At 36.4% G+C, this 144,179-nt stretch overlaps 2 protein-coding genes across 4 annotated transcripts; one reads left to right on the top strand and one right to left on the bottom strand.

Moving 5' to 3' along the window:
• Positions 1-34,651: 34,651 nt before the first annotated feature.
• lacc1 (laccase (multicopper oxidoreductase) domain containing 1) lies at positions 34,652-40,771 on the bottom strand. Its single transcript, XM_058787369.1, has 5 exons — positions 39,773-40,771; positions 38,223-38,401; positions 37,633-37,798; positions 36,210-36,435; positions 34,652-35,685 (listed from the first exon to the last, which is right to left on the bottom strand). The coding sequence occupies exons 1-5, from the start codon at positions 40,314-40,316 to the stop codon at positions 35,517-35,519; spliced, it is 1,284 nt and encodes a 427-aa protein (XP_058643352.1). The 5' UTR covers positions 40,317-40,771; the 3' UTR covers positions 34,652-35,516.
• Positions 40,772-43,860: 3,089 nt separating this feature from the next.
• enox1 (ecto-NOX disulfide-thiol exchanger 1) lies at positions 43,861-142,823 on the top strand. 3 transcript variants are annotated; one of them, XM_058787515.1, is made up of 15 exons: positions 43,861-43,995; positions 100,103-100,233; positions 101,851-101,985; positions 109,856-110,023; positions 111,090-111,296; positions 112,253-112,486; positions 119,521-119,733; positions 122,423-122,529; positions 126,928-127,045; positions 129,170-129,354; positions 132,365-132,472; positions 135,862-135,921; positions 137,655-137,754; positions 138,839-138,924; positions 141,420-142,823. In XM_058787515.1, exons 2-15 carry the CDS (start codon positions 100,224-100,226, stop codon positions 141,549-141,551), a joined length of 1,863 nt encoding a protein of 620 aa, XP_058643498.1. In that variant the 5' UTR covers positions 43,861-43,995; positions 100,103-100,223; the 3' UTR covers positions 141,552-142,823. The 3 variants fall into 3 exon arrangements, with proteins under 3 accessions (XP_058643498.1, XP_058643496.1, XP_058643497.1); XM_058787513.1 differs by having other exon boundaries at positions 101,848-101,985; positions 141,420-142,811; XM_058787514.1 differs by lacking the exon at positions 43,861-43,995 and adding an exon at positions 99,744-99,890 and having other exon boundaries at positions 101,848-101,985; positions 141,420-142,811.
• The last annotated feature ends 1,356 nt before the right edge of the window (positions 142,824-144,179 follow it).

The following is a 144,179-nucleotide window of genomic DNA, read 5'->3' as shown; positions in this document are numbered from 1 at the left end:
AGAAGCAAGATTAACTAAGCAGTAAGTAGTAACAATTTTAGGACAGAGGTAGTTCCTTATTAAATATGTGACAATTATTAAATAAAAATATCCTCATTGAGAACTACTTGTTTACTATGACCAATTAATAAAGAACAACCAATTAATTACTGATCACAACAGTAACGTCTTAAAAGTGAACAATTGGGTTCTTTGTGGAAACTAATTTATGAATATGATTTCCCCCAAATAAGTCAGCTACAGTTTGAAATTGTGAAAAATATTAATAATTAGGAAATGATTGAATTAGTTAACAATTATGAGCTCTAGTTTGTGTCAGTTCAGTATGCCTCCAACTCCAACTACCTTTAGTGACAGTAGGCTTGGGGGGCTTTTCTTGAATATAAATAATGATGTTCTTTTGACAAAAACAATTCACATCCTTAATGAAGGCATCGACTGCATTTATATTGTGTTAAGCACAAAACTGCATATTCCAGATTACAGTGTCAGGTAAAATATCACTAGTGCCTCACACAAATGTATGAATGTACACTATGTGTCAGATTTAATTATGTTAAATAACAATGTTTTTCATGGTTAGCGTGTTTTTCACTTTAAAATAATGGTCCAGATCACTAGTAGTTCCTGCAAGCTGACAAGCTAACATTTGAGTAATTAGTGAGGGGTTAATGTATTTTTCACTTTAAAGCTAAAGTGCTACTAAGGAACTATTAGTGATCTGGACCATTATTTTAAAGTGAAAAACACGCTAACTGCTCAGTAATTACTCACGCGTAAATTAATAAGTTATTTAACATTTATACCTGACACATACTGTACAGTCATACATTTGTGTGATATTTTACCAGTAGATCATTTGGAGTGGGATACATATTGAACTGACATAAAACAGAGTTTATAATTGTGAACTAATTCAATCATGAGCTTGTCAGCATCACTTCCTAATTATTAAAATTATTAAGTGAATTATTGTTTTTATAATTATTCTGTGTTTTTGTTTGAAATAAACAGAAAACATCCATCCTTTGGTAAGAGTAATAGTCACAATTTCAAACTGTAGCTGACTTATTTGGGGGAAATCATATTCATAAATTAGTTTCCACAAAGAACCCAATTGTTCACTTTTAAGACGTTACTGTTGTGATCAGTAATTAATTGGTTGTTCTTTATTAATTGGTCATAGTTCACAAGTAGTTCTCAATGAGGATATTTTTATTTAATAATTATCACATATTTAATAAGGAACTACCTCTGTCCTAAAATTGTTACTACTTACTGCTTAGTTAATCTTGCTTCTCTATTAGTTAACAGTATTATGTTAAATGTTAATGTAGTACTACCTATTACTTCCTGCATAGTTACTTGTTAACAACGGACCATTATTCTAAAGTGTTACCAGTCTTGCATTTGATGATGACACACACAAACCAGGATGAAGATGAGGGAGCTGACTTTGAGAGAAAAGCAAGCAATTTGGATGCTAAAAGAAAAGAGGAAGTCAGTTAGAGCTGTAGAAAAAACAAAGGGCATGGAGAAATCAAGAGTTTGGAAACCACCAGCGACACCAGCAACCAACAACGACCTGATCGGCTGAGAAAACAACAGTAGTTGATGACAGACAAATCATAAAAGCTGTGAAAATGAACCCTAAAAGACGTGTCTGTAAAATCACCAACAACTTCCAGAAAGCTGGGGTGATGCTCTGACAATCTACTGTCCTCAGGAGACTTTGACACAGAACTGCAATGATCCCAAGCATACAGCCTCATCTGTAAAGCATGGTGGAGGTGGTGTCATTGCATGGGCATGCATGGCTGCCTCTGGAACAGGCCCTCTCAACTTTACTGATGACTTAATGTATGATGACAGTAGCAGAATGAATTTGGAAGAGTACAAAACCATCTTGCCTACCAATATTCAAGAAAATGCCACCAGATTTGCTGGGAAGTGCTTCATATTGCATCAGGACAATGACCCAAAACACCTGCCAGTTCAGTCAAGGAGTTTATAAGGGCAAAGCAATGGAAAGTCTTAGATTGCTCAAGTCAGTCTCCAGATTTAAATCTGATTGAACATGAATTTCACCAGCTGAAGAGGAGAGTAAAGGCAGAAACTACCCAAAACAAGCAACAATTGGAATTGGCTGCATTAAAGGCTGGGAAAAGTATTTCAAAGGATGAGACCAAGAGTCTGGTGATGTCTATGGGTCACAGACTCACTGCACAAGGGATCTGCAACTAAATAATAGCTTTTAATCTTTTATATCTGCCTTATGTTAACTGTCCCAATACTTATGCTCACATCAATGAGTGGGATGAACTCTAAAAGTGCTGTTCTTTTTATTTGGCTAATAATAAAATGTGACATTCTGTAGTTTTGTCTCATATTCATCTTTTCATCATATTTGCAAATGTCTTGACTCCACAGCCAACAGAACAATTTTGTCTTCACTGTTCCAATACTTTTGGAGGGCACTGTACATGCTAAATATGAGAGAGACTAATATATTAATAGTGTACTTGTTGTCTTTGCCGCATTTTCCGAGGTAAAGCAGCACACTCAGACCGTCTGCTGTTTGCCATAGTGAATAAACAGCGTCAACACAGCAGAACACATAGAAGTGGGTTACACACTCGTCTCATAGAGATTTATTACTGTTAACAAACTCTCTGTTAATTGGTGTACCTTTTGACAGGAAGTTTGTTGAGCTGCACACAGGCAGGCAGTTGTGTGGGTCAAACTGTCTGAGAGCGAGCGACAGGACCATGCCCTGCTCAAAGGTCATTCATAATTGATTGACTGAACTGAATCTGGAGAAATGCATCGGCTGAGTTCTCACGCTAACACTCACAGTCACACCCTTTCAGGAACCTGACGGGTTACCTTTACAGGGACAGGAACACAATACGACACGTCTCAGACCAAAACATTACAATCACAACAGCATCTGATGAAAGGAGTCATTTTTAGTGTGTTTTGTAATGTAAGAGTCAGCACAAAGCAGATCCAGTCAGAAGGTGTTTCAGTCAAATCCTAATGTCCATATTATGGGACAATGTAAAATGCAGAGCAGAGGCGTAACGGATTAATATTTAATGTCGTAGTGAGGGAAAGCATGCAGTCATTGTGTTAGATAATGATGAGGTATAAGCCTACGTCATTACCACTGCAAAATCATGATCTTACACAGTGTTTTTATGGTATTTAGGTAAAATATCTTCAGTTAGGAGAAGGAAAATATCAAGAATATAGTGTTGTTGTTATTTCATTTTAATATAAAATATTTATATATTTAAAATATATTTTTTAATCTATTTATAAGGTAACAAAAATATTCTATTATGTATAAATATTAATATTATAGGTGTTAAGAAATATTAAGACTTGTATTAAGAAATATTAAAAAGATCAAAATTAATTTTAATTCAAAACTAAAAACATGTTCATAGAAGATGCGTTTTCAGGTCATTGTATGTATAAATTGCATTTGTAAAAAGTTTATTTTTAATAATTTATACATGCAAAAAATTGCTATTGATCAATATATCTTAAAAAAGAACATTTTATTTTATGCTCACAGCAAAATGTTTTTTTGTTGTTGTTTTTTTGTTTTTTTTAAATAAACATTTTAAATAAACTTAAGTTTTAATAAACGGAAATCAAGATATGTTCGCTGAAAAGTCTGAAACATTGAAAGACATCTTTCAAATATATTTTTGCAGTGAACTCCATAGTAACCAGAAAATACAACATACTTGGTAGTTTCTTAATGGATATAGTTGAGGGAGTGTCAAGTAGATTTAATAATTGTTAACAAATCTTGGGATTACTGAGTTACAAGCCCGGTGAGCAAACAGGTGTAGTTATTTTGGATGGAGGTGTGTGTGATGAGCAGGAGGAGGGTCTGTCTTTGGCTCGTCACTGAAGTGGAGAGAATATGAAGCAGGGCTGCGTCGACGGGGTTCATCCGCGTTACTCAACCCGTATTGTTTCAGCCCTGTATGCGATTAGCGCTGCCATTTTCTTCTTTGTCAAACACTTCTAGTGCTTCTGTAAGCTTGCCACTGGCCATATTGTTTATGCTGCTGCCCACACAAAACTATTTGAGCACACCCGTGCCGTTTAAGCCATCAACCCTTTAGAGGGACAAAGCGCTCAGCGACAAAAAGGACACAAAGCGAGTCGGCCTGAACCCTGAAAACCTCCGAGAGCGGCCCAGCGGCAGGGAACAGGTCGTCTGTGAGGGATATGAATTCAGAAAAATGGAGGATATGGATTCTGCTGGTACATGGAAATGAAAACAAACATCTCGTCATGCGGGGTGGACGTGACCTGTGGAGTGTATGTGGGCGAGGGTTAAAGTGGCATTTGACCTCCACATGGTTATGCACAAATGAAAATTTGCACTAATGCCACACAATTTATTAAAAAGTGGCAACCGATTTTTAGTATGCAGGATATTTATTGTGAGACAGTTTGAATAAAAAGCACTTGAGAGAGGAAGTTCTGACATATGTAACTGGACAACTTAAGTTGTGTTGATTTGTATGCAAAGCATCTGCAAAATTTTGCATCATCAGAAGTGCCACAAATATCATGTAAACACTGTGAAATATAATCACATCTGGTTTGGGAAAACAGTATTTTAGGAAAATTCAACATCGTTCACAGAAACCACAGAAAGTGAAATAGCTTAAATATATATATTTAAGTAATAAATACAAATAAAACAATAAATGAATTATGTATATAATTATATATAAAATTCAAAATTGCTTTATTGGCTTGATTGTAAAAAATACAATATTCCCAAAGCTTGGAATATAAGTGCAGAAATATAATAATAACAATGAAAACATCAAAATAATAGAAGAAAACATTATATCAATTTAAACTGAAATAAACAGTGTAACAAATTAGAACATGTGAACATTTCATACCACAGTGTTTAACACATAAACACACACAGGCTGAGGGTCACTGTGGTAAACCAACATGATCTCACAGAATTCCGTGTAATGTTCACGGACTTAATTAACCCCGAATCTGTGGTGGCATCACGGAATCACCGAAAATTCCGTGATGGGCTCACAGAAAAAATTCCGTGATGGGCTCACAGAAGTGATACCAATGTAAGTCAGTGACAGGCATCAGCCGTGCTCCACGCACAGATCCACTGGTTCAACACTTTCAATATGCCGACGCGATAATTTATCGTCATCATTATTGTTCAGAACTGGGTAGGTTTAGGGTAGGGGTGGGGTCAGGTACTCCAATGAAAGTATAACTGCATCGGAGTCACTCTTTTTACGTGGTCCGATGCAGCGCTGGTGTTGAACCGGTGAATCCGTGCATGGACCACGGCTGATGCCTTCTGTGAGCCCATCACGGAATTTTCGGCGATTCCGTGATGCCACCACAGATTCGGGGTTAATTAAGTCCGTGAACATTACACGGAATTCTGTGAGATCAGGTTGGGTAAACAGTAGGGAAACACACTGAGACATAATACACGTATTACACACATTACACACATTCACAAAGTAAAACCAGTCTCCTCTTGGCTTATATCGAAATTTTCAGACTTTTTTCTTTACAAATATTTGGTTTGTACTTCTAATTCGTGACCAGCGTTTAGTTTTGTTCTCTCTCCGCGTTCGTCACTAATCACGCAACGCCGACGTCCTACGTTATCCACCGGAACGACTTCCGCTTATGACAGATGAAGTGTGAGAGAAGTGTTTATTATGTTTGCAATATGGATATTTTTGTTACAAAAACGTATGGATTCGCTACAGGAGGCCTTTATTCACACCCTGGAGCCGTGTGAGGCATGTTTTATTATGAATGTGTGCGCTTTATTTAACGTCTCTTGGACTGTTGAACAGAAACACCCGCCGACTGCAATGATAGAGCTTAGAAGTGCCAGGACAATTTTTTATATAACTCCAATTGTATTCGCCTGAAAGAAGAAAGTCATATACACCTACGATAGCTTGAGGGTGAGTAAATAACAGGCTAATTTTCTTTTTTTGGGTGAACTAACCCTTTAATATCTATAACACAAACTATTGTAATATAAAATATGCAGAAAAGATATAGATAGATAGATAGATAGATAGATAGATAGATAGATTTAACATATTATTGTTTAATATTGTTACATTTTTCTCATCAGAATGGATGCGATGGCATGTAGTTCTGCTTTGAATGAGTCTGTTGTTTCTCTCTGTTCTTCTGCTCTAATGACTTTGCAGAGCAATGCCTGTGATGTGCAGCTGATTTACACTCGTCCTGAATATTAAATGGCATCCAGGCTCATCCGCTCTCTAGCTCGTCCTCGCAGCGCTGCTTCTCATCGGCACTCAGTCACAGCAGAGCTGTTCTGACTGTACGAGCGTGCACATGTGTTTGTTCTGCTCAACGACCCTCACATGCCTACAACACACACACACACACACACACCATGACAGACGGCCAAACAGAAGCTCACCAACACAACTTAGCCCTAACTAGCTTAAATGACATATTCCAGTGCGTGAATACCAATATTTACACACTTGGTTTTCCCTCACACCCTCACCGCAATCAAAGGACATTTTATTTGGATAAACATGCCAAAACTGCTGCCTTTCAGCCGCTCCACAGTCATTAGATTATTTTCAAAGGAGCCCAGCTGGTCTCGACTCGCCAAAGTCAACAACAATCAGCAAGTCAGCTTTCCTTCCACTCGCTCTGCCGGGTCTTTACAAACCAAACCCAGCCACACCAAAGTTTAGAAGTGTGACCTGAAATGCCAGCCTGTGTGAATAAGGCATCTATGCCAAGCTGTGCCACCGCTCACAGCAGCGGAAAGTGGGTCACTTCAATACATCTTTCTGAATGAGAGAGCAGCAAAAGCTCAGTGATGCTTTTTGAGACTCAAGGCTGGACTGCAATTAGTTCTGTGACTCTGAGTTTCTCTGCAGCCCTGCCTATGAAAACAAACAGTCTCCATGCCTGGCTGCTCCCAGTGCGCTGCGGTTTCATCCGAAACTCCAGCCGTGCTGTTTTGAAAACATGTGTCATGGTGACCTTATCTTTCTAGGAAGACACGTCAGCCTTGTGATGTCACCATGGCCAGGTGAAGCCAGTCGCAGTCTGCTTTCAGACTTTATTTGGATTTGTGGGTGTGGTGCTGGAGTTTCCTGATTGCAGAGTGAGCTTAAAGTAAACTGCAGTCTGGAGAATAATTGTGCGCTGCCAAAACATAGAGAGGTGGAGTGACAAAAACACACTCTGTTTGGGGCTGCCTGCACTTTCAATACACATCAATACAAGAGAAGACTCTTTCCATGAATAGGGTACGAAAATAGAGTTTGAAACTATAAATAAAGTTTGTTTTTGTTTTTCAGCAAATGGTCGATGGAAGGAGGTGGTTAACATTCAGAACTGAACGATAAACCTTATTATTTGAATTGTTTTTTTTTTTTTTGTTTCTAGATTTGCAGGTTTGTGACTTTGTTAGTCAAAATTTGGGTGAATGATTGAATAAATGAATGAATGAATGAATGTAAATATTAATAATAAATATCATTAATGTTAAATAATATAAAATATAAAACAAACTAAATATATAACAGATACAATTTTTATATTTTTATTTTTATTTATTTATTTAATTTTTTATATAAAAATTATATACAGTGGGGCAAAAAAGTATTTAGTCAGCCACCAATTGTGCAAGTTTTCCCACTTAAAAAGATGAGAGAGGCCTGTAATTGTCATCATAGGTATACCTCAACTACGAGAGACAAAATGAGGGGAAAAAAATCCAGAAAATCACATTGTAGGATTTTTAAAGAATTTATTTGCAAATTATGGTGGAAAATAAGTATTTGGTCAATAACAAAATTTCATCTCAATACTTTGTTATATACCCTTTGTTGGCAATGACAGAGGTCAAATGTTTTCTGTAAGTCTTCACAAGGTTTTCACACACTGTTGCTGGTATTTTGGCCCATTCCTCCATGCAGACCTCCTCTAGAGCAGTAATGTTTTGGGGCTGTCGCTGGGCAACACGGACTTTCAAAGATTTTCGATGGGGTTGAGATCTGGAGACTGGCTAGGCCACTCCAGGACCTTGAAATGCTTCTTACGAAGCCACTCCTTCGTTGCCCGGGCGGTGTGTTTGGGATCATTGTCATGCTGAAAGACCCAGCCACGTTTCATCTTCAATGCCCTTGCTGATGGAAGGAGGTTTTCACTCAAAATCTCACGATACATGGCCCCATTCATTCTTTCGTTTACACGGATCAGTCGTCCTGGTCCCTTTGCAGAAAAACAGCCCCAAAGCATGATGTTTCCACCCCCATGCTTCACAGTAGGTATGGTGTTCTTTGGATGCAACTCAGCATTCTTTCTCCTCCAAACATGACAAGTTGAGTTTTTACCAAAAAGTTCTATTTTGGTTTTATCTCACCATATGATCATCCAAATGCTCTCTAGCAAACTTCAGACGGGCCCGGACATGTACTGGCTTAAGCAGGGGGACACGTCTGGCACTGAAGGATTTGAGTCCCTGGCGGCGCAGTGTGTTACTGATGGTAGCCTTTGTTACTTTGGTCCCAGCTCTCTGCAGGTCATTCACTAGGTCCCCCCGTGTGGTTCTGGGATTTTTGCTCACAGTTCTTGTGATCATTTTGACCCCACGGGTGAGATCTTCATGGAGCCTCAGATCGAGGGAGATTATCAGTGGTCTTGTATGTCTTCCATTTTCTAATAATTGCTCCCACAGTTGATTTCTTCACACCAAGCTGCTTACCTATTGCAGATTCAGTCTTCCCAGCCTGGTGCAGGTCTACAATTCTGTTTCTGGTGTCCTTTGACAGCTCTTTGGTCTTGGCCATGGTGGAGTTTGGAGTTGGACTGTTTGAGGTTGTGGACAGGTGTCTTTTATACTGATAACGTGTTCAAACAGATGGCATTAATACAGGTAACGAGTGGAGGACAGAGGAACCTCTTAAAGAAGAAGTTACAGGTCTGTGAGAGCCAGAAATCTTGCTTGTTTGTAGGTGACCAAATACTTATTTTACCGAGGAATTTACCAATTAATTCTTTAAAAATCCTACAATGTGATTTTCTGGATTTTTTTTTCTCATTTTGTCTCTCATAGTTGAGGTATGCCTATGATGAAAATTACAGGCCTCTCTCATCTTTTTAAGTGGGAGAACTTGCACAATTGGTGGCTGACTAAATACTTTTTTGCCCCACTGTATATATATATATATATATATATACTGTACATATATATACGTATATATATATACAGGTGCATCTCAATAAATTAGAATGTCGTGAAAAAGTTTTTTATTTTTTCTTGTAAGTTATTTCAAAAAGTGAAACTTTCATATATTTTAGATTCATTGCATGTAAAGTAAAACATTTCAAAAGTTTTTTTTGTTTTAATTTTGATGATTAGAGCTTACAGCTCATGAAAGTCAAAAATCAGTATCTCAAAATATTAGAATATTTACATTTGAGTTTCAATTAATGACCATCCCTACAGTATAAATTCCAGGTATCTCTTGTTCTTTGAAACCACAATAACGGAGAACACTGCTGACTTGGCAATGATCCAGAAGACGAACATTGACGCCCTCCACAAAGAAGAAGTCACAGAGGGTCATTACTGAAAGGTGTGGCTTTTTACAGAGTGCTGTATCAAAGCATATTAAATGCAAAGTTGACTGGAAGGAAGAATTTGGGTAGGAAAAGGTGCACAAGCAACAGGGATGACTGCAAGCTTGAGAATACTGTCAAGCAAAGCTGATTCAAACACTTGTGAGAGCTTCACAAGGAGTGGACTGAAGCTGGAGTCAGTGCATCAAGAGTCACCACGCTCAGACATCTTCAGGAAAAGGGCTACCAAGCCACTTCTGAACCAGAGACAATGTCAGAAGCATCTTACCTGGGCTGTGGAGAAAAAGAACTGACTGTTGCTCAGTGGTCCAAAGTCCTCTTTTCAAATGAAAGTAAATTTTGCATTTCATTTGGAAATCAAGGTCCCAGAGTCTGGAGGAAGAGTGGAGAGGCACAGAATCCATGTTGCTTGAAGTCCAATGTGAAGTTTCCACAGTCAGTGATGATTTGGGCTGCCATGTCATCTGCTGGTGTTGGTCCACTGTGTTTTCTGAAGTCCACATGCAACGCAGCCATCTACCAGGAACTTTTAGAGCACTTCATGCTTCCTTCTGCTGACAAGCTTTATGGAGATGCTGATTTCATTTTCCAGCAGGATTTGGCACCTGCCCACACTGCCACAGGTACCAAAAGCTGGTTCAATGACCATAGTGTTACTGTGCTTGATTGGCCAGCAAACTCGCCTGACCTGAACCCCATAGAGAATCTATGGGGTATTGTCAAGAGGAAGATGAGAGACACCAGACCCAACAATGCAGATGACCTGACCGCTATCAAAGCAACCTGGGCTTCCATACCACCTCAGCAGTGCCACAAACTGATCACCTTCATGCCACGCCAAATTGAGGCAGTAATTAAAGCAAAGGAGCCCCTACCAAGTATTAAGTACATATACAGTAAATGAACATACTTTCCAGAAGGCCAACAATTCACTAAAAATGTTTTTTTTATTGGTCTTATGAAGTATTCAAATTTTTTGAGAGGTTTTTGTTAAATGTGAGCCTTAATCATTACAATTAAAAGAACCAAAGACTTAAACTACTTCAGTTTGTGTGCATTGAATTTATTTAAAACACGAGTTTCACAATTTGAGTTGAATTACTGAAATAAATGAACTTTTCCACGACATTCTAATTTATTGAGATGCACCTGTATATATATATATATATAATTTTATATAAAAAACAAAATAATAATAATAATATAAAAATAAAAATCTAAAAAGTATATATATATATATACATACAACCTTAATTCCAGAAATGTTGGGACGTTTTTTTAAATTTGAATAAAATGAAAACTAAAAGACTTTCAAATCACATGAGCCAAATCACAATAGAACATAGAGAACATAACAAATGTTTTATCCACTAAATGAGCTCATTTCAAATTTGATGCCTTCTACTTGTCTCAAAAAAGTTGGCTCGGGGGCAACAAAGCGCTGAAAAAGCAAGTAATTTTGAAAAGATTCAGCTGGGAGAACATCTAGCAACTAATTAAGTTAATTGACATCAGGTCTGTAACATGATTAGCTATAAAAGGAATGTCTTAGAGAGGCAGAGTCTCTCAGAAGTAAAGATGGGCAGAGGCTCTCCAATCTGTGAAAGAGTGCATAAAAAGATTGTGCAATACTTTAAAAACAACGTTCCTCAACGTCAGATTGCAAAGGCTTGGCAATTCTCATCATCTACAGTGCATAACATCATCAAAAGATTCAGAGAAACTGGAGAAATGTCTGTGCGTAAGGGACAAGGCCGAAGACCTTTGTTGGATGCCCGTGGTCTTCGGGCTCTCAGACGACACTGCATCAATCGGCATGATTTTGTCATTGACATTACTAAATGGGCCCGGGAATACTTCCAGAAACCGCTGTCGGTAAACACAGTCTGCCATGCCATTTGCAGATGCCAACTAAAGCTCTATCATGCAAAAAGGAAGCCATATGTGAACATTCTCCAGAAGCGCCGTCGTGTCCTGTGGGCCAAGGCTCATTTAAAATGGACTGTTTCAAAGTGGAAAAGTGTTCTATGGTCTGATGAGTCCAAATTTGACATTCCTGTTGGAAATCACGGACGCCGTGTCCTCAGGGCTAAAGAGGGGGGAGACCTTCCAGTGTGTTATCAGCATTCAGTTCAAAAGCCAACATCTCTGATGGTATGGTAAGTCTTCAAACTGTTTTGAAAAGAAGAGGAGATGCTACACCATGGTAAACATGCCCCTGTCCCAACTATTTTGAGACCTGTAGCAGGCATCAAATTTGAAATGAGCTCATTTTGTGCATACAATTGTAAAATTTCTCAGTTTAAGTAAAGTTTAAGTTCTATCGTGAATAAAATATTGTCTCGTGTGATTTGAAAGTCTTTTTGTTTTCATTTTATTCAAATTTTAAAAAAGTCCCAACATTTCCGGGAATTAGAGTTGTAATAAAACCAATTTAAATAATCAAATAAATAAGTAAATAAGTAAATAAATTAAACATTTGCAAATTAGAGGCCTGCAAAATAACATAATTAAACTGTTACTCGGTAAGTAGTTTGGACCAAATGTTGGTGTGTAGTTATTGATCAAATTATATTTCTGCTACTTCTTTTTTAATAATATTATGATCATGTTTACTAATGGTTGAGCTAGATAAATTAGCAACAAAGTCTGTGTAAGAGCTGATTTATTATTATTAGTAATAATAATTTTTATATTTATTTATTTACCGCATGTTGTAATTGCCCCAAATTATGTTTTATATTAGAATATTTAATATGTTTTGTGAGCTTAATTAAACTTCTTAAAATATTTTCACTTAAATTCATGTAATATCAGTTGAATACTGTAGATTATACTGATTAACACAAATGACATTGTTGATTGATTTCATTCATTAAGTGAGTTGACAAGATCAAATTCTTTGAGGTGGGCCAGGCTAAAAATCACCATTTTCTGATAGCAGATATTTGATATGATGATGTTTAGTAGCTAGTTTTCATGCTAGGTTAATATATGTTGAAATACAGTTAATAAACACATCTAATAGTTCTCACTACAAAAAAAAAAAAAAAAAAGTGATGTGACACCAGTGTACTTTTGTACATTTATGTGAAGAAGCAGGAATGTACGGGACAGTTTGAATGTATTTTACTGATTTTAGTGTATGTGTCTGTGCAGGAGCTTAACATTTTGTCCCCTCGTGCCAAATCCTGAACACACACAGCTGAGCGCTTCTCGAACCTCCTCAAATGCATATCTGAGCTGCACGCTGTCAGTAATGATGTAATGTTTGAGAAGGGATTCCCCATGGAAGTGCTAGTGAAGCGCTCCTCAAGTGTGTGACAGGCAGCTTTCACAGCCGCAGCTCGTGAGTCAAAGCAGGAATGCAGGTGAAAGTCAACGGCAGTTTACATTCAACAGATAACCTCGCTTAATAATGAGCTCACTTCAGTCTGATGCCAGCAAAACTTATCGTCCAGCATGACTGACAGGTGTTTCTCAATGGCTAGTTTTTGGGCTGTTTTCTGCTATTTACAGACTAGAGCTGCAGGTGTGATTGCTCAGGACTCCTATTATAGTGATATATGTTAGCTAGTAGAGATGTTTTGTGTTCGGTTTTACAAAAACAATCTTACAGCTGCTTAAAGCTCAGAGAAGAGTGCCACATCAATGCAGAGAAGTGGTCAGAAAATCCAGATTTGTGTGTTTTTATCAATTCTGATCAGTGTGATTTTGGTCACACTGTATTTTAAGGTCCAGTTCTCGCTAATAACAAACCATTAACTACAACTTTTGCCTCAAACTTATAATTTGCTGCTTATTAATAGTTAGGTAGTAGTTAAGTTTAGGTATGGGGTAGGATTAGGGATGTAAAATTCATGCAGAATATGTGCTTTATACATACTAATAAACAGCCTAATGGGCATGCTAATAAACAACTATATTTGTTAATACTTATTTATATATTTATTAATACCTATTAACTGTAACGTGTAGGTCGGGAACAACACAAGATTATCCAAAAACTACTAATTTATTATTAAACATGTGGGAGTACAAGGAGACAGAAATCGCAGTCACTCACTTACAGTAACACAAACAATTCCAGACAAAGGAATAGATAGAACTCAGGGTTAAACATACAAGGGGAGATAATTAATAGAACTAGGAACACATGAGGAACTATGCATACCAACGAGGAGGAATCATGGAAACTATGGTAACAAACTAGGAGCTGAGAGAAATCAAAACCAAAACAGACCACACACGACATTAACATGTACTTATTCATTTTGAAGCTTTTATTTTAATATTTTTATTTTAGTTTGCTATATGCTCTGTTTTAATTAATCTTTTTTAAATATGTATTTTTAAACTCATAGGTGTAACAGATCGTTAAAAATGTTACAACCAACTCCTTATGATTATTGCAATGAGTCCAGTTATCCAACCTCATCTTCTGTTCGGGCAAAGTCATGTTAATTTTCTGTTTGTGTGCATGTGGTAAACGTGTTTCCATTCAAGTTTATGCACATATATTCTTATCAGGTAAAATCATTATCTGCCTCAATTGAGCAACTGCATTTTTTGTGCACATTTTTAGAATTTATGCACATCTTGGCATTTCCATCCAACATTTTTATCCCAAAATTAGGTGGAAGGCAACACAACTAGTGACTGAACCCTTATGCGACAAGAAAACAGTAGACACGTGAACACTCAAACAAATGCACAGCAATTGATTTTAGGCTAAATTTAAAGTCCTAAAAGTCAAGTCAAGTCAAGTCACCTTTATTTATATAGCGCTTTTAACAATACAGATTGTGTCAAAGCACTTAACGGTATCAAATTGGAGGATAGAGTGTCAGTAATGTATAATGATAAGATTAAACACTCAATTTTCAGTTAAAGGCATTTCATTATTGAATTCAGAGATGTCATTGTCTAGCTCAGTTTAGTTTAAATAGTATATGTGCAATCAAATCGGCTAGAAATTAAGTGTCCCCAATTTAGCAAGCCAGAGGCGACAGCGGCAAGGAACCAAAACTCCCTCTGTGACAGAATGGAGAAAAAAACCTTGGGAGAAACCAGGCTCAGTCGGGGGTCAGTTCTCCTCTGACCAGACGAAACCCGCAGTTCAAAAGTTTATATTTCTATTTTAATTTTGTTGCAATTTCTAACAATAGTAGTATTATGTAGTTAGGTATTTTATTATATTTTTAGTTATTTTGTTATATTTTTTTAGTTTTATTGTATTTTAATTGAGGTTTTCGCTGGGGATATGTCTCTGGGGGTCATGTGGGTGTCCTGGTCTCCGCTGACGATCAGGGCTGTAGACATCATCTCTTGGTGCTGATCCACCATCTGATCGGATACGGACTGAGAAACAGAATAGGAAAGAAACAGACAAATATTAGCGTAGATGCCATTCTACTTACGATGTAACGAGTACATTGTGTGTTATGGGGAGTGTTCCCGGTTCCGGTTGGTCTAATTAATGAAGCCTAACAATCCTTTAACGGATTTGAATAATAGAAGCATATTAGTGTGTTATGTGTAAGCCAGGCTAAAGAGATGGGTCTTTAATCTAGATTTAAACTGACAGAGTGTGTCTGCCTCCTGAACAGTGTTAGGTAGATTGTTCCAGAGTTTGGGTGCTAAATAGGAAAATGATCTGCCGCCCGCAGTCGATTTTGATATTCTAGGTATTATCAAACAGCCAGAGTTTTGAGAACGCAGCGGACGTGGAGGACTATAATGCGATAAGAGCTCGCTCAAGTACTGAGGAGCTAAACCATTCAGGGCTTTATAAGTAATTAACAAGATTTTAAAATCTATCCGATGTTTGATAGGGAGCCAGTGCAGTGTTGACAGAACCGGGCTAATATGGTCATATTTCCTGGTTCTAGTAAGGACTCTAGCTGCTGCATTTTGGACTAACTGTAGTTTGTTGATCAAGCGTGCAGAACAACCACCCAATAAAGCATTATAATAGTCTAACCTTGAGGTCATAAACGCATGAATTAACATTTCTGCATTTGACGTTGAGAGCATTGGTCGCAATTTAGATATGCTTTTGAGATGAAAAAACGCAGTTTTACAGATGCTAGAAACATGGCTTTCGAATGAAAGATTGCTATCGAACAGCACACCTAGGTTCCTGACTGATGAAGAAGAATTGACAGAGCAGCCGTCAAGTGTTAGATAATGTTCTAGGTTATTACATGTGGGGTTTTTAGGTCCGATAATTAACACCTCTGTTTTTCAGAATTTAGCAGTAAAAATTACTCGTCATCCAGTTTTTATATCGACTATGCATTCCGTTAGTTTCTCAATTTGGTGTGTTTCACCGGGCCGCGAAGAAATATAGAGCTGAGTATCATCAGCATAACAGTGAAAGCTAACACCATGTCTCCTGATAATATCTCCCAAGGGTAACATGTAAAGTGTGAAAAGTAACGGCCCTAGTACTGAGCCTTGAGGTACTCCATACTGCACTTGTGATCGATATGATACCTCTTCATTCACTGCTATGAACTGATGGCGGTCTGATAAGTACGATTTGAACCATGCTAAGGCACTTCCACTAATGCCAACAAAGTTTTGTATTCTCAATCGGGTCTAACATACATGTTGTTGGTTTAGATGATTTAACAAGTTTATACAATTCTTCCTCTCCTACAGTAGAGAATGAATGGAATTGTTCCTCAGGGGATCTATAGTGTGCTATCTGATGCGATACTGTAGCTGACGGCTGTAAGGATACAATTTTATCTCTGATAGTATCGATCTTGGAAGTGAAGTAGTTCATAAAGTCATTACTGCTATGCTCTTGGGAAATGCCAACACCTGTTGATGCTTTATTTTTCGTTAATTTAGTCACTGTATTGAATAAATACCGAGGGTTATGTTTGTTTTCTTCTAGAAGAGACGAAAAGTAATCAGATCTAGCAGTTTTTAATGCTTTTCTGTAGGATAGGGTACTTTCCCGCCAAGCTAAACGAAATATCTCTAATTTAGTTTTCCTCCAGCTGCGCTCCATTTTCCGGGCTGCTCTCTTTAGGGCGCGAGTGTGCTCATTATACCACGGTGTTGGACTCTTATCCTTAATCTTGCTTAAGCGTAAAGGAGCAACCGCATCTAAAGTGCTAGAAAAGAGAGAGCCTATAGTTCCTGTTACATCATCAAGTTGTTCTGAGCTATTGGATATGCTGAGGAACTGAGATGTCAGGAAGAATATTTATAAAGCAGTCTTTTGTGGTAGAGGTAATGGTTCTACCATATTTGTAACAATGAGTTGGCTTTACAGCTTTAGCTATATGGAATATACAGGAGACTAGATAATGATCTGAGATATCATCGCTCTGCTGCCAAATTTCAATGCCACTGAAAAGAATTAAAAGAAATACAATATAATGTTTTTTTGTATCTTTAAATTGTTTACTTTATTCGTTGTTCTTCACTAAATTTCTTGCATAAATTTGATAGTGTGGATCGTATTTCAACAAATTACCTTTCATTGTTACATCTATCCCCAGCCGGTGTTAAAGCTCAACCCAGTAGTGGCTAACAAGGGAACTCTTTGTATCTGACATTAACTCACATAACCTGTGATTGTGTAGTACACGTCCAAGTGAGTTTTATTTGTAGAGGACAAATGTGGCTACTATTTATCAAAGTTTGAGGGATCTAGCACAAACAACCACTGAGTTACTGATGCTCAAACTAAAAGGGTTACTTCCATCCCTGGTCTCCTCTATCATCTGCAACAACTTTGTGAACTTTTATTAAGACACATTTGGTCATTAACTTTTAAATGCATCATTATGCAAACACATGAGTAGAGTTCTTATTAAATGGAATTAAATGTGGAGGATGTTAACTCTGACAAGATGATGACTGGATGCATGTAACTAAGCAAAAGAGCGGTCCGTTAAAGACACACTTATGACAAAGTAGCATATCCCAATTCTGCTACAAACTCAAAAGTGTGTCTAGACAAAAAGAGGACATACTGCAGTTTTAGGGTATATAGTATAAGTAGCTGAATTGGGAAGCAGCAGCCTTGACATTTGCCCTTTTATGCATCAATATACATGTGGCTCAAAAGTGTAAGACCCAAAATCTGGGATGCAAAATATCCCAGGTTAAAAAAAGTATACTTCCATAATGTACTTAAAGTGCTCTATTTTTGCGCACTAATTTTGTACTTAATATACTAAAAATGATTCTTTAATACTGCTTAGGATAAAATTAAGATCAACTAAGTGTACTCAACTGTGCTATTTTGGGACACGGATATAGAATACTAAAATATGCTTTTAACACCCTTTCTCTGTATTTCTTTTTAGTCTATTAAGTACAAAATTAGTGCACGAAAATAGAGCACTTTGAGTACATTATGAAAGTGTACTTTTTTTAAATTTTTTTTATTTAAAGATATGAAATCTACAGATGCAAATAGATAAAGTGTCACAAACACTAATGTCTATTTTGGATGTTTTCTTTCCACTAGTCTGAAAGTAGACTTATTGTGAAAGCAAAATCTCAAATTTGACCAGTAAGTCAGTCATATAATTTTTAATCGTAAACCTCAACTTTTTTGCCTCCCTTTATATCCAACTGTGTGTTTACAGCCAGGATGAAGGCCTTTCTATGTTCACTCAACACTCACCCCGAGTTCCTCTGCTAAACCTGATAGTTTCAGTATGACACACAATAGCCACCTTGTCACGCAAGCAGCGATGAAGCCGTGTTATGTCAGGCCAGAGTTATTCAGTCGTATAGCTGACACGGCCACAGCTCAGAGCAGACACGCAGGCTGAGGTCTTTGTGGGATTGTGTTTGTTTTGCCTCCACCTCTGGTGTATCACCTGACGCTGTCACCGATCTGAGAGCGTAACGAGAGGCTTGCCTGGGAAGTCATGACGCTTCAATCCACACAAATTCATCTTCTGGGCCACATTCCTGTTGACAATGATCCGTTTGTTTTGAGAAGTATAGCTCAACTCGAGACTCAAAGCGTGCTTCATGCAGGCACTGTAAAGGCAAAAGACGGTGGCACCGAGAGGGCTGGTGGAAGTGAGAGACTGTCACGTAAGCTTATATCCTGTGGGCTGGCTGTTAATGAGTGCGGATAGAGTGAATCTTCCTGGTACTGTGGGTACGCTCAACAGGTTTCAAGTTGTCCATGGTAATTACTCACAATAGTGGAGTGACTACTCTGTGTTCTGCATAAATCATTTCCATGAACCTTTCAGACGCTCACAAGCTCAGGAACTATCTGAGCCTGGCCTGGACCGACTGCGTTTACATTTCTCTTCATTTGGGACGACACAGACGACTCTTGAGTCATGCAGATTAGGGGTTTCCAGTATGATAACATCATATGCTTGTGTATAAATATAATAGAAATGACCATGCTTTCATACACATAAATGTTTATTATACATTCACAAGTATTTGTGTAAAAATATACACTACCAGTCAAAAGTGGGTTTTTGTTTAGTTTTTTAAAAATCATTAATGTATTTTAACATTTTGGAATAGCCAAGGACACATGGTTTGGAGAATGCATGAATCAGCAGAATAGTGAAAACGTCAAAGGCAAAATAGCACAAATGCAAGTATTAGAATCAAAACAAATGAAAATATCTCTATTTAAACTTGTTTGTCTAGCTTCATGAGGTGCATCATGGAATTTAAATAGCAATAATGGCTATTGGTGGCTTTTTACTTCACTGTCTAGTCCAAATCATCCATTTAACAAAACCTAAATAATAAATAAAAAATAAATAAAAGTAGTAATGATGATAAATGATCTGTTGATTAATTATTAAAATAATTATTAATAAAATATTGTTTCTATATAATAATAATAATAATAAGGTCAATAAAAATCATTCAGTTTTGTAAAAAAATTATACATGAGTATATCTTATATTTGTCTAAAATAAATGTGGCAAAAATGATGATCATTGTTAATACTTTAATAATAATAATAATAATAATAATGAGAATAATAATATAATAATAATAATAATCATAATAATAATTATGATTATTGTTGTTGTTGCAATTGTTATTATTATTAATAAAAAATCACTATCTTGTCCAACTCATCCATTTATAACAAAAACAATAAATAAATGTAGTGAAATTATTTGTTGAGTAATTGTTAAAATAATTATTACTAAAATATTGTTTTTAAATAATAATAATAATAATAATAATTGTATTATTTATGGTTAATAATAATAATAATAATAATAATAATAATAATAATAATAGTAATAGTAATAAAAAGTCCAGAAAACATACATTAGTATATTTTTATATTTCTCTAAAATAAATGTGGTAAATAAAAAAGATCATTGTTAATACTTAAATACTACTACTACTACTACTACTAATTATTATTATTGAATACAAATATTTTAGTGTTATTCATAAGTACATTATTATTTCACTAAAAATGAATTTTACTTTTAAGCATAAACCTTTAGAACTAATTTTGTCAAGTCATGTATAGTTGTGTACATGTATGTTATGTATTTAAAATGAATATAAACTGCAAAATATGCCCTACATTTTGTTAATAAATGATTGTTTAATATGAAAATAAATGTGATTTGGTTCATTTGTCTTCCTATTGCAACAGTGATACATTTGGTGCACTTTGAACTATCTAACTATTTCTGAGCTGAATTAAAGTTTATTGTATTAAATCGAATTGAACTGAATTATTTTATTATTTTGTGTGTGTTGAAAAACTCTTTCTCTTTTCATAAGTTCAGGCGGGCCACGATGACTGATGGGTAAATAAAATTTCCCTGCCCACTTCCTGTGAGGTGACACTGGTGTATTCTTGTGAAGCTGTGCTGCTCTTCAGACGGAGCGTAATACACTCAATTATCTTTGTAACTGAAATGAAAAACATAATGGTTTTTAATGCATTTGAGCCTGCTGTCTCAGACTCTCAAGTGCTGAAAGCAGTTTCAGAGACTATTAAAGATCTAAGCAACAAATACTTCTTGAAAAGAATCAATTGTGCAAGCGTATCCCTGCTAAGAGAAAATGAAATGAAGAAGCTCAGGCGACGAGCGGTTCATCCTCAGCAGAGCCGAGGAGAATCAATCAAGCAGATTCCAGCGCAGCCAAACCAAACAGGCCTGTTCAAACAGCAACAACACACCATCTCTTCTCTCAAACACACCTCTCTCTTTCCCTCTGCGGGCCCCGCTTTTTTCCCACAGTCCATATGTACACACGCATACACTCCACATGTGAGGAAAATATTTGGCCAAATGGTTGGCAGCTGTAAAGCAGTGAGGCCCTGTGAGGGTGTCTTGAGGAACACAGGGCTCAGAGGGTCTCGAGGGAGCCGCTGCAGGTATATGGGTCAGCTGTGCCAGGTTGAGAGATCCTCCCTAGTCTTCCCTGGGGCGAGCGGATCTGTTGAATGCGAGGGAATAAAAACATCCCCCGGCTTGTTTGCACTCATCATAGATTCAGAGACGCGACTGAGCCAGCGCACATGGATAACAGACGGCCTATTCAGCCCAGCTGCTGAGATCACCTGAGCACAACTGGCACTTCCTTCAGCCTCGCCAGGAAAAAAAACAAAAAAAAAACATACTGCTTCCAAAACAGCTGGCTGGCTCTGCCCCGTTCACTTCCTGTCAAGACGCAGCAAACTGGATCAGACCGGTTTCTCTGACAGATTCCAAAGAAGTCTTTCAAGGATGTTTTCATTAGAGATTATTAAGGCTACAAACAAACAGTTTCTGATTTATTTACATTGTTGGGAGAGGATGTTCATGAGAACTGATTTTCTCTTCACTTCAGATTGTATTTAATGACATATTATATTATAGTATTTTTTCTTATTATTTATTGAGGAAAAAAAAACACAATACAAATGCAATATGTAAATATATACTTGAATAAAGCTCGTTTTGAAGAACAATCATTTAATTATATATCAATAGTGGGTTGAATTCTTGAAAAATAAATTTGTTTTATAAAATAATTTTGCATAATCTTTTTATTATTTTTTAATTTTTAAATTATTATTTTTTAGAAAAAAAGTAATTGAGTCATTTTTATAAAATATTTAAAAAAATATTTGAAATCCAGATCAAAAATCCAAAGTGATGTGATGCAGTCAACATGTAGAAACATGCAGGACTATAATAATAATAACGATTATTATTATTATTATTATGCAATAACTGTTATTATTGTGCAATCATTATAAATACATAAAACTAATTTTAAAAAATAAATAAATAATAATAATAATTGTTGTTGTTATTATTATGCAATAATTATTATAAATATATAAAAATATAAAAAAATAAAAACAATATTTTTATAAAATAATAATTATTGCTAAATAATAATAATAAGTTATTATATAAAATACTTATTACAAATAACGTCAAATATTTATTGATTCTATGGAACAACTTGTATTTGTACATTATCGTTGTAGATTTATATTTGCTACACAGACACTGTAAGTGTTACCACATCAGTATTTGTATTCTCGTCTAATGTTAAAGGTGATGTGCATGTTTTGTTTTTTTTATTGCTGAAATACTTTCTCTCTCCCACCTTATTGCGCAAAAATAACTTGCTAAGCCTCCCCGAAAAACACTATCAAAATTATCAGCATTGATATTTTCTTAATTCTGTACCCTCTTCTCAAATGTACACTAACAATACATTTACAAATGATTTCGTTTTGAAGTTCTTATTTTTGTACTGTGTTGAAGAATTGAACAGCTATTTTCTAAAGCAGCTGATAAGTAGAATACCAATCAGACGAACAGGCAGAAGGATCGAGACGTCCAAAATAACCAAGCCAAAGACAGAAAGGAAGTTTCTCACAGTCATTACTGTCACACCGCAGATTTAAATAGAGCTGCTTTACACATGAAGTACATCTGAGGTATAAATAACCTCAAATGTACTTCATGCGTAAACATCTAACATCTTATTTTAACCAGTCACAATATTACATAGCATGACTGAATCAACCTGAATACATTTGAACACACGAACAAAGGCAATAACCCTATTCAATATAACAAAAGTGTTTCCCACACATTTTCACCTCGTATCTTGATAGACATCAGGAATGTGCTCTTATTGACTCATATTACACTGGATATAATTTTGCTTTATGACACTGACTGAATTTAACGAAGCCTGCAGTCCATTAGCGATGCCATTAAAATGATTGGGACTCATTAAAGGTGTCTCACAGACACTGAAGGACTTTTTCAATCACATTAAGGCTTTAGGATGTGTTTATCACTCGAGTTGACAGAAAAACATGAAGGATGTGGAACAGTGGGTCAGCTGGCAGCAGGGCACTGCGGCTGATCTCTTGGCACTGAGAAACAGAAATGTGAGGCTTTTATTATTTGTCTCTACCTCCCATGTGTTCAGACGAAACCTGCTGAGCCGTCTCTGCCTCCCAAGACGAGGGGACACTCAGCATTACTCCGGGATCAAGGCCAGAAGGAGAAAAGAGCCGAAGGAAGCTTTTATTTACTGCAAGATGAAGTTAAGCAGCCACAGGAGGAAACTGTAACAAGAAGACACAGGCTGTTTAAATCAAAAGATCAAAGGGCTGTGCTAGTTTTAATTGTAGCATGATAACAGAGACAAGATGCTTTAAACTGTCCAGAGCTCTTGGTAATCGGGGCAGACCGAATGGAGAGATTAGAGAAGAGAGGGCATCATGTTTCAAAAACAGAGAGAGGGTGAAGGTCAATGGAGGGTTAATAATCCCTCTTAACATGATGAAAGCAATCGTGCTTCTCAGTGCTGTACAGAGATACAGATGAGCTGCTTTAGGCCAGAAACATACTTCACGCAACACTGCCAAAACCACAAGAGCAAAACGGCATATGATATAAAGATTTATCTTGATTTTTTAACCGCTAAATATCTTTTATTTTTTCTTATTTAAAGCATAAATCTCAGTACATTTTATTAGATGCTTTAATTTCAAATATTTGCCAGTGAAGTAAGAAAAATATTTTACTAAATATCTCATGCAATTTTTGGAAAGTTAATTCACCTTGTTTATATTACTGGAAAGCAATGCAAAAATACTGAATACATTTTATTTGCAGTGAACACAAACCTGGATGTGACAACGTAATGTATGAAAGTGAACCTGGGAACAGGACCATTTACTGTACAGTGTTGCCAAATCTGCGGTTTTCTCGCAGAATTGGGCTACTTTAACAATGTTGCCGCGGGTTATTTTTCATGTCCGGGAATTTGAACAACCCCAATTATACGTGATATATTAGCCCCTGGACTGCGAATTTTACGAAGGGAACCCCGCCAAAAAACATGTATTTACCCCCCAGAACTCGATTTTTACAGGAGGACCCCCCTCGAAATGCGATTGGGCTAGTTTTGAGTAGCAATTGGGAGGGGGTTTGTTGTGAAAACCTGGCAACCCTGATCATTTATTAGTTTGGGGTCTATAAGGTTTTTAAATGTTTTTAAAACTGTCCTGCTCACCAAGGCGGCATTTATTTGATCACAAAAACCAAAAAAATCATTTTGAGCATTTTGTGAAATATTATTACAATTTAACATAACTGTTTCCTATTTTAATATTTTTTTAAAATGTAATGCATTCCTCTGATGCAAAGCTGAATTGTCAGTATCATTACTCCAGTCTTCATTGTCACATGATCCTTCACAAATCATTCTAATATGATGATTTTGAACAGTGAATTTTTTTGCTAAAACCATAATATTTTTTTTTTCAGGACTATTTGATGCATAGACAGTTTTAAAAGAACAGCATTTATTTGAAATAATTTAATATAAATTTAATATTTGTGTAATATTATACACAATATTTATAATTATGTAATATTATAAATGTTTTTACTGTCACTTTTGATCAATTTAATGTGTCCTTGTTGAATAAAAGTTTTAATTTCTTTGATTAATTTCTGACCCCAAACATTTGAACAGTAGTGTATGTTGGTGGAGTATATTCTGGGCGATAGAGGCGGTGGCATTGAAGCTGGGTGTGATGGCTCTGTGCTGACAGCAGTGGGTGGATGCTGCCAGGAATGTGTCTGTCTCTCTGTAAACTCTTCCATCAGCAGGCCTGCATCTGCAGGTGAGAGAAAGCTGCAGCGTCAGCAGTAACGTGTGCAATCCATCCTGCACTTCAGCCAACACTGTTCTGCACTGCAGACCTGCTCCAGGATCACCCTTGGGCTCGGATCCTCCTCTGACTCAGCTAACAGACAGAGGAAGAGTGAGGAAGATGTTGCCACAGGGTCCAATAAGTGGCATTTGCGGTGCTAAAAAGGTATCATGTACCCTTTTAAAACTGTTAAGGGTTGTTCACACAGAACAATTTTACTTTTCTACTTTTCCATTGTTTGTCTATGTAAACACACTTTAGATGTGCATTTATGCACTCACGTCTCGTATCTTTTGTAGCATCTCACACATCAGCGCCGTGTCAAGTTAAAAGAATTGTAACTTTTACACGCAGGGCCACTCATCAATGTGAGTCTCCAAAACAGTGGGCCAATCAGAAGACTCCGGAGGCGGGGCAAGCGTTGCAAGCTTTAATTTACGGTAGCAAGTTGGCATGGCTACTGTTTTATTTGACGCCAAAGTGGTGAAGGAGGCACTTGTAGTTGTTATGTCTGGATACCCTGTTCTCTCAGCGGTGACCATTGCGCTCATGTCTCTTGTCTTTTCCAGCATCTCTCACACAAGTTCTGTGTTTTTAAGACGCAACACCAAGTTAAAAGAATTTCAACTTTTACACACAGCCCCGCTCATCAATGTTAGTCTCCAAAACATTGGACCAATCAGAAGACCCTGTAGGCGGGGCAAGTGTTGCAAGCTTTTGTTTACGGTAACAAGTTGGCATGGCAACTGTTTTATTTGATGGCAACATGGCGAGGAGACATTCTGCAGCAACTGTTGCACTTGCGTTTTTTTGCAGCATCTCGCACATGAGCGCTGCGCTTTTAAGATGCCATGTCAAGTCAAAAGAATTTCAACTTGTACACACAGTGCCACTCATCAATGTGAGTCTCCAAAACAGTGGACCAATCAAAAGAACCCGGAGGTGGGACAAGCGTTGCGAGCTTTTGTTTACAGTAACAAGTTGGCAGGGCTAGGCATTCTGTGCTAGGTTTTTTTTTTTTTTTTTTTAAACATTACTGAGTGCAGCATCTCACATTTTAAACTGTGGTCACACTAGACTTTGAGCATACAATGTACGCTGCAACGATCGTGATACATCACGCTTTGTAGCGTCTTTTTAAAAACGTAAATTCAAAACATCAATAATAATACATTGTAAAAACATACACTCTACTACACTTTCGTGCAATGCTGCAGTTTTAAATTTATGTTTTTTTTTAATTCAGCTACGAGGTCAAGCTGTGACGTATCGATCTGACGCCTTCGCATGCATATGAATGGAAGTCATTGGATGAAAAGTGCAGTGTGACTGCCCCTTTAAGGTCCTTGCATGCTGAGTACAAAATTTTCGCACGCAATTTTCCTCTCAAAATGCATGCAACGGATACGAAAAACGCAGAAAAACAAACCCAATCAAAAAATGTTTATGATGGACGAACGTTATGGAGGCAGTGTGTAAACGGGATTGACACAACGTGAGGTTGTATTTATTTTTAACATGCAAAAATTTCAGGCCTTTAGCTGTAAAGACGCTTTCTGTGTGAACGGCCCCTTTAGACTTTTTTGAACCTGTGCTGCAGTGGGTAACACACCAGCAGTGGTGCTCATTTAGGTGAAACAGGTTCAAATGTGGCTTGCAACATCACATTACACCTCAGATTTCATGCCCGTCTCATAAGGAGGCAAAAAATGAAGGCAACCACCCAGAAGACCCTAATATATTAATGTGCTAACGAACATTCAGAACACCATAGCAGCTGAACAGTGACACCCAGGTAATCAAAAAGTTTGCATGGGAAAGCACCATTTTCTTCAGAATTCAATGTGAAGGCAGTTCTTCTTTTAGCTGTCTGACTTATGTCCGAGTCATATAGAGTAAAAAAAAACATTACAGATTGCATCAGTAAAATGTATTATCATGCCCTAAGATGTATGAGGGAGACACTAAACCACATAAAGCATAACGGAAGGGCCGTCTGAACTGTAGAACTGGATGGAACCGGATTTTGTTCACTGCTGGATTTTTATTTATTAAATTTTTTTTTGTTAGTTATCCCGTTCCATGTAGGATGTTTCCCAAGGTAATGTTTGCAGACATGATTCAGCTAAAAAAATCAGAAAAGGACAGTCACAGACCATCCACGCCCAAAATTACTATATTTCAAGCAAGCCGTTGTTTTCATATCCACAGAGTAATCATGACAAAGCAAACCAAGCCGCCCACATCAAAGATGAGAAGGGAGAGGGTGGGGGTGCATGGCTCATGATGCATGATGCATGAAAGAACTTGCGCCTCAAGCACCAGATAATATTTAAATATTAACATTTCTTTAATAAGACAATATTTCAGTAGCTTCGAGTCTTTGTGGATTAAGAGACATTGTAGGAATCTGTAATGTTTATGGTTCTTTTAAATCTAAACATGTTCTTTTTTCTTATCTGTGTACATAGACAGGATATGTATTTATGTAGTGGATCCTGTTTCAGCAGACAGCTGATATAAACATTAATGTTTATACATGGAATGTAAAGAAGTGGATGATGGGGGTGGAAAGGGTCATCGGCACAGTTACATAAGCAGACTCAGCTCCAAATCCAACTAAAGAATGATTTAATTGCAACATTGATCCAATACACTCTGGGGTACAACTACAGTAAAGTCTGATTTTATTTTTTAAAAATTAGTATTTTATAAGTTTCAGGACTTTAAAAAAAATTGTTATTGTAATAAAAAGGTTTTTAGAAGTTTGTATTATATTAAAAATAATGGAAAATAGCATTTTCACTATTGGTCTCAAATCTTTTGAACTCTGCTATATCTAAGACTAATTTATCTATTAATTTAAAGAACAAAATAATATATTTTTCTTTATTCTATAATAAACACATAAGAAAATGAATGATATAGATATGTGACCCTGGACCACAAAACCAGTCTTAAGTCGCTGGGGTATATTTGTAGCAATAGCCAAAAAATACATTGTATGGGTCAAAATTATAGATTTTTCTTTTATGCCAAAAATCATTAGTACATTAAGTAAAGATCATGTTCCATGAAGATATTTTGTAAACGTCCTACTGTAAATATATCAAAACTTAATTTTTGATTAGTAATATGCATTGCTAAGGACTTCATTTGGACAACTTTAAAGGCAATTTTCTCAATATTTTGATTGTTTTGCACCCTCAGATTCCAGATTTTCAAATAGTTGTATCTCGGCCAAATATTGTCCTATCATAACAAACCATACATCAATGGAAAGCTTATTTATTCAAATCTTAATTTAGAAACTTTGACCCTTATGACTGGTTTTGTGGTCCAGGGTCACATATGGAAGGAAAGATAGTGAATATCTTGTATGCATCCTACAGTGGAGTACTTAGAAAGGCCAAGACGCTTGTTTCCAGTAAATCTCTATTGTAAATAACTTCTGCATGACAGGGCTACGTGCAGACACGGATGCTGGTTCCTGAGGACTTGCTATTTTTTCCATAACAAAAGGTTAGCATATCTGTATTTTGGAAGCTCTTTAAGCCTTGTTCCCTCATCGAGGGAAAACAAACGGGCCACGTACACAGTGCCATCGATAGTTCAAGATGCCTGACTCTATTGAATCTCAAGAAATCTTCATATTTAATGCTTTTGAATAATTCGACAAAGTAATTAATGGTTTGTCCTTTATATTTCTGCTTGATTTAACTGTTTATGTAATATAGTGACTAAAGGTCCATTCACACCAAAAAACTATAAAGAAAACTATGATGGTAAGTATATTATCATTCACATCAATGGACGATTTTAATAAACATTTTGTTTATTATAAGAGCATGCTGCAGTTCTGTCATCTAAAGCTTTATATGCTAAAGCTCTTTAAAGGTGGATTCTGATTGGCTGTCTTTATATATATGTATATATACAGTGCCCTCCAAAAGTATTGGAACAGTGAGGCCAATTCCTTTATTTTTGCTGTAGACTGAAAACATTTGAGTTTGACATCAAAAGATGAATATGAGACGAGAGATCAGCATTTCAGCTTTTATTTCCAGGTATTCATATCTGGATCTGAAACACAACTTAGAAGATATCACCTTTTGTTTGAACCCACCCATTTTTCATGTGAGCAAAAGTATCGGAACAGATTGACTTAAACTAGATTAAAGTGAATAAGACTTAATATTTAGTTGCAAATCCTTTGCTTTCAATAACTGCATCAAGTCTGTGACCCATTGACATCACCAAACTTTTGCAATCTTCTTTTGTGATGCTTTTCCAGGCTTTCACCGCAGCCTCTTTCAGTTTTGGGGGGTTACTCCCTTCAGTCTCTTCTTTAGCAGGTAAAATGCATACTCTACAGGGTTTAAGTGTGGAGATTGACTTGGCCAGTCTAAAACCTTCCACTTCTTGCCCTGATGAGCTCCTTTGTTGTTTTGGCGCTATGTTTTGGGTCATTATCTTGCTGCATGATGAAGGATCTCCCAATCAGTTTGGTTGCATCTTTCTGTAAATTGTCAGACAAAATATTTCTGAAGACTTCTGAGTTAATTTTGCTGCTTTAGATTATTAGATTATTGAGCCTGTCCCAGAAGAAGCGATGAAAGCCCAAGCCATTACATTACCTGCGTAATGTGCATAATGTACACTTGCGTACACTGTGTTTCAGATGAGCTTGTATGTTTGGGATCACGAGCAGATCCTTTCTTTCACTTTGGTCCATAAAATCAGTCCATAAAACCTTGTCCCAGAATTTTTGAGGCTCGTCTCCTATTCTTCTCGCTAATGAGTGGTTTGCATCTTCTGGTGTAGCCTCTGTACTTTTGTCTTCTGCGAACAGTAGATTGTGATATCTTCACTCCTGCCCACTGGAGGTTGTTGCTGATGTCACTAACAGTTGTTTTAGGGTCTTTCTTTACAGCTGTCACAATGTTTCTGTCGTCAACTGCTGATGTTTTCCTTGATCTACCCGTTCGAGGAGTGTTACTTAGTACACCAGTGGTTTCTTTCTACCTCAGGAGATTCCAAATGGTTGTACTTGCTATTGCCAGCGTTTGTGCAATGGTTTGATTGATTTTTCATCTTCTCTCAGCTTCACAATTGCTCGTTTTTCACCCATAGACACCTCTCTGGTTTTCATGTTGGTTACACGTCTGACTAACTATAAATGCAGTCTGCATGGATCTGAAACTGAGCGCAGACATTCAGTGCTATTTATTGCTTGAATAATCAATTAATAGGACACACCAGGGCAACAAAACACACCTGTCAGTCACATGTTCCAATACTTTTGGTAACATGAAAAATGGGTGGGTTCAAACAAAAGGTGATATCTTGTAAGTTGTGTATCAGATCCAGATGAAAATACCTGTAAATAAAAGCTGAAATGTTAATCTCTCATCTCATATTCATATTTTGATGTCAAACCCAAATGTTTTCAGTCTACAGCAAAAATAAAGGAATTGGCCTCACTGTTCCAATACTTTTGGAGGGCACTGTATATATACATATAAAGACAGCCAATCAGAATCCACCTTTAAAGAGCTTTAGCATTAGTATTTTTTCCATATAGAGATCTTAAAAATCCCAGGATGTCTTTCGAAAAGAGTAGAGGTGTGACCTCGGCATCCTGGCCAAATTCGCCCATTGGCCTCTGACCATCATGGCCTCCTAACAATCCCCAAATCTTCTGATTGGCTTCATCACTCTGTCTCCTCTCCACCAGTAAACTGGTGTGTGGTGGGCGTTCTGGCGCACTATGGCTGCCGTCGCATCATCCAGGTGGATGCTGTACACTGGTGGTGGATGAGGAGAACCCCCCCAACAATGTAAAGCGCTTTGAGTGCCTAGAAAAGCGCTATATAAATGTAAGGAATTATTATTATTATTATTATTATTAAATGAGCTATAAGCCATGACCCAAACCAACCAGCTATGAGGTTAATCACAACATTGCAAACTTTGATTTGAAGCAAAAAAAAAGTACTTGAAAACTGGTCAGAAAAACAAATTTTACAAGATTGTGTACCTTATTGCTTTAATAAGGAAAAGAACTATAGTTGTATACAATCCCATGAATGGCATTTAAATTTAATATGATTAGTTTAATGGAATATACAGTATTCTGAATAATATATATATATTGGCTGGGTGGTTCTTTTGGTGCAGTTTGCTCACCAAAACAATCATGGGTAATGTAACCACAAAACTGAATATTTTAAAATAAGTTTAAATAATACAGGCTGACAGCTTTAACAAAAGCATATGCTATCAATCAATAACCTCATAGCTCACAGTAGGTCTGTCTTAAAAGTTTATAAGAAAATGAATGGGATTTTTACTTCCAGAATCTAACTGTTGGGCACTTTAGCTGTGGTGTGAACTTCCCTATTCTCAAAGAATTAGAAAGATTATTAAGACTTTATAGTTATTGTTATAGTTATCCTTGATCTGAGAACATAAGCACACCCATTAGCTGATCAAACGCCTCCTTACATCCACACCTTTATGGTCAGATCATGTGATTTCCAGTAAGACTGATTGCATGATGTGCTTGCTCATTGTTAATGTAGATTAAGTTGGAATGCAGGTTAATAAAACAAACTGTGATGCAGGAGTTAATGCATTCAAAGCCCAGGTCAAGACTTGTGCACCTGGTTCCCAGATGAGTTCTTTAATACCACTGCACTTGCCAACCACCAACCACATGTCTATATCCCGTATCCCTAATGTAATTTAACTTGCACTTATTTGTTTACAAGTCTACACACACAATTTCTTTGGAAGTGTTTCCTTGAGCACAAAGGATATTTGTGTCGATTACTTCAGTAGGTTACAGGAAAACTGAGGCATGATTGGAAGTCATAAATCAGGAAAACTGTGCTGTACCACAGAAACGTGAATGGTGGACCCGCAATTATCATGGTCTAAAGTACAATAAACCAATAAACTATCAACTATCAGTGCCAGAAGTGTTCCTGTGAATGCATGTGTAATGAGAATGTGGGTTTGGCTTTAATACTCTGTAGACAATATGTAGTCTAAAACATCATAAAATGATTTAGTGCATTTCTGCAATGATGAAAACTCATTTTTTAATACACCACATCCGCATCTAGAAATTCCCCATCTGTTGTAAGGAAAGGAACATCCTTTTTTTTCTTTTGCATGGCCCACATAAAATAAGTTTATTAATCTAATCACAGGAAAGGCTTTGTAAGGCATTTAAATCTACATTTAAATACGGGACCCAGTTATTAAAAGATGCTGCAAATTCATAGTTCACATAAATACTCGACCTGCTCTGTTAATCTCTAATCCCATTTAAAGGCACAAGGAAGTTAGTGAGAGGTAAGTGTGAGAAAAATTGACTTGAGAGAAAAGATTTGTGAGAAAAACAAGGCCAGAGAGTCACAGGACAAGAAACTAAAATGGTTGCTGGGCCTGCTTTACCACTAGTCTTTAGGTCATCGGGGAAGAGCGAATTGAGGTAAACTAGGGTTTATTTCACATTATGAAGAGTAGTATCTCAACTGGTGTGTTGCAACCCAAAAATTAGTAAAAGATTTGTTTTGATATGGTCATGAACAGCAGGGACTAATAATGACAAATACAACAGAAACCATAATTTGCATAGCCGAAGTAACATAAATAATAGAGTTATCAACCTTTAAAAGGAGAAACTAAACCCATATCCATTGTTACTGATGTCGACGGATGTGCATGCACACAATCAAACTATATGCAATATTAACGTAAATTCATCTGTCACTTAGTAAAACATTTGCCCCATTGTTTGTATCGTGGAAGAGAAATCATACTTATGCTGTTGTTTACGAACTTAAAATGTCACTTATGGACCTGTAGCGGTTAAAAATAAAACTGCGGAAATACATTGTTTTGGTTGTGCTGCAGCTCTGCTCGTCTGCACTAATAAATGTGGTTCTGGTGTACACATGCACAGAACATCATATCAGAAAGCATGGGCCAATAAATACCGGTTTCTTTGTTTTTAACACCAGTGATTCACGGAGGTTTACTGTTTTGAATGATCTATGGTCATTTTATCTCGTAAGTTGTGACAACAAACGTTCAGCTTCATGCTACCCACAGCCGGAGCTACTTTCTCTGTACAGATATAATGAAATGCATGGCGAACGGTAATTAATTTCTGCCCCGATGGCTCTGAAATATAAATCAACATATTTATTAAAGTGTATTTGGGTAAAGTAAGGTCACGGGTTAGAAGATTTTTATCAGGGAAAAAAAAAAAGTCACATCATGTAAATTTCCCTATTCAGCCTCTCTTATAATCCGTCGTCCTACGCAGTTCATGTTTCATGTTCATGTTTACTTCATGGTTTTTGGTACAGTTTCACATTACAAACATTACTAAACAAAACCGGTAGAACTACTGGCCTATAATAGGCAGTGTTGGGAAGTAACAAACAAGTATCTAAATTACGTAAAGTAATTACAAAATAAACGTAATTGTAGTCAGTTACTGAGAGAGAGAAAAAAAAGTGTAATTAAATTGGTTACTTATGAAAATGTTAATGATTACAAAGGAGGTTACATCTGATTTATTTTTATTTTTTTCCACACAGACCCACTTATAGATTTTACTGAATCTGAATTTGACTGCTCTAAATTATTAGACACCAATGTTTCAGGAGGACACATGCTTATTAGATACCTGTATTATTTCCTGTTTGGGTTTATATGCTTTAGTTTTTAAGATTAACTATTTTTCCAAGCCATTGTTAGATTCCTGTCACAACTATAAAGATGTGATTTAAAAAACAGTAGCTCATATTAAACTATTTCTTGTTATGGTTTTAAATCTGTATTTAACCTCAGAATGATCTCAAAGTTAGTCTGATTTTTTTGGTGGCTGTGCTTTAAAATTAAATTATTATAATCTTAATTCAGGTGTTGAAGGGTTTCGAAAGTGACAGTAATCAGTGTTCATTGCTACTGTAAGGTAAACCCTGCCTGCTTTAAATGTTTGCATGTGATTGACAGCTGAAAACATTAGAAATTTAGAAATGTAATAAAAAAGTAATCAAATGTAATCAGGTACATTAAGTAGGGCCTAATTGAAATAGTTACACTACTTATTACATTTTAGATAGGGCAACTTGTAATCTGTAACCTATTACATTTCCAGAGTTACCTTCCCAACACCGCCTAGTAGTATATTATATAGTATGCTAGTAGTTACATGTGTTGACTGTCTGATCCTTTAGTAGGTCAGCAGATTCACTGAGGTATTGATTGTGGTATGGTTTACCCCTCATTTTGGCAACACTGAAAACACTCACAAGCACTTGTCTTGAAAGCACATGCTGCTGCTTAAGTAGACGGTACAATTAAGGGCCTTTCTTCAAAACATCACATCACTCTGTATTAGCTTCCTTTAATGACTTGATAGGCAAATGTTGTGGTCATTTCAACAGCACGCGATAAGGAATAGCTGAGATGTTTTTGTGATATTGCAAAAGTGCTGTTGAAGACAAAAGCCTGCCTGTGATGCTGCTGAAGGGCGCTTGAAGACCAGCCAACAGTCAGCGTCTCTCACTAAATAAACAAGCTCGCGCCCTCTAGTGTCGACCTCTTCAAACAGACCAAGACAGATGTGAAGAATTTAGATATATTAAATACATATTTACTCATATTAAATAATGTTAAACAAGCAAATGTACACATATTTTACAAATAGTTTTATTATATGTATTAGGCTACAATACAAAAATATGATCCCACTAGGATAGTTTCAAGCTTGACATTTTAGGCTTGACATGACATAAAATAAGTGGCTGTTTTCTCTGTCATATGATTTTGGTTAGTGCAGTTACTAAGTACTTATAACATAGTACGTAGTACTTAGTAGCCTACTTGTAATATGTGAATGGTCACGCTAACACGATTAGCTAATGAGCTCCCTCTAGTGTACATTCACAGTCTATTTCAACCTCTCAAAAATAGTTCATTAAAAATAGATTGTGTAATTTAAAAAAAAAACAAACAAAAAAAAAACACAAATCACTCTCATACTGATGATTATTAACAGAAAGTTCCTGAATTATGTATTTTAGCAAGGTTTCTTTATTTCTTCCAGTGTGTTGTTGACATTGTTGAAAATGGCTCATACTTTTTTCATCTTTTTATTAATCGTCTGGACCACACACACCACAGATTTGGTCAAAAACATTAAATGATCTATTATAATTCATAGTTTTAACATTTTATACAATACTATTTAAATATATAAAATTTATATTACATAGTCTATACAACTGTCACAATTAATTCTCCTGAAGAGTGACAAAATCTTGAAAATGCTGCGTCTTGAAAAATGTTCTAGCTCCTACTATTAATTACAAGTGTATTTTTTGTATGTATGTGAAGCTACTTCTTTAGTCCTGTGGTGTGACATTTGTGAACTAACCAAATGACACATTTTATTTCAGTGCCATATATATATAACATATATATATATATACAGACACATATATGTGAGATCATTCCATACTGATTCATTTATTATATTAATATATGTATGTACTGTCATTTAGATTCTTCCTCATGAATGAATTCATGTATATGTAATGTTTCTGCACATTCAGTCAGAGCTTGGTGATTATTTGATCCACACAAAGCCAATTTGTGTCCCAAAGTTGAGTCCATCTCTCACATGGGAGAAGAATAGTTCAGGATGGCAGGAGGTGCAGAGTGTAGACTCAGATTGGTGTGGGATCCTGATGTCCTCGATGTGTTCGGGTTTAATTCCACCTCTGGCCAGCAGAATTCTAAAAGTCAAAGCACGATTGGTTGGTTAATCATAAATACATAAAAATAATAAATTAAAAGTACATTTAAAATAAGATCCTCAAAAGCGCTTTACATAGTAAAAACCTTAACAATACAAATACATAACCTGTTAATTAAAATGAAATAAAAAACCCACAGCACATTAACAGCATACAACAAAAAGCCAACTGAAAAAAATACGTTTTTTAGGTAAGATTATAAAATATCAAGTGACTGCGCCTCACAAATCTGGGAGAAGCAAAGAATTTGAATTGGTCTGCATACATGTGCATCCATTTCCCCGTGGGCAACAATCAGTCTTTGTTTCTGCTATATTCTAACAGAAATGTATTACCCTTCACATCAATCACTTTAATTTCAGTGGTGTTCATTACTGAGAGTCACTTCAGGGAGTGACGTGACCTCTGTGAGTGACACAGAGGACAGAGGGATCAATGAAACAGGTCTCCGGTGTACAGTTGAAGGCAAACCAGGCTTCCGCTGGTTGACCTTTGATGTTTACCTGGTTGCGAGTCTGATGTCGACATAAGGTCTAGATGAGTCCATATGTCTAACACAGTCTGGGTGTATGGCGTGAAACTCTCGGGCCGAATCTTGCTCCATAGTAAAGCAGCACGGCCCAACAGAAGGCCCGATCACACACACAATGTCTGCAGGCCTGCTGCCAAACTCTGACACCATGGCATTCACCGTTGCCATTGCAATTCCCATGAGGCTCCCCTTCCAGCCTGTGACACACACAAGAAACACCAGATAAACAACTATTACTGTTATGCTATTTGTGCTACACCTGGAAGATAATTTCTGGAATATTACACTGCAAAAAATGCTTTTCTTACATAGATTTTTTTTTTTAAACAAGCAAAATAATCTGCCAACGGGGTAAGCAAAATAATTTTATTTCAAACAGAAAACAAAGATTATTTTGCTTACCCCATTGGCAGATTATTTTGCCTGTTTCAAGCAAAATAACACTTAATTTTGACTTGTTTTTCCTAGAGTATCTTTCCTGATTCAAGATTTTTTAAATATTTTGGTTGGAAACGAGACAAAACATCTAAGTAAGAAAAGCATTTTTTGCAGTGTATTATAAGATGATATTATATATAAAGAACACAGAAAATGATCGTACTGTATGTATATTGCTCTCAAATGGCATAAACAAGGATTATGTAAGCACTGCACAGCAATGACAGCACCACTGAGAATAACTCAATTACATTTACCCTTCTGGGAATACTCCAATTCCAGCTGCATTTCAGATAAAACAAATAGCTTTCTATGTCTGTGCATCATGAGTGTGTATTTTCTCTTTAGCTGCGTTTACACTGACAGGGTTTCTACGCAGTGTTTACTACTCCCTGAGCACAGAATATCTGCTGAAATTCACTTCACTTAACAAAATGCGTCCAGTTGGAACACCCTAGTCATTACACACAGGCAAAACTTGACATAATATCTAAATATAACAACATAATATATTAAAACATATATTATGTTGTTATATTTAGATGTTATGTCAAGTTTTGTCTGTGTATGAGGATTAAGGTGTTCCATCAATTGGGTGCTCTATCTATATAGAGAGCTGGGTAGATTACTTACAAACTAAACATGTCAGCTCCCTTCGGACTGGAATCTCATGTAAGTCCACTTTGCTGAGAATTCACGGTCGAATGGAACGCACCTTTTGATTTCCCTTTCCTGTTTCAGGTTATATGAATACATACTTCCCATAGATCTCACTTGAAACTTTAAGTGAATCAGTATAAGGTTGCAGATCTAACCCTAATCTATCAATTACATTATTATTTGGGTGAACAAAACTTTTCCATTAAAATGTTAAACCTGTCAAATTTTGTTTAAAGAATATAATCTATTTGCAGGAGCATACAGATTTTTGTTTTTTGCATTGTGATGTGACTCACCTGCATGTGCCACTCCAATGACCTTTGCTACGGGGTCAGTGAAGAGCAGCGGCATGCAGTCGGCCCCTGGTGCTGCTATGACAACTCCCAACTGATTGGTCACCATTCCGTCGTAACTTTTGGGGGCGGGTTTGCCCATCACCCACACATCACTGGCATGATTACACTGATGTCAATGACAAAGACACACGCAATCAATATGTAGAAAGATCAGTCAACGATACAAAACATTAAACACATACAAAAACTCTTTTTTATGTTTAATACACTGTTTTATTAAAAAAAGATTTTTCTTACTATTATTTCTTATGTCAGTCTTTACAGGATTAATAAATTCAAATAAATTAATATGTACATATTATTTATATTTGTGCACTAAACTAATTTAAAGAATGTGTGCATGATAATTTCAAACAAAAGTCTCATAAGATCATAACTTTATAAAAAAGCATTATGTTAAAGATCAGTCAGTGAGGCAGTATTAAAAAGAATGGAAATTTTGCAAATGCAGTAGCATGTGTTTAGAGTTATGATATGCTGCTTGCTTGCTTATGGATTGACTTCCTCATATTTTCTTTGTGTTAAAGTACCTTTATGAGGTTGAACTGTTGAGGGTGAAATCCAGCCTGCAGGCCGAGCCGCCGGAGGTTCTCAGTCACCACGGCTCTGGAGTCTTTACGCCGCGGGTTACAGAAGAGGTTGAGTGAGCTCAAAGTGCTGATGTAGGATATACCTCCGGTACGAGTGGAGAACCCATGACCGAAGCAGTCTTTAAATGAGAAAGAAATAGAGACATAGATTGACTGTCCGGAAGGCATTAAAAATATGAAATAATATTATATATTTATATTAGAGTTCTATTATATTTGAGCTGCTTCTTCGTCTAGATTCCAGCTCTGCTCGCTCAGGACATTCACACTGCCTGAATCAGGTGCTGCCTGGGATGCTTTTAAACAGAATTTAAGGCGTTCCCATCAGTGTTACATACTGACTGACTGTATCTCCTTCACTATCTGTTCCAAATTATTCATTAACCCTATAAAGCCTATTGGATCATATTTGATACTTGAATTTCTAAGGCTAATTATTTAAAGAATTTCTAAAAAATTATTTAAATGATCAAAATTTGCTGAAAAACCTGTTCTACTTGCCTATTGTCACGTGATTGATAGTTCATACTTTGTAAGAAGAAAAAAAATGTGCAGTCTTAATGCCCACATCTGTAAAAGGCCTTTTAGTATATTTCTAAAAATGTAAATTTTCAGGTTGTGGTACAGTGTCTTTTTGCTGTGAAAACTTTAATGATTTTAGTAAAAGTAAGAATAGCATTTCAATTGTTATAAATATTGCAAGATGAACATATATACAAGACTGAAGCAACTCAGGTTTACTTGATTATGCATACATAATTTTAAAGAAATAATTAGGTTAAAATGTTAGTATCAAACATGATGCATCAGGTTTTTGAGGAAAGGCTGTTAATCATCATTGTATTGCATTGCATTATATGTTTTGGTCTTAAAATACTTTTAAAAAAGTAAACAAAATACAGAGCTTTGATCATAAAACTAAGCATTTAAATATAATTTTTGGTAAGTGACAACTGATATATATATATATATGTGCATTTTATTAAGTAGTCTATAATACTGTGATTAAAATCATAAGTACTTTACTTTTTGGCATATAAATAACAACATCTGCACCAAATTGCATATTTTTGTTCGGTTTGGGCTGCTGATTAAAATTAATGTGTTTTTTCTCCTTAAATGTAAGCTCCATATTCTCAAAATGTTCCATATTCTCTTTCGAAAAAGAGAATTTTTAATTTTTTTTAAAAAAAATTTATTACTAAAAAAAGTTTTTCTAAATGTTTAACAAAATGTTAAATACTGGTGGTAATAATAATAATAATAATTATTATTATTATTATAATTTAAAAAATGATGATTATTATTATTTCTCAGCTTTAAATGTATTATAGGTCTATTTATTATTGAAAATGAAATTATGCCAGCACTCAAATTCAAGATTCCTGTATCACTACTTCAATAAAAATTATATCATTAACTATACATATTTAAGCATAAAAGTAAAATCTGCGTAGGCCTATGTGATCATGAAAGCGAGCATAACTAACCTGAAATTAAAGAAGATCTGAGAATTGCAATGTCTCCTTTGAGCGCTGGTAGGTGCTGCAGAAACGTGCTGAGCTCACGTTTAGCGTCAGCTGCCCGAGCGGCGCTGCTGTCTGTGCACTGACTCGAGGGACAGCACTCACAGGACAGATTGTCAAACATGATACTGTACTCAAAATCATACGCAGAAGTGAAAAGGAGCTCCTGGTAGACCTGAAACAATCCTCTCCCGCGGCTCGAAGTCACGATCTTCACTTTACTAATGTCCTCTTTGTCTATAGCCTGTTTGAATGAGTATAATGCGGCTGAAAGCGAGATCTTGCACAGGACCTGTGGGGAATTGATGAAACCGATAAACATCTCCTGAATAGAGCTTCTAGGAAATCTATCCGTCCCCACGGAGCTCTCTGGATCCGCTATGAAGAAGACTGGCTCTTGTGAGCCATTCCCGGTCAATGCACAGAACTCGCTGATACGCTTTTTCACACAAATGTCGTGTTGTGAAGAGCGGACGTGTGTAAGATCCACGAGAGTTACTGCAGCCATCTCTGATTGTTAACGGATCATCACGCGCAAGACGCGTTTGTTTTGCTGGGACAGAGGTTATGTGGACGTGCAAACATACCACACCTGGTTATAAATGTCACAAACGAGGAACTTTGTTTTATTTACCACGAAAGCAAAATTTCCTCTGTCCCAGCACTTCCTGAAAAGAGCGTAGCGCCGCCCTCAGTGGAAACTCCTCACCGGACGAGCGCCTCGCATGTGCTGTGTACTTTCAGGTGCAGACATGCAACATATAACCGCATGTGATTGCTCTGACACAGAATTTCCAGTGGGTTGCATACAGTTTGCTGATTTTTCATTTAGGCCGCTAGCTGTTTTGCAGACATGTAACAGACAATGTACTTCCCCATTAAAGAGGCTTGTTCTGAGACTGGACTGACACTGTCAGTGAACCTTGCTTTGTTGTCATGAGGGCAATTCCTGCTATGCTATACATTTTCATGTCCTCATCATCAGTGCTGGGCAGTAATCTGGATTAGTAATCAAATTCTAAAAATTAAGTAGGCTAATTAGAATAAATTACGTTTTAAAATAGTATACTTGTAATAAGACTAGTTACTTTTTTATTGATGACATAATATTCACACAATAGCTATAAATTATTCATAATTTATTGATTCTCCCTAATTCTTATTTTCCATTTTTTTTCCATTTTCTTTCTAGCCTAGGCCTACTGCATATACAGGTGCATCTCAATAAATTAGAATGTCGTGGAAAAGTTCATTTATTTGAGTAATTCAACTCAAATTGTGAAACTTGTGTATTAAATAAATTCAATGCACACAGACTGAAGTAGTTTAAGTCTTTGGTTCTTTTAATTGTGATGATTTTGGTTCACATTTAACAAAAACCCACCAATTCACTATCTCAACAAATTAGAATACTTCATAAGACCAATAAAAAAAAACATTTTTAGTGAATTGTTGGCCTTCTGGAAAGTATGTTCATTTACTGTATATGTACTCAATACTTGGTAGGGGCTCCTTTTGCTTTAATTACTGCCTCAATTCGTGGCATGGAGGTGATCAGTTTGTGGCACTGCTGAGGTGGTATGGAAGCCCAGGTTTCTTTGACAGTGGCCTTCAGCTCATCTGCTTTTTTTGGTCTCTTGTTTCTCATTTTCCTCTTGACTCAGATTCTCTATGGGGTTCAGGTCTGGTGAGTTTGCTGGCCAGTCAAGCACACCAACACCATGGTCATTTAACCAACTTTTGGTGCTTTTGGCAGTGTGGGCAGGTGCCAAATCCTGCTGGAAAATGAAATCAGCATCTTTAAAAAGCTGGTCAGCAGAAGGAAGCATGAAGTGCTCAAAAATTTCTTAGTAAACGGGTGCAGTGACTTTGGTTTTCAAAAAACACAATGGACCAACACCAGCAGATGACATTGCACCCCAAATCATCACAGACTGCGGAAACTTAACACTGGACTTCAAGCAACTTGGGCTATGAGCTTCTCCACCCTTCCTCCAGACTCTAGGACCTTGGTTTCCAAATGAAATACAAAACTTGCTCTCATCTGAAAAGAGGACTTTGGACCACTGGGCAACAGTCCAGTTCTTCTTCTCCTTAGCCCAGGTAAGACTCTTCTGACATTATCTGTGGTTGAGGAGTGGCTTAACAAGAGGAATACGACAACTGTAGCCAAATTCCTTGACACGTCTGTGTGTGGTGGCTCTTGATGCCTTGACCCCAGCCTCAGTCCATTCCTTGTGAAGTTCACCCAAATTCTTGAATCGATTTTGCTTGACAATCCTCATAAGGCTGCGGTTCTCTCGGTTGGTTGTGCATCTTTTTCTTCCACACTTTTTCCTTCCACTCAACTTTCTGTTAACATGCTTGGATACAGCACTCTGTGAACAGCCAGCTTCTTTGGCAATGAATGTTTGTGGCTTACCCTCCTTGTGAAGGGTGTCAATGATTGTCTTCTGGACAACTGTCAGATCAGCAGTCTTCCCCATGATTGTGTAGCCTAGTGAACCAAACTGAGAGACCATTTTGAAGGCTCAGGAAACCTTTGCAGGTGTTTTGAGTTGATTAGCTGATTGGCATGTCACCATATTCTAATTTGTTGAGATAGTGAATTGGTGGGTTTTTGTTAAAATTTTTTCATGTTCTTGAATGCTGAACTAACTTCTGACATGGAAAACAGGCAAATATTCCAGGTGGTTCTTCACTGTTTCCTCTCTTTATTCAAAATGTTTAATGTTGCCAAAAAAAAAAAAATGTTTTATTAGTTTTTAACATTTCATTGGTTGATTAAATTATAGAAATCAGTATGAGATAACCCCCCCCCCCCCCCCTCTAATTTCGTTATACTGTACTCTACTGATTCCAGGAGGAAAAAAGAAGTGACTAGAGCAGTTTCCTTATTATTTCTGTATTTCTCATAATAATTTCACCTTTTGAACAGAATGTCATTTATGCAGAACAATGCTAGTCATTGCATGGACACAAATGCTTGTTTTAGCAGTGGATACTGATTACATAGTAAAAAAAAAACTGCTTACACTAACAAGTGAATACAAAAACAATTAATTAAAACAATTATAATAATTCAGGCCAATTTAGGTAATAACTTATACTAGGCTTTATCACACTTCAGAAAGTTATTTAGCAGATTTAATATATAGATAATAACCTAAAAATTGTAACATCTACATTACTGGATTTTATTATCTTCAGATTTACACACATAGGCCAATATGTAACCTCATGTCTGACCTTAATCTACAGCAGGCTTTTATAAGAAATGTCATGTTCATCATTCAGTCACTTCCTCGTAATTATATGACGTGTCATAGTGACGAATTGATTATTTGATAAGCTAACTGAAGCACTTTGAAAAACCGACGTGTGTCCAGCGGCCAACAGAGGGAGTACAATTACCAGATTATGTTGCCTTTACCATCATCAGCAATGGTGCTCCTATTCTGATCTGAAATATATGCAATAACCTCTCGATTGAAAATCACTGACACCGCATATGGTCTTTTAATTTTGAGCTTTATGAATTTAATGTACGATTAATGCAATAAATAAATAAATAAAACAGCAGAAAGATCACAGCACGCCAACAGCTTCTATTGTAGCCTACGTGAGATTCACATATTTTAGGTTCAAGTCATTGTTATTAAAAATTCTTAATAAATAAATAATAATAATAAAATCCACAGCACTAAATATATTATAATAATATCGAAATTGTTTTGATGTAAAATGTAATATGTTTTGCATTACGCACCAAACTGCTCAATACATAAAATAATGTAACTAGGTTTATTGTTGCGTTAATAATTTGAGTAGGCTATAAGTCATGCAGTAAATATTGTCATTGCACTGTGCTAACATATTAGTCTGACTCACACTTCACATCAGACAGCTGACTCGTGATTTAAGATCATTTGTCAGTTTTTAGACATAAAAACACACATCGGTTTTGCACATGAGCTGTGGTCGCTCACTAGAGGCAGTTCGCTGTGGACTCGTGCACGCTGATCCGTGTCGCGCGCTCAGTCTCTCAGCGCGTGGAAGCAGCAGCTGCGCCGTCAGATGCAGCAGCTCTGAAGAGCGACGACGGGCAGCATTTCACCATTCAGCTTGGTTCACGTTTATTTCGCAGGATTATTACGCCGAATCACACCAAGGCTTGATTCAGAGCGGTAAGAGTCCTGCTTCATTCCTCAGCGTTGCTGTTGTCTGTATTTCTCTCTGTGCGCGACCCAGTCCTGATAGCGTCTGCTGGTTCCCACTCTTCTCATTTCATCAGACCGAGCTGAGCTCCATCACAATGTTTCCCCCTATCGAGGCATCAACAACATTTAAGAGCGGTCTATTTGCAATTTATTTACATTTTGTATTTTTTTTTCCCCCCTTAATTGCGCTGTTTCTCTTGAGAAATTCGTATTATATACTTGTTGGAATACTTGTTGAGACAGAATGTTTATTATAGGCTGTTGTATGTTGAACATTATTTCAGTTTTGGAAGTTAAACGCGCAAATGTTTTGTTTTGGATACACAATTCGCTGGAAAGAAAGCGACACCGACTTCATGAAGGACATTATTTCGTTTATATAACACGATGAAAGCGATTGACGGTCACAAACAATAAGTTTCTCGGCTTTACGATGTTTGGAGACAGGTTGGAGACAGCATACGTTGGTTAAAGTGTGCTTTGAGAAGTTGAGTGTTGAATGTCGGGTAATTTCTGTAGTTTGTTTTTATGAATCACTGGGGTTTCGTGAGCGTCAGATGCTTCAGCGGCTCTGTAGAAACGCCGATGCCCTTGATGTCATGTCACCTGGGCAACCGCTTCAGCACCATGGAGAGAGTTCTGAGGAACCGGAGTTACTCTCATCCGCTCCATTTCTAGGCTCGCTGATTATCAACTTTTGTGTTAGGCTATATTTGTTGTGACACATTTTTTGTTTATTGATAGGCTGTGTTTGTTGTGACACTATCAAAACAAACAAAACTTTTAAAGTCATGTGACATTCTAAATATGTGGATAATGTTTTCTTTTATAGGACTGTTTGTTCTGGTCTTCAGATTTGATTGGCTTACAGTGTAGCAAATTTGCCTTGAGTAATTGTTTGGTCACATGTAGAGACATTTTTCACTGCTGATGAAAAGGCGGGACTAGATATGAAGTGTGTGTAAAACACTTTACAAAAAGCCTCTTTTTTAAAGGGGTCTGATGCCCTTTTTCCACAAGTTGATATGATTCTTTAGGGTCTTAATGAAAAGTCTATAACATACTTTGGTTAGAAATTCTCAATGGTAGTGTAAAACAACTCCCTTTTTACCCTGTTAAAAACAGCTCTGTTCAAAACAAGCCGTTTCAGTGCATGGTCCTTTAAATGCTATTGAGCTCTGCTGACCCCGCCCCTCTCTTCTGTGGGGTGAGGAGCCGTTCTCTGAGAGATGCTTTAGCGGCAATAATCATGAAACTTGCTAACTAGCACATTATTAGGAAAGGCGATTTGCAAAGATTCATAAAAAAAAAACCTTATACTCACTTCTTCTGTAGGTGAGGCTGGATCACAAATGATTCACATGAACATAGACACATTTTGGTAGATCAGGGGCGCATTCAGTCACACAGCCAAGAATCTGATAACAGATTTGAGAAAGGGGTTATTATTTATGGGGATTAAAAAAAATTATTTTTATTTTTTGTGAAGCCGCACCCACATCGTACAATTTCTATTGGTCAATGGTGCGAATTTCGTTCACCAAATTGAACATCACAAATTTGCAGAGGGGAATTTCTCAGACACCATCTGGGAAAATTTAATCATCGCACGGATTCCTATTGTGGTGACTTCTATTTTTCTCGTGAATGGAAGCTTGTGTCATTTTTTTATGTAGCCTATGTATGCAGTAGCTGTGCTATGAACACTTTCAGCGAGGGAGGGCAACTATCTGTCACTCCGTTCCACTCACATATGTTGATCCAGTCTGGCTTTGCTTGGTTTCACACTTGGTTTGCTTCTTTTGGAACTATTTTTGTTGACAGTTCAGCAAATCAATTTGTCAGTTCCTGTCAGAACTGTAATTACTCAATCTTAATTACTTGCTTCTTTAACTGTAAAAGCAATATTATAGCTACTTGCAAAACGTGCTTTTAGTCTGAATACAAACAATTACAGTCTGAATACAATCATTACAAACTGTTGTTCACTGTATGTACCAAAAGCTCCCAAAAAATCACAAATTCCTTTTGTGTTTGCACACTCTTGGCGAATAAAGCTAATTCTGGTTCTGATATTCTAAAAACTACACTGTTTTAAATGCAATTGATTCCTCTGAACAATCAATGCAGCTCTAGTACTACAGAATGTAATAGATCTCAAAGAAGCCAAACTTTTGTTGAAAGGGAGAATTAGAAATGGTTTGATTTCATTCCGATTAGAGTATAAACAAAAGTCCATTGTAAAACCTGCAAATTTCTGTTGACCTATTAGTTACAGTGCTCTAGAAATCTTCACGGGGTGTCATTGCTATGAGGCACCGAACTCAGTATGTATTTGTTAAAACATTATTTTCCATTCTGGGTCGGTGAAGTACCTCAACAAGTACTGCTTCTGAAATGGTAGCAAATGAGTTCTTAATGGATGGCCAAGCAAAATCAGTATAAAATAACCAAATCCACACTTTAATCAGAGCTGGCAGTAGGACCTAATGTGAAGACAAAATAAATTTTGAATGCTTGGCTTGTTGTTTATTATAATGAATAATATATTTCTAGACAGGGGTGCACAAGAGATTGCACCCTGGGCCCCATCTGGTTCTGTGAAGCACAGTGAATATAATGTGGAGACTGGAATATTTGTTTGTTTGTTTGTTTATAAGTGCATAAATTTGAAAAATGTGATTATTTTTAGTCTTATGTGTATATATATATATATATATATATATATATATATATATATATATATATATATATATATATATATTAGTCTTGTATATATATTCATGTCTGGTACATAGTGATATATGTATGAATAAGTGTATAAACATGCAGTCAGATTGTTGCATACAAACCATTAATGCAAACAAAACCAAAACTGACTGTTAAGATACATCGCAGATGGATCTCTAGGGAGATGGAGATGTAACAAGTGTACTGTAAGGAAGATGCAGGCTGTTTTAAGAAAACCTCTGATGATAGTCACAGCATTATTATTACTGCTGCTTTTCTATAAAAGGTGCTGTAAAGAGAGAAAGAGATGCATTGATTACACTGCTTGTGGAATTAGACTCTGATAAAAATATCAGGTTTATTTTATTTGAAAAAGCTTGCACGTGTTTCTCTGCAATTCATTCATGGTAATTAGAAATAAGCATTCCCATCTGTATTGACTTCATGGCAGATTCATGAAAATTAATAGCATCATGCCAATACTACAGTTAAGATTTGAACGCTATTACAAAGCTTAAGAGAGTCCTGGAAACATTCCCTCACGCACTCATATTGTTTACAAATGCAGTCATAATACAAAAGAATGCCATAACGATGTCTTCCCTCTCAAATTAAATTATCCTCAGTAACTGGATTGGCATTTTAGTTTGGTCCAATACTTTCCACAGAGTCTGTTTTTCAAATCTTTGAATCATCTGTGAGAGTAAAAGGCCTCACTGCTGGCCAGTATTTAAAAAAAAAACAAAAAAAAAACGTTTTTTCCATCGATCAAAAGAGTATCCAATTAGGCCCAAATGCAGATATTTCTTCTACAGGCGGTTTTCTCATTAACTTCCAAATAAAACATAAATTGTAGAGATCAGCGGTGGAATATTGCAGTCACCAGGTGTCTGTGCTGATATAAGTCTGCTGTTGATACAAAGACACTCTGGATGCAGAAACACAATCTCTTTAAATTAATAGTTCACCCAAAAATGAACATTTGCTGAAATTTTACCTGAACTCAGGCCATCCAATATGTAGATGAGTTTGTTTCTTCATCGGAACAGATTTAGAGAAATTTAGCATTACATCACTTGCTCACCAGTGAATGGGTGCCGTCAGAATTAGAGTCCAAACAGCTGATAAAAACATCATAATAATCCACAAGTAATCCACACCACTCCAGTCCAGTCCATCAGTTAATATCTTGTGAAGCTAAAAGCTGCATGTTTGTAATAAACAAATTCATAACTAAGTTTAAATAAATTTAAATAATTGTTTCTGGCCAAAATAGTGTCCATAATCCATAATGATGCTTCCTCCAGTGTAAAAGTGCATTCCCTGTTTTCCACTCACATCAAAATCCACCAACATATTTGTTTAAAACTGTTTTGCTTGTAAACAGCGCTTGATCTGTGCATATTTCTCTCCTGATTCAGACACTTTTTCACTGGAGGATGCAATATTATGGATAGAGGACTCATATTTTAGCTGGAAACAGCAATTTGAATATAAAACATTTTAATCATGAATTTGTTTCTTACAAACTTTTCTTTTCTTTGTGGATTACTTGTGGATTATTGTGATGTTTTTATCAGCTGTTTGGACTCTCATTCTGACGGCACCCATTCACTGCAGAGGATCCACTGGTGAGCAAGTGATTTGATGCTACATTTCTTCAAATCTGTTCTGATGAAGAAACAAACTCATCTACATCTTGGCTTGCCTGAGGGTGAGTAAATATTCAACAAATTTTCATTTCAGGGTGAACTATTCCTTTAATTGTGTGTTTAAAGACTAAATGCTAAATCTTTCCTCTACTCATATTTTATGTCGCACTTTCCCTTACAGATTTAGGACACTGTGACGTTGATGCTATTCTGCAAGGCACGCTTTTCCTCGGCTGGCCCCCGTACCAGCTGTCTTCTCAGTTTAGCAATACTAGCCGTTATTAGAATTATCTCATCTAGACCCCCTGTACTTTAACACATGATCATGACCGCTGTTGACGAGACTGTAATTGGCCCAATGTGCCATGTCCAAATGATTTGGTCACACTTGCCGTCTGAAGCCACTGTATCTCACTGCATCTCAAAGCAGCAGTTATGAAAGCCTCCTTTGATGTTAGGATGTTTTTCTGGGACGGCTTTTCTGCCACAATAAGCGGCGTTATCCTTTGGAGGGGGCTATGAGCCCCGAAGTAAGGCTTGGCAATAAATCAAGTTATGATTTAATTTATATGGAGATCCATGGAATAAAGCAAGCAGGAAATGCAATTTGCTGCCTCTCAGATCTCTGAATAAACATTGCTGGGTTAGTACAGGACACGAGGAGCCCCTTCAGTGAGAGTCAAACTGGTGGGTCGCAACCCAAAAATGGCTCGCAGATCTGTTATGTTGCTGGTTCCAGACACAGTTTGGTTTAGAAACAATTTCCACTCAGAATTTGCTTGTAAATTTCACAATTAATTACAAAGAAACAGCAAGTAATACATTGAATTAAAAGTGAAATTTCGAAGTAGAAACTTATTGCAATTATGTGCAGTCAATTATTGAATAAGATCATCAAACAATTAGAAGAGACATTTAGAAACTAAATTGGCATATTTTTGTTTGATTTTGATGACATTTTTGTTTACTTCTGCACAATAAAACAATTTAATGATAGTTTGTCACCTTGTAAAATCTGGATTGTGAATTTAATCCATTAAAGTACCAAGGTACAGTATATAGACAGCTATACTAATTAAACTCCAATGAGCAGCAATAGGGAAATGTTTTTCTTTTTAAAGAGAGCTGTTTACAATAATTAACTGTGAATGACTGTATTTGCCTTCTATTCAACTAGCTTTTGTTGTAATTACACATTTTAAGTGCTAAAGTTAATTGTCCATGGGTGGCTTTTACAGTGTTATTTCATTCTCGTTGATTGCTGAACGGCAGGGTCTGGCTGTTAAAATGGACGAATCTTTCCTCATCTCTCTTGGGTTTTCATGTCAGTTAAAAAGTCAAGATTTTTGGCAACTGCACTGGAATATTTTTTTTTTTTTTTCAGCACAGAGTGCTGCGTGACTTCAGCTATGTTACTTTGCCTGTAGAGGTGCACTTGCTTAGTCTCTAACTGACAGGGGTGCTATGGAAAAGGAACAGACCGTCTGTCTCCCCATTACCAGCCTGTAGCCAGAGACAGATTATTATTCGCACACACAAACCTCTGCCTGCAAATAGTGCAGCAAGCAGTGATGCAGAAGCCTTCAGGAATGGGAGTTAATGGTCTTTGCTGTGTGTGCCTCTCTCATTTGGTTATTCAACCCTTCCATTCTGCATGCTTTACTGCAAGAGGGCTGTGAAAGGGAAGAAAAAAAAAACACTCTCAGTATGGGTCTGCTTCTACACTTTTTTTGACAGTATTATTATCACTGTAAAAATTGTGTTTATTATTTAGCATGCTGTATTTTTACTGTATTTTTGTTCAAACTGACTCACTGGGATAACATTATATTACTGTGTGCAGTTTTGAAGTTAGTTTTATTTATTTATTTTGACTGGGAGCTTGCACTTTTGAATTATATTTATTTTCTTCTAGTTTAGAAGCATATTTGGTTACTCTATATAATATATGGATTAGCTAAGCTTGACTCCTAAAGGAATAATTCACCCAAAAATGAACATTTGCTGAAATTTTACTCACTCTCAGGCCATGGAAGATGTAAATGAGTATTTTTCTTAATCAGTAAAGATTTGAAGAAATGTTTGCGTTTCATCACTTGCTCATCAATTAACAGTTGATCAATTAACATCTTGTGAAGTGAAACAACTTCATTTAGACATTTTAAAGTTCAAATCATTGCTTCCAGCTAATATGAGTCCTCTAGCCATAATACTACTTTCTCCAGTGAAAAAGTTGTCTCGTCTGAATCAGGAGAGAAATATGCACAGATCAAACAGTGAAAGTTTACCAGTGAAACACAGTCCAAAACAGTTGTAAACAAATATGTCGGTGAAGTTTGATGAGAGAGGACAACAGTGGATGGACTTGTTTACTGGAGGAAGAGTTAATATAGATTATGGACTGGTATTTTGTTTGTAATGTGTATTTAGTTTGTTGTTGTGCGTTTCTTTTCTCCAGCTTCATTTCAATAGGATGTCCTCCTCATTGTGGCAGCCACTGTCCTGACCCTGCACTGCATCACTGGACATGCATAGATTGAATAAGATAGTATCACTCCAGGCGGAGAGTATCAGATTGTGCTGTTGCCTTGTTTTACATTAGGTCTTGGTTTTACTCCAGGTTTTAGAGCTTGCAGCTGATCTGGAAGATACAACAAAGTGAAAAAGTGAGTTCATACTAAGTGCAAATAAAAATATTTGCCTTGATGGCAAAAATAATGAAAATATTATGCAATATGAATTTAATGTACTTTCTCTGCCAATACCATTTGGTGTGATTAGGATACTCCCAACTGTGAACAGTTCAAATTTTAGATGGTGTCACGAACAGTATTTCAGTCCAACACACCTGGACTCGTTCTGTCTAAAGCCAAGCGTCAGATTATTTTAGTGTTTTTTTTAAACTCTTTGAATGAGCTGTAAGAGAAGGGTAGCTTTTTTCTTTGTTTACCCTTAGAAAGCTAGATTTTAACAGACTTAACAGTAGAACAACGTGCAAATGATGGCTATAAATCTCTCACTTCCTAAAATGATTTAGAGTTTTGCCATATACAACGAATCAATGGACAAACACTGCATGATTGCACTGATATGCTAAGATGTGGAACATCCTTTCAAAGATGGCTTTCATCTCCTCTGTCTCTGTCCTGTTCAAGGACAAAGGCTTGGAAAGGCGGGGGAGGGGAGACAATGGAGATATAAGAAGCACTGGACCACTGACACGTACACACTATTGGCCCGTAACATATGCATACACTAACTGTTCAAAATTTTGGTCAGTGAGATTTTTGGAAAGAATTAATACTTTTATTCAGCATCGATTAATTAAATTGATCAAAAGTGACAAAAAAGACATTTATAAAAAATATTTCTATTTCAAATAAATGATCTTTATATGCCAAAGAATCCTGAAAAAAAATAAAATAAAATTAAGCAGTACATCTGTTTTCAACATCGATAATGGTCACACTTTATTTTAAGGTCCAGTTCTCGCTATTCACAAACCATTAACTACAACTCCTAATTTGCTGCTTATTAATAGTTAGTAAGGTAGTTGTTAAGTTTAGGATTAGGGATGTAGAATATGGTCATGCAGAATATGTGGTTTATAAGTACTAATAAGCAGCCAATATCTTAATAATAGGCATGCTAATAAGCAAATAATGAGAATTGGTCCCTATACTAAAGTGTTTCCTCGATAATAATAAGAAATGTTTCTTGAGCACCAAATCAGCATATTATAATGATATCTGAAAGACCATGTGACACTGAAGACTGTAATGATGCTAAAAATTCAGCTTTACCATCACAGAAATAAATTACATTTTGAAATATATTAAAATCGAAAATAGTTATTGTAATTGTAATATTTCACAATATTGCTGTTTTTACTGTATTTTTAATCAAATAAATGCAGCCTTGGAGAGCAAAAGAGACTTCTTTTAAAAGCATTCTTTATTCTTTTTTTTTTTTTTTTTTAACCAACCCCCAAATTTATTATGTACATGTACATGCTTAATAAAAACTTTATTATAATAACAACAAATTCATTATTATAAGCATTATACTTTATTTGAGTCAGTGCTCTAACACTGAGGCAGCTGGTTATGTCATATCTCAGCAAGATAACTAGATTTTAGTGCTCTTCCATCTCCAAAATCCAAATTTAACCCCTGCCTAGCTCCTCATCATCCTCCGCTCTGCTGCAGGTGATGGGAGATGATGAAGACAGGTCTGTGAATAGCCCACAGCGCCACAGCTCTGAGCTCCTTGTTGGATGATGGGATTTCTCTAGACATTAATGGCTAGTGAGCAGAAAGGCTGTGTGCTTTCTCTTCCAGCTGAACTGCTGACTGATCAGAGGAGAGTCACTGGCTATAGCCTCGGTAAACACAGACAGCCTTTTGCATTGAAATTTCTAATGAAACAATGTCAGCACTGATAGTGTTGGAGCAGGGTACAACCTCACAGCCGAAATCTCATCTCCGTTCCATTTCTCTTACCTAGATTGCTTCAGGGATAGATCTAACCCGAAAGGGCCAGACCAATTCCTAAAAGAGAGAACAAAGTGAGTCATCTGTAGATTGAAGCTCTGGAGTTTCTCTCTATCACTGAGAGGGATGATTGCTCAGGCCTGGAGACTGGCACGGGGGTTTGGCACACACATTGAATTGTGCATAAGGAACAAAGCTTTACACTTAAAATTTAAAACACTGCACCACTTCATTTAACATGTCAAGTGTGCCTTTTAGTGGTCACTGCTAAGTAATTTTTAAGCAGGATAATGGTTTTAGATAGTTATATTTGATGTAAATTCAACTAAAAATCATCTAAAAATTTTAAATATATATATATATATATATATATATATATATATACACACACACACACACACACATATATATATGTATATATATATATATATATATATATATATATATATATACACACACACACACACACACACACATATATATATATGTATATATATATATATATATATATATATATAAATTTCTATATATGAATTGTATAATATGTAAATATAGTTTAATATAGTTCAATATAATTTAAATAATAAAGTATAAAGTAAAAGTTTAATAACAATAGTTTAAAATATATGTAATATGGTTATAATATAGTTATTTATAGATTATTTAAATTCGACTAAAAATCTAAAATATTTTGTTGAATTTACACCAAATATAACTAGATTTAAAAACTTTTTATTTTAAGTTACATTTAGTGTAAATTCATCAATAACCCTAAATCTCTCTCTGTCTCTATCTAGTTTAGTGTTATTATTAATAACCTGTATATTTGAATAATAATAATAATAAATACCGTTTAATTAAATATACAAGTGAATTAAATATGAAATAAAAATTCTTCATCTCATCTGATTATTTTCTTTTTTTTATTTAGAATTTTTTGAATGCAACTCAAAAGATAGAATAAAATATTTTTATTTAACACATGAGTTAAAATAAAATAAAACTAATCTTATAAAATATATACAGCAAATATATACAATGCATCATACTACCAATTAGAGCCTTTTAATCTGGTTTTATGAACTTATTCTCTTTCTGTAAGTTCTCTTTCTGACAATAGTTTGAGCAAAATCATCAATAAGCCACAAATATAATTATGTCTGTGAGGCTATTTGTAGTAACCTCTGTGAGATGTGAAAGTTTCTTTAAAGTAAAGAAATCCTGATGAATCAGTTCTCCCTGCTATGACAAATAATAAAATTAAAGCCACGTTAAAGTCATCTGGAATTCAAATGGACCTTATTTACTCTCCTAAAGTTTTTATAGGTTATATTGTGGATTCATCACTACACATTATTTCACAGGAAAATAAAAATGTTTGTCATCTTAATCTTCAATCAAAATGTAATAACTTTCATCTGAAACAGTTTTTGTCACGCCATTTAAGCTGTGCATACTGTGGGATAGTTAAAAGCTATTATATATAAATGAAGTCATTAGGTGCGTCCCAATTCGCATACTTGAGCACTATTCTGTTATTTTGTAGTATAATCAGTGTGAGTAGTGTGAGTTGGACACTTCAAACACTCAACTGTCTCAGCTTTCCTTTGGCCATAATGCTTGATAAAAAAATAATTGTATAAATTAGACAGTTGACTACATAGTGCATAGTGTATAATATGTCATTCAGAACTCACATATGGTCTTGCTTAGTTCTGGATTATAATGGACTTTCCACCATCCAGTTAACTCCAGTTTCATATGAAACTGTCACATTAATGCAGTAAAATGGATTGAGAATACCAATTCACATCGCCTTTACCGTCACCTCACGCTTCTGTGGACTAATTAGTGGTGAGTGTTGTATTTTAATGATGGGGAATTAAATCTTGGCAGATCAGTCCAAGGAGAGCATCAATGAAAGGAAGAGATCAGCACATAAATGCTGATGTACACATGTACCTGCCATAGATCTGACACCTTCTCAACTGGGAATTTAACAGGTTGCTAAGCAACAAGCACAAGCCTCCTTGGAAGGCTTGAATCTTAATTGGTCCGACTGGTCAGTCCTTTTTTATTTATTTATTTAATTTACAGTACATTTCTTATTTTTGATGACAAGGTCACAGGTAGGAACACAGACAGGGAAAAACATGTTGGAGCTTCATAAATGAAACATGAGCAAACCTCCCGCGCTGTCCAATCTACCTCAAACTATTTATGTGGACACACTCGCTCAGTTTTCCCTCAAGCATGAAAGGGCAGCAGCACCTGAGGACTACAGAGTGTGTTTTCCAATGCAATGAAGATCTCAGGCATTCAGAGGGTGAACTTGAGGTTCAGACCTCACTGCCTTTGTAATTTCACTCCTGAAGCATCAAGCTTCATGCAGAATGAAAACTCATTGTTGAAGTGCCACTCGCTTTTTATGATCATCCAGATGGGAAATATATCTAGGATTTATTCAAATGCTCTCTGATTGGGAATAAAAGAAATACTGGAAGCAAATGATTTCCATGACATTTGGTTTTATTAGCACTCCTTGAACATTTTCATTCGTTTCTGCGATACATTTCTCTGAGAGTGTTTACTGGTGCCGCTACCGAAGCTACAGCACCACAGCAAAAGAAACTGTGTCAGCCCAGTTGCGAGCTTGAGCCTGAATTGAATGTGATGAGGGAGAAAGAATGGGTGCACTGAAATAATAAAAGAAAATAAACAGACAGACAACACATATTTCTGTTGCAGTGTCCCTGCTGGCTGCACACAACAACAAGAGCGACCGTTGTGCACCGTTTTGTGAATAAATTGCTCTTGTAAGACATTTTTAAAAATAAATTGGTCAGACAGACTCACAAAGACTTAGGGCCCTATTTTAACGATCTAAACGCATGGTCTAAAGCGCATGGCGCAAGTGCACTCAGGGCTGTCGGAATCCACTTTTCCTAGTTTAACGAGGGGAATGGGCGCATGGTCTAAATGGGTTGTCCCTATTCTCTTAATGAGTAATGGGTGTTTTTTGGCCGTAACGTGCAATAAACCAATCAGAGTCTCATCTCCCATTCCCTTTAAGAGCGAGTTGCGCTCGCGCCATGGCGGATTCGCTATTTAAATGGCGGAATTTTAAGGCGCACCTGACTGAACACATCTCCAGAGAGCAAACGGATCTGCTCATGCAATAGGTAAAAGAGCAAATAGGTAAGCTAATTCTGATACACGCAATGACTATCCATTATGACATGTATGACATTTTTATATTTATGTAACCTACACAATAATATTATTTTACACTGTAATCCTTTAATTTTTAATATTTGGCATGTTTGCGAAATATTGCGCCATTGACTTTAGACTTTAGACCAGGTTTGAGTTGGTCTATTTTCAGTTCTTCATAATAGCAATGCGCCAACAATGAGCCTGAACACACCTCTTTTTTGACCAGCACACCCATGGGCGCACAAATGGGCGCAAATGCATTTGCTATTTAAACAACGCAGCGCAGGGCTGAAACTAGCAAAAACACTTGCGCCGCGCCTTGCACTGCATTGCACTGGTGTATGATAGGGCCCTTAATGTTACCAAAATGTAATATTGTTTTTGTTTAGTGTATATGTTAAGTATAGTATTTTTTGTAAAAACTGACAAACGCTGCTGTGCTGTACTGTGTGCTATTTATACTACCATTCAAAGGTTTGTCTCTTATGATCTCCAAGGCTGCATTTATTTTATTTTTTTTCAAAAATAGAGTAAAAACAGTAATATTGTGAAATATTATTACAATTTAAAATAACTTTTATTTTGTTTTTTAAAAATATATTTTTATTGTGCAGTCAAACTATTAATCGCGATTATTCACATCCAGAATAAAAGGTTTTGTTTACGTAACATATGTGAGTGTACTCTTTATATTTATTATGTATATATAAACACACACACATGCATGTATATATTTAAGAAAATATGTTATGTTTATATATTAAATATATTTATATTTAATATAAATTATATGAATATAAAAATGTGAATATTTTCAAAATATATACTGCAAGTATGTGTATTTATATATACATAATAAATATACACAGTGCACACACATATATTATGTGAATAAAAACTTTTATTTTGGATGTGATTAATCACGATTAATCATTTGACAGCAATAAAAAATGTAATTTATTCCTGTGATGCAAAGCTGAATTTTCAGCATAATTACTCCAGTCTTCATTGTCACATGATCCCTGCTCAAGAAACATTTCTGACTATTATTAATGTTGAAAACAGTTTTTATGTTTAATGTTTTTGCGAAAACCATGATAAATTGATACATTTTTCATGATTATTTGGTGAATAGAAAGTTCAAAAGCATACATGTTACACCTTAACCCACCTTTAAATCTACCCATAACACCAAACCTGTCCCTTACCCATATCCCACCTCAATAGCAGCAAACGTGTTTTGCAATACAACATGAACATAAGTAGTAAACTACTTATTTTTTGATGTAAGTACAAAGGCCCACCTAATATAAAGTGGGTCCAAAGTAGTAATTTCTTGCTGACCCCACACTTTTAACAAAATTGATAGTACATGTCACAATTAATTACAAAGAAATGGCGAGAAACATGTTGAATGAAACATGAAATGTGTTTGACTGAACTAGAATTTTATTGTAAAAAGTACCACAATAATCTTTGCTTCATTTCAAAGATTTTACAGTGTAGTGCTTGATTCCCAACTACTGTCATTTCCAAAGAAATAGTGAATAAAATAACTTCCATGCAAATAACAGCAGTTCTCCATTTATTGTCGTGAGGCACGATTGGTATCACACACTATAAAGACCCAAAGTGCTTAGATAAAGATTTTCTCTCATCAGCCAATGGTGGGTCCCCATGAATGTTTCATCAACCATTGAATATCAGCCAAAAATAGAGCCTACAAAAATATGTGTAACATTATCCCACTCCCTCTCACGGCAGCTTAAAGTCACAATTTGAAATGTGTACCCAGCAATGTGTACCCAGAAATCCCTCTCTCTCTCACTCTCTCTGCACTGCAAACACACATTCACACTCTAACGCTACTGACCCACACACACAACCCTCGGCGTAAGGCGCACTTTTCACTCCAGTGTGAGCCTAATGCACAACGTCAAGGTAGAGATTGTTTTCCACTCATTCGGCGGGTAATATATGCTGTGTGGCGATATCCCTAAGAAAGGATGGTTTAAATTTTAATGACTTTTGCAGGAGGTGGTTATTTCATTGGAAACACTTGGGTGCACAGGCTAGAATCTATAATCCTCTTTATTGGATGGCGTTTCGTTGTATTCTCACGGGACGTCCACCTCCATAATGCTGCTGCGTGCTCGGGGTGGTGATGGGGGTTGTCTGAGGGATTTCTTTCTTCGGTATATCCATACTGTTTTTATCTCATCTATCATAAAAATAGGTTCATTACAACCAATTTCAAGAGTTATTCTAAAGAATGATATGGGAATTAGTCATGAAATCACTCTGAATGGATGTATTTGATTTCACATTTGCAGAATGTGTTAAACAGAAGGTCTTAAATATCAAAAACTGGATTTCTGCTTAGAAAAGCAGGCTGGATTGACCTCTGTATTAATATGTTTAAATGCAGTGGTGATCTGATATATAAATATGTTGAGAACACAGATCAGAAACATTTTGGAAAACTGTAATGAGGTCCATCTGTGAGGCACGAATAAGTGTGATGCTTCAAAAAGGAACTTTTAAGCATGAGGAGATAACAAAGAAGCAACCAAGCACTTCTTCAAGGCTGTCTTTGTGAGATGTAAATGTGCTTTGATGTATTCTGCTCTACTTTAAGTCTCTGGAGATACAAAAATCAATAGCACCTCCAGAGCCTGCGAGAGAAATTAGGCCAGATTTCCTGGATTGGAGACATATATAGAATAGGCTCGTGCAATTGCGTTAGTGTTTCAACCTATCTGGTGTTTACAGTAAACAATGCATAATTTGTATTCTCTCTTTGGATATGCTGCATGGACTTTGACAAGCGCACAAAACCACTCCCATCTGTTTTTGTTTTGAAGTTAATGTTGCATTGAAAACCTGGATAATGCAATACATGTCTCTGTGCTGCTTACCTTACGTTTGGATGTTTATACACCTCTGGAACGAATGTTGTACTTAACAGGCTTCCAGATCTCTGAACTCACTCAAGTAAGGACAGGTGAAGGTGTTGGCAATTTACTAAAAACATACTGTGACAAAGTGAGAGAGGGTTTCGAGTTAACCTTCATTGATCAGACAAGGACTTCTGTATATTGATCAAGAAACACTGAAACTGAAGCCGTTTGAATCTGGGTTGCATTCACTCTGAGGTCACTCGCACAGCTTAACTTCGATCTCTCTGCAAGGAATCCAAGTATGATTGCGTGAGCTGAAATGATTACAGCACGACATGTCCGTAAACATAATCAGAAAATGTATATGCTGTGTATCTTGGCATAGGTACACATTTGTTAACCAGATAGTGGGTTGGTTGGGGTAGACAGATCGATTAGCTATAGATTGGAAACAGCCAATTTCCATGCTAAATATGTCATCTGCAATTGGCAGATGTTCCTTCCATTTGGCCGATATCTGAGCAGATCTATGGTACCAAATTTTCAAGCCAACATTTTGCTGTCTGCCTTGGAATGAAAACATGCCCATCTGGCATTTTTTTTTTCTTTCTTTAAATCGGATCAGGCTAATGCTATTTTCAGTGTTTGTAAAACATGTTTTGTGGGTAAAGCAACACAAAGGCTTTCAATACAGTTAATGCGAGTATGAGAAAGAAGCGTTAGACGTGTAGGTAAAGTTATTCTAACTGACTTTAATAGCTGGCGGTGTAAATAGTCTACACTTCTTTTGTTGTTAGGCAATAAACATTGTCCTCACAAAATGTTGAAGGTCAAATAAGTTCTGTTAATTGTATAGAAATTGTGCTTCAATTGTAAAGATAATGTCTGTTTCCCAAACACTCCTCTCATCTGCCATTGGTCAGATAATCATATAGCCCCGCCCCAAACTCACAGCATTGGTTGAGCCAGTGTTGCTGTTGTCAGACTATGGTGTGTTTCAGATTATTGCTGTAAATAACAAACATGGCTTCTGAGAACTTATTATTTTTGTTCTCTGTTGTTGTTGCTTTAATTTCAGATGTTTGATTTAATCACAGGTTTACACTACAGAACATTCACACATGCACGCTCTTCAGAAACGGCACTTTCATTCTCTTCTTGCACAACACTTTAAGAGTGAAATGTGGGGTGTACAGATTTATCTGAAACATTATGAACATGAATCTGGCAATGTTTTAAGTTGGTTGCTCTGCGTATTATGGCAATTCAGAAATAAAATGTACTGAAAAAGGTTAATGCTCTATCATGTTTGAAAAAGTAATGTACCACCTACACTAAACCCAACCACACACCTAACCAATAGTGTTAACGAAAGCAAAAAAGAGATAAAAGTGCATTTGCTGAAACAACCATACCTTTTTTACTTTGAGCAGTGATGTACCATGTGAGCTACCAAGCAAGTTTACTACATTAGAAAAGCCATATGTGACCCTGGACCACAAAACCAGTCACAAGGGTCAGTTTTTCAAAATTGACATTTATACATAATCTGAAAGCTGAATAAATAAGCTTTCCATTAATGTATGGTTTGTTAGGATAGGAAAATATTTGGCCGAGATACAACTATTGGAAAATTTGCAATCTGAGGGTGCAAAAAATTTGCCTTTAAAGCTGTCCAAATTAAGTCCTTAGCAATGCATATTACTTATCAAAAATTTTGACATATTTAGGGTAGGAAATTTACAAAGTATCTTCATGGAACATGGTCTTTACTTAATATCCTAATGATTTTTGGCATAAAAGAAAAATCGATCATTTTGACCCATACTATGTATTTTTGGCTATTGCTACAAATATACCCGTGCTACTTAACACTGGTTTTGTAGTCCAGGGTCACATATATGAAGCTGGTTATGTGATGTAAACATTATTAGTTTATAAACCATGAACAATTATAGAAGTATTTTGAGGTCATAACATAATATTATGCAAGAAATTGTGCAAAAATATTGTTAACAGTTCAAGTTCTTTTTTTTTTTTTAAATAAACTGAAAACAAGTAGATAATATAGAAATTGAATAAAGAGTTCTAGTGTTAGAGGGTCAATATATATTATACAACCAGTAGCCTACATACATACAGTATATATATATATATATATATATATATATATACACACTGAATAAAACAGGCCACAGGCAAGAAAAAAAAAAAAGTGAATCTTGTCTGCAAGCTGTATTCATGTGTAGATGAACGTGTCTAACTAAAAATAAAATATAAAAATAAGTCTATATTAACTATCAATAATCTCCACTTGTAATTATAATTTGTGTAAAAGGGCTATAAGTTATTGGTGTTTCACTGCCTCTAGTGTTTATTTCAACTGCAGTGAATTGTATTTAAAGGTACATTTTTGAAGTTTTGAAAAAATGTAGGTGGAGGCATTTTTTTCCAATAAACCTGTATTGAGATTGTACTACATGTTATTTTGCTCCAGAGCATGATCTATTTTAGTCTACGTCACGCTAGCAAGAAACTATTTTTCTAACCACAGGTTGAGAGCTCTAGTCCCAGTGACACAAGTTTGCAATGCTGATTGTGAATTTCCGTTTGACCTATGGATTTGTACAGAATTGTAATGACAGATCTTCTGAACATAGTTGTCTAACAATGCTTTTTGGAAGCAATTAGCACAATGTTTTGATAACACCACTCACCACGCAAGGGAATCAAAATACAAAGTTTGTACATAATTTCTGCTTTTTAAGATAGGATAGGACAAATATTTTAACATATTATGCAGTTCACCTGCGTGACTGATCTGTGTATTTGGCGAAAGATCAGTAGTGCCGATAGAGCCTGGTTGACAAACGGTGTTAACCAGAATAAGGGTAGTGAACCATAGGTTCCTTTTAGCTGAAGGTGATTGATCATGACAAAAGCTTCATTCCTACATCACATCTCTTAGATACACTCCATCCAGCAGCCGGTGAGAGGAAGTCAGCCCTGCCACAAGAGGTGCTCATTAGAGGAGGTGTCTCTGTTCATGGACATCATGATGAATGGAGGACACAGCACCTCAGGCTGACGGCTGTTTATCTGTGAACGCTTCCTCTGCCCTGAGCCTGCCATCACAAGGCTCTTCTGCTATTTCACAAGTCTATTCACTTCACATACTGAACTCTGTGAATCATCTCGTCTGGACTGAAAATGTCCAGATCATTCATCATCACACTGCAAAAAGCATTTTAGTGACTCATAATCAAGACTTTTGTAAATAAAAAAAACATCCTTAAAACTAATATATTTAACTTCAAGCAGTATTATGTAGAGCAGTATTATGTTTTCCCCCCTCCTCGTTTTAATCGTAAGCCTTACTGAATGTTATTGGGTTTATGCATAAAACATAATTTGAGTGATTTCTTTTTGCTATTTAGCATTGTTTATTTCCATGCTTTTGACTCTCATTCATTTGTGTTTATGAATTTCCATGCAGTCACGACTAAAGAATGTACCTCTCACCCAAAAAGTCCTCCAGCTAATGAGCCGTTCCCTTCAGAGTCAGAGAGCACCCACTGCTCTCCACCATATGTACAGCCACGCTATGCAGTTTTCGCTCATCTAGCCGTGGGTTATCTGACCACGACCGCTCTACCATATGTGCATTTTTGGCAACCATATCCCCACACTCAGTCAACACTTGTTTCTGCTTTAACAGCAGTATTTTCCGATTTTCTTTCCATGACATGCAGAACTCGTCTGTCCTGCATTTTGCCACTCATCACATTCGTTCTTCCCTATGCTGCAATTTAAACTCAGCCAAGACGTGCTACTTTCCACTCCTTTTCAGGGGTGCTGGAAGCAGGTGGGGCGCTTTTGGCCTGCATCAACTGAACTTAATCTGCTGATTTTAAAATATGTGCTTAGGTTATCTTAAGTTTAAAGTGTATTACTATAATTCACTTTTAACATTTAAGATTCAGAAAATACTGTATATTGTGCTAAACTATGCAGTACTGAAGCAAATGCTACTTCTGAGATAACATCCCATGTGAAGAAGAAGCGTCCTTAATTGTACTGAATGTGCACAAATCTCAATAGTAAATCTTTTAAAAAATGCAATTGCAAATAATATAATATTAATGAAATAAAATTGTACTTAAAGAGGGCAGACTTTCATGACACTTAAATGTATGTAAAAGTGCACTTCATAATACTGTCAAGTTTTACTTTACATTTTAAATTATGGTTTTCATCTTTTGTCAATATTTTGTGCTTTAAAGAAGTTCACCTGTTGTGATGTGTTGGCTAACATAGTAAAGCACTTGCAAAGTACATCATTTTAACTGTGTGTTATTTGATAGTACATGTAAAGTTAATATATTTTAAATGTACTAAATTGTAACTGCATCATTACAAATGTGTAATTACAAATATATTTAAATATATAACATTAGAAGTGACATTAATGTATATTTTAGTTTGCCATAAATGCTTGTCAGTACATTTGTCAGTACACTTTAACCATATTTCAAAGACATTTTAGAGACACTTTAACCATATTTTAAAACCGTATATTAAAGTAATTATGAAATCACATATTTACATAAAGATGTAATTAACAACTACTTAAGTAGGTCAAAAAAACACTGTATAGTTCAGCTAATGTCATTAAATATAAAAGTAAGAAATTTTCAGGCAATTGAAATTAAGTGTCTGCAAACATTACATTCAGTTCCTACTTTGTTCAAAGTATATTATTTCCATAATAAGTACTCTTTTTAAAAGTATAAAGCTGAAGTGTATGTCCTTTCCACAAGGGATATTCTGGCTGGAATAGGAATGAAGTAATCATAACTTCATGTTAAATTGTTGACATTGTTTTGATATATGGGACATGAACTACAGATCTGATCTCCAAATCTTGATTACAATACATTATATTACATCTTCAGTATAAGGACACCAAAAACCCCTTTCATAACCCCAAAGTGTTCACAAACCCCCACACACCACATGAAAATATAACAAAACATAGGACTATATACAGATAGTGTATAACAGCAACAATACTAACAAAATAACAATTTATACATACATAAGACAGAAAGAGAAGGCTGCATAAATTGGACAGATTACATTCTGGTCATATGCACAGAATAAAATGAGCAAAAACATATCAGCCAAAAAAGTAATAACATAACTACATGTAACACATTCAGCCAGTGGTCGTAATCCTTTTATTTTTGAAATAAACTTCTAATTTCATATTTGTATTGTTGGTAAACTCTAAGCCTCTAATTTGGACAATTTTTCATTTGGTATGCCAGTAATACAGCAGACAATGGATCTCCCCTCCTAATTTACTGTCTTCAAATAGAACACACTCTTATAATGTGGTCTTTACAAATAAACACCAAATAACAATACAAGTCAAATAAATTTAAATAATGTAACAACTTAAATCTGTTAATATTTAACAGCCATAAAAAGGAATTTTATGCTCTGCATCTCATGATAAATCATATTTATTGTTGTATTGTCATGTAATTGAACACTGAACACTTTTTGAAGGCTTGGAACATTGTTTAAGTTTGTACAGGTCTGTCTCAAATGATAAGTCTGAAAACTCTGCGTTCCATAGAGGTTCTGGTGTAAATCTGATGTCATGCACCGATGTCTGGATCCCACCCTGCTATGCTAGATTGCTTGACTGCACCCTAAAACTTCTGTGGCTTTTGCAGGCCTGGTGTTTGTCAGGATGGGTGTGCGCTGCTTACAGCTGACCCAGATAGCAGCCCACATCTGTGGGAACACAGGCCAGACATGACCAAACTACAGCCACCTGTCCCTGCAGCACTATGGCTTGTCGAGCGGCAGGATCTCTTCCTTTACGGAGATCAATATTACTCAAGGCAGCTGGAGAAATATTGATCATTTCTATTTGAAAGCTTTTCCCCTGTGCTCATCAGCATGGCTTGAGTTAACTTAATGTTCCCTTCTGAATTTTATATTGTCAACCGTTTTCCATGAATATAATAGTTTTTATTTATATTTTCAAATCCTCCTTCTTTAAAGACTTTTGACTTTTAGTCAGCATGGTTTGCTGCTGTCTAGCAGGCTGCCAAATTACAACAGTTCAACAAGAAAGACTTCTCTGAATATCCATTTTTGGAAAATAAATTTAGGCGTGTGTTTCCCCACAACAATGATGTACCTTGCTGCTTAACAACCATAGTACAATGCATAATTTGAGTTTTCTGAAACCACAGTAACATGGTCACACCTCTGATGCTTAAACCAAGGTAGGACTGTCGTTAATGACTTCACAAGCCAGTGGTGGAGTAATAACTTCTGCTAATTAGTCAATTCATTAACAAAAGAAAGACGTTCATCACGTTATGCAGTATGTAATTGGCATCAGGGCTTTAGCTGTGGTTTGTGGGGCCCTGGTGCAGGTTTTACCCATGGGCCCTGTTTGAAATCGTGTAAATATCACAAATAAATTAATAGAACAAAGTAGGGTTGTGCTGATAGACAATAGTCTTGTGTATCAACAATAGTCAGAGATATCGCCTAGGCTGATGCTGATAGCAAGACGATTATAATTATTTTTATTAATTTTATTATTATCAGGCTCGTATTACTATCTAATTAATATCAGGGCTTATTTGTTCCATCTTATTTCTTATCAGAGGCATTCATATGAGTCATCGCTGAAACAGCGGTGGTTTTGTTGTGCTCACACTCGCTGACTGAATTCAGCTCTCGCGAATTCTCTCATCATAAACAACAAAGTGCAGATGTGATTCATACAGTGAAGAAAGCTTGACTGATTATAACGTGTTTTTTAAAGTGCATATATTCACGCTAGACTGAGTCAGTGATGATGTTCTTTGGTAACATAAATGTTCTTTTCTCGTTTTTTGTAGCTGCTTTTTGAATAACTGAGGAAATGTAAGCATTATAATTAGTAACTTACAATGTTCCTATTAAATTGTTATCATGTTAAATACAAATTCAGTCATATTAGTTAGGCCTCTTTTAGCCTTATGTTGGAGTTGGTTCACTTTCACTTTCAGAACAGTGCGCTGGTGCTGAATTAAGCTCTTTCACATTGTTTTGTGCTTGCATGTTTAAATTGGCGAGGTGTATTTATTCGTTCAAGCGCAAGAAGATGCGAAAGAGAACTCAATTTGTGTTTGCGTGCTTTCTGATTCACGGCTCTCCATGTGCGCACCGAACACAGCTCGCGAGTACTCAGTTGAGTTTTTTTCACATCGTGTGCTTGAATGCTTTAAAATCTATTGAATGTTTAAAGGCTTAAAAACGTGCAAATGATCATATTTCATGGCGACGCATAGCAGTGGCCTGTTAACTGTCCCGAGCATCTTTTATGCTGGCCTCGGGCAGTCGGTTGAAATCGCCGGGGGACCCCCCCACAGCTGTGGGCCTTTATAATTGTCACCACCTTTCACCCCACTAGCGACGCCCCTGATTGGCATTGACTTTACTCCTGTATGTCAGGGTTCTGTGTGTTGGTTCTACAATGAGTTGGTTTTGGTCTGTTTCCAGTTCATTATTTTATCTACTGCAACCAGACGGGACATTGCATACATGCGGTTCATTCAGTCAGCAGCTTTCACCACAACATAATTTCTCTGAGATCCTTCTGTAATGAACATGCTGTTTGATGATTTTCACTATTTTTGTTCCCAATCATTTGGCTCTATTTGATGTTTGATTCATCATGGGTTTCCTTTTAAAGTCGTACTCTGTGTTTCAGAATGACACTGATTGCTTTTGAATGTAAGGAAGGATATAAAATGTACATTAGCTTGTTATTGTGCCCGAGAACATGATCTAAGTCCATATGTCCTACTAACAAGAAACTATGTGTTGCTGTTTGTGAGTGTTTGTTTAAACTATGGTTTTATATAATCGTTGAACTATGTAGGTAACTACAGTATTTAAGTTGCGACCATAGTTTAGGAAACGCACCCCTGATTAAATTCCTCAAGAGCTGTCATTATATCCATCAGTACCTTATAAAAACACTTTTAGACAGACTAGCGCACCCTAAATGTAGAATCCAGATGAGCAGAATAGAGCTGCTAAATTTTGGATAGCGTTTGCGAGTTTTATTTGCAATATGCATTATGCAGTCTGCTGTCTGAGGCTGATATGAAAGTCTATCTGAGGCAGCTGATCACTGAGATATTGATGATGCACTTATGAGAGAGAGAGCATCAGGTGTGTGACACACTCAGTCTCTGATGGCCAGCAGAGCGAAGAAGCAATAAAAGTGGATTAGCGCTGGATTAGCTGATTGTCACTTCACTCCACATTTTCACCCTCTCCACCCACTTAAATACATTCCTGTAGGGAAAACACACAAGCATGCAGTTTCCCACGAACAGAGTAGACTTTGCGGTTTATTGGCATTAAATTATTAGCTAACACAGAATTAAGATGAAAAGTAGCTTGACACATCAACAAACTGCGTCAACTCAGAGGTCTAAACCTTCTCGACTGTATTCAACAATTTAAGATCATTCAACAATTTTGATATAATCTGTTGATGCTGAATTAATTGTAGTAAAATTATTTTATTAATCGTGTATTAGTCATGTTCCACATTTTGCCTGCAAATCTGTTACAGCATGATTTTCCTATTACAAAAATGTACATTTAAATGTGGATTTTTTTTGCATGGCGGGAGGGTAATAAATAATTTAATTTTTTCCACAATTTGTAGTGTTGACTGCATGTGTCAAGATTAGTGTTATTTATTATTATTATTTAGATACTATTATAGTATTTATTGATATTTTAAAAAAAAACGTATTTTATATTTTCAGTTTTCTTTTTTTTTTGTTATCCGCTTTTGCCATTTTTACATATTTGTTTTTATAACAATTCTATTTAACTTTACTTTAATTACAGTTTTAGTAATTTTAATACTTTAACTTGTATTTCTGTTATTATATTTCTATTTCTGTTCTGCTTTTGTTTTCTAAAGTTTTTCTTTTCTTAAGTTTTTCATCTAACATTTATATTTTGTTTTGTTTTATTTTAGCTTTATTTTATTGAAAGAGGAATATTTTTAATAGTTTTAATAGTTTAAAACCAATGGTCAAGAACAAAAATTAAGCTCTTTTACTTAATTATTAGCTAAGACAGAAAAAAATTAAACAATGCATAATTTAGCTATAAATTAGCCATTGCTATTTTTTCAACATTGATTAAGATAATTTAAAAATGTCATTTGTGTCCATTTTGATGTTTAAAGTTTAAAATCATGCAAATATTGTCTATATTTTAAACTCTAGAAAGAAAATTTAGCAACACAGCTACAAATAATGATAGCTTATATAACATGAATTTAATGCAAAACAGCTCATATAATATTTACAGCAGAATGACCTCATGAGCCTGAGATTTTCTGAAAGTCAAGTTATGGCTCTGTAAGTTCAGTTTCAATAAGGAAAAATACATTTTTAATTAACATGGTGTAGTAATGGTGTCGGAATTAACATCTTGATATGTCAGAGGACTCTTGTAGTGTGGAGGTGATGAATGGGTCACTGCTGCTATTGTGCTGCGCTAAACCTGCGGTGATTTACGGAGGCTATTAAAGGCTGAGATGGTCACTATAAGGCCACTTCATCTTGTTGATATATAGGAGGAGAGCAAGAGATAGGGACACCAAAAGTAGAAAAACCCAGACCGGTGAAAGCATGCGGCGGCAGACAATGAGGAAGGACTGCGAACACAGAGGTAAGGATACTTTGTGCCCAAGCGAAGGGCTGCTGTTGTCGATGTGTGCAGCGTTTGGATTGTATCTCGCAGGAGGTGGTGAGGATCTGGTGAGATGGGCCTTGTGGCTCATGCATCTTTGCCAGGGTGCTGCATCTCATTCAGCTGGCATAAAGACTTGGGCATGAATATGATTTCCATGATTCAACTGTCCCGACGGGACCTTAGAGCGCTATAAATCTCTGAAAAACCTCACACAACAGTGACCACATCCAAACCAGGATAAGAAAGTGGGAGAGAGGGTACAGCAGGGAAAAAAGTGAGAGATGTTTTTAGAGGATTTCACATAACAAGACAAAGCCCAGGGCTGTTCTGTGTGTCTGTGTAAGTGAGATAGGATGTTTGGATGCACGCTCTGTTCCCTGTCTTGCTGTGTTTGTGTAAATGTGTGACACAATGAGAGGGCTTTTGTTGTGGATTGCAGTTTGTCACATGAACTCGAGAAGCTGCATTCTCACCAAAACAGTCACCAGAAACTTTTTTATCTTTTTTAAAGCACCAGTGTATAATTTCTGAGCTTGCATCATCAAAAGAAAAAATGACTTTTTTTAAATTGGTTTCCCCTGTCTACCATTGGCAGACTAAGAGATAGTCCAGTCCAAACTTGCGCCATCTGGGAAATGTTACCTACCAAATAGCTCATGCATGTATGGAAGCTTGTTTCCAGCACGGGATTTCAAAAATAAGCAAAAAATAAAAGGTAATTGCTACTTTTTATCTCACAATTTTTAGATTTTCTCTCAGAATTGCAAGTAAAAAGAGATATAAACCTAGAATTTCGAGATATAAAAAGTCAGAATTGCGAGGAAAAAGTTAGAATTCAAAGTTTGTAGGTAATGGTGACTTTTTATCTCATAATTTTGACACTTTTATCAAAGTTATGTAAAAAAATAAAATAAATAAAAATCTGAATTGTGAAATAAAATTTTTTAATTATCTTTTGTAAATACCATGGCAGAATTGCAAATTTACTAACAATTCTGACTTTTCTTTCTCAGAATTCAGAGTTTATTTTTCACAAAATGCGTTGACATGCACATGCACATGCTCAAATGGTTTACCAGTGACCAGAATGGTATATAATGGTGTGGATGAAATATTCGGATTTAGCTTTCCAGGCATTTGACACATGACAGCTTTAGCAATAGTTTACTACATTGCTCTTTAAGCCAGGCCAGAAAAAAGTACACAATCTTAAGATTTGTTCACTTCTAAATGATTGGCAAATGGGCTGTCATGCGCAAGACTCAAAATATCACAGCAGTATAAGGTAGTGTTGTCAAAAGTACCAACTTAATGGCCAATCGGCAGTGTTTAAGAATCCGCTCAACAGTGCTCAAATGTTAGCGGGAAATGGACGTTTTAAAATTTCAATACCAACTGGTACCAAAGTCGGTACTTTTGATAACACTAGTATAAGGAAGGACCTAATATTTGCTAAACAACTTTCCAATCATCATCAGCAATTGCTGTTGGTGGTCTCCACTTCCTCATCAATACACCACCTTCAACAAAATAACCTTGTGAAGCATGTTCAAGTTCCTCAATCCCGGACGAGCCCCCAAATATGTTACGACCCAAAACCAACTTTAGCTTGTCTATGTCTATAGTAATTCTGACAATTCTTTTTTTTTTTCTGCCAAGGAATAAAACACAAAAAAAGTAAGTGCTAAACTTTTTATCTCATAATTATGACTTTTTTTCTCGTAATTGCAAGAGTATATCTGACAATTTGGACTTTTCTTCTCTAAATTCCAAGCTTATATCTCACAATTCTGACTTTATATTCTAAGAATATAACTTCTAAGAAAAAATAAATAAAAAAGTCTGAATTGTAGAGTTGCAACAAAAATCATCTAAATCGTGAGATTAAAAAATGCAATTACCTTATTGTCATTGTTTTTATCCCATGGCAGAAGCACGCTTTCATACTGATGGTTGTTGCATAAAGCATGGAAAGGAGAAAGTATTTTAAAATCGAAAAATTAGCTTTCACTGTTCCATGGAACCAGCATATTATTTGAGTTCCGTATGTCTGGATACTCCCATCCTAATCATTTATTTCAGTAAGTGGGTGTAATTTCCAGAGTTCATTCTTGATGAGTCCTGGAGGATGTCAAACTCTCGGCCCTCAGGGAACTATTTTGGTTTTTCTGTGTAGAACTGGAGTGTATCATGATCTCACATCTAATCCAGCTGTCAGCTGCCAGTACTTTTTCAACTCAACTCCCTTCAGTGGCATCAAACTCAAGTTTGAGTCAAGGGAAAATATGACACTCCTGTCTTCATTTAAAAGGTGCTCATTTTAAGCTATTTACCCTATGGTCATGTTAACTGATGTCTTTAGAATATGGCTGTGGACTAGGATCAAGACATTTTCTGCTTTTCTCTTTCATCTAGGGCCATAATCACCATGGACATTGAGGGACACCAATATTATTAGGTGATTTATATGGTCTTTCAGTGGTACATTATTAAAATATGACCTCTGGTTCCCCCTTGTCCTGAATAAGTGGTTGCTTACTTGTTTCCATCAAATGATCAGTGTTATTTTTTTGTTTTAATCATAGTTTTGGTCTTTTGACAAAAATGGCCTTTACATTTAGGCATACTATTTCATTAGGTCATATTCATGATTTTTAGTCCAGCTAAAGGGAAATTATGTAAACAAAGTGAAAATGGTTATTTTTGTGAAAATAACTGAGTATACTGAATTAGTTAGTATAATATTGTGAAAATTGAAAATATTGTGTTAAATCTTAATGCTTTAGAGGCATTTAGATGTTGTGTCTCCATGTTGTATGGGGACATTCCATAGGTGTAATGCTTTTTATACTGTATTTTCTATCGCCCTACACCAACCCTACACCTAAACCTACCCCTCACTGGAAACTTTCTGCATTTTTATATTTTCAAAAAACTTCATTCTGTATGATTTATAAGCTTGTTTCCTCATGGGGACCTAAAAAAATGTCCCCACAAAGTCAAAATTTACTGGTATTACTATCCTTGTGGGGACATTTGGTCCCCATAACGTGATAAATACCAGGTACACACACACACACACACACATTAAAGATAAATATAGATATAAAATACTGTCCTTTTAAATTTTCTGTTCATCAAAGAATCCTCAAAAAAAATGTACAACACATATTAAGCAGCACAACTGTTTTCAATATTGGTAATAAGAAATGTTTCCTGAGTAGAAAATCAGCTTATTATAATGATTTCTGAAGGATCATGTGACACTTAAGACTGGAGTAATGATGCTGAAAATTCAGCTTTGCATCACAGGAATAAACTACATATTAAAATATATTAAAATAGAACACAGTTATTCCAAATTGTAATAATATTTTACAATTTTATTGTTGTTATTGTATTTTAGATCAAATAAATGTAGTTTTGGTGAGCATAAGAGACTTCTTTTCAAAATATATAAAAAACTTGTTTGTTTGTTTTTTTGTCATATTTTGCAGTGTTATTTTGACTTTGCAGTGTTTCATATTTTTCATTTTTTTTATCTTGAATTTTCATTGTTTCATATTTTTCATTTGTTGTCATCAACAATATAAAACAGCCCTTAGTCATTAGCCATTTTCGTCAGTAATTTAATTAACAAGATGAGCACATGATGGAGATTTATGATAAAAAAAAAATTGTATGATTACCTCACAATTTCTACTATATTATCCACAGTCTGATTCCAATCTCAATGTAGACAGGCCCACATTTTTCCCCTGTCAAAATATATGAACTATGAGCTGAATAATGGGTGAAGTCAGAGGTCGCGTACAAGTCACATTCTGATTAGTTTCACATATGGGCCTTCAGTGGGTCAGATCCCTGATTTCAGCAAAACTGGTGTACATCTGAACTCTAGAGACCCGCATGATGTCATCAGACTGTGAGAGTGTTCAATAACAAAGTCTTCCTCCCTTTGCGGTGATGTTGACAATTAATCACCCATGACAAGGACCACTAAGATTATGGATTTTTGAAAATTATCTTTCATGCAGTGTGTAACACAGCTCTAAGTGAATGAAAACATCCTGCAAAGTTTTAAATCTGAAAGTGCACCGTGTATAAAGTTATTGTCTCTCAAAAGAAAGAGTCATCTCTGAATCTTTTAAACGAGTCGTTTTTAAAATGAATCCCAAGCCGCTCCATGCTGACGTCAACATGAAACATTAGCATATTGCCCACCCACTTGTGCGCGCAGACCTGGGAAAACTTGATTTTTGCTTTGGTCTGAATGAAAATGCAAATTCATTCTTAGCCACTAGGTGCCACTTTTGGAGCATTAAAAAATAGCTGTTTCCCTGGTAACGACTGTACACAAAGCAGCACTGCACTCACAAACACTACTTTAAATGAAATTGACCAATCGGACTAATCATCGCAGATTAGCGTCACGCAAAGGAGGGGTTTGGAAAAATGAATCGTTGATCGAATCGTTTGGGAGTTATTGAGCAAATAAGGTAAAATTAAATGCATATTATAAGAAAATGAAAGTGTTTTTTTTACCTTGCATGCATGTCAACCTGTTGTTGGGACCTACCAAAACCAAAATATGAACCTTTCATAACCCATAATAGGGACACTTTAATAGTGAAGTGCGTAAATTCTGCACCAATAACAGCTGAATCACAGTTTCACTTTTCCCATTGCCATTACTCGGTTCAGTCAAACTCATGCTACTGGTTAAATCAACGCTCAGGCTAATTAAAAAAAACAAAAAACGATTGCAATTGTGTTTGGTGCCACAAAAATTACACACTTCACCTTTAATTTATTTTTCTCTCAAATCGAAGCGCTGAAGCTAAGCCGAACTTCAGCTATGAGACTAAATTTGTGGTGGCAATGAATCATCTTTCCCTTTTAATTAAAACTCTCTGTGCTCAAATGACACAACATCCATCTCACGAACATTGTCACATAGGCTATATGATTATGACAGACTCCACTGGAGTGCAGCCTGCAGTTTCCCTCCCCTCTTTATGAGACAAAACAATATAAATCCCTTCAATAGACAAAATAACAGCATCCTCTTCACTTATTCTTTCCTTACTTGACAGAAAAAACGTATGTGACAAATGATAAAGAACTAATGGGAAACTAGCAACATAAAGGCTCCTTTGGGGCCTCACATGACCTTCTGCTGATGTGGATATATAGATCACTCTGGTTTGGCTTTGTTTCATGGAGAAAAACCACAAACTGTTCACCCAGGCCACTGACAAATATGCTTTTTGTCCCAGATACTGTATGTTCAATACAGTTGTTTCTTTGTTGAAAGCATCATTTATTATTTTTTGCTCTCTAAAACCAAAATTATTCACAAAAACAAAATGCTGTTTATATATGTAGTCAGGGTCCTCATGAAGTGATGGTTGGTTGTCCTGGACTCAAAGACAAAAAGTGTGGTTTTTGTCCCAGGAATAGTTTTATACAGCAACAGCCCTGAATAAAATTATTTAAAAAATTTGTTTATTACATATATGCCAAATATTTAGAAATGTTTTATTTGTAATCATGATAGCTTCATATGGCTTTGAAAAAAAAAGTATCTTCAAGAATTGTTTCTTTTTTCCCCCTCATAGTTCTGTGAAAAAAAGTCAGAATTGCAAGAAAAAAGTCAGAATTGCAAGAAAAAAGTCAGAATTGTGAGATAAAAAGTCACAATTAATGTTTTTATTTTTCTATCTAACACATTTTTTTTATCATAATTCTGAGTTTACTTTTCACAAAACATGTTGATGTGCCCATAATGGTGAGCAAATACTGGTTACCAGACTTGTACGAGGTAAGGGACAGACACAATTGACCATCACACACTCAAATGGTTTACCAGTGGCCAGAATGGGATATAATGATGCGGTCGAAATACTCTGGTGCGGCTTTCCAGTCATTTGGCAAATGGCAATTGCTTGCTACATCTCCACATTCAACAAAATAACCTTGTGAAGCATGTTCAAGTTCCTCAATCCCGGACGAGCCCCCAAATATGTTATGGCCCAAAACCAACTTTATCTCATTTAATCTAAAGCAATTCTGACAATTCTATTTTTTTTCCCCCGCCAGAGAAAAAAAAAAAAAAAAAGGGGAATTGCAACTTCTATCTCATAATTCTGACTTTTTTCTCGCAATTGAATTTTTTTATCTCACAATTTCAACTTTTCTTCTCTGAATTTCAAGCTTATATCTCGCAATTCTGGTTGTAATTGTAGTCAGGGTCCTCGTGAAGTGATGGTTGGCTGGACTCTAAAGCAAAAGAGGACACTGAGGTCCTCTGTGATTTTTGTCCTGGGAATGAAAGCAAGAAATAAGCACAGTATGCAGTTTCCAGCGAAATCCACTCTAAAATATCAAACATTATTAAAGGAATAGTTCACACAAAAATGAAAATTTGCTGAAAAATTACTCACCCTCATGAGTTTGTTTCTTCATGAGGAACAGATTTGGAGAAATTTAGCATTACATAACTTGATCACCAATGGATCCTCTGCAGTGAATGGGTGCCGTCAGAATGAGAGTCCAAACATCTGATAAAAACATCACAAAAATGAGAATGAATGAGAATGAGCTTTATTGGTCAGGTATGTTTACACATACGAGGATTTTGTTATAGTGACAGAAGGACAGCAACAGAAAGACAGCAACAGGACAGGACACAGATAAAAAAAGAATAATATACAAATAGGCAATGTACAAAATAGCAAAAAAAAAAAAACACAATATATAATATAGACACTTATGTGTGTACAGGTCTGATATGTGCAAATTTGAAATGAAAAAAAAAAAAAAAAGTATGTGGTGAATAAATAATGTATAATAATGTTGTGTGTTCCACGGTTAATGTCAAGTGTTCATGTGATGGATTGCTTGGGGGAAGAAACTGTTTCTGTGTCTGGTCGTTCTGGTGCTCAGAGCTCTGTAGTTCTGTAACAGTTCAAAGAGGGAGTGTGCTGGATGTGAGGGGTCCAGAGTGATTTTGCCAGCCCTTTTGTTCACTCTGGATAAGTACAGTTCTTGGAGAGTGGGGAGGGTTGTACCAATGATTCGCTCAGCAGTCCGGACAACCCTCTGTAGTCTTGTGGGGTCAGATTTGACCTCAGAATTATAATCCATAATTAAATGTTTTCTTTATGTCTTAATACCACCACTTCATTTTATTTTGGAAAATATAAGTTCAGATGGAACAATGTGGGTTGAAAGGTAATGCATTGCATAGCTTGAGTTAAACATTTCTTCTCCCACACATTAAAAAGACCATGTCAGAAAGGTCAGTCGGAAAAAAGATTCAGTTCGGGGCAGGATAATCTCATGAGCTCAGACTTTTGAGAGTTTGATGGGTAAACCAGAGGTAGTCTGACAGAAGCACAAGACAACCCCAGAGAGAAACAGCACTATGTACATCACTGGTTGTTTAGCGCAGGTGGATTATGGAGATACTCAAAGCTTGACCGTGACCTCCCGCTGGTGGTATTACATACTTAATCGAATGAGATTTGAGCACGAGGCATTTTGAAGCTCAATTTTTGCACCATACATTTTGAACCGCTGTCAGATCTTGTGGCCAGGGCAACGCTAATACTTCCTAACAGCAGCAAAGAAGAGAAGGGCATGTCATAGTCAAGTGTTTCTTCTCTCACTGTGTTAAATGTGCCGGGCCGCCACCTACATTTAAGTCATATTTTCCCTCTCTAAAAACAGGCTTTTTAAAATTCAGCACATTATTCTGTACCCTTCAGCTATGCATTTGTTCCTTTTATTATTTTTCTCTCTTTGTCTCTCTCATCAGCCATCTTTAGAGCTTGAAAAGAGTCAAAGATTTCCATATTCAAAATTCAGAATTTGAGAATTTCAATTGCATGTTGTTATCTTCACAGCTGCAGCCGCAGAGCATAACTCAAGGCACAAAAATCACATTATGGGCTAAAATATCTAAGGCTCAGAGCTTATGTTGCTATTTTGATCCTGTTTGTTAACAGCCCGAAGGATCCAGTCTATGTGAGAGAGCACAAGAGCAAATTGACAAATTTATTGTCTCATGCTACAATTTGCTTGTTTTTTTGTTGATAATTTGCTTATATGTTTCATCCCTGACAACATGTCTCAGAGGGGATTGCATGGTCAAATGAAGGTAAACAGAAAATAAAATAAAAGGGGATCCATCATCAGCCTTGTAGCGTGTAACTGATTATGTTGTGAAATCAGTGTTTGTCGCATGCGTTGAAGCAATTATCACTTACGTAACTGAACATATTGTTCAAGTTTTTATGGCGGATTATTGATGAATAATATCAAGTGAATTGACAAAAAAGCCAGATACCACCTGAGCTGTTAGGATCTAGCATGCATCTACGTTTTCAATGCTGGGGTGAATAAGACTGCAACTATAGTGTCTGAATCTCTGGGGAGAAAAATAAAGTCTTTTCTCGCCTTTGCTGGTTTCCTCTATTTTTAATTGGCCGCATATCAGATGTTTTTTCTCCTGATTCTATGCATAAGCTCCATGCAACAGCAGTTCTATTAAAGTCTGCACAGAGTGAATCTCTCTAAAGGGAGATAAGTGCTGCTGTATTTCAGCTGTTGAGAAGTATGTTTTCTTGATGGTCTATCAAGCATTTATTCATAGGAGCTGAGTAAACTTTGTGAATTGCCTCATAATATGTCAGTTTATTGAATGTGCTCGGCTTTTATGAAAAGAGTCCTGCCTCTCAGCAAGACGGAGACACAATTTGACTGTGAGCTGATTTATTTGATAGTATTCATTAGATGCAGAAGCATACATGAACCTGAGTCACTGAAGGCTTTCAGTTCAAATCATCTGAGAGAGAGAGAGAGAGAGAGAGAGAGAGAGAGAGCTGTTCAAGCCCAGTTCCTTCCATATGAATCTATCATCTCTCTAACAAGTTAGTAGACTTGGTAGTATTTTGTGATGTTTATTAAATTGGGAGTACTTGAGGGCATGTCTAATATAGAATATAATTTGATCTAAAATCAGTCTTTTTTTGTAAGGACTGTGAGAAACACTAAATCAGTCTTACTACACAGTCTTAAGATTTCCTTTTTGATGTTTGACTTGATGTCAACCAAAAAAAAAAAAAAAAAAAAAGAAGGAATTTCAGACCAAAAGTATATAGCCTACATTTTGATTGTTGGTTGGTGCCAGTAGGAAATTGATACTTGTATTCAGCAAGGATGCATTTAATTGATCAAATGTGACAGTAAAGATATTTATAATGTTTCAAAAGATTTCCTTTTAAATAAATGCTAATCAGAGAATTATTTATCATGGTTTCCACAAAAACTATTTTTAGCACATCTGTTTTCAAAATTGCTAATAATAATAATAATAATAATAATTGTTTCTTGATCAGCAAAACAGCATATCAAAATAATTTTTATGCTGAAAATTCAGGTTTGATGACAAGAATACTGTAAATGACATTTTAAAATATATTAAAATGCATCAGTTTTTTTAAATTGTAATTATATATCAAAATATTACTATTTTACTGTTTTTCTTTTGTTTTGTTTTTTTACTGAGCTTAAACTTTTGAACAGTTGTGTATTTGGATTTCATGTTGACTTTGATATAGAGAATATGGGAATAAGGCAAAATCATTGAACATGTAGATATCTAGCTTTGTTTGACGTTGTGATTTACTGAACAATGGAAAGAATGAAAAGACATTTAACCGAGAATGACAATGGCATGTTTTGATGATGAACTGAACTAGATATTGGTACATATTGTCAACTATGTGAACAGAAAACATTAAAAAACAAGTGTTCATATTATTTGGCTATTTCTGTGAAATTCTTTGAAGTTAATTGGTGTCTTCACTGAAAGATAAAGAATCGGTCGTGTCGATTTCTAATAGTGATACTGCTTTGTGGTAACTAGACTGTGGAAAATGGTGATTTGCTTTGCTCACACCGTACGCCAAGAGCTCTTAAGTTTCACCGGGAATAATAACGGACAGCCTATGTTTAATTTGCGGCTTTCACTCTTCTGACTTGAGGAAACTAGACCTGCAGGCAGCTCAGCCCGGGATGCCCTGAAGTAAGAGCCAAAACATCTGGGTCTCTCATCAACCCAGTGAAACTGAAACCCAGCAGACAGCAGCGAGACACGCCTGGATCGCACAGGCTCCCGACTGCTTCTAAATCAGGTCCGCCTTGGAGTTGAGCTCGCCTGTCATTAGCCAAGGGTGGGTCCATATCAGGATATTATTCATAGATTTGATGGTAAACATGTGTTGTTTACTCTGGTGTGCACACCTCTGAGGCTCACCAATTAATGCTTAAGTCTGAAATTAATTGGAAGAGAAGGGAGCATACGGTGTTGCTATAGCTGAGTGACTCCGTCAATCATGCTGTTTAGTGCAGATATGCAGGCCTGTGACAACCAGACATGAATGTGTAGAACAGGTTGACTTCCTGTTTGGAAAAACCTTTAGCTTACAGATACAGTTTTTCTTTTCACAAGAATGCAGTTTTCCTTTTCACAAGCAGTGGTCCTGTTATAGGGATACATAATATTTTGAAATGTAATTGATATCGCAATATGGCTTAGTGCGATTGACAAATCATACACCTTACAATCCAACTGAATAAATTTATGTGCAACTGGTTTCATAGTAAAGCACAGCGCTGTTCATTTACACGTGTGCAGCTTATGATAAAGTGTTTCTGCTTCTCAGAGCATTATTTTATAGACATATTTAATTGGTTAACCAGTGGGAATATGATCTGTGAGAACCCAAGTGGAAATAGATTTTTTTTTTTAAACTCACTTCATGGTGAATGAAAAAGTCTGAGTTAGTTCTTGTGAAGGGTAAACTACTGTAAGTGTGAACACCCAATTTTTTCAGGTTTTTGTAAATGATTCAGCTCTAAAAGGATGGATCACAAGTCTTCAGAGTAAAAACGTATTTTTCCATCTTTTAAAAAAAATCTATGCATATGCACTCTAAATTAAAAACAAAATCATCATAATTTATGGTAAATACATTTTGCTCAAATAAATACAGTATATGAAAGCTCAAGTGGAAATAGATTTTTAGAAGCTCACTTTTTGGTTACTGAAAGAGGTTTGAGTTGGTTCTAGTAAAGAATAAATCCAAGTTTTCTTCAAATCTGTCACAGGACGTGGTTGTAGTAATAGCGCCCAACACAGGAGTAAAGATAAATGTTCTTTAATTCCAACTTGTGAACAAAGGACAGGAGAATAACCAAAAGAGCATCAACACACATTTTCCATTAACTAAAATCAATCCAGGACCAAGAACAGAAAGAAACTGAAGGCTTATAAAGACCGGGAAACAAAGGAGCAAACGAGATGATTAATACAAAACATGTGAAACAACGATGATTAACTAATGAGAACAGGAAATACCAAATAAGGGCAAAATGGAACTAAACAGGAACACACACGTGACAAAATCGTTCAGTACCAATTCGATTAATGACATTTAAAAAAAAGTAATTTTACATCTTTTTTTTATATATATATATTTATTTTCTACCTACAAAATCACTCCATACTTCCTAGTTCTTTCCAAATATAACTATTAAAGTCCCCCTGCTAAAAATCAATGCATTTTTTCATATCATAGTATATATCACAGAAAAACAAAATATTGCAATGTCAGGTTTTTTTCCAATACCATGCAGCCCTACGGTGTATTGTCCTCTGTGGAGGCAGCCATGATTTCTACTGGATGTTTGTCAGCTAATTTATCACTCTCATGGTGTTGGGTATAATGTCCTTGCAGAGGACCTGATGTACAGCAACAAATGCATCAGTAATATTTCATTGCTCCTGGTGACACTTGGCATGTAGATTTTCCATCACAGGGGTAAGGCCTGCAGTGCACTGCTGTATGCAAATAGCAGAGACGAGACCCGGGCAGGTTTGTCACATACCATGAATGCAATAGTAGGTTCATTACAGAGACGATTTATTTGGAGATGTTTACTTTTGGAGCAGACAGTGTTTCTCACCGCCTCTTATTGGATTCTTCTCCCTCCCTGTGTTTTGTTGGGCTTCGGCGGTGCCTTTCTGCAGGGTGTATGGCCATTGGCCCTGTTCCAGGAACAGCAACGCTCCTTTAGGGTTGAGAGCTTCACACTCCATCAATAGTAAACAGCCGTATGGATCCAAGGTCAAGGATTCAGTGTCTTTCCACCAATACAGAGAGGATTCTGTTCGAGGTCTTGAACTTAAGAGTGAGATAAAAGCTTGTTCTCGCTCTGTTCCACTGCCTTATGAAAGTGAACCTTCATCGTCCATTTATAATGTTTAGGGGTGGACTGACTGACTGACAGGAGTGGGAATCAATTTCACTCAGCCTTGGCCTTCCTCACATCCTAACATAATGGCCTGTAATAAAGCCTGATGGCTGAGTGGATTTAGACGAGATGGGTGTGGATGGAGAAGCCTGGCACACAAAGAGCAATCTTAGACCAGATACTCTATGCAAGTATTTGAGCCAATGATGGAGCTGAACAAGGTAGATTACATAAACATGTTTATAGATAGCTGTCTGAATAATAACACATCCAGTTTAATGGCGCAGATGTTTGAAGGAAACTCTATAGCCCTCTTGAGTACTGAGGTTTGTTAATGCCACACTAATGCATGAACTCGCATATGGGTCATTCTCAAACTATTGTCAAACATGTCTGTTGACTTTTCGTTCATGAAAAAGATTTTGAGCAGTTAAATAACTCTATATAAAAAGCAAAATTCTTCAACAGTTTATTGAAAATGTGAAATTGTTTGATTTTTGTGGTGCACTTTTGATACTGCTGATCACAGTCTATTACTCACACATCTTGAAAGAGTGTTTGGTGTGTCAGGGACAGTTTTAAAGTGGTTTAGATCCTGTTTTACCCACCATTCCCAGGTCATTTCTATGGGAGGTCATAGGTCAGAGATTAGCTCTGTTTTCACTGGTGTTCCTAAGGGCTCAGTCTTTGGCCCTTTACTTTTTAATATCTGTGACCACTTGGCCATCTCTTAAGATTGCTCGTCCTCCATTATCATTTATATGCTGATGATATGCAGATTTATATACATTCAAAACCTTACGCTTCTTTTGTTTCTGATTGTATTACTGAGATAAAAACATGGACGATTAACAATTTCCTGTGTCTGAAGAGTGGTAAAACCAATGTTCCTGTCATCAAATTTCTAAAGCTGGTTCTCTGTCTGAGTTATTTTTGATGCTAATCTGCCATTTATTTATTTACTTTTTGTTCAGAGCACTGTTAAAGCATCTTTTTCATCTCAGAATCATAGCAAGATTGCATCTTATGTTAAATTTTACTTAATCTTACCAACTTTAAATGTTTTAACATATCCCCTTCATCTGGAATTCCACTTCTATGATATGTACAGTTATTTAATAATTGATTTTTTACTGATTTATGTTGCATATTTTTGTTTGCAACTTTTGTGAACTTTATGTTCAAAAGTGCATATGGTTATTTTCCCATCATGGTAAAAAAAAATTTACAAATGCTTTTTGATATCATTTGTGTACAAGCTTTAGATTTAGAAGGAATAATAAAATTAAGAACAGCAGTCTGAAAAACTGAAGAAAATTTTTTATTCAAAACTAATTGTACTTGTAAAAATGAACAAAGATGATTTGTACCATATGTAACATATTCATCATATGTACCTACAACAGGACCACACACTTGCAGTATGTCGGCAAAGCATTTGCGTCTGTATTTGTGTACTATTTTTCTGGCCTGTAGGAACGTCCCACTGAGGAGCATCTGTGCATGGGACTGTGGGGCCACTGCAGTACCCCATGCCTGCGGGAATTGGGTTCGGCTCTTTTTAACAAACAGCGTCTGGCAGGATTGGGCAGTGTGGATGTAGGCCAGAGTGGGGTTTGGGTTGCATTTGACGTGTGCATATATTCTCTAACTGCATGGTGCGGAGAGACACACTTTATCATCACATTGGCGAGTGTTAAGTCTGCACAGCTGTGAGATTCATTAGCAGGTCTGTGGAAGATTCCACTTAAACATGATATGCATCCAAGTTTTCAATGCTCCTCTTTATGGGGATTATATCCTGGTCATTTGCGAGTCTTTGACCTCCCTTGTGTATATTATGGGATTAGATTGCAATCTCAGGATTTTTTCTCATGGTTTGGCCCATTGATGACATTTAATCTGTCATGACACAGAACACAGAAAGCCATAACAATTTATCTGATGTATCGTAGACAACTGTGCCTTAAAGGTGAAGTGCGTCATTTCTTCATCCAAATTTGCATGCTGTCAGAATAGGCTGTATGATAAATTGAAATCACACCAAACTCGTAATATGACTTAGTGTGAGTGTCAGATCACAAAGGCTGCAATTTAATTAAATAAACATATGCTCTGTTTTTTTAAGTGAAGTGCGGCAATGTATTCATTTACACTGGTGTTTTCAGCATCTCAGAGCGGTTCAGTTCGCAGTGAGTGCTGCTCCACATGAACTCATCTCTGCATCTTCTCTGAGTTTGGGTCGCTTATAACATGTGTTTGGAAACATAACATGTGCCAGCCGTCTTCTGAACTTGTAATGAGAAGCATTTAAAAGCCGACTTGTCAACAAAAGAAAAGCTTTAGGGACTTCCTGTTATTATTTATATATTATTACTTTTGTTACTTTTTATTGTATAATAATAATAACACTAATAGTAATTATTATTATTATTATTATTATTTTACAGTGATATTAATATTTTATCACACAATTTTTTTGGCCAAGTTGTTCAGCCCTACAGACTTTTCTAAATCAGGTCCACCTTGGAGTTGAGCTAGCCTGTCATTAGCCAAAGGTGGGACCTTATCAGGATATTATTCATAGATTTGATGGTAAACGTGTTGTTTACTCTAGTGTGCACATCTCTGAGGCTCACCAATTAATGCTATTGATATTAATATTTTATCGCACAATTTTTTGGCCAAGTTGTTCAGCCCTACAGACTCTTTAAATTAAAAAAATAAATAAATAAAAAATGTGGTCAACAAAAGAGGGGCTTTAAGGGCTCTTTGTTATTACTTATTACTATATACACTGTAAAAAGTGATAAGTTGACTTAACTTAAAAAAATTGAGGAAACCCGTTGCCTTAAAATTTTTAAATGATAATTAAAAAAATAAGTTAATTGAATTGTCAAGTTCACTTAACTTTAAAAAAAAAAAAATATTATGCACTTAATAATTTTAAGGCAATGGGTTTCCTCAGTTTTTTTTAAGTTAAGTCAACTTTCACTTTTTACAGTATAATAATAATAACAATAATAATAATAGATTACGCAATTTTGCAGCCCTACAAACTTTTAAAAATGGTTAATTTTTATTTACATTTTAAAAATGTATTTAAATTTTTTTATTATTATATATTGCTTCTTCTTCTTCTTCTTATTATTATTATTATTATTATTATTATACTCACACACATATTTAATCATCCACTTTTCGTCAAATTTTACAGCCATACAAACCCTTTTTATTACATTTTAATTTGCAATTGCAATTTTTTTGTTATCAGAAAAATTGCTGTTTTTAATATATTTAATATAATGCCAGTAATGTCACTGCTCTCTGCTCTCTCCATTGGATGTCTACTAAATGCTCTGCATTTAACGCATCCAAGTGCACACACACACACACACACACCATGAACACACACCCGGAGCAGTGGGCAGCCATATTGCTGCGGCTCCTGGAGAGCAGTTGGGGGTTCAGTGGCTTTCTCAAGGATATATATACAGTATATATATATATATATATATATATATAGTTAGAAAGCAGACATATTTGGACAAGTGGACTGTCTCAGACAGGTCTCCTAAACAGGTCTTCCTCCCATCTCTCATTGGTCAGGGAAACAAGCTCACACCATTGGTTACTGTGTTAAGCATGTCTGTAAAGTGATGATAGAATCACAGTGTTAGACTTTTCAGGGAAATCAGTCTACCTAATTATACAGTAGTTGACTCTCCACATTAAACTGTGGTAGGATAATGTATTTAAACATTGGAAAAAATGACACACTTCACCTTTAACAACACTTTAGTTCTGAGCACATACTCTTATGCTTTGCAGGTGGTTAGATGAGCACAATGGCCATGGCGGCTCTTTTCAGGCAGTAATAACATCCTGTGCTATTTCACCCTGTCTCTGTGGACCACTGTCTCTAAATATTCATGGCTCAGGTTTACAGGCAATGTGTGAAATGCAGCACGATGCTAATTGGCTCTGCCTGCGTGCGTGTTTGGGTGTGTGTGTGTATGTGATGTGATGTGAAATCATGGTGAGGCAGCCTGTTTAAAATGCAGAGCAGTCGCGGCTAGAGGAATGCTTCAGTTCGCTTTCGCCATCTGGTCACTTTCACTGTGACTTAGAAACATCACCCCAACACACGCTGCTAGCCGCCACATCACACACACACACACACACACACATACACACACATGCCCTTGTGATAAAGCCATACACTTCAGCATACTTTATAAAAAGAATACTTATTACAGAAATAATATACTTTAAGGGAATATACTTAAGTGCTAACTGAATGTGACATTTTCAGATACTTAACTGAATGATATTTGCAATCAAAATATATTATAGTTTATTACATTATATCATATTAAATGCAATTAGTTGACCTTTAGGGGTGCTTTTTTACTTTTTAAGTACATCCATATATGTAATATATATATATGTCTATAATTATACTTATTATGAACACTTATTATATTATTATAATTATGTTTCATAATTATTTTACTTGAAATATCGTTCAAGTGTACTGCTGAATATATACACAAGCATTTATGGTCAATTAAAATATACTGTCATTTGCATTAAAATTTGTATGTAATGTATTTGTATTTAAATATATTTGTAATTACACATTTGTAATGATGAAGTTGTCATTTTGTACATTTAAAATATACTCAGACACACTATAGTCAAAATTATAATCAAGTACTTCACATGTGCTTGAGTATGTTAGTCAACACATCAAAATAAGTATACTTAAATGTAATAAGTCTGATAAAATAAAAATAAAAAATAATTTAAAATGTACTTTAAAGTAAAACATTTAATTTGACATTTTTACCAAGTGCACTTTTTAAAAAATGTCCTGAAGTGAGTTAAGAAACAGTCATGAAAACTTACTTTAAGTACACTTTTTTTCTCACAAGAAGACATGACTTAAAGTTCATTTTAATAGAATTTGGCATTAGCATGATGCTAACCTAACAACTTGATGCTCCAAGCATAAAAATGCACAAACACAAATTTTGGGTAAAAAATATTGGGCCATTTTATTTATTTTTATCTATATTGATAATGAACCTATAGTATTATAAATTCTGTTTATAACAGAAATTTGCCTTTTCTGCCATCCTGGATGAATTATTTTCCCTGAGCTTGTTGCAATGCATTCGGATTGCATCCTCCTTCAAGTATATATGTGACCCTGGACGACAAAACAAGTCTTAAGTGTCAATTTTTCGAAATTGAGATTTATACGTCATCTGAAAGCTGAATGAATAAGCTTTCCATTGTATGGTTGATGTATGGTATATTAGGATCGAACAATATTTGTCTGAGATACAACTATTTGAAAATCTGGAATCTGAGGGTGCAAAAAAATCTAAATATTGAGAAAATCGCTTTTAAAGTTGTCCAAATGAAGTTATTAGCTATGCATATTACTAATCAAAAATTAGGTTTTGATACATTTACAGCAAAAAATGTACAAAATATCTTCATAGAACATGATCTTTATTTAATATCCTAATGATTTTTGGCATAAAAAATAATCAATAATTTTGACCCATACAATGTATTTTTGGCTATTTCTACAAATATACCCCAGCAACTTAAGACTGGTTTTGTGGTCCAGGGTCACCTATGCAATGATATCAAAAGAAAGTGTCTTAGATGGTCACTAATTTTTGGAAAATAACTTAATTCCCTCTATACAGGCCCAGACAGGCACTGTTTCCACCGTATACCAACTTCAATTTCCTCTTTACGCTTTATATAATACACTCACTCACTCACGCTTCTAGTCACTGAGATGTGATTACAACACCACAAATGGCTTGTGTGGCCAGCGGTGGATAAAATTGGTGACTGGTGCTCAGACTGCCTTTAGGGAGGAAAAGGGTGAGAGGAAGTGATTAGTTTGTTTGGAGATTAGTTAGATGGAGATGTGAGTCTTCATCCATCTGGCTTCATCCAAAAAATAATTAAAGAGAGGAACACAAATGAGAAACAGAGAGGGAAGAGGAAGTGGACTGAGGTTTTTTTTTATAGCATGTTTTAGAGTACACATACTCTTATATGTTTATGAGACTCATTTGAGTGTTTGCCAGATTTGTTCAGCACTTTTACTCAGTACTCATACTAAGTATTAAGCGTTGGTGGGTAAATCCTCCCTCACCATTTGTGTGGGTGGAAAAGGGCTTGATTCACTCCTTTAGTGTATAAAGGTATGATCATATTTACTGTTGTTTGCTGATTTTTTGCAGGTGAAATTCTGTGGCGAATGTGAGGTTTTTTTTTACGAGAGGATGAAAAGTTTCCCTACACAGATTTTGCAACAGGTTCAAGTTGGTCATGCGAATTCACCCAGTTGACAAACAGAAATCTGCTTGGTTTGAAATCGACAACATACATCGCTGTACCATTTACAATAGATACCTTTTATGCCCGCTAAATTTTGCCGCAGTGTGGCTGATGTGAAGCTATCTGATTTTTAATCCTTTTTCAATGTAATTTAAATGTTTTGAATGTAAAATGATTAGATTTTCCTTAAAATCAATTACAATGTCTTATTTATTTATTTATTTATTTTTTTTGCTTATTTTATCACGCACCAGGTGAAAATATCTAGTATATAGGGGGCCAGAATAATATTGAGCCAGCAACCACATATCAACACATTAAAAACCACTCAGAACACCCTAGCATTGTGAGTAATGCAAGCACTGCTTTCCTCAGAAAATACAAATATCTAGTTTTTGTAAACTGCCTCCATCAATAAAAAGGGTGAAAAGGTCGGCAATATGCATAAAAAATGCATATTTATTCTCTTGGCAGATGCTACACCCAAAACAACATATTGCAATGTGGCATCTCATAAAGGAAAATGAAAATAACATTAAAAAGGGAAGGGCAAAAATGAGTGTAGGTAATCTTTTAAAATATCATTCAAAATAGAAACCATGTAATCTGCAGTGTGTTAATGCATGCTGAGTCTGTTGACCCACAAATATGGATTTATCACGCATTAAATTTATGTGCACATAGATTAACGTGCTCTTAGACTGTCAGAGTATTAAAGCTGGTCTACGTAAGGCCAAATCCCAAAGGTTTGCTCTGTTCATGAGTGCGTGAGTGCACAGGTGCTGGGCCTGCAAAGATCTGACATGTGATAGTCTACTGTACCTTCAGTCAAGTGCTGACCCTCGGCAGTCAGTGTCAACGGACAGGGGCAACAGATGGAGCACATGGACAGATGAGAGGAGAGCTAGGAAAGGGGGAGGGGAAAAATAAAAGACATGTCATCATTTTGAGGAGCTGTAGAGTTGGTGACCTGCAGTGTAGTGTGACTTTAGTCTTTACTTTAGTGTCACATTAGACTGCATGCAGACAAAACACTGAGAAAACATTCCAGTAACGACATGAAAAAAAAAAAACTGGAGATTTCAAAGGGAATGTCAAACCTATCGACATTTTACTGAAATCTCACTCATTTCTACTTAGCCTAACAAGATATTGTGGCCATGAATTATAAATTTGTTCCTACAACTTATTAAATTGTTCTCTTATTTTAGTTAAATCATGGCAGTGATTTAACTAAATAAAAATGAGGGTAGGAATTAGTACAATGCGACCAGAATTGAACTAAAACGAAGGAAGGAATTAGTATAACATGGCCACAAATTAATAAATTGTGGGATTAAATGCTTAAATCATAGCTACAGTATCTATTTTTCCTTCTGTACTTTTCTGAGCACATTGTTTTCAGACACCATTATAAAAATAACACAGACATTAAAATTTTGGATAAATTATAGAATTGTAGGGAAAATATATATGTGAACGAATTACATGTTTATTGGTAGTCCATAGTGAAATAGTATTTTTATGAATTCTGCATTTAAAATACATTTCTGCATCCTGTTTGCTGCCTCAATTCAAATTCAAGAACTGCACTAGAATTTAAAACACCTCCTCAATTCAAGTGAGAGTGATTGGCGACCCTGCTCCTGTCGACTGCCTGTGACATTTCTATACAACTCCCTATCACATATTGCAAAGTCGGTCCCAATCGTTCTCACACAAACTCATTGTGTCAAGTTCATTCTTGACACAATGTCAACAGGGCTTGTGCTCGTTTTTTCACAGAGAAAAATATAGTTCATAGAGTTGGAGAGATGTGGGTAGCAGTGATGTTTTTATGCCTGCTTCCCACTGCCTTTCTGTCCTCTTGCAGTCTCTGTCTCAGTTTTGGCCATTGCCCGTTTCGATCGTCTCATTAGTTTGGATTGGTCAGCCAGATGTTATACAAGTCTGAAATGTATTATAGAGCCACTGCAGTGTGACTCACAACAACGCAGACCAGAAGAGCATCAGTGACGTCACATGCTGCAAACTGGTTAAGATGTAGGACTTTTCCCATAGACTACTTAAAGGGGTCATGAACTGAGAAACCAAAATTCCCTTGATCTTTTGACATATACAAGTGGTCATTGTGCTATGAAACATCCGGTAACACTTTACAATACGGTGACACTAATACGCATTAATTCATGCTTAACAAATGCACAGATAATCATGAGTTAATGTGTAACTCATGAAGAACTAAACCATTTATTAACAATTACTGCATCAGCAACAAATGAACATTCAATATGATTCATAGAGTAAGTAATCAATAAATTGTTATCAGTTAAATGCATCATAATATATTAACTACCTAATAATTTATTTTATTAACTAATGAAGTAAATTCATGTTAATTACCACATTGGGTCGAAGCCAAGCCTTTAAACTTCCAGTTGTCTGCTTTAATTAATCATTAGCTAATGATTTGCATGGGTATCATTATGTTATGACTTTACTTGTTGTGGCACTCGACTAACTAACTAATTCAAAATCTATAACCACAATGACATATTACTTAACAATTAGTTAATAGTCATGTGCCTCAACAAGTAAAGTCATAACATAATGAAACATCCTGTATGTTTCAAAACTCAAAACTGTATCATTAGCTTAAATGCAGGTTATATTGAATCCAATTTACCAAAGAGACAGCTTGTGGAATGTGCCACTTTATGATGTAATAGTGTGGCTAAACACCGCCTCCGCAGAAGAAGATCAGTGCCTGCTTCTACATCACTGCCTGTTTAGCCCTGCCCATCAATTCATACGTGTAGAGTAAATAATGAGAAAGCAGGTCTATGCAGAAATCAAATGATAAAGGTGACTCCGAATACAACACACTGTGAAGTGCCACGTTGTGGAAAAACACAGTCTTTGCATTACCTTCCCTCTGATCCCAGCATTAGGAAAGAGTGAATGAACGTTTTTTTAAAAATAAAGTTCCAGACTGCATCAGTAAGAACTCAGTCCTTTGTTCACTTCATTTTACCATGGATTCGTTTACAAACAAGGAACAATTCGATTGAAACTAAAAGACGATGCTGTGCTGACTATATTGGATCTGACAGTAATGTCGCAACACAAGTGTGAGTAACAGTTTTTATTACATGGTCACTATTGCTTTGTCTGTTAAACAGATATTTTGATATGAGTATTTATGTATTTACAGCCAATCATAGCAGTGGGCGTTTATTTCTGAGTCTACAATCCACAACACCTATTCAAACAGAGCATTCTGATGAGGGGGGTTAAAACAGGACAGAAAATAGGCTATTACTTCTAAATTATGATGTTTTTGATGTAAAAATATTTATAACATTATAAGTGGATCTCAGAGATCAGTACAAAATAATAAAAAAGGTAGTTCATGACCCCGTAAAGACAAACGCCATTGTTGAGCATTTACTCCTTAAAAGTGCAGTGTACCAAAGACTCAAAAATGCAGTTCGATACAGTCCCTGTTTACTACCGTCACAAACGTAGGGTTATAGGAATTCAGAAATAGGAACTAGCCACCAGGATGGTCCTTCGAGAACTAAATCTTCCCATAGGGCCATTTTCCTGGTTGCATTCACACCACAGGTAGGAATTCTTAAGTGATGTAAGAAGTACCTAGATTTTGCGTAGGTCTATCTATCGCTCTTCTCCAAGTTCATGGAATGTTTCCTATTGTGCTGGGGTAGACCCTACTCTGAAGTAGAAGCTAATTTAGTCCCCCCAAAAGGCGTTCCTATAACTAAAATCATTCCCAGATCCTGTGGTGTGAACATGCCAAAAAGTGGGTACTTCCGCCAATAGTTATAGGAGCTATAAAAACGCTCCTCTGGTATGAAAACCCCTCATGTAACCAATCCCATCACCCTGCAGGATGGGGCTTTCCATATCTTTAGATGAGCATTTCTACTATTTTTATTTTCAGAAGGTACTGTAGGTGTCTGAATTGGCAAACCAGAACATGATTTGTGTAACTTTAGCAACACATTATTAGCTATTTGATAACGTAGTCAAGCCAAAGTCAAATTAAATCAATTATTGTTATGTGCCTGATGTTGTAGAGAGCGTTACATAAAATGCATTACCATTCTGATACATAATTTTGTAGACAACCCTGTAAAATTTGGTCTTCCTCTTCTTCGGAAACAGCTTCTGGTTCAAACATGTATGGCTGAATTAATCAAATATTTCCACTTGCCATTGTGTAGCGTTTACTACTTCAGTTAACCAAGTGAAAGTGGAGCAGGTAGTCCGAGCTTGGGTGATTGAGTGGAGGCAGGGGCCTCCAATTTGCATATTCATGGGAAAAGATAGTGTGCTTGGCTTACAGAAAAAGACAAAGAATGAGTGGTCAGAGAAAGAAAAATAGTGTGTGACAGACAGAATGGTTGCAGGAAGTGAGGGATCGTGGTTGAAAGGCAGGAGGAAGAGAGCGAGCAGATGTGAGAAGTTGACTTCCGTTGCATGCTCCTTTGTGTTGGGTGTCTGCAAACACAATCGCTCACATTTGTCTTCATTAACAGCTGAGAAGCATTCTGGTCTGACAGTGGCAGGCCGGGATAGTGGCTATCCACAGGCACTCCGAATCCTCCCGGATGCTTCCACAAGCCCTACAGACACACTAATTAGCTTTGCAATGTAATGGCCGACTAATGACTTTGTCCTCATATAGGAGTCTTATGACAGAAATGCACAGGCCTGCTTTCCTGTTTGTCATATAACACTGAACTCAGCACTGTCAGTGACGTGCCCGGCACTGCCCGGAGAAAGAACAAAGAGAAATAATCCACAGATGAATGTCTGTTCTGCTTTGACACACAGCTACAGATTGTACCTTGGTGCGACAGAGTGGATAGAGGGCAGCTGAAAGACATGGATATGCTTCATAGTGAATGCCAATTAGGTGGAAGTTGTAGGGCAGGGAGATGAAATGGCCAGTCAGGGAGGATCAGACATGGCTCTTGGCTTCTGTTCTGGCATCAACTGCCAGTCACGGTAGGCTTTTTCATTTTTACACACAGAAAAATAAAAGCAAAGATATCTCTACATCGAATTCCAGCATAAACCCATTTGTCCTCACTGGTGACAACTGCTCATTTTTCTTGCCTGTTTAGCTACAAACGTGCTGAACAAAGTGAGAGAAACATCTTGCAAGACAATTGTTTTTCATCTTTTGTATCTGAGCTTCAGTTTTACTGTGGATTTTGGCCGGATTCATGTATATTTGGACTTTGGTGGCTACATTATTAATTTACACTTGTTTAGTCTCCATATTCATGTAAGATAAAATGCACATTCTGCTGGTCATTATCACAAAAAAATATATGGAGTGTGGCGTTAAACCATTATATATGTTAACGTAAATTACAGTTAACAGGTTTTTAATGTAACATAAAAAAAAAAAAAACAAGTTTAAGTGTATGAGACAACTGCAAATAGCTCAATTATAAAGTTAATTCATCCAGGCCAGTAGGTGTCAGAATACAGTCCAGGGCAAGTGCAACACTTCATTTATTAATACTGATTAAAAATGTATTGATAGCAGCATCACTTACAGTAAGCACAGTGAGGTAATGCACTTGTGTCATCAGTAATTGATACTCAAAGCCAAAAATGTGGCTCCAACATAATTACAATATTCAGGAAGGAATTTATTGGTCAGTACCATTAGCGATCTCATATATCCTATAAATGTAACATGGACTGGTTTCCCACCGGCCTTCATTCCCATCTCAATGGCCACTCATCCCCAACAGCACTAAAAAGATTACAGAGAGCCATCAGAGCTGCGCTTCACCGGATCTTAACCAATGCTCCAGCCGGAATTACATTTCTGTAATACATACCGAGGGATTCTCCAGCTTTTCATCTCACTAATGGGATTAGGATAATGCAAAGGTGTGCATGCTTCTGAGGAACAGTGTGGGAGGGAGAGAGAGAGGCTTTAGAAACCACAATCAAAAGAAACACTCTCCAGCGTAAACATCTGTCTCTTTAGTCAACCGCTACTGTCGTTGCTTAGTTTTAGTACACTTGCTTCCTCTTGGATGTGGTGTCAGTGTCTTTCCTCCAGCACGAGCACTTTGCATTCTCCTCAGTCAGTTGGCAGAGGTCTAGTCGTACGGCGAGTGATCTTAAGAGCTCCTCTCCTATACAGCCATTTGCACTCCTCTGACTCTGTTCAGGACGAGCAGATGGAGAATTGCCTCCTATTGTTCGGATGCAGTGTTGCGTTCGCCATTTCATTCAAGCTAAGTAGCCATATTCACCCGGAGCTGCAGATACGAGCGCTGATTCTGAACTACTTGTGCTTGGCTTTAGGCCAGACTCTGTTGGGTTATGGATGTTAATTCGTCGTAGTGAAATTTTTGGAAAAGCTTGCGCACAGTTGCCTTGGTTTTTAAATACAACCTTTTTTGAGTGTCATTTGACTAACTGCATCTGGATTGGGCTTTTTGAGCCAGTCAGTGTGGTGTTGACAGGCTTAAATGAATTCTGCATTTTTCCCCCCAAATGTGTTTTTTCTCCATGAACGGACCTTGGTTTAATGGTGCCTTGCAAATGGTATTATTAGGAACAATTTGCACTAAGTATGAATGATATTGTGACCTCTTTTCCATTAAAGGGGAGTGCTGGTGTTGGTGTGCCAGTCTTTTCGTAGCTCTCTTCTGCTCTCAGAATGCTGTGATATATGCGGCTAATCTCAGCGCACTAGTGAAACAGGATGGAAAACCAGAACACAGTGAGAAGTCAAGAGAAGACAAGCAGAGGTTTAACTTACAGATGATGTGTGCAATTTTTTTTATGTTAATTTTTCTCTCCTATCCAGACTTAATATGCAATGACAACTGTAAGAAAGCCGTTTTTGTAGGTTGATTCACCCAAAAAGCATAAACATAGTGGCTATGTGCTGCTATCAAATCATTGCTCTGTTTGCTTTCTATCAGTCCAACACATCAGCACTGGCTCAACCAATGGTGTGAGTATAGGGGCGGTACTATCAGTTCTGACCAACCAATTGGAAACAGTTTGAGAAACTTTTAAACTCTGTTCTAATCATACCTTAGTTTTGAAGATAAAGTGAGTGAAGTGACCCATACTCGGAATTTGTGCTCTGCATTTAACCCATCCAACATGCACACACACAGCAGTGAACACACACACACTGTGAACACACACCATTGAGCGCCCGGGGAGCAGTTGGGGGTTCGGTGCCTTGCTCAAGGGCACCGCAGTCGTGGTATTGAGGGTGGAGAGAGCGCTGGACATTCACTCCCCCCACCTACAATTCCTGCCAGCCCGAGACTCGAACTCGCAACCTTTGGATTACGAGTCCGACTCTCTAACCATTAGGCCACGACTTCCACGACATTAAAGTAATGTAGAATGTAAATTAGCACCTCCATGTATAAACTGACATTCATTTTGAATATGTAAAAGACATTACAATGGAAGACTGTTTCTGCCATGGAATTAAAAAATGAAAAAAGGTAATTCTTACTTTATATCTCACAAATTGTCACAATTATGACTTTATTTCTCAGCAATTCCGAGTTTCTCACAATTTTGTTTTACTTAACAATTCAGCTTCTGAATTCTGACTTTCTTTTTTTTCAGAATTAGGTTTACATCACAGTTCAGACTTTAATTCTCACAATTTAAGATATAAAGTCATATCGTGAGATTTAAATTTGCATTGCTAGAAATAATGTTGCATAATGAGCTGTAAAGTCAGAACTGTGCAAAATTAACAACAAGTGAGTTGTAAAAAAGTACAACACTGTGTACTTAATAATGAGTGACAAGCATTACAAATTATGCAACTGAAGGAAAATATAAAACTGATGATTCTAGATACAAAGTACAAAAATGAATACAACATTAATGTACAATAAAGATATAATGTTGCATTATAAAATATGAATACAGAATTGTGTGTAATAAAAAAGCAGAACTGTAAATGTAAAAAGTCAGAACTGATGTACAGTAAACTCACAATTCTGAGAAATAAAGTCAGAATTATGAGGTCAAAGTCACAATTGTTCATGTTGGAAACAAGCCTCCATATAATGCTACTTAGTGAATTCCTCCATTGGGATTTATGCCTGGAAAGTGTGCAAGTGTCATTTAGCATGCACATTAGATTCTGCCATAAATCTGATGTTGTGTGCAGGCTGCAGCTTGAGCATAGGATGTGTTTGCACCAAAACATTAGATACACCATGGGTGGGTTATGATGGAGCATTGATATAGTTACAATCTTTTGCAAGTTCAGCGTAGGTGAGACTGTTTGCTGATGTACAGCATGCTGTGCTGATCTTTTTAAACTAGTATGTGCATAGAATGCATTTGGTCTTACGACGAGAAGCATGTGAGACGTGTATCATCTGTTCCATGGCATCAAGCGAATAAATAGATCACCCTTATGCTGGATGTCTGAAAGCACATACTCATGTTCTCAGAGATGGAATGTTCAGCATTTTGGATCCATCGTCTGATGGATCATGTAGACAGAAGAAAAATGGAACTAGACTTTTAAAAATGCTTTTATAGAGTGCAACAGAAGCTGCCCACTTTTTTAGCCATCAAAAAAAGGTATAACACTGTGTATGTAAGATCATTAATAAAGAGTGAATGACCTACAGTTCCATAAAGCATTAGAAATGGTGTAATTAAAAAAATAATGAAAATATAAAACTGATTGATTGATTATAAATAAAAGAAAAAAAAGAAAAAAAAATGCACATAACCTAAAAAGCTTCATTTTAGATACTTGTCCAAAAAAATACTACTATTTCTATAGACTGAACACTCAATGCACATGTGCATGACATCACTTTTTCACAAATTGCCGTTTTTGCAATTTACCTAGAGATGATAAGAGTATTGTTTTCAAAAATGTGCACCTTGAAAAAGGTTTTCAAAAGTTAGCATTTTCAGGTCCCCACAACGCCGTTGTCATGTAAATGAACGGCCAAAAAGCATACAAAACTTTCCATTTTAAGTTGAAAATGGTGTGTGTAAACACCCCCTATGACTGCAAACAACATTCCCCTTAATTTATGAAGCATTTTCACAATGGTAATGTTTTGAGACAGCCTGCTCTTTATTCATTAGTAATTCGTCTAAAGAAGAGCTGGCTGGCTTGAAACATTACAATTGTGGGAATGTCTTGATAAATGAATTAATGTCTTAATAAATTATTATTTGCAGTCATAGTGTTGTAGTGTCAGCACACAGCTGTGAGAAGTAATGTCCAAATAACATGAAAAGATAAACTTGCAATTCCAAGAATAAACACACCTTGTACTGAGTCGACACACATTCTGGGTTTCAGAAGTTTTCCCATCTCGAGGCCCCTAGCAGTCAGAGGCCCTGGCCACTGGCCCCATCCATAATTTGGCCCTGACAACAAATATTGACCTTTTCATTTACCAAAGAACATCACAAAACCAGATCCAGCTAATCAGATCAGTCTTGACATATTGCTGAGAGAAAAACAACAGCTATTTGGATCTTGAACTGGAATCTTCTGGAATTGGAAGTTAAAAGTGATAAAAAATCAATTTGCATCAAATTGATTTATCAGTTTTACTTCCTGAGGAACATTTGGAAACTATCAAGCCTCCTGCATATGCATAACACATTTAAGGTCCCTCTCCTTTCAGTTTTTTCACATTCCGATCATAATCATAATTTGAAAAGGCCTACTTGTTTGGAAGTGGATGCCACCTAAATGATTCAGAAATGTCAAGTGAGTCCATGAATTATAAAAGCAACATGGGTTGTGGTGTAAATATTTCATGGTATGTGAAAGTGAGTCGGATAGGTTTGCGAAGTGAGTCCATGGGGTTTGTTGGTAATGACCAGTGTAAGAGAAGCACAGACTGATAGAAAGAGAGATGGGAAGATGTGTTTATCAGTTCTGGTGTGTTTCAGCTGGCCGTGCTTTACCCCATGCTGTCTTCTGGACCTTATGAGGGAGATGATACTATATTGAGCCGTGTTTGTGATGCAACATTGCCTTCACACTATGGACACATTAACCGCAGTGAGATCGAGATGAGGGAGGACGATATACTCTTATACTTAGTATGCATGCTTTGGATTTTTCACCCACACAATAGAAAAATCACAAATGAGATCTTGGCTGCATTTGAAAATGGAAAAATGTTGCTTCTGCAGGCAGTATAAGGCGGTATGAAGACAAGGCATGTCTGAATCCTGTGATTACTGGTCAAAAACATACATTTACACACAAACTGACCACCAACTGCAACTTTTGGACAACTTTCCATACTCATACTGTATGTCAACAACTGGCTCATTTAAGTCTCTGTTTAGGCCTACTCCTCCTGAAGAAAGTTAGCACAAACATCTTAGACAGATTGAAGATTAAATGAAACAGGCCTACATGAGAACTCAAGAACCCATTCACACAGATCAAGTTTTTGTGTTTTTAAACAGTGCAGTGGAATAAAAAATGTCCAACATCTTTTACCTTGAGAACCATGTTTTTACAAAGCCGTGTCATGCATGAGACAATTCAAAAGACATGAGACATGAAAACAATAATAAAAAAAAAACAATGCAAAACTGCATTCTGTGTCCCTCATGAGATTTTGAGCAATACACAAGACTGTGCGCGTCAAGCAATATTTGTGTCATCTTATGTATTTACAGTATGTATGCATTAAGGTGAAAGCAGTATGTTTTATTCTAATGTGGCACAATTCTGAGTGCATCGGGATACTCAACAAGACAAAATGTAGGGCAGGTTTTGATTTTATGCATCAGGAACTGATTGAATCCCCATTTTCTTGTGACTGGATCATGTAAATTGGTGTTACAAGAAAAGTCATTTCATAGACCAAACAAATTTTCAATTTTTGATTGAATATTATGAAGACATTCACTCAGTGTCATGCACAATAGCGTGCACTTATGAATCATGAATAATAAGACCAGAAACATGGATTAAGAAATTAAATAAGGTCAATTTTCATGTCATGCCGACTTTAACCCTGTAAATCCTGAAAATACATCAGATGAAATACATCAGGTAGTGAAAATGTGGATAAAAAAAAATTATGATGAAATTCGGATGATTTGTAATGTAAATCAGTACAATTTTTATAACAGACTACTTATATAAAATGCATACAAATATCAGTTGTCAGTTTGTTTCTCCCAATAATCTGTTTTAGTAAGATGATATTTAAATTTTATTGTGGAGGCAAAACATATAATGCAGTGCAATACAATGATGATTGAGAGATGAACAAATTAAAGTTCCTCAACAGCCTGATGCATCATTTGATACTTACATCATTTTAACATGATTCTTCAGTCCAGTAAATGTTCATCTTGAAATATTACTAATAATATAAAAGTTACTTTATAAAAATCAGTAAAGAATTCACAGCAGAAAGACATGTGAACCACAACCTGAAGAGGAACATGTTTAAGATTATACTTTATTTTTATTTTAAAATTATAAACTATCAATCAGATGACAGAAGGCATGAAGTTGATTTTGTACAACATGATTTTTAGCAAAGTTTTGGTCATTTAGAGGCCTTAGAAATTCACGTGTCAAATATGCTCCAGTAGGCTTTATAGGGTTAAATGTGTTTAGCGCTAGTGCACGTCATGGAGCACCTGCCACGTTTTCCATTCTCCATATTTTTCCACTGGAGATGCCAGCCATTATTCTGAAAGAGTTAAAATCTACGTGCCTTTTCACCAGATATCCATTTCCTGCAAATAAAATGCAAACACATTACCACTGTGCCTAATCAAAGTTGTGATATGATTGTTTCTCAATTAAAGGGAATTGCATCGCTCCTAAGTTGATATCCGTGTGTCAGATTTGAATAATGTGCTGTGGTTTAGAGTGGCAGAGAGGAACGAGTTTGGCATACTGATGATACTTCACTCTCACAGCCCCGCTGGGGATGGAGCACAGCACGCTCGCCGCGTATGGGATCCATTATTCCAACCCGTATTAAACAGCTTAATGGCCCCATCTCCCAGACTTTGATTTCCAGGATGATATAATGTGCGAGGATAGAGAGAGCGGGAGGAGGGGATGTGATCTGTCAGGGGGAAACGCAGGCGGGAGGGGGTCAGATCTCACTCACACACACTGTGACCCATCAGCGGATGACATGTGTCATTTTGATGGAAGACTGATGGGTCAGCTGTAAGTCATTTAGAGCGGATGCACTGACAGAATGTCTCAAAGTGGCTTTAAGGAGCTACACGTCCTTGAAGGCATTTCCTGCAGTCTTGTTACCGCAGCTGTAGAAACTATTGGACCCGGTGTGACGGTAAGAGTTCGCACGTTAGGATCCGATAATGAGAGTTACTGTGATATTTCTCCTCTAGTGATTATCATTACTATTTATAGCCTGGCTCTATCTGAGGAGGCATTTGTAGCTGGAGCGCTGGGAACAGAGTGGCCTTCCTCAGCCGCATTAAATAGTCCTAATAAAAGTGTGGCTCTGAATACCGTCTCGGCTCTCGTTTGTGTGTGCTGCAGGTTTCTCTGAATGCTGTGATGAGTTCCTGAGAGCTTCGTTCTCCCCGGCCGGCTGTCTTGGAAGAGCAAGGGCTCTGGTGACAGCAGTGGCACCCAGAGAAACAAACACTGACGACGGGCCATGGCTAGCGGTAACTAACCTCCTCTAATTATGTCCAGTAGTTGTCCTGTTTAGCAGACCGCTCAAACCGCACATGCTTCCAAAATCTAGCGAGTTGCCTACGTGGGCAGCATTTTAAGCTGTCATGCACTTGCTAATGATGTGAAAACCGTTCCAAACGTAGGCTGGATGATTATGCTGTCTTATGAGATACCTCGTTATGGCAGATTCGAGGGCAGCTTCGCATGTGTCCTTTGTCGAGAGGGCAACATGCTCAGTGAAAAAAAAATAAAGCCAAGATTTATGTTTTGGGTCAGTGAGTTTTTTTTGTTTGTTTGTTTGGTTTTTTTTTTTAAAGAAATGAATTAATTTCATACAGCCATGATGCATTAAATTGATCAAAAGTGACAGTGAAGATTTATAATGTTACAAATGATTAAGTTTCATCAAAGAATGCTGAAGAAAAAAATGCATCTTAGTTTCCACCAATGTTTGAAGCAGCAGACTGTTTTCAACATTAATTTTTCTTGAGCAGCACATCAGCAAATTGGCATGAATTCTGAAGGATCATGTAACATTAAAGAAAATTTTAAATAATATTTCACAATATTACTGTTTTACTGTATTTATGATCAAATAAATGCAGCTTTGGTAAGAACAAGAGTCTTCTTTCAGAAGCATTAAAAACTTTTACTGACCCAAACTTTTAAACGGTATTTTGTGTATTTCACTCATTACTGAAATACAGTTTAAAACAAAAAATGTGACCCTGGACCACAAAACCAGTCTTAAGTCGCTGGGGTATATTTGTAGCAATAGCCAAAAATACATTGTATGGGTCAAAATGATTGATTTTTCTTTTATGCCAAAAATCATTAGATCACGTTCCATGAAGATATTTTGTAAATTTCAAAACTGAATTTTTGGTTTGTAATATGCATTGCTAAGAACTTCATTTGGACAAGGCGGTTTTCTCAATATTTAGATTTTTTTGCACCCTTTAAGTGGGAATTGCCCATTTTCTCTGTTAGATCTATGTTAGGTTATGACATACAATTATTTACAAATACTGTATATGTATTTGTTGCACATTTAAATGACTTATAGTTGCAAAGCCAGCTCGGACATTCTGGACTTTCTTTGTTTCGGCCCATATAGGCTTTGTATACAATTGTGTCAGTGCTAACATTATGTGTAATATGTTGTTGTTTTTTATTCTAAAACAGCCCATGCAAAGCATGTTCATACTAGCATTTCAGAATTTACCACCAATTAGATACAAGTTGTTATCGTAAGAAATGCAGTTGTTAAGCAATTAATACTTGACAGAGCAGCAGTTTTGGAGAGACATTTTTATTTACAATCTATCATTTCTTACTTTTCTGCCAACTTGCAAATTTAAAAGTGTTTCATTTCATGACCACACACGCCATATTGGCTCCTGGAATTTTTCTTTTGCTTGGAAGGTAATGTTTAGACCACTTGAAGCTTTAACTGCACACTCTAGGTATATGATGCAACCGGCCTTTAATGCAAAGCATAGCAGTGTTACGCTGAGTGACAGTGCAGCTATTTATCCAGTGTGTGTTTTAAAGGTACTTGTCATTTTGCATGAGGGCCTAATGGACTGTATTGTCTTTTGCAGCAGCAGACGGCATCGACAGCTTGGGAACCGAGCAGAGCCACATCAACGTTCCTGTAGCCGATCCCAGCGCCTGGGCCACCGCCATGAACAACCTGGGCATTGTGCCGATGGGCTTAACCGGGCAGCAGCTGGTATCAGGTAAAGCCCTGTGCCCTCCTCCAGTGTGCTAATCCTGCTGTTTCATCCACAGCTCTCCCTGCTCTTCCCTTTCACGGCAGGGGGAATAAAAAGCAGATATTAAACCGGGGTTCCCATATTTCCCCCTCTGGCAAGCAGCACAGGCACCAGCCTCTCCAGCCAAATATGTGACCTTTAGAAGCAACACTACACATTGGATTTTACATTGAAGCATGTTACAGTTTGTTGAGCTTTATTCTTCGGCTGAGATACTGGATTGTTGCGTCTCTGAAAAGCTCATGTCCAGGCAGGATGGTGGCACCTACCGCTTTCTTGCCTTGAGCCCTGAGGCCTGGTCTCAATCCTCACCAGCTGACTGAAGCTTTGTAGAGTTGTTTGTCCGAGAACTGGACGGCTTTCCTCATTGATCATCAGTGGCCATCCGCAATCATAACAGCTCTGCTGCTTTTGTAAATGTCAGAAATACAGAAATTGTCTCTTATAATCATGATTGTATCTCAAATAAGTTGTGGATGCAGTGAGTGGACTAACAGAGTGCTTGACAGTTTGTTTTCTCCATACACTGGCAATTCACCTCTCTAGCTTTGACAGCACTCATGAGTGGGAGTGGAAATAGTTAAACTATAGTCAAGCTACTCTTTTGAAGAAGTAAGCTTCAACCAAAGCTGCCAGCTACAATGAAACTATTTAAGTGAGCAGTATCTTCATATATAAATAAGTTATTATACAATGATATGACTTATAATTTGAGCTAGGGTGACAGTGTGTACTCTAATTAAATTAAAATACAGTACTAATGCATAATGCTACATATACAAACAGTAATGAACATCAGTAAATATTTTGCTCAGTGTGTTTGATTATTTCTCTCCTTGCTTGCAATACAAATGTGACTATAAAAACAGCCCAGCTTTTTGAAAAAAGTAATATAGTCTGCAAAATTAATAAATGTACACTACTATTCATAAGGGTTAGATGAGATCTTTCTTATTAAGTTTAAGTTTCTTATGCTCACCAAGGCAATTTTTATTTGACAAATATACAGTAAAAATATTAATATTGCAAAATTCTATTACAATTTAAAACAACTGCTTTCTACTTTAATATATTGGAAAATGTAATTTATTCCTGTGATCAAAGCTGAATTTTCAGCATTATTACTCCAGTCTTCAGTGTCACATGATCCTTCAGAAATCATTATAATATGCTGATTTGCTGCTCAAGAAACATTTCCTATTATTATAAATGTAGAAAACTGTTGCTTTTTTGTGGAAATCACTATGTATATTTTTCAGGATTCTTTAATAAATAGAAAATCTTTAAAATCATTTATTTGAGACAGTAAACTTTGCCTTTACTGTCACTTTTTGATTAATTAAACGCATCCCTAATGAATAAAAGTACTCATTTCTTGAGCGTATGTAAAAGTAACTTGTTTCTAGAAAAACTACGTTTTTAATCATGCAAAATTAAAAAAAGTTATTGCAATTTTTTTTGGTAACTATTCCCTAGCACTGACTCTCATGTCAGCTTTTCAGACAAATAAAGCCTCCTTGGTTTGGATCCTATTATAATATCACGCTAGGGAAGCCATGGATTGAGGCAAATTAGGCTCAGATTAAAATGCATGAGCCGATATTTCAGATCATGATTATTTATGAGAATTTGGGAAGGCACAAGTCATTTGACTTGCATATAGGTTTTCTTTTTTTTGTTCTTGGGTGATTTCAGAAATCATCTAAGAATGAATATAAAAACTATTATCCTCAGCTTCTGAGCTAAAGCCTCTGGTAATACGCCAAAGCTGAAAGAAACACTTCCAGCAATTCACACAAGGATTTTACATACGGTATCCTCTTTCTTTCTGTGTTTCTTTCACATGTGTAGTACACGCAGGATTCCAGTGGTATGCCTCTAGATACCTGAAAGAGGATTTTGATTTTCACACGAGCACAAATGCTGGCCTTTGAGAACAAACAGGCTGGATCGTCTCTGGCTCCAGAATGACAGAAATGTCAGCTTTAAAGGAATGATTGGAAAAGATTTGCCTGGTTTCTGTCGAATATAACAGATTATGCTGAAATAACCTCTGAGTCTTTGTTTTAATTTCCCTCAGCATGTTTCCAGGCACACTTCAACATCACACATATTGCTTATGACACACACACAGCTTCTATTTTGTTCCGTATCTGCTCATAAATTTGCTGCTCGCAGAGCAGATGCCCACTTGCACAATTTGTCCTCGCAGGCAGTTTCATTCTCAGTATTTCAGCACATTTTCTATTGATTATAAATGTTTATTTGCACCAGCTCATTAGAAGACATGCTTTGCGAGAACATTTTTTTCCATTTTTTTCAGATGGCTTTATCCCGCTGGATTGATGAAGCACAACAATGAATAGTACTCTAAATATAGATGATTTTCCTGCAGTTAGGAGATGCTATTGTTGCAGCTCTATTGTGAGAGTTTTACACAGAGCATGCTGGGAGATTTGGGATCAGAAATGGTGTAAGCTCTGAACGTATGAATGTACAGATTTACACAAGATTCACCATGGTTGCTTTAAGTGGATTAGAAGAAGAAGAAGAAGAAAGAAAGGGAGAATAAAACCCAAATCAGGCTCCACCAGAAACAGTTGTGTGCTGTCGTGATGACCTATTTAACTATTGCACTGTAATGACAAAGAAACATCTTCCTGAGTGCTGTTTATGGAAGCACTAGGACGGTCCTAGAAACATGTATGTGAATACATCCAATGAGAGCTTTCATTTTTATTTTATTTATTTATTGGGAAAAGTACTGATAGAAAGGTATCTTTCTTTTAATATCTGATGACAATATTCTAAATATCTCCTGGTTATATTAAAGTATTTTAATAATTATCAATATTCATTCAAAAGTGTCTGAAAACATTAAAGTGGGGGCATTAAGGGGGTGTTTATCACTAACTATAAGAACACAGTTGTTATACATGCACTGATTACATATTTACACACACTGATTACATAATAAAACCAAATTCACTATAGGGCTTTTCACACTGCGCTTAACCCCGGGTAAAGACACGTTTCACTGTAATTTGAAAGCGGTGTTAGCACCGCATTTTACCCGGGGTTATGAAACCCTGCTCCGGAGCAGGGTTAGCACCGTATTTGTGGTGTAAACCCCGCATTGCGGTGCTAAGTTTGTTCAGTGTGAAACGGAGCGGTGTTTGCTTGTTACTGCTGGACGCTTGGCAACAGACAGCCAATCAGAAATTGAGCAGCGAGGCTCCTGTCATGTCAGTATCAGGAAACGCGCGTCATGTAAACTGCAGCCGGTGAGAAGATAATATCAAAAGACGGAAAGCTTGTGAACTGGAGTGAATAGGAGACGGTATTATTCTTACTGTACAAGTAAACAATAACGTTAGTCTCTCCACACTTAAAATAAATTCAAAGAAATATTCACATACTTTGCTCCTTGTTTTCTTTCTTTTGTACTTTTGTCTTTGTTTCCTCGCCTTTGTGCGTCATGAGGCCTTTCTCATGTCGCGCCTAAAAACGGGTTTAAAACATGTCTATGGTTTAAAACGCTAAGCGCGCCGCTTTCTCCTTCTTTCCAAAGCGCTGTAGCTTGCGCTCCCATGGCGTCTGCCGTTGCTAAGCAACCATGACCTGAGCTCTTCACGAAGACGCAGAAGTTTCAGCAAAGGATAAATGGATTTCCGGCACTAAATCGCTTACAGTATCTCTGCTACTAAATTTATTTAAAATGGCTATCCCTGCCTGTACAGCTGATCAGCTGTTCCTCAATCTTCGCTGATCTAAAGACATAAGCGGCGACGTTTTTAATAACTGGCAAGACGTGGGAAAAGCCGTGTAAACAGGTTGCCTGCTGTGCTGTTCGTCCAATCAGAGACAGTGACACCGCAAATATGCAAATAAGAACGTTAACCGGGGTTTAGGAATGTACCGTGTGGAACGTCTGTTAATGAATACCCAGGGTTAACAGTCAACCCCAGGCATAGTATGAGCAGTGTGAAACTGCTTAAATAATCATATGCACTGCATTTTTTTTAGAGTGAAGTATTATTTTGCTAGTGGTGATTTAATGTTTAAAAATGAAGAAAGTTAGAAAACAATAAAAATGAGTAGTAATTTTAATATTTTTTTCATAACAATTATATATTTTTTTAATTTTACAGTAAAATATTGCAATAGTGATATTTTTCATTTTGTTTACTATTTAATCTAATAATAATAATAATAATAATTATTATATTATTATGTAGTTTGTTGCTGTTGTTGTTACTATTTTGATTATAATACTATTAATACTACTATTTTAATTAAAGCCCAGTTGTGATTACTGTTGTGATTATAATTACCCATTTGGGCAGCCGTCTTGAAGCTTTTATTTAAAATGTCACAATTTTAAATGGAAAAGGCACTATTTTATTTTCTCCCCCTAAATTGCGCAGCCCTAATGTACACACCAAATAGCTTCAATTTTAATAGAACCTAAGCTGTACATGTTAAATGCAGGTTTGTTGTGTGACTCAGTGCTGCTAGAGTTATTCACTGTCATTTCGGGTGCTTTGGATAATTATGCATATTAGCTGTGGTGAGCAATGACTGGAAATCTTTCAAGCCCAAAAAAGCGAGACTGTAAAAAACAGCTGAGACAAATTTCCTTGTGGATTATATATTTGGACTGCAGGGCCTGGGGCTGCAGGGGCTGGCGCTTTGCATTTAGTAATGGTGTTTGTGATTGGCTCTGATTAATGCCGTCTCACCTCTAAAATGATGAGCAGCTGCGTCCTGTAGGAACTAAATGTTTTGCAAGCTGCTAACTTCGTAGTGAATCCAAATTTAATGGAAAGCAGATAATAATGACAAATAAAACCTGAAGCAGGTTTTTGGAAAAGAAACAAGAGCTGTGAGCCAAAGGATTGAGTAGTCCTTGAATCATTCTGACTGAAGAAAAACAACATTAAGAAACGATAAATGTGAAGGCGTGTGTGTAATTTACCTGTTTACATTTTGATTTGGGTTTTGCATGGATCTCCTGATGCGTTTCACATGATTGCAGCCGCTGAGAGATTTATGGATCATAATTTTCATCATCTTTTCCCCAGCAAGGGATTCGAGATTTTCTTCCAGTTCAAGCATCTCTTGTGTTAGATTTAGTGTTCTCCATTGTATTATGTCACTACAGGACAAAGTAAGCAGGATTGTCCTGATTAAGGTTGAAATATTACAACACTGTGAGCTCTCAGTAACTGAGTAATGTTTAGGAGAGTTTAGGAGAGGAACTGTTGAAACTGTAGTTACAAGCTAGACATAATGTAAATTTAAACAAGCTGCTAACAAAGAGTTTTTGTTTCTACATCAAACTATATTAAGTCTGCCTAAGAGGGAAAAAGCTATGCTGTTTCGAAAGCAGTTGACCTACTGATAACTGTAAATTAAACTCAGGCCTTTTAGTTTTTGCTAAAAGTTTTAGCAGTCCTATTGATGCCATTTTAAAAGTGTTCTTTTCACAGTCAGCCATCATTAAAGGAATAGTTCACATAAAAAAAGAACATTTACTGAAAATTTTCTCACCCTCAGGCCATCTAATATGTAGTTTGTTTTTCATCAGAACAGATTTAGAGAAATTTAGCATTACATCACTTGCTCACCAGTGGATCCTCTGCAGTGAATGGGTGCCGTCAGAATGAGAGTCCAAACAGCTGATAAAAACATCACAATAATCCACAAGACTCCAGTCCATCAATTACTGTCTTGTGAAATTAAAATCTGCATGTTTGTAAGAATCAAATCCATCATTAAGATTTTTGAACTTCAAACCATTGCTTCCAGCTATAATACGAGCTATAATGCGATCTGTATTGCTTTCGAAAAAGTTGTCTTGTCTGAATCAGGAGAGAAAAATGCACAGATTGCAAATCAAAAACAGTCCAAAACTGTTGTAAACAAATATGTCTGTGGATTTTGATGTGAGAGGACAACAGGTGATCAACATTTTCACTGGAGGAAGCGTTATTATGAATTGTGGACTGGTATTTTGTCCCAAAGCGAAGGTTTAAAGTAAAAACTCCTTAATGATGCGTTTGTTTCTCTTCACACGATGTTAAAGTTGACTTATGTATTTTAAATAAGTCTCTGATGTGTGTGTATGTGAATTTTTAGCTCAAAATACCCCACAGATCATTTTTTTTATAGCTTGTTAAAATTGCCACTTTTAGGGTATGAGCCAAAACGTGCCGTTTTTGTGTGTGTCCCTTTAAATGCAAATGAGCTGGTGCTCCATCCCCTTTCAGAAGAGGGCGGAGCTCCAAGAGCTCATGCATACAAATAAACATTCCATTATTAGTACAAGCCTGTTATCTTTACAGAAAACGTACTCGGTTTAAAAGTCAGTCATCTGATTGTACTGTGCATAATAAATATGTGCATATGAATTACCCAGACGAGGAGCACGGTGCGATTAAAAATAGCAACAGCTGGTCTCATTGTGCCTTAGCGTGCTATCACAAACTTTATAAGTCCCATTTGTGATTATGAGCTTGACAAATTCAAATCAAATTGACTTAACATTGCTTTCATATGCAATTTTTAACTACCACATTCCTATTTACGATCATTCTGGTAGCACGTGAAAGCAGCACCAGTGAAACCAGGCAAATAATGGTAGCTTTAGCAACATTAACCTTAAAGAGTGCCAAAAATCTCTTTCAGAAAGGCAGTTTGGAAAACAAAATATGACTCCTATGTTCATTGGTGCATCCCAACACACAACACTTGTAATGCCTCTTTAGCGCTGACATTGTCCAGCAGCTACAGCAAGAAAACAGTAATGGCAGACTGCTGCTTCTCACTCAGGGCTGTGTCAATGCTAATAGGGCAGAGAGTGTCACAAATGGGCGGGACCTTTCCCCTTCAGTGACGTGTACAGAGTCGTACCACTCGATTGGAGAGACTGGTTATAATTTATTGGGATTATTAAAAAAAATGAGTGGGTGGATTTTTACCATTATAGGCTGGTTGTTTTCACACACTGCAGCCACACGACTGTGTTCAAGCAATTTATAAAAGTGATTTTTGCATAATAGGTCCCCTTTAATTGATGGACTGGAGTTGTGTGCATGTGTGGAAAAAAAAATATTAAATACAATTTTACTAGGCCAGTATTATTACTGGAATTTTCATCTCACGTGAGTGAAGATTTTAAACATATTTTAAAACAGTAATATTAATTTCTCTGTATGCCAAGCTGTTTTAATGAGAACAAATTACTGAGTGCTTATAAGTGGTTGACTCAGCACAGTAATTATATAATGAACTAAACATGACCTTATTAGTTAAGAGGCCTTATTAGTAAGACAAAACACATTTTCTCATTTTCATAGATATGTCAACATTTATTTTTTTATATACAGTATAATGAACATTATATACATTCTTTTACGATGTAGTAGTGGAACCACCTTTTAGATACATACAGTGAAAGCGCAGCTTACAGGTAGGCTTCAGATTTTCAAATGCTCTGTCATCAAACATGTATGTACAATATAAAGTGTGCATGCAGGTGTAGGACTTCTGTTGTGGTTTACAGTGCACACGGTTTACTGCACAAATCCAATGAGTTCTGGTCTCAGATCCTGTGCGGCTTAGTGTGATGAAAGCTCATTGAAGAAGAAACTAATCTTTAGTAGATTTTCTGGGTTTTGTCGTCTGCAGTAAGAGCAGTGACCTGGTCTCTTCTCATCTCCGCTGGTCTTTCACCAGCTTTGCTCTTACTTCTTTGGCTTCTTTGTGGTTGTGCTCAGATGGTTCCAGTGTTGAGGTCCAAATCAATGACTCTTTCTATTTCCCTCTCCAGACTCCATCTGTATACAGGGTTTTGACCCCAACCTTGGCATCATCACCCCAATCAACCCCATGATGGCTGGTATCAGTCTGGTCCCGCCTCATCCTGTGACAGCAGAACTTCCTGTTATTAAGGAAATCATCCACTGCAAGAGCTGCACGCTGTTCCCACAGAATCCCAGTAAGCATTTTACAGCAACCTACCACAGCACAATTATTAGAACTTTCACCATAAAAGCAGGCGCACAGATGAATGTAGCCAACCCTTATTTACTTCTACTGATGTCATGGTAAATATATGAAGTACAGTCTGTGCCATTTTGAATGACCTGTAACTGTATGGTAAAATGTTCCACTGAAAGACCTGTAACTTTATGGCCAAATATTTTACGGTTACTGAAATCTCAACAACCACAGGACAGTGTTTATTAAATCCTCCAATGTGGAAAATCAGTGAAAAACGGATTATTAAATCTGTAGAGCTTTTGTCCTGAATACTATAAATGTAAATGAACCATAAAACATAGTTAATTTTACCCACATGGACTGCACAATGCATAAGAATCTAATTACTCCAATTCATATTCTTATTCTTGTTAATGGAAGTAAATTAATTAAATTAATTCAACAATGTAATGTCAATATAAGGTGATGTGTTATACCACATAACTGGGAAGAAGAATGTTTCATATGTTTAAATGTTGTGAGTCCCAGATTTTCAGTGTGGCCTCGGACTTCTGGACTATTTTATGTACAGTGTTTTCCAAAATATTCCAAAAAGTCTTGTTTTTTTAATCATCTGAAACCTGCTGCGACTTGTATTCCAAAGCGACTTATATAATGCAATTAGCAGCAAGCATACAAAACATGCACAAAAGCACACGCATTTACAGTAGATTTGCACTGAAGCCCAAGTTTATGTGTGCCCACACACCAGTAATTTCAGTTTTGATTTAAATAAATTTGTTTAAGTTTGATTTTTATAATAAATGCTGTTTATAATGAATGTCACTATAATTTATGATTGTTTAAGACTTTTATTTATTTCTGTTTTGAAGTTGTGGAGTGAGGGGAACTAAAGTAAGCTACATGTTTTTATCTAAATTTTGAGAATCAGGTGCAAATTATTTTCCAGAAAATTTCCAGAAATTAATTAAGTTAATGTGGGTAAAAAATAGTTCATTTGATCTATGTCATGTTTAGTCATGCTGTATGAGTGCAGTAAGACATCTTTGTGGATTCTGCAGATCTTCCCCCTCCCTCCACGAGAGAGAGACCTCCAGGGTGCAAGACGGTTTTTGTTGGTGGCCTTCCGGAGAATGCAACAGAAGAGATCATCAAAGAAGTTTTTGACCAGTGTGGAGAGATTATTGCCATCCGCAAGAGCAAGAAAAACTTCTGCCACATTCGTTTTAGTGAGGAGTTCATGGTGGACAAGGCCCTCTATCTCTCTGGTGTGTCTTTGTTTTTTGTTTCATTTCTCTACCTTTTGTTAGGGGACTGTTTTGTTTTGTTAGGGACTGATTCATTTTTTCTACCTCTTTGGCGTCTCGCTGTGTTTTGTTTCATTTTGTTTCATTTTGTTTCTTTCAGTTCCATTCCGTTTCATTAGGGAACTATTGTTCTGTTTCTCTACCTTTCGGATGTGTTTTTATTTATACAAATAAATGTTTGTTTTATTTTGTTAGGGGACTTATTAAGCTTTTTACCTTTCTGGTGTGTCATTTGTGTTTTGTTTTGTTTCTCTACTTTTGATGTGTTTATTTATACAAGTACATTTTTGTTTTGTTAGGGGACTGAATATGTTTTCTAACTCTCTGGTATGTCATTGTGTGTTTTGATTTGTTTCATTTAATTTCATTAGGGAACTTATTGTTTTGCTTCTTTACCTTTCTGATGTGTCTTTATTTATACAAGTAAATGTTTTGTTTTGTTAGGGGACTGATTATTTTTTTCTACCTCTCTGGTGTGTCATTGTTTTTTTTTTATTTATGTAATTTTTTTTTTCATTATGGAGCTCATTGTTTTGTTTCTTTACCTCTCTGTTGTGTTTTTTTAATACATGTAATTTCTCATTTTATAGTAATAGATAATAACATAGTAGGAAAACACATACATCTTGCATTTATCTTTGCTGAAAAGTCCAACTTAAATCAGCTCCCAATCAGCTAGGTACCAGCGTATATGCAAAATCTGATGCATATGCTGCAACATACATGCAACATAGGCTGATGACTGGCTGTACTGTTTTGTTCAGCAGGGGCTTTCATTTATGTTGCAGGAAGGAACATCTCAGAATGAAGCAAATCCTATTTCACATTCAATATGTTTATTCTAGTGAACTGATAGCTGATATATACAAGCAGCCTGTAAGAGAGCTCTGTTTGCTGAATAATGTTTGTTGTCCTAGGCTATCGGATGCGTATTGGCTCCAGCACTGATAAAAAGGATTCGGGCCGCATACATGTAGATTTTGCTCAGGCGAGAGATGACTTGTATGAGTGGGAGTGCAAACAAAGATTGCTGGCACGAGAGGAGCGGCACCGACGGAAAATCCAGGAGGACCGGCTGAGACCTCCATCACCTCCTCCCATAATGCACTACTCTGAGCACGAGGCAGGTCTTTTGGCTGACAAACTGAAAGGTAAGCTTTCCCACAGACTCTGGTGCCATGATCTCATCTAGCCTTTAAAGCACAGATTTGTCATCATTAATGTAATGCCCAGAGAAATTTGGGTTCTTAGGAAAAGCTTCAAGGCAGAACTTTTATGCTTCTAATAAAGGCAGAGTGTGGTAAGTTGACCCACGCCGCCAGGTCTGCCTTCCTTCAGACGTTTTGCAGCTGTCCTCAACTGATCTCTGATGATGTGACAGACATTAATGAGTGGCTACATAGTTTTGAGGCTCTTGCGCTTCAGTCCTCTTTCCCGTCTGCAGCTGCCAGCCGAACAGCCCCAGCTGTTGTTTATTCTGTGAGACTGGTGTGTTTATATGATCAGCTAGTTCCATTCATCAGCTTCAATGAGACCAATGATTGCCAATGAAGTGAACACTGAGTACCAGGCTTCTGGAAAGCCAAAGGATTTCCAAGGTTGACTAAATAGTTTTCATTTGGTTTTAGTGTGCTTAAAATGGGTTTTGGTTGATTCTTGTCTAGAAATCGGATATTGTGCAAGAGTTTGCTTGTAAATTGCTTTGTCATAGCATTGAAGACCTATAGTAGTGCCCTTTCAATGGGGTCTCATTTGAGCTTCATCTTTGTCTCAGATGTTTATCCTAAAATTGTTGATATGACATAAAAGTAAAGCTGTGAATAGCAGCTCAGATCGTTTTATCTTTCTTCTGAAACTGTACCAGAGACATGTGTGAGACTGAAATATCCCATTTTCTCTTCTTTTAATGTCATTATTGTCTACTAAGAACCAAATGGGACAGAGTTACACTTTATGGTTACACTTTATTTCAAGGTATCCTTGTTACAGTGTAATTATACATTCAAGTACTGAGTAATATTGATTAACTACATGTACTTACTATATGGGTAGGGTTAGGATTAGGGTTTGGCTAGGGTTATTCGCATGTAATTTTGCATAATTATAATAGTAAATACATGTACCACGTGTAACAAGGACACCTTAAAATAAAGTTTTTTTAATTTATTTTTTTCTTCAGGGGCCTGATTTTTGTGTGTATAAGGGGAATGATTTTTAATCATAATCTTTTTTTTTTTTGGTAGTGGACTGATTTTTTTTCTTTCTTTCTTTCTTTCTTTTTTTTTTTTTTGTTAGGGGGCTGTTTGTTTTGTTTTATTTAATCTTTTTTTATTGTTGTTGTTTTTGTTTTGTGTTAGGGGATTGATTTTTTGCATTTTTGTTTTGTTTTGTTAGGGGACTGATTCTTTGTTTTGTTTCTTTTTTGTTTGTTTTGTTTTGTTAGGGGACTGTTTTTTTTTTTTGTTTGTTTTGTTTTGTTTAGTTTTTTTTGCATTGTGTTGTTTTGTTAGGGGGCAGATTTTTTGCTTTGTTTTACTGTGTTAGGGGTGTGATTTTTTATTTTTTTAGTTTAGTAATACCGAGTTCACACTACACGATTTTAGCCCTGATTTTCACTCGCCAACAGGTTTTGCAAAATTGCCATGAAATGCCCGAAATCAGAGGCAAATCGGTGCTCGTTGATGCGTCGCTGACGCCCGTGAAATATTTGGCATGCTAAATATCTGGACCTGTCGGTGATTCAAAATCCTGCTGTGAGAAATGAGTTCTGACTGAAAAATACATCAGCAATGACCTACAGCCAATGAGAGAGCAAGATACAGGGCAGCGGGAAGTTCAGGGAGGAGTTATAGACCACAATATCAGCAATCCTTGCTCGCCGTGTCTCCTCCACCATTTCCTCCTTCATAATCGTTTTCTCTTTTTCGCCCTTTCGCTGCAAATCAGCGCACAGACCATTTGTATTGCAAATGTCTTGAGGGCTACCATTTTAATAACATTTCCAATCTCGTGCGAGAGCTCTGATCTCACATGTGATCTTGCGTTATTTCCTCATCACTTCTCATGTGCGTTTGGTTGTGAAACGTGGTAGTTTGTGGACCAGACAGAGTTGTCGCAATTCTTCCTATTGTAAAGTCATGCAGTGTGTAGCCTCCTGTCACTGATCCATCATGCAATGTGAACACAGCAGCAACTGAATGCTACCACAGAAAGTCCTTCAGTGTGAAAACAACAGTGATCTGACAACTTTAAAAATCGTGCAGTGTGAACTCAGCATTAGGGGACTGATTTTTTATTTTTATTTTTATTTATTTATTTTTATTTTTATTTTGTTAGGGGATTTATTTATTTGTTTATTGTTAGGGGACTGTTTTTTGCTTTGTTTATTGTTAGGGGACTGTTTTTTGCTTTGTTTTGTTTTGTTAGAGGACTGATTTTTGTTTTGTATTTTTTATTTATTTGTTTGTTTCATTGTTTTTGTTTTGTTGTGTTAGTGGACTGATTCTTTACTTTGTTTCTTTTATGTTTTTGTTTTGTTTTGTTTTTTGTTAGGGGACTGATTTTGTTTTGTTGTGTTAGGAGATTGTTTTTATTTTGTTATATTTCTTGTTTTGTTGTGTTAGGGGACTGTTTTTGGCTTTGTTTTGTTTTGTTGTAGGGGATTTTGTTTGTTTGTTTTGTTAGGGGACTGATTTGTCTTTTTTCTTCTTGTATTTTTAGGGGTCTGATTGTTTTGTTTCTCTACCCTTCTTGCCTTCTACTGGTGTGTCTTTGTTCTTTATTTATAAATGTAAATGTTTGTTTTGTTTCCTTTATTTAAAATAATATATTGTAACTTAAACAGTGAACACTCAGTACTCCAAGGCTGACAAAATTTTTGCTTAGATGTGCTTCAAATCTGAAGTTTTTAAGTAATTTGTGATACTTTTTTTTTCTCTTCTATGGCTTTACATGGACATACTTTAAGTGTTACATCAGCAACATTGCTCAGGGTTTGGCTGTAAATATTCTGCAGATCTCCTACTGTTTTCAGACAGACAAGAATAGTTAGTGTGAGGTTTAAAATATTTCACAATGTTTATTTCTGAATCTAGAGAGGTTTGAACACTCATGCAAGATGTCAAATTTTCATTATACAGGATCATTTTCAAGGCGCCACATGCTGTGTTTCCATCTTAGAGTTACACCAATCCATCACACCCCTTTGACATTCACACATATTTGTAACGTCACCTTTCATGTTTTAATTTCAGAGCCGGTTCCTGGCTGACAGCTGTTTTCCCATGCTGTGATTTGATTACAGCTAGCGGCTCCAGGAAGGTAGTGATGGTTGAGTTGTGCTGGCTGCAGTGGTTTCCATGCCTCTCTGAGCTCTTGTCTCTCTGGAGAGACTGCTTTCATTTCGATGATGGGGACTTGACTGCAGCCTCCACCTCATCAGCAATCACAGCACTTCCCATGTCAAGCACTTCCCATTCTCCCTGCGTGGCAAATCCCCAACTCTGTCTGTATGTTCTTATGTTTATTGAGCCCAGGAGGCAACAGACAAAACATCTCAGATAGGGTTTCAATATTCTGGTGTCTGGCACAGTTCTGCTCATGCCTGACATCCAGTTGCCTCTCCAATGAAACTTTTGTTTAAACACAAGCAATTATGCTGCAAATATTTATTGACTACAGCTAGTGGTATCTGTTTAAGTATCAACAGCATCAAAATTAACATCTGTATTTGTGTTGGAGATGTTTTTGGGCACATTTGTGCAATTATTATTTTTTAATTGATTTATTTATTACAGATTTATTTTATTTGGTTTATTAAGGTTACATTAAACTGTCTTCAAAACACTTTACTATGCCTCCATCATTTAGTTTTGCTTTTTATGCATAGATTTTATTGTTTTAACTCAGACCCAGATTTGAAAATGGATCATAAAAAATAGCAATTACATATGACCTTTTATGAAAAAGAAAAAAAAAACAATTATCTAATTAAATATTTATAAAACTACATATATAAAAATCGAATCAAAGAGTAAAATAACACTTTATTGTGTGAATTTGATTTATATCAGTGATTTATTTATGTCCGTTTTACACAAATTACGAATGTTCCTTAATTGTAGCGTTCCACAACAAGTGACAATTCTACATTTACATTAATAAACATTATAAATTAATTAAAAAACATCAATAAAGCCTTACCAAAAGTTAGTGTACTTGTTTATCAAGGAGATAAAGTGATAGTAAGGAAAAGAAAGGTAAAAAAAAAATTATATTGTTTATTATCAATTTCAATTATGTAAAAAGTATGAAAATATTAATTTATTTTGTGTAGTTAGCATTCATAAAATGAAATTAGCTTTAGCAGGAGTCACATTTTACTAATCTTTAAAATGTAATTTCTGTTAGATAATGCCTGTATAATGCCATGACAGATAGATTATGGAAATGAAGTTTCAGAAATAAAGAACAAAAATGGAACAGTATACCGTATTAGACACTGATGTGTACAAATAATATAAAGAGTGTGTTAAACAGAATTTATTTACTAAAAGATCAAAAAATGTCCAATAGTTAAAACATAATTTAATGTAAGAGTGCAGATGTACATTAAAAAGCCCTTTTGAATATAAATACACTGTTTCCCTCATCCTCAAATCTGGCCGTTCTTCAGCTCTTTTTTAAACTATTGACTCTTAATTCTATCCATTGCTGCTTTCTGTCTCTTGCATTTGGAAACACTTTAATGCTATTCATTCAAACAGCCCCTGGTTAATGCTTTCTGGCAAGTAAATGCTCATTGCCACATTACGCTTTCATGGAAAAATTAATATGAGCGATGTTTAAAACAAAGCTAATTTCACGACCATAACTGACGCTGACTGAATTGGCAGTAGCGTAGCGGCTTACATAGTGTCTGAGTTACGGAGAGGTCGGATGACTGAATGCTGGGAATTTTGAGGGAGAGCGTGGAGATTTGCATTGCTTGTGGAGCTTCTCATTAGACGTGAGATTGGCAGAGCAGGCTCATTTGACTGTGGAAATTATTTTTTATTCTCGTCAGATGGCATTTTTGCCCGAGGGTCGGGAGAATTCAATTTCCTTTAATTAGCTGGGAAGTTTGAGTGCCACCTTAATAACATACCTGCTCTTGATCTCGAACGCTCAGAGTCCCTTGGGTCTCTTACCAACCGCATATGGGAATAACATCTATTTAATTGAAAAAGGACTAAAATGGATATCAAATCTAAAATTCAAATTAAATGAGTTGAGCACATATTTTAAGGAGGTTCAGTATAATTGATACATCTCTCGTGATGTCATTCTCCTGCTTGGCTTGAAATCGGTTATACTGTGGTGAGACGAAGCAATAAGTCTGGTGAAAAGTGCATGATGTTGTTTCCGTGCACAGGATCTCATTAAGGAAGGGATCGAATTTACTGCGAGCCCTACTGCACTGACTTTGTGGCAAAATTCAATTATTCTTCCAATTTCAGTAATGTATTTCACACGGGTCCACGGGGAGCAGATTACTGAAGCTTGGAAGAGGCCACACTCAATGCCTCATGTCTCAGCTACTCAGGCTGAAATTACACTTCATGTTTAGACAGGAAAAATGCAGGGTTAGTTACTGATTCACGAGCTGTGACTGAACACACTGATGAGATGATGTTCTTGTCCAATAGAAAAAGACAATGCAGCGTTTAAATTAGACCCTAAAGTTAGAGCCGTAGCTTAGCGTTTAGTGTAGCATGCGGACGTGAGGTCCAATCCCGATCTCCCTATCATTTCATATCCTCAATAGAGGTGGCAAAACTGATCATGTAAACGTTTTTAAAATTGCATTTAATACCGTAACTGAAAAAGAAAAGTTTGTCAAGACCTGTCTGAAAGTGTAGCAAAGTCTTGAATTGTGAAGGTTATAAGTCTTGTGTATTGAATGCTTGAGCAGTTTGGAAAGAGATTCAAGTTTGAAGGTTGAGTTTTGTATAATGTGAAATCTGGGGAGGAGAGATTTTGAAGTGTGAAGGGGATGTAGGCCTTATGTAGTTTGAGGAGAGATTTGAATTTTAAAACTTTGTTGCTAGGGTGTTCTAGTGGTTGCTAAAGAAAGCTGCTGGTGTGGTTACTAGACAGGATATACAGTATGAATGGTTGGATATATGTATAGATGGCAGGTGTACAGATTATTTTTTTAACCATTCACTAGAGGAAAACTGTAAGACTAAGAAAGAACAGAAATACAAGCACCATAACAATAGTACATATAACTTGGGCACTACATTTCAGTCTTCTAGTCAAGTTATGGCAAGTCACCATTATTTATATAGCACTTTTTACAAAGCAGCTTTACAGTATTACTCAGACTATTATGGGAAAAACAGTAGAAAACTTACACATAAAATCAGTGACATTTAAAGTTGTACATATACAGTGTGACAAACTATCAAAAATGACAAAAAAAAGTAGGGCAGGGACTTAACACTATGCTTCAGTTGTTGATTGGATGGAGATCTGAATGTGAACTTGCTCGACTGTAAGAAAAGCCTGGGGTTTAAGCGGACTAAATGATTGGAACAGCCCAGTTATATCATCAGAGCGAAGTCTGTCTTATCAATGATTAAACATATGGATCAGTTGTTTATAATAAGATCATTTAATGTGTAATAGAAAATATACAGGGTGTAGAAAATAGACAGGGTGAATTTACATTTCATGCTGACTTATTGTAAGCCAACCTGCACCATAGTTCCAGATTTTATATTTTTGAGAGCATATTTGAAATGACACTGGAGGTCTGTAACAAGTTTAGTACACTATTTAAAAAAAAGGTTTCAAAAGAGGGTTTTCGTAGCAATGCAATATAACTATTTTAGGTTCCCCAACAACATTCTGTAAAAAGTTCTTAAAATAATTATTTTCCAATTGTCCTATAGTGTGAACAACATTTTAATAATCTAAAGAACCTTTTTCTACTGTAAAGAGTTCAGTGGAAATGTTCCACAGATTCTTAATGGAACCAAAGATCAAAGCTTTAGAGGGAAGTTAGAGTTAAAAATGTGTCTCATGTAAGGGATTTTGAACTGTACGCTGGCTTTTTCAAGCCTGCAGAGTAAGTGTTACAGCAGTCTCTGTCATAAGTAGATGAAGTAAAAATGACAGTTTTCCTTATTCATTTCTCCAGATGACAACAAGTTCAGTGAGGCAACAGCAGTGCTGTTCACGTGGATCGACAGAGGCGAGGTGAACCGACGCTCAGCGAATCATTTCTACTCCATGATCCAGTCAGCAAACAGCCACGTGCGGCGCCTAATGAACGAGAAAGCTCAGCACGAGGAGGAGATGGAGCTGGCCAAAGAACACTTTAAGAATTCCCTGCTTGCCATTCTCACACAATGTAAGATACCTCCTGCCTTCACTGTTTGTATCCCAACTGGTTACTATGAGATTTTCATCTAGTGTTGCCATGACAACCGCTCATCCTTTGTACCGAGCAAGATGATATAGCCGTCCTTAAGTGGGCTCAGTCTCTGATCTGATTGTTGGACTTTTTCAAGCTCATCTTGATATGACTGTACTGCCAGTAGGAGTGTATTTGTATGTCCAGAACTACTATATACGTTACACTACCCCTAACTGTAACAGGCAAGACATGGGCTCTGTTCCAAAACCTAGAGAGCTGCCTACATAGGCAGCATTATAAGACATTATAGGTGAGGTTATAAAAGGTAGTCATTATAAAAGCCAACACATATATCCTTCACGAAGAAGATAATGCCATGATGCACTGAGACAAAATCCATCTTAAGCTGCATCACATTTAGTTTTGCGCTGTGAAATTTCATGTGTGAAATTCAGTCATTTCTAAAGAAATAGAAATTGTATTATTGCAGAAATGAATTGCAGAAATAGAAGTTATCATTGTCTCTGATTGTATTCACAGAGACCAGAACTATGTCATCATTTTTATGCTGTGCCTAAACAGTACCGCTCAAGCCCAAAAACATTCACTATGTGTATAATTCATAACTGCACCTATATTATACACAATACAGTAAGATTACTGGTTATGAGATGGTATAAAAACATTGTGGGAACATTTTTAAAAATGTTTCTAAAGCAAATATCTACTAACTTTAAGACCACATATAATGTCACTTGAACGTTTATTTTTAATGTTCTCAGAACGTTAAAATGTCCAGTTTTCTTGTTGATTATAACATTATTAAAGGTTTCAAAACATAACAAGAACTTTCATCAAGTACAAATAACATAAGGACATTTTAAGAATGTTGTTCTAAGAATGTTTTCTCTCAACATTGAGAATGTTCTTCAAGTACTGTATGTATAACATCATAAATACGTTCCAAGAATGTTGTTCTAAGAACGCTTTCTCGCAACATTTTGAAAAAGAATATCAAATATTAATCTCAACCTGAATGTCTGATGCATACAGCACACAAAATTGGAAACACTTAAGGAGTTTCAAAGTCATCATCGGATTGGTTGAATTATACAGTATTTCCGGGAGACGTGAGTGTCACGTTCTTTAACGTTCCGCCTGGAAACAAAGATGCTGTGACGCCACACCCCCTCATGAAGAAGAAAGTTGTCGTGTTTACAACTGTGACAATTAGCGCTTATCAGGATCAACTAAACGCTGGCTTTTCAAAAATATGTCAAGTTTGTCCATGAGTTTTACACACTGGTCTGTTATTGTGAGGACATTTCCACGCCCCTAAACATGACACAGCACAAAACGAAACGTGATTGGTTGCTTTACCTGTCAGTCATATGGCCTCTAGCCTAGGGCGGTGCTTGGCCATTCAAAGCGGCCAAGGTTCCCAGACCTTCTGCCGTCAGTCTGAAAGTCTGACTACACAAGACTAATCAAATATTAATAAGAATGTACCATAAACATTATTTTAGGAATGTTTTGTCCTAACAATTAATTTAACTTAAATTCAAATTGTGAGAACATTCCCTGTTAGCTGGGGAAGTCCTCTGAGGTCATATCACTACAATTGAAACTAAGACACTAGATGGCAGATAACTGCAAATATTAGGTAATATTTGACCACTGAATGCTGCGAGTGACCAATCAGAATAACATATTCCAGAACACAGTGTAACAAGAACTAATTTTGTGTTTATTTTTGCTTTTAGCTTAGCAAAATGTTAACGGCAGACTTGTGTGGTATTGTGTGTTGAAACTCCACGTGTCGCTCTAATAGTCATTTTGGATACTGTTAGAAAGCAAGGCAGCTCACTAGTCATGGAACAGAGCCACAGTGTTTCCTACACAGTTCACAGGACTTCACTGCAGATATACACTACACAAATGCACACTAGGAGATATGATTGCATTGAGACCTAGCTGCCTATGTCAGTGTGACTGTAGCCATAGCCCATAGAAGGTCCTGGGTAAGTACAGTCTCAGTGGAAGCACTCTGACCATATAGCAGATGTGGAGGTGTTCAACTTAACGTAAAGGTAGGCCAACACCAGATTCACTCATCTTTTTTGCGGCCCGGACAGGTGAGAAGCCAATATCCCAGCTCAAACAAAGAAATGTAATTTGCTTGAATGAATATGTGTGATGGAGATTTGTAATTGGCAGCTTGACAGAAATACATTGTGACACCATTTGTGCGTGTATTTTAGAGTTGAAGTAGGCTAAAAAAGATGATCACATAATTGTTTACTAAACTGTAGACTTGGTCAAATTAATAAATAGCAGGCAACAGTTTACAATTGGTCCAAACCTCAATCCTAACGCAAATCCTACACCTAATGCCAAAATAAAACCTGCACACGTACCCATTTTGAGCTAAACCCTCAATCAATGTTTGACATCAAACACTAAGTACTTTATTAGTACTTCTCCTGCAAATCCATCATTGTAGACTGTTGCCTTCCTCAGTCCTAAGGAATTGAAACAGCAGCTAATGAGATGTAAGTACAACAGACACAATCAGGGGCCTCTCAGAGAAGTGTTGCGGGGGTCCTGATGCGTCTGACTGCTGGCGCAGATGCTGAGCTCTTCATAAATGGCTTGTCTTGTCTGACTTCCTTACCCACCAAAGTTGAGCAGATTACGGCTGTGTTCACCGCTGCCACCAGGCAAAAGGCATGGGACCATTTCTCAAAAGCGCAGCGCAAGAACATAGACATTTGGCGAAAGCAGTGCGAGGTTGGTATTTCTTCTCCCCTTTTGTCATGCTGACTCTACATCAGGGGTCTCAAACTATGGGCCAAGCTTTGTCATTACAAATCAATTTTCACTATACCCTGTTGAAAAAAAAAAAAAAAGCGTATGCTGGTTAGGTATATTTTGAAGCATGGAAGCTGGTTTGAGCCAGTTTAAGCTGCTTATAAGCTGGTCCTGATCAGGAACTATTTGCTTAGGACCAGTTTAAGACCAGCACATGACCAGCTTACACCAGCTCAGGACCAACTTAAACCAGCTCATGACCAACTAAAGACCAGCTTAAACCAGCTCAAACCAGCTGCCATGCTTCAAAACATACCTAACCAGCATATGCTGTTTTTTTTCCCAACAGGGTAGTCTGGCCTTAGTGTATTTAAAAGCCAAAGTATTGCACCAATATTTACTATATACTGTATAGTATACATATTTCAAATTTGTGGTTGTAAATACACTGGTTCTCTGAAGGAGAACACTGCCTGGCTAGTGTCCCCCAGGTAATGTAGTTTGAGACCCTTGCTCTACATGGTACACTGACACGGCAGCTCTTTATATGGCAGTGTATCTTGTGGCTTTTCATTGTACAGACTTGTGGGCCCTCACACAGCAAAAAACATCCCAGTTTTCTAGCCTCTGCTCTTTCGTGCAGCAGAGCTCTCTTTGAAATTGCCACCTAGAAAGAACCTCCATTGCTGCCATGGCAACAGATACTGGCAGGATTATAATGATGCTCATCAGTGATTAGCCTGAATTAATTGTTAATAACTCATCCAATTTGAATTAGGTCTCTATGAGGAAGGAAAAGTGAGGTGCGTGTTAACTCAAAATGTGCCTGTATGCATCTATGCATGGAAACCCCTGAATTCTCTGGAATGCACAATATGGAATTTCCATATTCATAATATGGAACGTCACCAGTATGCAAAATTGATGTTAGCGCAAACAGAATTCTCAATGAACCTTGAAATATAAAAATCCCTCGCTGGTGATAGACTCCAGCTGCAGTCTTTCCTCCAGTCATCGGACTTTTTCCACGACTGTATATAATGAGCAGTGATGTGAGGCCCGAAACCTAGTCTTAGAAATACACTGACTGTATTGATTAATTGGTTTAAGTCAAGCCTATGAAAGGATTCCATTTCAGTTCACAGTCGCCAAGAGGTAAGACATCAGCGTTGTGGCAGAGTCTCTGGTGCTGTGAGAAGTGAAAGCCAGTTAAGATGCTACCCCTGTGAAAAGTTGTTTTTATTGTTGTTGTTTTGTAGCACTGTTTGTGGATTTGTCAAATATATTAAAATAATTATACAAAGTTAAGTACAGAGTTTCCAGGTTTTCCTGTACTTAACTGTCAGAGAGTTGTAAAAAGTGTGAAGTCTTGAAAAATCATAGAAATCAAGAACGCTACATAGTTCTTGTTTTGCTCAAATAGAGAGGCAGAGGCTAGTTGCACACTTTTGCTCACTTTCTTTCTCTTTCTTTCCTTCTTTCTTTCTTTCTTTTTCTTTCTAACTTTCTTTCTTTCTTTCTTAAACAGATTTCTGCTGTCACTGTGGGAAATTAACATTAAATAGTACATAAGAGCCTATTTAAACAGAAAAACAATTATGAGCCCATGAAATATGTAACACGACAAAACATACAAAAAGGTAAAACCAACAACATACTAAGCACACCTTTTTTTTCTCATACAAAAATAACACTTTTGTATAGGAACCAGTTCTCAATATTTACTAGTTGCTTATTAGTATGCCTGTTATTAAAATATAGGCTGTTTATTAGTGCTTATAAAGCACATATTCTTCATGACCATATTCTACATCCCTAACCCAATACCTAAATTTAACAACTACCTCTCTAACTATTAATAAGCAGCAAATTTGAAGTTTATTGAGGCAAAAGTCGTAATGGTTTTTTAATAGTGAGAATTGGACCTTAAAATAAGGTGTAACAAAAATAAGCCATTGCTTTGGCAAACAGAAACTGTGATTTATTTAAAAAATAAACAAATAATAATAATTAAAAAAAAATAGATGTAGTTTTATTTACTTGTTTACTCAACATACAAAAAGTATGCTATTGGGATTTTAGTTTGGAAAATTACAAACATATATATTTACATTTAATACAGTTTTTAAACCAACATACACAATCACTGCTGGAAAAGAAATAAAGCATGTGAACTTTTGACTTAAAACATTATTATTATGGAGATATAGGCCTTGTGACAGAGTGACAGCTAGCCTCAGTCTCCCTTATTCTGTTGGCCAGAAATGGCTCTAAGTGAATGGAGTCTTTATAAAAAAATGTTATAAAATCCTTATTGGTTTTTCCAGAATGACTGGGAACACCACTGGAAAAGTAATGGATATTCTTTGTTCAGAAGGTGTGGGAACCCTGTAAAACGAAATTGTGAGAATTAGAGAGAAATATGATATCAGAAACAACCCAGAGCTCGACCTGTATTCCTCTGATACTACAGCTTTCAAGAAACAGATGAAAGATCAGGCAACACAGAGTAAAATGTATTCAATCACAGATAAAGCAAAGCTCAATTGTGCTCCCTTTATAGAGTCAGATCTGCAAGATTTCACAGTGGTGGCATTAAACGTCCTTTGTGCTGATCCCTATAATGGCTATCAGAGGATCAGTGGGCTTGGAAGTTTGTGTAATGTGATTTTTACGCTCCATTTTCAGACCTAGACAAATGAACTTTCACTATTGCAAGGCAGAGCCTCGGTTTTCCCTCTAGGTTGTATTTTTAAGTTAAGAAATCTATCACCAGGGCCTGTGCTTGCCAAATCATTGCTTGTTTTTTCATCCTGTCAAAAGTTTCAAAAGGTTAAATTAGATTATTATTAGAGTAGAACTGCAGAAAAAAAAAAAGTATGTGTGATTATCATATACAGGTGCATCTCAATAAATTAGAATGTCGTGGAAAAGTTCATTTATTTCAGTAATTCAACTCAAATTGTGAAACTCGTGTATTAAATAAATTCAATGCACACAGACTGAAGTAGTTTAAGTCTTTGGTTCTTTTAATTGTGATGATTTTGGCTCACGTTTAACAAAAACCCACCAATTCAATTAATCTCAACAAATTAGAATACTTCATAAGACCAATAAAAAAACATTTTTAGTGAATTGTTGGCCTTCTGGAAAGTATGTTCATTTACTGTATATGTACTTAATACTTGGTAGGGGCTCCTTTTGCTTTAATTACTGCCTCAATTCGGCGTGGCATGGAGGTGATCAGTTTGTGGCACTGCTGAGGTGGTATGGAAGCCCAGGTTTCTTTGACAGTGGCCTTCAGCTCATCTGCATTTCTTTGTCTCTTGTTTCTCATTTTCCTCTTGACAATACCCCATAGATTCTCTATGGGGTTCAGGTCTGGTGCGTTTGCTGGCCAGTCAAGCACATCAACACCATGGTCATTTAACCAACTTTTGGTGCTTTTGGCAGTGTGGGCAGGTGCCAAATCCTGCTGGGAAATGAAATCAGCATCTTTAAAAAGCTGGTCAGCAGAAGGAAGCATGAAGTGCTCCAAAATTTCAAGTGGCTTAACAAGAGGAATACGACAACTGTAGCCAAATTCCTTGACACGTCTGTGTGTGGTGGCTCTTGATGCCTTGACCCCAGCCTCAGTCCATTCCTTGTGAAGTTCACCCAAATTCTTGAATCGATTTTGCTTGACAATCCTCATAAGGCTGCGGTTCTCTCGGTTGGTTGTGCATCTTTTTCTTCCACACTTTTTCCTTCCACTCAACTTTCTGTTAACATGCTTGGATACAGCACTCTGTGAACAGCCAGCTTCTTTGGCAATGAATGTTTGTGGCTTACCCTCCTTGTGAAGGGTGTCAATGATTGTCTTCTGGACAACTGTCAGATCAGCAGTCTTCCCCATGATTATGTAGCCTAGTGAACTGAACTTAGAGACCATTTTGAAGGCTCAGGAAACCTTTGCAGGTGTTTTGAGTTGATTAGCTGATTGGCATGTCACCATATTCTAATTTGTTAAGATAGTGAATTGGTGGGTTTTTGTTAAATGTGAGCCAAAATCATCACAATTAAAAGAACCAAAGACTTAAACTACTTCAGTCTGTGTGCATTGAATTTATTTAATACACGAGTTTCACAATTTGAGTTGAATTACTGAAATAAATGAACTTTTCCACGACATTCTTATTTATTGAGATGCACCTGTATGTTACTGCCACATTTACACAGCAAATGGAAGTATAACAGTGTGTCCTTGTAGAATTACTCAGAGCAGAGGAAATGTTAATGTGTGCAAAATGTAATCTTTAATCATTCAAGGTCTCGGACAGAAGCCAGTAATGGGATGTGTGTGTGTGTTCGTTTGATTTCTGTGTTGTGCTCCATTAGGAGCTGAGAAATGCTCACAGTGAAGAGATCATGGGAATACGAAGAGAAGAGGAAATGGAGATGTCAGATGAAGACTTGGAGGAAAACCCCTGCAAAAAGATGAGAATGGAGGACACGGGTAGGCCTGTGATCAGCCACTGATTATCATAATCATGATTCATTAGGATACCGGAGGCAGGGACTGACTGTGGCTAAAAACAGCCCTAGATTTGATGGCCATATACACTGGTTGGGACTATACAGTGCATTTAAAATGAACAATAAATCTTAAATAAAGGTCATTGTTAATTGGCGGAAAAGAGGAATGCGTAATTCAGTGCCATAGAGACATTTGTTCATTGCCTACATAATTATGTTTAATTTTTGGGCTCAACAATATATATATATATATATATATATATATATATTTTTTTTTTTTTTTTTTTCTACATGTTTTGGATTTTTTTTTAATTGCCCAACAAACAAACAAAAAATAAATACATACATGTATACACTATCATTCAAAGGTTTGGGTTAAGGATAAAATTTTGTTTTATGTTTTTGAAAGAAAGCTCTCATCAAGGCTGCATTTATTTAATCTAAACAGCACAGTAATATACAGTATTATTGTGAAATTGTGAATTTAAAATAACTGTTTTTGAATGTAATTTATTCCTGTGAAGCAATGCTGTTTACTGTTTAGTCTTCAGTATTTTTTTTCTACAGAAATCATTCTAATATGCTGATTTGCTGCTGAAGAAGCATTTCTTATCATTATTAGTCAAGAATTAAGCACTGTATGAAAGTATGAAAGTGTTTTTTATTTCAGGATTCTTTGATGAATATAAAATTCAAAAGAACGGCATTTATTTGAAATATTTTATAACACCATATGTCTATACTGTCATTTGATCAATTTAATGTTTCCTTTCTAAATAGAAATATCATATTCTTTCAATCTTACAGACATCAAATTTTTGAACAGTAGTGTATAAATAAATTATAATTCATAAATAAATAATAATTTATGAAAAAGACAAATCAGTATTTTTCCCACCAGCCCTCAACCACATTATTTATTTAATTTGCAACAATAGTGGGAAAGTCATAGCCAAATAGTAACACAATGCTGGAAAAAGATGGCATATGGTGCACAACTGATTTGTTTATCATTTTTTAATCATTCTAACTGATGCTTTCAAGGCTATCACAATTTCACATAACTTCAATAATACATCATCTATGTCTGCCAGCTAAACATCACAAAACCAATGCAGTTTTCATCTGCAAAGCATTGAAACACATGTACAAGATCAGTGAATGTAAGAAGTACATGAAATCTGGTCCTGCAGGACATTTCAGGGACATGTTTTATACAGTATTAATAAACACTGTATATAATCATTCATCGTCAGTTCATAATACACAATGGATTAACTAATGAATAGAACTTTTGTAAAGTGTCGAGTCCATCTCCAGATAGTGACTGTAAAGTATCAGGATAATAATAATTCCCAATCAATTCTTGATTTAATGAAAAAAATAAACTTGGTTTAATGTTAAACACAATCACCCCGTTAGTCTCTAATCAAATCAGCTCCTCCGTGACCACTTGTTTTTATTAGCTTCATTCAGACAGAGCGATCACATCCTTCAGATAACCTTGAGTACAACAGCATTTGTGCTGAGATATCAACATGAGTGATTACACTCTCACTCCTGCATGTATCCCACAGCAAATCTGATTATGAATGATATTGCTTCAGCAGAGAACGGCGGCAGGAAGTGTCAGGGGATTCTGAGCTCAGCGATATTTCATGACCTGTCACAGCACACAAGCTCTGGCTCAATAAAAGTAGTATTTTCAGTGGCAGGAAGGAATATCTAATGGTTGAGATTATCTGTTGACACAGCAGAGACTCAGCACAGTGACCAAGTTGTTATGCAAACTTCACCATCGATTTCGGCTCTGAATCATAACGTTTGCTCTAAAGCCTGCGACGTATACTCTGATTCGACCAGACGGATTGATGTTAGAACTTGTCTTATATGATGCATGTTAGATTAAGCAGCAGATCAAGTTCAGTGAGAACTACTTAAGCTGGTTGAACTGGTCAACAAGTTTAAGCTAGGACAGTTAACTAGCTCAATCAGCTGAGTCAAGGTGGTCTACCAGGTCATCCTATCTATGCAACAGATGAGATAAAGACCTTCATCCAAGCTTACTTCCTGTCTCTCTCTCTTCCTTCCTGTCTGAGAGCAGTGCTGTCTGCGCAGACATGTGCTCTGCGGGAGGAAAACGACAGTCTGCGCTGGCAGCTGGATGCTTACAGGAACGAGGTGGAGCTTCTGAAGAAGGAGCAAGGCAATATGTACCGTACTGAGGAGGATCACACGCAAGAACAACAGCTGCACTTCCTGCAGCAGACCATGCAGAACATGCAGCAGGTAATACAGGCCCATGTCCCGTGTCCCACTAGCCGTTTTGCAGCAGAAGTAACACTTTTTGCTTATTAGCATGCATAGAACTAGCATTTTGGCTGCTTATTAGTACTTATAAAACACATAATAATGCATGGCCATATTCAAGATCCCTTAACCCCACCAAATACCGAAACATAACTACTACAGTAACTGACTTACATGCTATCAAATAAGCAGCAAATTGGGAGTTTATTGCGGGAAGACTCTTAGTGATAATATACTGTAAAGTGTTACTAGGTTTTTCTTGATTTTGAAAGAAGCCAATTAAAATCAAGTTCGACATAACTTTAAAACACAACATAAAAAAGAGCTTGGCAATAATAAAATTACATTTAAGAGACAAGCAGTTGATATTTGCTGTACACTGTAAACCGGAAAAAGTTGGCAAAACTCAAAAAATGTAAGCAATTTAAACTTTGAATTTCTTAAAAAGTAGAGTAAGTTATAAGCTATGATTTTACTATAAAATTATCTTGTAATCTCAATATAAACATTTTTGTTAGTGTAAACGTAACTAATTCAGTAAATGCTAACTTGCTAATTAGTAACACAATGCATTGACTAGTATAGCAAATGCTGAATGAGTATGATGATGCATAACATACTGTATGTCTGTTTTTAAACTAAACTCATGCTTCACTCGTCACTATGATGGTAACCTGCTAAGAAGCAGAAACTCTTCTAAATAGAAAACACTACTAACTCTCCCACTAAACATTAATCTTGCACACACACGCAAAAAATAAAAATAAAAAAATTACTAAATTAATTTTAACATTTACTCACCCTTTCGAGTTTTTATGCTTTCTAAGGCTTCATTTATTTGATCAAAAATAATATTACATTGTCTAAAAACTGTTTTCTAATTGAATACATATAATTCATTCCTGTGATGCAAAGCTGAATTTTCAGCATCAGTACTCCAGTCTTCAGTGTCACATAATCCTTCAGAAATCATTCTAATACGCTGATTTGCTGCTCAAGAAACATTGCTTATTATCAATGCTGAAAACACTATCTTTGTAGCATTATGCATGCCTTTCCTGTCACTTTTGATCAATTTAATGCATTCTTGCTGAATAAAAGTATTAATTTCTTTCAAAAATTTTTTTTTGAATGGTAATGTACATTTTTATTATTGTGGGTGAATTGGAGAGGGTCTCTCAGCAGGTGTGTGTTAGCAGCCCCAATGACTCAACTTCCTGCTGACACTGCTGACTATCCAACAACATGCAGCATGTTTGATATTATTGTCCAGTCATTGAGGTGGACTCATGACTCATCAAGTGACCAAATAGATCAAAACCTTTTCTTCATATTATTATTATTTTTTTAATCACAGGTAAAGCTGTGGGACATGTTTGTCCCATGTTTATTGCACACAGTTTACTCAATCTCAGTCGACGTTGGAGAAAAATCACATCATCACATTATTGATATTTAAAGGATGGCTGTTATTAAAAGAGCCTCCTAATGTCTTCTTTTGACACATTTAAACATATGAAAAAAATGAGTGCGCAAGTGTTCAGTATGCTCTCACGTCAGTGCTCCATCTGGAACGCAAACACTCACACCTCCATTAATTAGCTGTCGCATCAGCTTAAATGATGATTGGACACAGTGTTCTTCATGACGCAGACTGTCAGTGCAGCCATTAGCACCGGCTCCAATGAGCTCTCTCTTTCTCTCTCTCTCTCTCTTTTTACATTGTGCAGTTGCTTTAAAGGCTTTTATGTACAAGATCAATACTAATGTAAGAAATGAGCATCCTTTTTGTGGAAAGAGAAAGATGATGTTCAGAATTATATAGAGTGCAGTGGACTGTCATTATTTAATTTAATGGTTGGAGAACTTTTTCATTAGAGTAACTTTAAAGTTTTCGTTTTAAACTTATTTTATGTCTGTAATCGCATATACACTACTGTTTAGGGACAGTACGATTTTTTTTTTAAAGAAATGAATATACCAGTACTAATGAATACTTTTATTCATTACGGATGCAGTAAACTGACATTTACATTCTATTTAAAATGTAACATTTACAAGATTGCTAATAATCTTGAGCACCAAATCAACATATTAGAATAATTTCTAAAGGATCATCTGACACTGAAGACTGGAGAGATGATGCTGAAATTTCAGTTTTGCATCACAGGAATAAATTACAGTTCTTTAAAATTGTAATAATATTTCACAATATTAGAGTTTTTACTGTACTTTGACTTAAAATGTTACTGACCTGAAATGTTTGAACAGTGTATTTCGGTCACACTTTATTTTAAGGTCCGATTCTCGCTATTAACAAACCAGTAACTACAATTTTTGCCTCAATAAACTCCTAATTTGCTGCTTATCAATAGTTAGTAAGGTAGTTGTTAAGTTTAGGATTAGGGATGTAGAATGTGGTCATCCAGAATATGTGCTTTATAAGTACTAATAAACAGCCAATATGTTAATAGGCATGCTAATAAGCAACTATAGTTAATAGTGAGAATTGGTTGCTATACTGAAGTGTTACCTGAACATTGAACAAGCTAAATGAAGAACAGGATTGGATTTTATGAATCTGCTGAAGATTGAATCGTGAAAAGTGCAAGAATGGATGTTGTTATTGCTGTCTGTGAGCACTGCACACCATTATTATCGTTATTGTATGTTACGTCACCCTTGGAGGATTAGGGGTAAAAAGGAACATGAAACTAAGAAAATTCTATAGGCTTAATTTAAAAATTCAATTTGTATCCTTTTCGTTTCAATAAATGCTACAAAAAGCTGACCACGTGAACTTTTGAACAGACATAAAAGTATGACTCAGTCAACCTCCTCACCCCACCTCCTCTTTATTATCTTTGTCGTTTGCTGTTCAGTGATGTTTATGTGGTGTTTGTTTATGAGGGCACCACGCAGCCCCACACGCTGCTCATTGTTCCAGCCATCTGCTTTCTGTTGCTCACAATGCTGTTTGTCTCCACAGCAACTGCTTCGGCTCCAGGAAGAGCTGAAAGGGAAGGAGCTGGAGCTGGAGCAGGCCAGAGATGAGCAGCGCTACCTAGAGGGAGAGGTCCTCAGCCTCAGGGAAAAGGTTGGACAGACTTCATGGCCATTTTGCCAAATAATCTGCATTTCCATATGCATTATAGTGTTATTTGAGGGCAAAAACAGTGGTTATGAGGAGCAGTGTTGGGAGAGCTACTTTGAAGCTGCTGTTACTCAATTTAAAGTTACCCTTTTAGCTAAACTACAAGCTTAATATTTTGCAGGACTATTATTTTGCAGTCAGAGCAGTTATATGGTAAAAAAGCAATGAGGATGCCAATTAGGGTGACAGTATTAAACAGCATTTTTTTTTTTTTTTTTTTTACAACAAAATTAGAAAACAAAAAAATTATGTAACTGAGAAGTAATTGTAGTGATAAACAACAGCATTTAACTAAACGTTATATATATGAATATATTTTTTTGTAAAATTATCGTAACAAATGTGCTCTAAAGACAAATATTTCAGCAAAAAATAAATCAATTAAAAAAATAATGCAACAGTAGGCATCAATCTTTTGAGTTACGACAACTTATGAAATTAACTACATTGACTAAGAACCTTTGTTATTATTATTATTATTTTTTTTTTTTTGAGTAATTGACTTGAAAATACTACAAATGATTAAGTTCTTCCAACTAATTTTAACATAATTGAATGGTAGCCCTGGAACTAATTAATCTTACATATATCAGTTTAAAATGAACAGCATAGCGCATTTTTTAGAGTGAATTATAATATAATTTAGTATAGCTCTCCAAAAAGAAGACTGTCACATCTGTCATATATCACAAGAGTGGGGAAATTGGGGGAAAACATGTCTTTGAAGAATGTCTTTATTTCAGTTTATCTTTTTGTTGCATTGAAATGTAGAGACTATAAATTATTTTTTTTAAACTATAATATAATTGGATATAATGCAACATTTACTTTTGGACCACGGCTCTCTGTTCTGACAATTCTGTTCGATTTTTGGTCCTTCGTAGTAAAAGGTTTGGCCACCTCTGTTTTACATTATCCATCTGAATGAATCAATTCACTTGTTTGGATTTCCCATTGCTTCATTTGAGAGTAGTGAACATTTTAGGCATTTTAGAACATTTTGTTTGATCAGTTCACTCGACTGTAAAGCTTCACATGCAATACATAATTGTGTCTCTGCTCGCTGGAAAAAGTATCCTTTAGTTACTTCCCAGCACTGGTAGGAAGTTAGTTTGTAGATGGACACAAAGCCTTATGTAAGCCATTAAGAGCACTGTTCACTTCAGATATGCTACATTTTGGCAGTGACTGCCTCCTCATGTGTGATAGCGGGAAGCTCTGCAGCCTGGGGTCACTTACTGTCCTCAGTCCCCCTGTGCATGCAGCGAGTAACACAACTCAACATGGCAGCAGGAGCACAGGGTGTACACACACACACACACCTGAAAATAGAGACACATAAACAGCAACACACGAAAAAGAGCAGGACAGTTTTTGGTCTCAAGATGAATATGCTTTGTTGTGGCTGCAGAAGGGGAACAAGGCTACGCTGGAGAGCAGGGTTGTTGTTCATTTCTACACTAGATAACACACAGTCACATATGCCCAGTCTATGAAAAAGATATAGATACAACACAACATCTCTATGTGCTGAAAACATACAGTGGCCTCCAAAAAGGATTCAGTAAAACACAAAAGTCAGTTCCCTTGTGAAAAAGAAGTACACACATGCTTTTTAAAATAGTAGCTATTACAGAAATAATATATTTTAAAAGAATAAACTTAAAGGGTTACTCCATCCCAAAATGAAAAATTTGTCATTAATCACTTACCCCCATGTAGTTCCAAACCCGTAAAAGCTTCGTTTGTCTTCAGAACACAATTTAAGATATTTTGGATGAAAACCGGGAGGCTTGTAAATGACACTGTCAAGGCCCAGAAAAGTATGAAAAGCATCGTCAAAATAGTCCATCTGCCATCAGTGGGGTATGGGCATGTTTGTTTTGGTGCTTTCAAATATCAACATCGTTTGGCAAAAATCGCTTAGTGCACCTTTAAGTGTACTTAAAGAATTACACTTTCATGACTGTTTCTTAATACACTTAAGTACACTTTTTAAAAAATTACACTTTGTAAATGTAAAAATTGTAAACTTATTTGAAGTTTTTTTTTTTTTTTTTTTTTACTTTAAAGTACTTGAGTTCTCTTCACCGCTGGAAAGCTGCTCCGATATTTACGCGGGTCCTACCTCTTGCCTGATCGTAACCCTTCTTTTTAATGTTTTTTTCCTCTGATATTTTCCTCTTTTTTTATCTTCCATCTCTCTCTATCTATAGTCGATCTGCTAATATCCATCCTGTGCACTCAAATTAAGTGCTCTCTTCTCTCTATCATTACTAGACACGCCCCTTACTGCTGATTGGCTACAAGCGTGTTTTGGGACTTGGTCGGACACTGTGGTCAAAAGCATTTTTCAAATATTGCTTAGTGCACCTTCAAGTGCACATTCAATACATTTGTGCAATTCTAAAACCAATCTAGAGTAAAGCTATCTGCATTTATTATACATTTAAACTACAAAAAAAACAAAAAAAAAAACATTACATTCAGTTCACACTTTATTGTATATTAAAGTATATTATTTACATTATAAGTCTTCTTTTTAGAAGTATGCTAAATAGTCATTTATCACAAAGGGGTGCATTGACATTCTGCCTCTGTGGGCGCTTCACTAGGTTTTGAAAGAAAGCAACTGAAAATAGATTTCCACAAAGAAGTTGTGAAAGTTAGATGTGACCTTTGACCTCAGGGAACCTTATTCATATCTACTGAATAGACTGTCTGTCACTTACAGCTTCTTCATCCATGTCAAATTAAATGTGGTGTCTGCCTTCATTAAGGTCTGTAGAGTTGTTGTCCATGAGGACAAATGATCTGTTCTCTCTGTTGCTGAGCAGCACAACATGATATCTTATCATTTGTGCCAGTACAGTGGTTTGCCCAGACACAGGGAATAATGACTAGCCTTGTTTACCCCATTTTCCTAACAGCAGACTTTGGTTTGCATGAATGTTATTTGACTGAGATAACAGGAACATCAATAGTCATGGAGGTCCTGTGGAGTCCATAATGTATTGTGCTCCTACACGAACCCGCTTGCAGATGGAAGACGTGTGTACAGTATTTTTAGAACCAGATGTGGTGCTTCAATATTTCATAAATACGAAACTGCTGTGACCTTCTACAGACACCCTGGCCGTAATGTATGGAATCACAAATGTGTTTCATTACCCCATTCTCACAAGCATCCATTAAAAATGTAGTATCAACTTGGCACACTCAAGGCCAGACTGAGGTTTCCCAGAGGTTACACTGTCTGCAGAGCTCCTTCACAGCTGTACGGCAAAATAGGATTGGGTCTGGAAGTGAGTATTTCTGTTTTTTCTTGACAGCTGTTGAACGCCATGGAATCGGTAGACTTGACAAACCACAACTCTGAAGGCCATGAAAAGGTAAGTCAGGCTGATATTGCGTATCACTAACGTTCACCAGTGAGATAAGTTTCCACTACCAGCACACATCAAAAGAGGCATGTGAACCGTTAACATTGCATCATCCCTTCATTTCTCTTCACACCATGAGCTCTCTGGCAGAATTTAATTTTAGACTACTGATCTGTATGTTCTGTGAGAATATGGGCTCCCTCTGCTTTTTCTGCATAAAATAAAGACTCCCAAACTTAAGAGTGGTGCAGAGAGTGTCAGAAAACTTTATTAAGGTGCAGTATTTGCAATCAGTAATTGAATTTGACAGAATTGCACTTTTTTTAATTGAATCAATAAATTGAAATAAATTCTCAATTAAAGAGATTCGCAATAATGATTTATATCCATTAAATATTCCTATCTATTAAATCTGTAAACCTATAAAAATCAAGTAGCCTACTAAAGTCTCTGCAACAGATAACATAAACACACTGATAAGATTTGTACATAATAAACACATTTTTCAATAACTGACTGACCTCATGTTAGATAAAGTGCTTTACAATCTACCAAGGCAGACAGTAATGTACACAGATTTTAGTATCATTGAGATATAATTAAGTCTTTATTTTTATATTTACCATTTTCATATTCATTTGGAGTTTTAGTAAATTTTGCTTTATTTATTTATTTATTTTAAGAACAGTTGTCTTGGCAACTAGCTGAAATAAATGTTGTTTTAATAATTTGATTTTATTTCAATTAACATTTATTTTTAATGTTTGATCAAACAAGCATTTACTGTAATATTTACTGCAATGTCTTCACATCCAATTATTTATTTATAAATTGTGATTTGAAGCAGAAATGATTAATGCATATACTGTCACTATTCCGGAATATTAGGACTATAAGTCCTGCATTGATTTAGTCCTCCACATATTCTGTATCTTATAGAAACAATTGCATTTAAAACATAATCACTAAACATAAGGTGAAAACGGCACCTTTATCTCTATGCATTTGACAGCGAATCAGAGGTTGTTTTCTAGTCCTTTAAAGAAACATTCTGCACCTGAGAGAGATCACCTTGCTAATGATTAGAGGACTAAAAATTAATATTTAGTAAAATTTTGGACTGATTCCACCTGTATGCAAAAACTCCAATTAGGCTAAAGCATAAATTTGAGCTTAAAAGCTGCAAAATTTGGGCATTAATCATTTTATATCATCTTACAATAATCATGGAACTTAATTATCAAATGTAAAAATATTATTTTTGTCTTTTGGAAACTGCATTAAAAATCCATTTGGCTCAAAAATCGGAGGGGGCATATTTCCCTTTGTTTTGAAAGGGCATAACGTATAGCCTTTACATATTGTAAAAGTTTTCTTTCAAGAGCAACTGAGTTTTTCTTATATGCTAAAGACACACAAGCACTGCTGCCTCCATTTTGATCTTCTTTTTCGCTGAGGGTATCTAAAAATGCACAGCGCAAGGAGGTTTGCTGTAATTTTGATTTAACCTCTATGTAACTTATAGTCTGGCATCTTGAGCGGCTTCTTGGAAGAAGAGCCTCTTAAATGTCAATAGGCATTGATTTCTCTGAACGCAACCGAATGCGGTGCATCCTCAGTAAAGATTAGCAGGCATGCCCTACCAACTCAACAGTTTGCATGATCCCATCTCTCTCTTATCTACTTTTTGAAGGTTCCTCTGCATCCTGATGTGTGTTTTTCCTTTGTATGCATGTGTACAGGGAGTCAATGGCACCGCGGCACTCTACCACCATCGAGAGAAGAGTAACGACGCGGTCATTTGGGGTCCTTTGAGATCAGAGAAAGAGGCTCTCTTGCTTGGTAATTATTCCAACTCCGCTTCATGCCGTTTTGATCTATAAAACATCTTGAGCCGTGTGCTGAGGGGCTTGAATACCAGATGGGCTTGGAGGATTGAGTCCTAGCTTAAAAGCACAGGAGGGCGAGCAGGTGCAGGAGCAGCCAAGCAGTTGAACGCAATGCTGTCCGGCCAGTGTTTGAACCGCTGTGATAACAATGACTAGGAAAGCACCTAGCACCTTGGCCTTTCTGTCATGTTTTTGGATGATGATCCTTAGGAGGAGCTCAGGGGAGCTTTTCTTCTTTTTGCCTGGTGCTTCATTGGCACTGGCCCAGAGAAGACCACATAGCTTTCGCTCTATCTAATGGCTGCACAACACCGCCGCTTGCAAAGCGGACACATATACTGCACTGATGGAGTAAGGAGCGTCAGCCAGGCTCGGAGGCCCTCAGCCAGAAAAGCCAAACTCATTTGAGCAGAACAAAGTGAAGGGACGGACTGAAGAACACAAATTGTTTAAGTCTCCAGGCGCTCCCGTACTAGCTCTGAAGAGGACGTCTAATGCAGTTATTGGATTAGCTTGCTGTGCAAACATCATTTTGTATAAGCTCGTTCAAATGAGTTTGTTTGGTTAGATTTCTCATACGAGTATGCAAAACAGATATGTTTATCTCGGTAAGCACGACCCACCGTAGCAGAACAGAGACATATGGAGTCGGCTCAGCTGTTCTGCATTGAATTTTAAAATCAGAACGGACATCTCGAGACTCCCCTTCCCTCCCCAAGTGCAGCTCTGTGAAAGTAGGTCTTGCGGAGGGAATTGAATGAGGTTCCTTGGTAATTGGCGGCGTTACGGCATATAAATCAAGGAAATAAATATTGGCTCGGGTCCTCAGGCAAGGCACTATATCCTGTGCCTCTGCATCAGTGCTTTACCTTTGCAGGACCTCTCCAAAGTAATCAGCTTAAGTGGGGGAGGGATGGTGCTTCTGCTCCAGGCAGCATATTTATGACTATGCCACTGCATCTCTTGTCTTGCCTACTAGTCAAGAGGCAACATATGCTCATTCACAAGCCTGCTCTGCTGTCTGTCTCTCCGCACAGGAATCATATCAACCTTCCTTCACGTCCACCCATTTGGAGCCAACATTGAATATCTGTGGTCTTACATCCAGAGACTTGATACAAAGGTGATTATTTGTTTTAATTAAAGGGATAATTCACCTAAAAATTATATCATTATTTGCTCACCCTCATATCCAAACCTACAAGACTTTGGTTAAACCTCAAACACAAATTAAAATGTGTGCATTAAAGATTTGTCTCTCCATTGAAAGTAATTTAAAAATAAGCCTTTAAAAGATCATAAAGGCATCATAAATCTAATCCATATACGCAAATTGGGCAGTTTCATCCAAGTCTTGTGACGAGACTTTATATGATGAACAGAATTAATTTAGGCTTTTATTTACATATAAACACACATACATAGAGCACATTGCATATGGTAAACAAAAGCTCATTAGAACAAACCTCATTGGTTCTTGTGCATCAAAAATAAATGAGGGTGAATAAATAACAGAATTTTCATTGATCTCTTTAATTCGTTTTGACATCATGGCAATTAGTGCATGTTGGATTAACAAAAGATTAGAAATAATCCCATTTCTGTCAATATGTTATATGAGCCATATGTTTGTTATCTCTTTGACCCTTAAATACCACATGAAATATCAGAGGGGCTGTTTGCACCCAGGTGTGATCAGCACTGGCAGAGCTATTTGTATCCCAGCAGCCTGGTGGAGCTTGTCCAGTCTACAACAAAATGCAAATTTCATGTGTCAGATGTGGCCTGAAGGGCACCGAACGTGTTCTGACATTTTGCATGGTGGTGCTTGTGTGCAGGCAAACATTTTATTTATTTATTTTTTTACCCAACTCCCCTTCCCATTGTTTCCTGTTGACACTCTTCTACTTATAAAAAAAAAGACTGAAAGACCTAAAATAAAATAAAAAATGTTACTGTTATAATAACAATAATTGCTGCTAGGAAGGATTTTGTCATTTTCTTCCTATTAATACTTTTGTTGTAATTTGTATTTTATTATTGCACTTATTTGTAATTAGAATAATAGCCGTCGGCTAAGAAGCAGCTTTTGTTATTTGTATTGCTCCGTTCCTGAACTTCAGTTTCGATTTGAGTTCAACATGTTTTTGCAAGAAATCTTTTGAAAGTAGTATGTAAATCTAGTATATATTTAGTAGCATATACTAATTCATTAATATATGCTACTAGACAAAAAGCAGTAGTATTTTATTTATTAATTTATTTTTACATTTGGGTTCAAACAGTATGCCATCTTTTAAATACTTAGTAGATAAATGCATTTAAAATTTACAGTCTGGAAAAACAGACCAAAATATTGATGACTCATCTTCCATAGGCGTGTACAACTTTTTTCCTAATGGAACATGCTCTAGAATAAGAATGTCCATCTCTTTAAATTATAAATACCAGCTGCCTTTGATTACCAAATCATTGATTCATCATCTTCAATTGCACTCTTTGAAGTCTCTTCAAAAAAGTCCTAACTCTTTCAATAGGAGAGAAAGCTGCAGGCACCAAGCTTTGATTTGTTTTACTTTTGTTTTTTGACTTTTGTTTATCTTGTTCCAGTCTAAATTGTCATTCACATCAACTAAGAGTAGAGAAAACAAGCAGTATTATAAACGGAGTGTCTATTTACACTAAGTGCAAATAGCCCATCTTGTTGGCAAAGGCTGTTTACACTAACTCCGCCCACTAACGTGTGATTGAGTTAGTCAACACTAAAAAAAGACGCTAAATCAACATAAGTTTCAGTGGCGTAGATGGTAAGACGCATGCTTTTTGACGCATTCGAGCCCGCCTTTTGCCGGACTTTTTTTCTCTCTTTTCAAATCTCATATTGCATCAGAAAGGCATTTATTTTAAGTAAAAATTAAGGAAATAATCAAAAAGTTGAAAATAAGAGTATTAGTTAGGGTAGGTGTAGGGAGGGCTTTATTTTGTCCCAATAAGGTGGCATCCAGTTAATAATTTGAATTAAAACTATAATTTACGCTCAATACGTTCTTATTGCGTTCTGTTTTATAATGTACTACAATACTGAGGTGCAGATAATTGCCACTATTTGCAATAAGTAATATAAATAGTACAAAATCTTGCTATTTTAACATAGTGTAAATAGAATCCATTGCTATTTACACAGTGTAAATAGTATCTATCGCTAAAAAATATGCTATTTGCACTTAGTGTAAATAGCATTTAATTGCTATTTACACTGAGTGTAAATTATTTAATTGCTATTTACACTGCGTGTAAATTATTTAATTGCTATTTGCACTTAGTGTAAATAGCATCTATCACTATTTACACTTAGTGCAAATAGCCGCTGCCTATTATAAACTGAAAAAAAAGCAAGTTTATATACTCCCTGATTAAAAAATGAACTACAGCAACTGTTTGCGTGAAGCAAATGACAAACATACTGACAAACAAATGAGTGACTTTGATTAATTTCTAAGCAAACAGAGGCGAAGACGCAATGGGCAATTTTGTGTCTGTTTATGCCCAAAATGTTCAACATGGAGCAACAATAACAATATAAGTGACACTTTGCTTTGCTCTTGTCTCATTTTTCAGATCTCGGCCAGTGAACTTGAAAGACTAATGGTCCGGTTGCCCAACATGTTCAAGCAGGAGTTCAGCGGCGTTGGAGCGACACTGGAGAAACGCTGGAAGTTCTGCGGATTTGAGGCTCTTAAATCGGTGTGACTTGCAGAGGCAAATGCTCTGACACTGAGGCTTCTGGACCTCTGGAGGACTGATCCAGAGTCAGCGACAAGAGCCAGAGACTCACAGACACAAACAACAGGCTCTACACCCCGTACCGCCTCAGATCCGATGGCTGCCGCTCTCCAGAGGAAGTGAGACTCTACGTGCAGCGCTGCATCAGATGTATTTACTTGAAAAAGCTCTTTCCAGACTTCTGTACCGATTGCGTAACTTATCTGTCAGTGGCGTCGTCCCTGAAGGCTGGGAGATATCCAGGAATATCACGCCTCTCGGTTAAAAATACGGAATGCTGAATATGGGACACAGATGTGTGATAGCGGCCCTCTGCGCCCATCAAAGCCAGAGTGTGTGTGAAGACGATTTCTGCTCTGAAAAATGATTTAATTCATGGCCAAAGTGCTGGAGCTGATAGACAACAGTTGCACAGCTGAAGCTATTTGGACAGTTTGCTGTGTTTCAGGCCTCCCTTGTTGTGTAGATTATGTATGTAACTATGTAACATGCTCTTTGTGTCTTGATGCACTGTTGTTAAAGGTCTGCTTATGTAAATTATGATTTTTTTAAAAAATCAATTAAAAACTTTTTATCCAAAATCAGATGTAGTTACTTGGAGAAATCAGTGCTACATTTACTACAATCTTAAAAATAAAGGTTCCAAAAGGAGGTTTTGGGTTCTCCAAAGTACCTTTCAGTAAACAGTTCTTATAAGACCTATTTTAAATATCTAAAGAACTTTTTCCATTATAAAGAACCTTTTTGTGGAATGGGATGTTAAAGCTTCTTCATTGGAACAAAGATGCTAATAAAGAACCTTTGTTTTTAACAGTGTAAACAGATTTGGGCATCATTTAGCATTGAATGCAGAACTGAAAACAGAACATTCAAGAATTTTGTTGTTGATGTGGACTACTGAAATTCCATAAATTTAATTCCAGTTAAACAGCCTATGGGAGTGGCCAATTCAATTCAAATTCACCCATGTGAATTGAAAGGCAGCCAGTTCGCAAATTCTGGATTTTGCCCAACCCCGTTCCCGTCTGCGTCTCTGAATGCGTCAAAGCTGCCTCGTAGTGTTGTGTCTGTCATGTTTTTTGATTCATGTCTGGGATAAACAACTGAACTATCTGCCATGAATGTGGAGCAGAACTTCCTTAATCAGCCAGAATATAACAAGCTGTTAATAATGAATGAGAGGGGAGGAGAATGTTGCTCTGTGTGTGTTTAATGTGATCTATTTGCTATTTACATCAGCCACTGAGATGCTGTTAGCAACATAGTAGTGCATTTGAGACCGCCTAAGCCATTTCCATTATTGCTGGTACAAGCACTGCCATTATTTGAGAGTGTTACAGTAAGGATTAAAGATTATGGTGCCTCAAGATCCATAGGGCAGCTGCACTTTTAAAGGCCCTATTTTACTGCAAATCCAATGTTAAAGGAATGAAAAAATCAATTATGAGTTTATTAAATAAAAAAAGAACTGGCACCCCTCTACCAGAGCTAAAATCTCCAACGTGTGCCTTTGCTGGCAGCCATCATGCGTCAAATGTCTTAATATTCTGTCAAAAATTCTGGGCTGCACCCATGTGTAAACATTCCAATAGTATTTTTAGCATGACTGACAAATTGTTAAAGAAAAGCTTTGGCAAAAACAAAGCAGTCGTCAGATGGATTATGAAAATCAATTGACCAATGCTTGTTTTTAAAATGCAATTAAAAATGTACAACGTAGTAAATTTACAAAGTAGCAATGTGAGTAATAAAAAACCCTCAACCAGTCAGGACCTACTATTGCTGTTCTGAACGTAATAATAAAAGCTCAGTGAGCAGAACATCTGCATTTCTGAACCGTTCTCAGTATAGAGAATAAAACAGACTAACTGTAATGAAATGTTAATAAGCTCACAGTTAAAGAATCAGAGGTCAATTTTCAATTTCTAAACTGAGGCCTTTTAATCCCACTCTCTGTGATGATGGCTCGATATTCAGCGTTATTTTCAAGTGCACACACGGTGGATGGAAGTGAAATTGGAACCATACAGACAACAAATAAACAAGAAGAGACAGTAATACCTCCTGGAGTATATTTAGACTTCCTGTATCAGATCAAACTGACACCTTCCTTGGAAAATGAATTAGGCGCAGTTGAGCTCTCGAGTGGTTTTCAAAGTTTGCTCCTCTGAATCTAAACCTCTTATTATCAAGCAGTATGTCATTGATAGTATGCTGATGAGTGCTGTTTGAGAAGAAAGAATATACTGCACTGCAGAGCCCTCAGTCCATGTGATTTCAGCTCACATCTATCTATGATCCATCCATCTGTCTGTCTCTCTACCGATCCATATACCTGTCCATCCACCCATCTGTCTATCTTTTGCTCTCCACCTGTCTCAGTCTGTCCAACTCTCTAAACATCTGTTTTTCTCTATCTACCCATCCAGCAGTCTATCCATCCATCCATCCATCCATCCATCCATCTGTATCTATTATCCATTTGCCTGTCTGTCCATCCATTCATCCATCCATCTGTCTATCTACCATCTATCTATCTATCATCTAATTATCTATTCGTCTATCTCCATCTGTCTATCTATCTCTCAGGACACA

This window comes from Onychostoma macrolepis, chromosome 09 (genome assembly GCF_012432095.1).
Source record: "Onychostoma macrolepis isolate SWU-2019 chromosome 09, ASM1243209v1, whole genome shotgun sequence".
Lineage (NCBI taxonomy): Eukaryota > Metazoa > Chordata > Actinopteri > Cypriniformes > Cyprinidae > Onychostoma > Onychostoma macrolepis.
Note: the sequence above shows the minus strand (reverse complement) of the source record. Positions and strands in the feature narration are given on the sequence as shown.

What these genes read in the sequence shown, in the direction of transcription:
- enox1 (XM_058787513.1), top strand. An exon ending in CCATGCAGAACATGCAGCAG is followed by an intron (nt 129,355 to 132,364) that starts GTAATACAGGCC and finishes TTGTCTCCACAG; the next exon opens with CAACTGCTTCGGCTCCAGGA. An exon ending in TCCAGAGACTTGATACAAAG is followed by an intron (nt 138,925 to 141,419) that starts GTGATTATTTGT and finishes CTCATTTTTCAG; the next exon opens with ATCTCGGCCAGTGAACTTGA.
- lacc1 (XM_058787369.1), bottom strand. Translation starts at nt 40,316, where the DNA reads ATGGCTGCAGTAACTCTCGTGGATCTTACACACGTCCGCTCTTCACAA. An exon ending in AACAGTTCAACCTCATAAAG is followed by an intron (nt 37,799 to 38,222) that starts GTACTTTAACAC and finishes CATTGACATCAG; the next exon opens with TGTAATCATGCCAGTGATGT. An exon ending in GACATCAGACTCGCAACCAG is followed by an intron (nt 35,686 to 36,209) that starts GTAAACATCAAA and finishes TTTGACTTTTAG; the next exon opens with AATTCTGCTGGCCAGAGGTG.